Source organism: Malus sylvestris, chromosome 1, assembly GCF_916048215.2.
Source record: "Malus sylvestris chromosome 1, drMalSylv7.2, whole genome shotgun sequence".
Lineage (NCBI taxonomy): Eukaryota > Viridiplantae > Streptophyta > Magnoliopsida > Rosales > Rosaceae > Malus > Malus sylvestris.
The window spans coordinates 13052893-13179735 of NC_062260.1; the positions used below are offsets into that span (position 1 = coordinate 13052893).

Below are 126843 nucleotides of genomic sequence, written 5' to 3' on the forward strand. Positions count from 1 at the left end.
CAAAATGATCTCTGTGTTTTAGTCATTGGGTTAATAAAGTCCATGTGTTTTCAATTTGGCCAATTTGATCATTGTGTTTATCTCCGTTAGCCAATTAAGGACATTTTCATCTAATTTCTGTAAAAAAATTTATAAATGATATTAAACTTATTTGTTTGATTATTTAAAATATTTATAAATAAAATAAAATTAAAAATTAAAAGAAAAATTATTCCCCTCTCAACTCTCCAACTTTCTCCCTAACATTACCCCCTTTCTTTTATATGTCACAACCTTAATCATTTTTCAGATTGGAAGTTTTATCTCTTATATGCGTTATTTCTCATTGATTTTCATTTTTTTTTTGTAAAGAGAAAGGGTAATTATATCTTATATAATTTTTCTTACGACTTACAAGAGATTGAATGGAATGTTCTTAATTGGCTAACCTAGACAAACATGAGAACTAAATTAGCCAAATCGAAAATACGGGGACTAAATTGGCCATATGGCTATAACACATGGACCATTTTGACCTTTAAGCCTTTTCTAAATGAGTGTAAAGATAAATTTACATATTGAATGGAGTTTGTGAGGGTAGTTTAGGTAATAAATTTGAGTTTAAAGACATATTGATAGTTTAATTTAAAATAATATGATTTGGAGAGTAAGTTGTGTAGAAAGAAGTTATACGTATTCACATAAAATTTCCCTATAATATATTACTTGAATCATAGTGATGTATGCAATCATTACAATTTAGATTGATAAAATCTTAGATAGCTTATGTTTGGCACGCTCAAAGTGTGAATAATTAGAAAGCACCTGACATGCTTAAAGTGTGCGTGAAAGATGAAACCTCGATAGGTAAGAGTGTCGAGTATAATATGATTTTTCACTTCAATATTTGTATGTGGGCACTGGGCCGATCCACATACCCATGTATTCAAAACTAATATAGCAAGAGAATAATCAATCAAAATATATAATCTGGAAGCCACAGACTTACTACATAGAAATACACACACACACACACACACATACATGGGTTTGAGTAATGGTGAAGTGGGTGCTACTAGCCATGAGCTTCTTGGAGCTCAAGCTCAGATTTGGAACCACATGTTCCAGTTCATAAACTCCATGGCACTCAAATGTGCAGTTCAACTAGGCATCCCAGACGTGATTCACAACCACGGCCAACCCATCTCTCTTTCCGAGCTCATCGCTGCGCTCAATGTCCACCCTTCGAGAGCTCATTTCGTCTTACGCCTGATGCGCATCCTCGTCCACTCCGATTTCTTTGCACAACATCATCATGTTCATCGTGGTTGTGAGGATGTGGAGGAAGAAGAAGCTGTTGTATTGTATAGCCTAACACCAACTTCTAGGCTTCTTCTCAAAGACGGGCCATCAAACACCACACCACTTATACTCATGATACTCGATCCGGTAGTGTATATTGAATTTGATATATATTATTTATAGGAAAAATTAGTGGCTGGTCCTTATTTACGAATGTTCATTGACCGAAACCTTATTAGTTTTCAGATTTTGATTGAAGTCCCTAGCATTAATGAATTTAAATGTTAGTTACATAAATTTTAAAATAAAAATTAGTAGTTGATTAGGGTTTAATACTCACACCCTTATTACCTAATTAATTTTCAATTCAAACATTTCAAAAAAAAAAAACACAAAAATTAGAATAAGTTTATACCCATTAATTGTTTTTTTTATAAAAAGGATTTTTTTTTTTTCAAAATTAATCTTAAATGTACCCATTCATATAATTTTTGCAATTTTCTCTATTCTTAAATATACAATTTGCTATATGTAAAATGTACCATTTTCTAATATAAAATGTACCCTTTTTTATATATAAAATTTATTCATTTTTCTTTCTAATCTATTTTTAAACTTATATGGGTACATTCTATTTCATTGATTTGAAATAGCCTACATAGAACCACACCATTACATTAATGTCAGTAACTTTGATAAAAAAACTGAAAACCTACAAGGTTTCAGTCAAAGAACATTCATAGCTAGAGACCGAATCTTTATATATACATCATAAATCTTGGGATTTAATGACAATGAATATTAGGATTACTAGGAAAGCAAGAAAAACTAATTTACATTTAGTTACAATACTTGTGGAACAAGGAATCCTAACTAAGTTATACTCTATCAGGTACTGACAAACCCATTTCACTTGATGGGAGCTTGGTTGCAGATGAACGGTGGTGATGATGCAGCTACTATACGTACACCATTTGAAATGGAAAATGGAATGCCCTTTTGGGATTTGGCAGCTCAGGAACCAAGGTTCGGTAACTTGTTTGATGAAGCAATGGAGGCTGACTCCAAGCTTCTCGGAAGGGAGGTGGTGGAAGAGTGTGGAGGAGTTTTTGAGGGCTTGAAATCCCTGGTGGATGTTGGAGGAGGAACAGGAACCATGGCCAAGGCCATTGCCAATGCATTCCCCAGCATCAACTGCATTGTGTTTGACCAACCACATGTGGTGGCTAACTTGCTAGGAAGCACCCATAATTTGGGTTTTGTGGGGGGAGACATGTTTGTGGAAATACCCCCAGCAAATGCAATTTTGCTCAAGGTACGTAATATATAACACTCAATTATTTGTTGTTTCTTAGTTAATTTCGTAATTAATAACCTTTTTGTTAGTAAAAACATCTCCCACCTCTATTAAAGAAAGTATGAACAAGTGTATTTAAATAGGATTATTGATATGTAAAAGGTGCTGACAAGCAAGTATATACATTGTTGATGTAGTTGTGTGCACGTATCCTCATTTTATTTATACATTAATTGTGGAAATATTGTGACTAATTGGGTAATGAATGAAATTAATTAATAATATATATCTTAGTGGATTCTGCATGATTGGAGCGATGAAGAAAGCGTGAAGATTTTGAAGAAGTGTAGAGAAGCAATACTTCTGAGCAAAAATGATGAAGGGAAAAAGAAGATTATCATCATAGACATAGTTGTGGGACATGTCGATAACAAGGAGAAGATGGTGGATAAGAAATCAATTGAAACCCAACTGATGTTTGATATGCTGATGATGTCTACCGTCACTGGCAAAGAGCGTAGCGAATCAGAATGGAAAAAGATATTTTTGGCTGCTGGTTTCACTCACTATAACATCACTCATACGTTCGGTTTCAGGTCTCTTATTGAACTTTACCCTTGAAAGTAAATCGTCCTACTAGTATTGTATCAATAAAATTATGTGGACACACGCTCCAGCTAATATAGGTGGCCCTACTATTATATTCTATATGTACTAGAATAAAGAGCGTGCCAACGAGTGTCAGTTTTTGTGACAAATAAATAATAAGTGAAGTGTTTTTGTATCAATGCATTACTTGTGAATTCTCCATTTCCTTCTTCCTTATGCTCTCGGCTTCTCTCCCTCTCTGTATGTGCGTGTGTTGTGCAGGGAGGTTCTCCTTAATTGGTGCCGCATATCCTTTTTATATTTTATCTTCTTTTCTTCCTTTTGTCTCTTGCAACAAGGAGATAATTCCCAATCGTTGATGGAAACAAAAGAGCAGCACTGCTCCTAAAAATATGGGCCAACTAATCGACACCAATTAAACCAATTCGCACCACTTGACTGGGAATGCAGCAGCCCAATTAGATTAGGAAAACATCTATCAACTCAGGGCAACCTACAAAGCTTCGCATCTTTACCAAAAAAAGAGAAAGCTTCGCATCAAAATCATTACCCTTACCTCGTTGCAAGGTCAACAACCCTAACCCAACAGGGTAAATAAATAAAATCAACCACATTAGGAAATCCGAGTTGGGATAGCCGTGAAGCCAAACAGACATGCACTAAGCCGAATAATTCAAATTCTACACCGATCCGCACAATTCATACTGTCCAACTTGGATAACTCTTTGGGTTTCTCATATTTTCGCCGTAAAATTCATATTTTGTTCTCAAATTAATTAAAGTTCTACCAAAATTGCATAAAATACATTAAACCCAAATAAATTATGACTACAATTTAAGTAAAAGATATACAAAATATATGTAAAATATCAACCTAACAATATGCCAATTGGTTTTGTAATTAGGGTCGAAGAAGTTACTTGCTTTTTTCTTTTAATGGCTCTATAAATTGTCCAGCAAGGCACTATGTTTAATCATATATTATGATTATGAAGAACACAATTCATGAGTCCACTGATCATGATGCAACAAAATTCTGTTCCATTTTACTTTTGTGTTCCGCACGATTTATCAAGTTTCACTTGAATGTGTGGAGCTAAACATTTGGTCTTTTTGTTTTATGGTAGTTTGTACGACAACATCTTTTAAGCTTCCACATGAATTACATGTATATAAATAGTATTGTATATCATATATATTTAGAACTTTCTACATGTTTTATAATGTTTTAAACCTCGCATCATCACGCAGACGCCTTCGTTTGTAAAACATATATCAGAATGACAGATCATGATAAGTCACCACATTAAACTTTAATAATAAAGTAATAATCAATTTTAACATGTTTAGTGTTAAGTATGACCACTGTTTAGAGACTAATCGAACCAATATTGTATTCACATCAAAGATAAGTGTGTGGCATAAGTGTCCAATATTTTACATGTGGAAAAATTGCATGTTTTACAAGTAGCAAACCCATCCCTGATTTTTTTTTAAATTTATTATTGTTAAGGGGAGGGGGATAATTTTCTTGTTTGCATGTCCTACAAGTAGCAAACCCATTTAAGAGGAAGAGTTCGAATTGTCACATATGTGTAGAAATTCAACATCCTGCCCATATAGCCGTTTGCAACTGCATGTTTCTATTGCTTGCGTGGTCTGCTTTAGCTACAATTGGAAATCTTTAGGGGATATGATAACATCATTCAAATCTAACTTAGCCACTTTATTACAAAATAAAGATGGATGAAAGATTCATGTAACCCCATGCAATAATTGACATGTTTCCCCCGAGCCAAGCACTAGCTACGATTGGAAATCTTTAGGGGATATGATAACATTATTCAAATCTGACTTGGCCACTTTATTACCAAATAAAGATGGATGAAAGATTCATGTAACCCGTGCAATAATTGACATGTTTCCCCCGAGCCAATAGTTGATACGTTTGGTTAATTCTAAACCTAACCTATTCTTATCTTCAACTCACCTTCATCACTGGATTAACCCGAGTGGTTGGCACTACGTATATGTATTAATTTATAAAGAGGTATTTGCCGATTTCCTCCCAAACTTGTAAGGAATTGCTATTTTTTTCCATGAATTTTAATTTTAGCTGATTATCCCCTCAACTTTTTTTAATAGCCAATTTCCTCGAGTGTTAAATTTTGGAGTTTTCTATCCATTTTGGTCAAATGGTAGATCTTTGAGGGCAATAAAGTAGTTCTATCCCTATGTGGACAACAAACTGTTTTTTTTTTCTTTCTTCTTTCGCTAGTTGGCTCCGAGATAGTTTTATCTTTCGCTAGTTGGCTCCGACATTTTTTGTTTGAATTAGTCATGGGAGTCCAATGTAGCTACAAAGTATTGGCTAAGCGCCCTTTCTAAAACACAATTACCTTTTTTTACCTCATACAATTGCCATGTGTTGTTCGGTTGACCAAATTGGATGAAATTTTTTAAAATAACGCCAGAGGGAAAAATGGTAGCTCTATACAATGTTGAGGGGAGGAAATTGACAAATAGGTCATTTATAAAAAGGTTACGATATTCCTAGGTATAATATATTACTTGAAGAGATATACTTAGGAGACTTTCTTCCATTTCACAGTTTAACATTGATTTATGTACCAATATTATAAAATATTGTGTTGAAAATATGAGTAGCAGAGAGTCCACAAAGATTTCTACTTTTGAGAGTCTACTTAACATTTTTTATTACTTGAATCATAGTGATGCATGCAATCATTACTATAGATTGATAAAATCTTATTAGATGGAATAGCTTATGTTTGGCATGCTCAACGTGTGTACTGAAAAGTCTCTATCAAAATATTATTTTATACAAGATACTTAGCATAAATTGGTGATGCAAAATGTTAAAAAAATAAGAGCTACTTCATTGGAGTTCAAAAGAGTACTAAATTTAAAATATTTTTATAAAATTTAATTCATGAAAAGTTTAAAATTATTAAAAAAAGAGACATTGAATGCATGCGTTGATATTAAATAGAGTCTCGGGACTAAAATTAATTTGTAATCTTGTGTAAGACAAAACAAGATTAAAAATTAATTTTAGTTAAAGCTCACTCTCTCACTTCTAGTGTAAATACTATCGTTTATTAAAAAAAAAAAAAACTTATACAAAACATTTTTCTAAACTTCATCTTATTTAAGGATTAAAAATCTAGTTTTCTAACTATTTATCTTATCTTGTTAGTTAGTTTCCTAATCAATGACCTTTTTTTTAGTAAAAACATCTCACCCTTGTCTTTGCGAAGTTCTAGCTAGCATCTTTGTCCCACGTACATGGTAGGTCCACCTCTATTAAAGAAAATATGAGCGAGTGTGTTTAAATAGAATTATTGATATGTAAAAAGTGCCGACAAGCAAGTATATCATGTGCATACATACATTGTTAATGTAGTTGTGTGGACATATCCTCCTTCTATAAAAAGATTAATTGGGAAATGTTGTGACTAATTGTGTGATGTATGAAAATAATTAATGATCTATATCTCAATGAATTTTGCATGATTGGAGTGAAGAAGAAAACGTGATATTGAAGAAGTGTAGAGAAGTAATATTTTTAAGCAAAAACGAGGGAGGGAATAAGAAGATTATCATTATAGACGTAGTTGTGTTGTGGGGTATGTTGATAACAAGAAGAAGATGGTGGATGATAAATCAATTGACACCTAGCTCAGGTTCGATGTGTTGATGACGTCTACCATCATTGGCAAAGAGCGTAGCAAATCAGAATGGGAAAAGATTTTTTTGGCTGCTGGATTCACTCACTATATATAACATCACTCATACGCTCCCTAATCCTTATTGAAGTTTACCCTTGAAAATAAATCTTCCTACTATTATTGTATCAATAAAATTAGGGATACTTTGGATGCGGTCCCTAATCCTTAATATTCTTTGACTAAAACCTTAATGGTATTCAAAGTTTGATCAAAGTCCCTTGACTTTGTACACCTCATTATATTACAATTAATATTTATATTTTTATAGTTTTGACATTAATTGTTTGATATTTTATGAGATTTATAATCCTATAAATTTAAAATCCCTCATTATAATACTATTAGAAATGGTTACAATAAAAAATTCAAACATTTTAATTGAATAAATGGATAAAAAAAACTATGCAAAAAATAAGAAATAATAAATGGCAAAAGAATGTATCCATAGTGTTAAAAAAAATTGGTACATTTCACATAGAACAAAGTGGTACATTAATAAAGAAGAATGGGTACATTATAAATAAATTAGGGTACATATAAAAGATTAAAAAATTATGAGTACAAATAAATTTTTAAAAAATATAGGTGCTAAAAGAAATTAATACATGGGTACAAAATAAAACTAAAAAGAATATACTACAAATTTAAAAAAATGTTGCAAATTAAAAGTGGGTACAAACTAAAAATATAAATATATGATACAAAGTTTAGGCATAAAACATAAATATACCATATGTAATTTTTCTATCATTGATTACATATACAATGTTACATGACGGTATACATATGGGTACAAACACAAATAAAACTTTAAAAAATATGGGCAAAAAAAGAAACTAATATATGGGTACAAATTAAAAATGAAAAAAAAATTGGTACAAATTAAAAATAGGTACAAACTAAAAATAAAAATATATGATAAAAATTTAGCCATAAATATAAATATACTAATTGTAACATTTTTAACACTAAAGGAATCTATTTAAAAATAAAAATATTTTATTATTCAAATAATTAATGATGTCATTAATACCCAAGGACCTTGATAAAAAATTGAAAATGAATAGGATTTTAATCAATGGAGTAGAAAAAAGAAGGATGTGAACCTAATTTCTCCATAAAATTATGTAGACACATGCTCTAGCTAATATTGGTGGCCCTACTATTATATTCCATGTGTACTAATCGAGTGTCAGTTTTATGTGACAAATAAATAATAAGTGAAGTGTGTCACAGCCCATCCCGGGAGATAATTCTTGTTGACATGAATTGATGAAAATGCCCATGGACGTTAGATTGTGTGATGTGGTTTAAATGTTGTTTTTGGGTCACTATTCTTAAATCCTAATTGTTTGGAACCAATTAGGATTAAGTTATTGTGTATTTTGGTTGTTGACCAATCCTAGACCACACACACACCCACCTACCTTCTTTCTCTTCTTTCCCGTACTCTCTCATCTCTCTCGGACTCACACTCTCTCTCTTCTTCCTTGTACAGACCAAGCTCGAGGTGAGCTTCCCAGTCACAGATCGAAGAATCTAAAGGCGTCATTGCATTCCTCGTGCCATTTCGAGTTGGTTGGTACCCATTAGTTTGGATGAATTTTTCTCCGGTTTTTCTTTTTTTTTTGTTCGTAACTTTTTAATTTATGCTTGATACCACCTCTTATGAAATAGAAATTTTAAAATGGAGGGGTAAGATTTGAATATTATAAATTTGAAAAAGTACTGTTAAACCAAGAAATTATGTCCCAGATCATCACACATAACCACCATAGTTTGTGATATTATATGACGTACCTTGTGATCCAAACAGTCAGGAAAAGCCCTAGTGTCCGTTCGAGGTAAATTATTTGGACAATTTTTTTCAAAGGTTTTGATAGGATACTAAGATGGGCTATCCAAATTAAGAGATATGTGTATGTTCTGCTGGTTCATGGAACCCTTGTTAGTTGATTGACACTTGTCATTGGATTGGATGGTTAGTTAGTTGGGTGGTTATTGCGTAGAAACTTAGCTTGCAAGTCTGAGATAGATATATAGCAGACTATGTTGGATATAAGTCAACAATCTGTGATTTAAATATAGATATGCTAATAAACAATAAATGCAAATATGAAAATTAACAGAGTATCAAGAAACAAAAATATAAAACAAATAACTTGAAGATCGAGGCTTGCGTACCGCAATATCCTTGAAACAGAAATTTCGTCCCTACTCTGTGCTTGTAGTTCTACGGACGTCTGCTTCACCAGGATTCAACGATCAAGTTAAAATTCCAGCACCGGAAAATTTAACTTCTGGCGAATTTAGTGTGGTTCTCTCAGTAAGAAGGTTTAGGAATGTACAAGATGAAGTTGATTATTTTCTATCTTTTAAATGCCATGCAGATGGATGTATATATAGCAGATGGGTGCCTGTTTGCAACAGGTATGAGAATGGGGTGTGACTGTTGGGAGACTTCTCTTCAAGGGGTGCTTTGCTCTGTGTTCAGAAAGAACTCTCAGACTTCAAATTCGAATTTTAAAAAATAATTAATTAAATCCGAAAAATAATTAATTAAATAATATAATTATTAGAGCCCGAGCCCATCTTTTGATAATTAATTATATATTATTTATAATTAATTATATATTAATTACCAATTAATTAATGCACCCCAAAGCTCAACCCCAGGGGTGAGCCCAATTTTAGTCTCTAGGCCTATTACTCCAATCACTTTCTATAAAGGACAAAGCCTTATAAAGTGATAAAATCTTTTGGGAATGGCCAATGTGGGACAATGAAATGTCTACTCAAACTATTTAAATTTCCAACAGACTAATTGTGCAAAGGAGGATATGTTGAGAAAAGTATATTGTCGAGTAATAATACAAATAAAGTTTATGTGCCATGCGTTGAAGGTTATAACAAGGTTCTTATTATTGGTATCAGCCAATTGGATCCCACTTTTCCCTTTCGTATGCCGAGAGCAACCACTCATGCCACAAAGATGGATGCTTGCGTCATTGCCCTTGAAGCTTCGAACTCTAGAATCGAAGAATTGGTCCAAAATCTCGCAGCCCAAATGTCCAAATTCATGGCGTCAATGGATACCCGTCTTTCGTTGGTCAAATCTCGTTCTGCTACCATGGAAGAACAAGGCCGCGATTGTGTGGGTCTGTTGGAATTGGAGGGAAATCCAATTGATTCAGAAGAAACTTTCAGCGATCAAAATCTTGATCCAAATTTTCAATTCCAGCGTCAAGATCCTCGATTCCGCCATCAAGATCCTCAATTTCAGTTTCACCAACCACCGATCAAGCTTGAATTTCCAAGATTTGTCGACGGGGGCAATCCCTTAGCTTGGGTGTACAAGGCGGAACACTTTTTTGACTATTTCTCGGTCGCCAACGATTGCAAGGTTCAATTGGCGTCCTTTCATTTTGATCGTGAAGCCTTTCAATGGTTTTAGTGGCGGAATTGCCTCAAGAATTTTCCTCGTTGGCCTGATTTTGTTAAGATTTTTTGTCAAGCGTTTGGTCTGTCGATATTTGAGGATTTCTCAGAGGCCTTGGTTCAATTGAAGCAAACTGGGTTGGTGAGAGATTATATAACAGAGTTCCGACGTTTGGCTAATCGAACCCATGAGATTGCTCTAACGATGCTTAAAAGTTGCCAAGCTTGTTGATTCTAAGACCCGATATTTCTCAAAAGCCTCAAATTTTTCTTGGCATAATTCGGTTGGCAGTAAGGCTACACCAGCCTATATGGATCCTGTTGGAAATGTGCCATAAAACCAATCATATGATGATACTTTACGGACATTTCACATGTTAAACTAATCTAGTTTAATATCAAGGGCATAGATTATTGTTTTAAGCCGTCTCATATAAATGTTATATGCTTAAACGATAAGTCCAATGAATATGTGATTGGGAGAATACGATCTAAAGAAGTTAGATTCATGAGACCATTCTCTCGTAGACACATCCTAAACGTTCCTGATCATAGGATTGCCAATTGGGCATTGACAGTCCGTTAAGATCAGTACGTACTGTATCTTCTCTCAGGGAGAGTGACTAGTCTCGAGTCATTGGTGTGTGTGACATCAAGACAAGTACGTAGGTGCTCAATAGAGAATGAGTTCACTGAACACGATCAACGAAGAGTTCTCATATTCATGTCACATGAGAACTCATGGTTGGGATAATGCAAAGTAGTCCTTTGACCTGAGGCATCACAGCTGTCTTGTGGTTAAGTCCTTGATCTTTGATTATGTCAAAAGTCACTCCAAAAGGAGGGTGTCCACGACATCGTTGGGGTTAAGCCACTTAGTCATGGAGGCAAGTGAATGCGCAACAAGGGATCTCTAACCTTCAAACCGTTTGAGGGAGAATACTCTATGATATGATTAAGAATCTTTGGCCAAAGTATGAATGAGATTTAGGAAGGCGTTCCAAATCACATTCAAGGTAATCATATAAGCACACGAATCACATTGGATAGTAGACATGAATAAACTATCAAACCAAACAATGTGGTCAAGAATATTGTATTAGAGAAAGACCGTATTGCATTTGTAATCCTAAACTGAATAGGTTCTCCACCTCTTCTGATTAGCTTGGGTAACCATGATATGCTGCTAGGTGTCACTCATGGTTTGTGAAAGCCCTAAACGTGTGTAATCACTAAAGGGAGAATTGAAAGTAAGTTTCAATTCACAATCGATGTGAAATGGTTAATCGCCCACTGCCTCGCTATAAGGAACCTAATGGATCGTACACCGTGTAAGGTGAAGATTGAAGAAACAATGGAGATGAGTAAGAATAATTAAATGGTTTAATTATTTATGGCAAGGATTAATTAATATGTTAATTAATCAAACGAATAAGTTCGTTAAAGACCTCGGGATAGTTTTTGGACCTTAAGGCCCAATGGGCTTCGAACGTCAAGCCCATTGACTTAAGTTGTATGACAACTTAATGTCTAAATATTCACTAAGGCCCAAACAACCCAAATACACCCTAAGGCCGGCCATATTGTTAAGGGTGGTGAACTTGGACTTATTTACAAGTTTGCCACTCAAATGAATAAAGGTATAAATATGACTTTATAGCCAAAATTCATTTGGGGTTTGTTTTGGAGAAAATTGGAGAGAACATGTCTCTCCATTTCTCTCTAAAGAGGCCGGCCCCTTGGAGGGTGCATCTAGCAATCCCACTACTCCAAGGTCACTCATTTCTTCTCCAATCTAACCTTGGTGTGGAGACTTAGAGGTTCTCAATTTTGGGAACTTGGAGAAACCTTTTCATCCATCCAAATCCATAGATTTAAGATGCAAGGAATGAAGGCCCTCTCTTTGGGTGATTAGCCTTTGCTTATGCAAAGAGGAATCTACAAAGGTATAAATCTCAACTCACTTTGTTTTGAGTTGATTAATGGTTCACCAATCTACTAGGCTTTGAATTTCATGGGTAATGTTTTGTTTTTGAATGCATTCAAGCATGATTCCTCCTTTTAATTGTTAATTGCATGCTATAGATGTTATTCAAATGAACATGTTTTCACAAAATAATCCTTCAGATCCAAGTACTCCCAATTCTTTTGTTAATGTTCCTAAGCAGAGCAATGTGAAGAACATGACATTTGAGGAAATTAGGGAACGCCGGAAAAAAGGTCTTTGTGATTATTGTCCTGTGAAATGGTTTAAAGGACATGTTTGCCAAAATCAGCAACTTTTACTACTTGATTTACCTGATAAATCTAAAGAGGTTCTTGATGTTGATCTTGTGTTAGATGGTGATGATGAATTATCGAGTGCTCGTATTACTGCTTGTGCTATGTATGGTGTTTCTACCCCTAATAGTATTCCAACTATAAAGGTCTTGGGGTCTATTAAACATTGTCCTGCAGTGATTCTTTTTGACTCGGGTAGCTTTCACAATTTCATCAACTTTGCCTTTTTGATGTGAAGATTCCAAATGAAGGTACAATTTCAAGTATAGGGTGTTGTTCTCAGGTCAAAATTAATATTCAAGACTATGAATACATCTCAGATTTATATGTTTTGCAGTTGAGGGGTTGTGATGTTGTCTTGGGAGCTCAATGGCTAAGAACTTTGGGACCTATTCTCTGCGATTTTGAGAAGTTGAAGATGGAATTTGCTTTGGGTCAACAACACTATTGTTTGTATAGCTTTCCTTCTCCTGCACCAAGTTCCGTATCAGTGTGTCAAATGGAACGGTTGTTGAATCAAGGGTCTTTTGGGGTAGTTTTATTCCTTCTTGCCTCAAATATAGCAGTAGCAATGATTGGAGATCTCTCTGATAGTCAACAAGCGGAGTTACAGGAATTGTTATCTCAGTTTGAATCTATCTTCCAAACACCTACTACTTTACCTCCATCAAGATCCCATGACCATTAAATTCCATTTTTGAAGGGCAGTAAACCACTTCTTACAAGACCTTATTGTTCTAGCCCTATGAAATCTGAAATTGAGAAAGGTGTTCAGGGGCTATTGGACTCGGGGTTTATCTGTGCTAGTAATAGTCCATTTTCATCTCCTGTTTTGTTGGTTAGAAAAAAAGGACAACAATTCGAGGATGTGTATGGATTATCGGGCCTTGAATTTGTTGACAATCAAAGATAAGTATCTGATTCCTTTAATTGATGAATTGTTAGATGAACTCTTTGGGGCTCAGTTTTTTTCTAAGCTCGATTTAAGAGCCGGGTAACATCAAAGATAAGTATCTGATTCCTTTAATTGCCAAAATAGCTTTATGTACTCACAATGGCCATTATGAGTTCCTTGTAATGCCGTTTGGCCTCACCAACGCTCCAACAACCTTTCATAGCCTCATGAATGAGATTTTCAATCCCTTTTTGCGTCAGTTTGTTCTGGTATTCTTTGATGATATTTTAGTTTATAGTGCGACGTGGGAGGATCATCTGTCACATCTTACTTCGGTCTTCCAATTGCTACAACATCACAAGTTGTTTGTTAAGAAATCAAAGTGTGATTTCGGCAGGTCACATATTGAATACTTAGGACATGTGGTTTCACTACAAGAAGTGGCAGCTGACCCTTCAACAAGTTATTCAGAATTGGCCATTGCTTGTTTCGATTAAGCCTTTAAGAGGATTCTTAGGGTTGACTGGATATTACCAGAAATTTATCCCTGGTTATGGTCGAATTTGTGTTCCATTAACTTCCTTAACTAAAAAGGATGCTTTTCGCTAGAATTCAAAGGCCACAGCTACATTCCATAGTTTTAAGGAAGCGATGTTGTCTCCATTAGTTTTGGCCCTTCCTGATTTTTCGAAGACATTTGTTATTGAGATAGATGCATCTAACACGGGGATTGGTGTTATTCTACAACAAGAGAGCAGACCTATAGCCTTTACAAGTACAGCTCTTGGCCCTAGATCTCAAGCTATGTTGGCTTATGAAAGGGAAATGCTTGGAATCGTTCATGTGATTAAAAAGTGACCAACTTACCTTCAGGGCAACCATTTTGTTATATGAACAGACCATCATAGTCTGAAATATTTTTTTGCAAAATAGGGCCCATACTCTATTCCAACAGAAATGGATTTTGAAACTGTTGGGCTTCGATTACGAGATCCAATTTAAACTAGGCACTGAAAATCAAGTTGTTGATGCATTGTCTTGGCTGCATTCGGAGGCTCAATTATGTGCCATATCATATCCTTACATGGGTTGGTTAGATGACTTGCACAGACACTTGGAGCAAGAACCTTGGATTATTTCTAAGCTCAAAGAGTCCTCTGTTTCTACTGGTGCTGTCGGTACGTCTCTTTTTAAATACCATTATGATAATGGTTTTCTCAAGAATAAGGGAAGAATTGTGTTGAGTCCTACTACCACTTGGAGGGACAAGATATTTCATGAGTATCATAATACTTTAATGGCTGGACATTCTGGTTTTCTGAAGACATATAAACAAATTTCTCGCTCTTTTTATTGGCAAGGTATAAAGGCTGATATTAGAAGAATGGTTACTGAATGTCAGGTGTGTCAACAAAACAAATATGAAACATTGGCTTATCTAGGTATCTTGAGCCCACTGTCGATCCCTCAAACTGTTTGGACAGATATTTCCATGGATTTTATTGTCGGGTTGCCACCTTGCAAAGGGAAGACTATTATTTTTGTGGTTGTTGATCGGTTCTCTAAATATGCACATTTTGTGGCATTGTCACATCCATACACAGCCCATTCCGTTGGTCAGATTTTTGTGGACCACATATTCAAGCTCCACGGAATGTTTACTACAATTGTTAATGATCGAGACCCCGTGTTCCTTAGCTCATTCTGGAAGGAATTCTTTGCATTACAAGGGTCTAAACTATGTTTAAGCTCTGGGTACCATCCCCAATCTGATGGGTAAACTGAGGTCGTCAACCGTTGTCTGGAAACATACCTGCGCTGTCCTTGTAGGTTTCATTTAAAGAAGTGGCTCCAATGGTTATCATAGGCTGAATGGAGTTACAACACCTCTTATCACTCTTTTTCGAATCTCACACCATATGAAATTGTGTATGGCTAAGTTCCACATGCTGTTCCAACGCATGAATCTGGCACCACCAAACTAGATATGGTAGATAGATGTTTACAAACCCGATCACAGATTTTATCTCAACTCAAGTCTAATTTGGAAGTTGCTCAGGTACGAATGAAGCAACAAACAGATAAACATTGTACTGAACGTACTTTTGAAGTGGGTGACATGGTCTACCTCAGACTTGTTCCTTACCAACACTAGTCCTTGGCTAGTTATCCATTTCACAAGCTACAATCGAAGTTTTATGGGCCTTTTGAGGTGTTGGAGAAGATTGAGACAATAGCTTACAAAATCAAACTTCCAGTTCACTCCAAATTACACCCTATCTTCCATGTATCTTGTTTGAAGAAGCAGTTGGGTGTGGATGTGGCTCCTACTACTATGCTCCCGGATGTCACTGATGACGATCTGTTACAAGCAACCTCATTAGCCATTGTTTAGCATCGTGTGGTCACCAAGGCCAACTCTCAGGTCCCTGAAGTTCTTGTTCATTGGAAGAATCATTGCAAGGAGGATGCAACTTGGGAAGAGTATGAAGATTTCACGCGTCGATTTCCTTGTTTTCAACCTTGAGAACAAGGTTTGTTTTTATGAGGGGGTTAATGATAGGATACTAAGATGGGCTATCCAAGTTATGAGATATGTGTATGTTCTGTTGGTTCATTGAACCCTTGTTAGATGATTGACACTTGTCATTAGATTGGATGGTTAGTTAGTTGGGTGGTTATTGTGTAGAAACTTAGCTTGCAAGTCTGAGATAGATATATAGCAGACTAATTGTGCAAAGGAGGATATGTTGAGAAAAGTATATTGTCGAGTAATAATACAAACAGAGTTTATGTGCCATGCGTTGAACGTTAAAACAAAGTTCTTATTAGGTTTTGATTGCAAGACCCTTTGGTAAAGCTGTGGTATGAGAAACCTATGGTGTGAGAAAGTTAATTTAAAGCGAAACTAATCTTTTGTTTCAGATTTTGCGCAAACCAAATTGGCCTTGTTTGTTATTCCTTCTTCTTTAGAGCTGATTTGTTCTTTCTTCATCTCTCACCCACGTGAAAGGAGAAGAAAGACTTACTAAAGTTTCAAATAAATTGTAGACTGATTTAGTAAGCTGAAAATAGATCACATAAATTCAGAATATCTTTAAGCTGAGAACGAAGGTCTCCAATATATCGTGGCGCAATATCTTAAAGGTCATTCCGGCCATTGATTGAAAAAATTCGATGATGTACTCAGTTATCAAGCAAGTCCCTTGTCCCAAATTATACAATTGCTGATAAATTATTTTTGAGTGGTTAAGGTGGTACTGGAAAATTTGATCGCATGGGATTTTTCATTCTTTTTCCCAAGTTTTTTTTCTTTTCTCTTTCCCAGTAAAAAAAAGTATTCCACATCAAATTAGAACTAAAAAATGCACACTTCAGGGATATGACGTTTTCTCACCCTTGTGAATCATTCACAAATCCACATTTTCTACTTGCCCTGTACTAATCTGATTTACTCTACGTAATCCATTATTACAAATGATATTCTAGATTAATCTACACTAGGAGACATTGATGAACTCCAGATGTAGTGAGTCAAAGATAATGACTCTAACCCTTAGGTTTGTCCTTGATGCTATGAAGGGCATTGTTGATGGTAATATTCAAGGCTGTGCACAGCTTCGTCTTAGGTGGAGCTTGCCCATCATTGTGTCATCTCCTATCATTCCGATGAGGAGAGTAAGGCAGGGTGTCTCGGTCAGCTCTTCTTCAGTCATAATGATAGTAGGGTCGGGAGCTCTCCGTAGGGGAATCTTCACTCATATCTCTTCTTCTGGGTTTTACCATCCCAATAAGTGAGTGCATCAATGACATCCTAGATGGGAGAATTTATAATAATAAAGAGAGTTCTTTTAGGATATAGAATTCAAGAAGATATCTAGGAGTAGATATTGTCTTCTTAGGAGTGTGATTACTTGCAGTGTACGCCAATCCCTGATTATAGAAATCGGAATATATGAAACATATGTGCTTCCCGATCAGATCAAATTTCTGTATCTTCCAGAACAAGAATGGTTATTGTCTATGAAGTCAACGAACTTTGCCTACTGATTTGGAACACATGATGTGGTGGATTGTTGGTCCATTTGTATGACTTTACGATAGAAGTTGTTGAGTCTATGACCAGACATCTGAGGTGTCCGTATTCAAAATTTGTCTTACTCCGGCCCTGAAAAATCATGGCCCCACAAACCTTAACAATGTCGTGGACACCTTTAAAGACAAATATGAGGCCTCAGGTCAAAATACTACTTTACATTATCCGAATTAGTGAGTTCTCATGTGACATGAGTATGAGAACTCCTGGTTAATCGCGTTCAGTGTATTCACTCTCTATTGAGCACTTACATACTTGTCTGGTGTCTTTCACACTAATGACTCGAGACCAGTTATTCTTCAGAGAGAAAACATAGTATATACTGATTTATCAGGATTGTCAAATACTCAAGTGGCAATCCTATGATTAAGAACTTATAGGATAAAGAAAAAGATCTTATGAATCTAACTTCTTTATATTATATTATCTTAATTACACATTCCTTGGACTTAGTTTTAATGTGTATAACATTTAATTAGACGGCTTCAAACAACCATCTTTGCCCTTAGATTAAATTGAAATAATTTAATATGGGAAATGTTTGTAAAGTATTATCTCATGATTATATATATATATATATATATATATATATATATATATATATATACACATACATATATATTGTCATAGATTTGATTAGATTAGATGTTAGATTAGCTAAGAACATAATTAATTTGAACCCACGCCATTGGCTTAACACCTTTTCAATACTGTGGTAAATGGCCACTTGCATCTCATGATTATCTTTAGGCACATTTCAAACACCCACTTGGATAAAAAAAATCCAAGACATATAAACTATACAATCTTAACACCCTTCAAGTTTCCACTAGTAGGGATGTTGTATTTTATGAATCACAATTTCCCTTATCACCAGTTTCGCTGACCTCACCGTACGTAGCCAAGTTAATCCGTTCTAGCATTACCAGCGACTATTACTATCCGTCCTGTAGATTCATCTTCACCTACAATGTCTGATCATCCCAGGAATTTCCATAAAAGAACTTAAATCAAAATACTTAATAGCATGGTGATACAATTATACAAAACTTCTACCCTGCGCTACTTTAGAATTATCACACCAAATAACTCCTATCATCGAGACCATCCATCCACCTATGTTGCAGCCTCATTTGCGAAAGTCCACCCAAACAGAAACCAGCCCATCTCCAGGATTATGTTTGCAAGCCTGATGCGTAACCGCCTCCAAAAGCTTCAGCGTTGTCCTTTACAAGAACTCAGCACCCTTTATGTAACTATATTTCTTACACCATCTTTTTTCCTCTTATCACTCTTTTATTGCCAATATTACTCAATTTTATTAAACCTAACTCATATACAGAAGCTGTCAAAGACCCAAAATGGTAGAAAGCTATGACCTCAAAATTGCAGGCATTGAAAGCCAAGCACACTTAGACCCTCACTTCTCTGCCTTTCGGCAAAGAGCCCGTTGGTTGCAAGTGAGTTTACAAAATTAAGCACCATTCTGATGGCACCATCGAGCGTTACAAAGCTTGTTTTGTGGCCACAAGTTACACTAAGCTTGAAGAGATCGATTATCAGGATACTTTTTCTCGCACTGCAAAGTTGGTCACTTTTCGCTGCCTTTTAGACCTCACTGCCTCCAAGAATTGCTCTCTTCATCAATGGATGTTGATAATGCCTTTCTCCACGGGATCTCTGTTAGGAAATTTATATGGTGCCACCTCTTGGTCTCCAGCGATAGGGGTAACATAGGTGTGTTGCCTAAGCAAGTCTATATATGGCCTAAAGCAAGCATCTCGACAATGGTTCTTCAAGTTTTATGAGGCTATTCAAGTTGCTGGATACACTCAATCCAAATCTGATTACACTCTCTTCACAAAGAAAAGTGGTATTCTTATTTATGTCGTTGACATTTTGATTACTAGTAATGACCCCATTGATATAAACAAGCTTTTACTTCACAGTTTCGCATTAAAGATTAGGGTGATCAAAAATATTTCTTGGGAATAGAAATAGCCTATTTCAAAAGGGTATTCTTATTTCCTAACGAAAATATTTGTTGGACATTCTTAAGGATGTTGGTGTATTACGCGGGAGACTTGCCCGGGTTCCCAATGGAGCAAAATTTAATGGTATTGACCGATGAGGATGACTTGTTTCAAGATCCTTCGAAGTATCGAAGATTGGTAGGAATGTTAATTTATTTCACCATCACTAGGCCTGACATCACAGTTTATGTGCATACTTTGAGTCGATTCGTGCAACAACTACGCAAGCCTCATTATGATGCAACACTACGTGTATTCGGTATCTCAAGAATACTCTGAGCCAATGCATTATATTCTCTTTAAAAAAAATATTTGTAATTGAATGTTCATTGTGATACTAATTGGGCGTGATGCCCAATAACTCAAAGATCTACTACGGGTACCGTGTTTTTCTTGAAAATTCATTGATATCTTGGAGAGTAAAAAGTAAAAACTATTTCTTTGTCATCCGCAGAAGCGGATTCTCGTTCCATGTCAGCAACTTGATCTGAAATAGCTTGGTTGCAAAAACTTTTTCGAGATCTACATGTGGGTGAAATGGGTCCATCAGTGTTTTATTGTCATAATCAAGAAGCCCTACATACTGCAACGAGCCAAGGGTTCCATGAAATTAAGAACACGATATGTCGAAATAATCATTTTGTACACGATAAAAGTCAAGGAGGAGCAGTAATCACTTAATTTGTTTTCCATCATCAAAGCAGTTACCCGACATATTCACTAAGGCCTTAGGGGAAGAAAACTTTCGATCCTTATTAAGTAAGCAAGTTGGCGGTTCATGACATTTGCTCACCAACTTGAGAGGGAGTGTTACGATAGTCAATGATTTACTACCAAAGTGGGATTATTTGATATACAAGAATCAAGGAAGAAATTGACATACCTGTTGTATATTTGATTTGAATCTAGAATAGCTTAAATATAGGAGTTCTTTTTGCTCTTCGTTGTAAATATAATCCCTTGTACTATTCTCACATCAATATGCAGAGAAAAAAATTCCTCAATTTTTTTTTTTTAATCAGGATGTACTGTTGGAAAGGAATGACACAGGCTCTAGGTCCGGATGGAATGACACTGAGGTTCTACCAGAAACATTGGGGGATTGTTGGAAAGGATGTGTGCAATGGTGTCTGGTCTTTAATACAATTAGGATGCATGCTAAGAAAGGTTAACTACACACATGTGACATTAATTCCAAAAATCAAAGACCTAACGGAAATTTGCCATTTCCATCCTATTAGTTTATGTAATGTACTGTACAAGATTATGGCTAATTAAGGTACTCACCAATAGAGTGCGTTTGTTTCGGGGCATCTTATCTCCGACAATAGTTTGGTGGCAGCTGAGCTAACACATTACATGCATAAAAGAAAATTTGGGTGGAATGGTTTCATGGCTTTGAAGCTCGACATAAGTAAAGCGTATGATTGTCTTGAGTGGAATTTCTTGGAAGCAATGATGCGTAGTTTGGATTTTCTGAGGAATGGATTCGCTTGATTATGGTATGTATTTCTTCCGTTTCTTACTCCTTCAAGATTAATGAGGAATTGGTGGGATATGTACAGCCGCACCAAAGATTCGACAAGGTGATCCGTTATCTCCATTCCTATTTGTAATTTGTGCGGAAGGACTTTCGACGATGCTCACGAAAGAAGAGACTGATGGTCGGCTTAAGGGGATTCAATTGTGTCATGGAGCTCCGGCAATTCACGGTCAATAGTTTCTTATTTACCAATGGGACATTTGAAGATTGCAACAATATTAAAAGAGTTGCGAGCTGGCTTCAGGACAAGCTGTGAATCTTTATAAAAGTTGTGTATCTTTTAGTAAAAATCTTACGAAGGTTAACCAACAGTTGTTAGCTAATTATCTTAGGGTTCAAAGAGTGGCGTTTCACGATCGCTACTTAGGTTTGCTAGTATATCAGAAAATCGAAGAAAGAGACGTTTGCTTATGTAAAAGATCATTTGTGGAAGAAACTCAATGATTGCATGGGTGGATTGTTGAGTAGTGCTGGAAGAAAGATATTAATAAAGACAGTTGCTCAGGCATTACCATCATACACGATGCAATGCTTCTTACTTCCAAAAACCTTATGCGAGGAATTAAATATGATGATTGCAAAATTCTGGTGGAGTGGTGATCCCTGTAAAAAGAAATTACATTGGTTAAATTGGTGTATGTTATGCAAACCAAACAATGAAGGGGGCTTGGGTCTTCGGGACTTGCTTTCAATATTGGGTTGCTAGCTAAACAAGCTTGGAGATTTGTGTTAGTGTTTTATAAGGTTTATGTTTTGTATGATTGTTTTGAAAGGTTTGTGTTATGGAGAATGGTAATGTTCTTCACAGAAATATGGAAGGGGAATTTCGGCTATATGTAGTCTTACATTGCAACAACACATAACACTCATATATATATGGTGTCACTAGGGTTTTGGTGTGTACAGTCAGCCCTTATCTCCATTGGAGCTAGCTGACAAAAACCACAACAACCTGATAGTACAAAGCTAATCTAAGCCCTTCATTGGAGCTTTTAATCTAAGATTTACACTTGTCAAAAACTATCACTAAAAAACTAACTAGCCGTTACAAATTAAAAAACTAGCCGTTAGCTTCATTTGATGTTGCTGCTGCATCCTTTCTCGATCCACCTGGAAGTGTTTATCATCCAACACTCCCCTCTAAACTCTTCCTGGTGTTGACTCCAAGTGGGCTTCTGAGGTAATTGAACCTTTCTTTTGGTAGTGCTTTTGTAAAGATGTCTGCTACCTGATCTTCAGTTTTGCAGTACATTAGTTCAATGACATTCTCTTGTATTGCATCTCTGATAAAATGATACTTCCTTTTGATGTGTCGTGTTTTCTGATGAAATACTGGATTCCTTGTCATTGCTATTGCTGAGGTATTATCACACATTAGCTTAGTTGGTTCAACCTGCAGTTCCCCAAAATCTTTGAGAACAAATCCCAGCCAGATTGCTTGAGATGTTGTTTCTGCAGCACTCACATATTCAGCTTCGGCTGTTGATAGTGCAACACTTTGTTGCTTAACTGAGGCCCACGAGAATAAACCAGAGCCAAATGTAAATGCATACCCCGATGTGCTCCTCATGTCATCTTCACTGCCTCCCCAGTCACTATCACAGAAACCGACTAATATAGTTGTCTGTCCTTTCTTATACTTGATTCCAAAATCGATTGTCCCTTGCACATACCTGAGAACCCTTTTAGCAGTTCCCAAATGTGTTTTGGTAGGATTGTGCATGAATCTTGATAGTAGGCTTGCAGCTTACATGATGTCCGGTCTTGTTGCTGTGAGATATAACAGGCTGCCAACAATTTTTCTGTAGAGATTTGCATCTACTGGTTCACTTCCACCTTCACTTTTGAGTTTTTCATTTGCAATTAAGGGAGTGCTTACTGGTTTCATCCCTTAAGACCAAATCTATCTAGAAGTGTTTGTGCATATTTCATCTGATGAATGAAAATGCAATCCGACTTTTGAATCACCCCCATTCCAAGAAAGTGATGAAGTAGCCCCAAATCTGTCATCTCATATTTTCCCATCATTTCATTTCTGAATTCATCCATCGTTTTCTTACTGTTTCCAGTGAAGACCACATCATCCACATAGATAGATACTATGACAATTTCTGACTTGTTTTCAACCTTGATGTAAAGTGTTGCTTCACTGAGGCTTTTCTTGAACCCACACTTAGTGAAATGTGCATCAATCTCACTGTACCAGGTTCTTGGTGCCTGTTTCAGGCCATAGAGTGCCTTCTTTAGTCTATACACCTTGCTCTCGGACCCTTTGACTTCAAAACCTGGTGGCTGGTCCACATAGACCTCTTCCTCTAGCACACCATTTAGGAATGCAGACTTAACATCTAACTGATATAGCTACCAACCTTTCTGTGCAGCTAATGCAATTAGAGTTCTAATTGTATCTAGTCTAGCCACAGGTGCAAATGTCGCATTAAAATCAATTCCAGGCTTTTGGGAGTATCCTTTAGCCACCAATCTAGCCTTGTTCTTTTGCACAGATCCATCCAAGTTCAGCTTGGTTTTATAGACCCATCTCACACCAATCACAGGTTTATCACTTGGTCTATCAACTAGAGTCCAAGTTCCATTTTTCTCTGTCATTGAGATTTCATCTTCCATTGCTATCTGCCATGCCTTGTCACTTTTAGCTTCTTCAAAAGTTTTTGGTTCAGTAACACAAAAATTCCAAGCAGCATAGATTTCATCCAGGCTTCTCATCTTAATTGGTGTTGATCCCGAGCTAGAGCTTGAGCTTTGTTGCTCTTCCTGTTGAGACATTGAACTTGCACTTGAGTTCTGTGAACTTTGAGGAGTTTGATATGGTGAAATCTGAGAGCTTTGTATGCTTCCTTCTTCAGATTCATGAGTTGCACCACTTCCATTTTGTGCAGTTCTTTGTTCAGTAACACCAATTTGCAGTGATACTTTGTCTTCTTCCACTGCTTTTGTTTCCCAATTCCACAATGTTTCTTCATCAAAAATCACATCTCTTGAGAGATTGATTTTCTGAGTTTTCAAGTTGTACAATCTATAGCCTTTCTCATTTGTACCATATCCAACAAAGATGCACTTGTTGCTGGATTCTTGTAATTTATGTCTGAGTTGTGATGGTACAAGTGCATAACACACAGAGCCAAAAACTTTCAAATGCTTGACTCCAGGCTTTCTTCCACTGAACACTTGAAATGGTGTTCGTTTCTCCAAAGCCTTGGTGGGACATCTATTCAAGATATACACAGCAGTGTTCACAGCTTCTCCCCAAAATGAATAGGGCATTTTCTTTTCATGCAGCATGGACTTTGCCATCTCCACTATAGTTCTGTTCTTTCTCTCTGCAGTGCCATTTTGTTGAGGAGTGTATGCTACTGTGAGTTGCCTTTCTAGACCCAATTCCTCACAGAAAGCATTGAATTCCAGTGAGGTATACTCACCTCCCCTATCACTCCTTATCTTCTTGATTTGATACCCACTTTGCAACTCCACCATTGCTTTAAACTTCTTGAAAATATTAAAGACTTCTGATTTGAATCTCATAAAATATACCCAACACATTCTTGAGTAGTCATCTATGAAAGTAAAAAAATACTTGTTCCCACTGATGGATGCATTCTTCATTGGACCACACACATCAGTGTGAATTAGTTCTAGTGGTTTTGCAGCTCTCCAAGCCTTTCCAATTTCGAAATTGTCCCTATGTTGTTTTCCAAATGCACAGCCTTCACAAACTTCATTCATTTCATCCAGTTGGGGCAAACCTTGCACCATTTCATGTTTCTGCAGGTTTTTCAGACTCTGCACATTCAAATGTCCAAATCTTTTGTGCCATAATCTCTTTGAGTCAATTGTGCTTGCCTTTCTTGCCACTTCTTCCAAGCACTTTAGCAATAATGGGAAGCTTCCGTTTTTCATTTGAACTTTCATAACCAGATTCGACAGAGTTCTATCATCATATATTTCAACCATAGTATCTCCAAACAGCAAGAAAAAACCATGTTCCATCATCTGTTCAACACTTAAAAGGTTTTCCTCCAGACCAGGTACCAACATGACTTCCTTAATGTGTCTTCTTCCTCTTTTGGTTTCTATGATGAGAGTGCCCCTGCCAGTTGCTTCCACAATATTGCCATTTCCCATTTTTACTTTTCCAGTATATGTAGTGTCAGTGTCTGTCAATAGAGACTCGTGGGCAGTCATATGATTACTGCATCCACTGTCTATATACCAAACTTCACTATCTTTTACAACACTGGCATTAAAAGCACAAAAAACATTTGTTTCATCTTGTACTCGATTTGCAATGTTCACTTGCTGAGTAGTATTTGATCTGCAATCTTTCTGCAGGTGACCAAATCTATTGCATTTGTGACATTTTGGTTTTCCCTTGAACCAACATTCACCAAAGTGTGCTTTATCACAGTATTTGCACAATGGTTTAATTTTACCACCATTGTTGTTTCCACTGTTGTGTCTATTCTCCCCACTTGGTCTTCCTTCCCATTTCTTATTTTTTTTCCTTTCCAATCTTTCCTCGGTCTGTTTTGATGTTGATTAGAATGACTAGAAGCCCCTATGTTAAGTGACTGGAAAGCCTTCTCAGTTGTCCCATCAGCATGTCTTTCGAGCCTTTGGTCAAAAGCTCTCAAGGAAGCCATCACATCTTGCACACTGAGTGTAACAGTATCCTTAGTTTCTTCTATCACACTCACAATAGAGTCATAAGGCTTAGTCAAACTAATTAGAAGCTTTTGCACTATTCTTTCATTAGGCAGTTCTTCTCCATAAGTTTTCATTTGAGTCACAACATCAAACAGCCTAGAAAAATAGTCTTTAAGTGACTCATTTTCTCTCATGCGTGTATATTCAAAATCACGTCTAAGAGACTGGAGTTTTACTTTCCGTACCTTCACATCTCCTCTGTATTCTTGTTGCAGAGTATCCCAATCAACTTTAGCAGTTTCTGCATTTGCTATACTGGGAAATATGAAGTCTGAGACAGCCCCTTGAATGATTCCCAACGCTCTAGCGTCATTCATCCTATTCTTCAGTGTAGTTATCTGCTTCTCTGTAAGATCCTCTTCTAGAGCATCAATCTCCATTTCTGGTAGTTCATATCCATGTTGAACCATTTCCCAGAGATCATACGACTTGAAGATGGTTGTCATCTGGATCTTCCAATAGTCGTAGTTTTCTCCATCAAAGATTGGAGCTTTAAGATCACCATCCACAGATCCTTTCATCTTCGACTTGTATTGACACCTAGGGTTTCAGCCTCTACCTGAACAACCCCAAATACAAATTCCACAACGCCCAGATTTCTGAGATCAGGAACTAGGCTCTGAGGCCATGTTAGTGTTTTATAAGGTTTATGTTTTGTATGATTGTTTTGAAAGGTTTGTGTTATGGAGAATGGTAATGTTCTTCACATAAATATGGAAGGGGAATTTCGGCTATATGCAATCTTACATTGCAGCAGCACATAGCACTCATATATATATGGTGTCAGTAGGGTTTTGGTGTGTACAGTCAACCCTTATCTCCATTGGAGCTAGCTGACAAAAACTACAACAACCTGATAATATAAAGCTAATCTAAGCCCTTCATTGGAGCTTTTAATCTAAGCTTTACACTTGTCAAAAACTATCACTAAAAAACTAACTAGCCGTTACAAATTAAAAAACTAGCCGTTAGCTTCATTTGATGTTGCTGCTGCATCCCTTCTCGATCCACCTGGAAGTGTTTATCATCCAACAATTTGTTCAGGGTTCGGAGTCCTTAGCCTTTCGCCTTTTCAAGGCTAAACATTTTCCACAAACAGGTTTCTTGGACGCTCGTGTGAGAGCAAATGATTCATATTGCTGGAAGAGCATCATTGCTACATGGAGCGTGGCCCATAAAGGAACAAGGTGGCAGGCAAGCAATGGTTCGAATATCAGAGTCTGGAAGGACAACTGGGTTCCTTGTGAGGATTTTTTTTCAAAGTCATCAGTCAAATACCAGAGAATTGGGATGAGGAAACAACAGTGAGTCGATTAATTTTTTCATATATGAGATAATGGGATCGTATGTTGCTGGAACAAGTCTTCAACGCGGAAGAGGTGAAACTTGTTAACAAATCAATGAGATCTCAATCAGAACAAATCCCTAATTATTTGTTTACTTAGCTTTTTATGTATTTGCATAGTTAGGAAGTTAACTCCAATTTCTATGTAGTTGATTGTGCATATCAACTGTATATATTTCTTCTTCACATATCAATGAAATACACAATTATTCTATTCAAGCTTTATCTTCTTAGCACCAAAGCCTAGGTTTTCAGAAAAAACACCAAAAAAAAAAAAAAAAAACAAAAAGACGAGGCCGTGCTTTGTATGGAGAACCATAACTACCAATTGTGCAATCGCCATTCGACCAGCTAGCGATGCCGTCGTTGTTTATCCGAGTTCACCGAGTTGCTCCATGCATCCACCACCATGAATCAAGATTTAACCCCTACCTAAAATTTGTCCCAGATTATGACCTGCAAATCTGTTTTGTGTGCCCAGATAGACTCCGTGACCCCCTTGTTGTTGTTTGAAGAACAACAAAAAAAAACTTGCTATTGCAAAAAAGAAAAAGGCAAAAAGAGCTGTTGTGAAAAAAAAAGAAAAAAAAAGCTTGTTGTTTGAAGAAAAGAAAATGAGGAAGAAGGACGGGTGAAGAAGTAAAGAAAGAAGAAAAAAGACAAAAAAAAAAAAAAAAAAAAAAAAGAATAAGGGGAAGAAGGAAGAAAACAGAAAAAAGGAAATTTGTTGGCATTTTTGTCTCTGTTTGTTTTCTAAGACCTTTATTTGGAAGTTTCAACCTTATTACCCATACACATTGCACCAAATTCATCCAGAGCAATGGTAGTCCAGACTTGTGCATTGATTGCAAAAACTAAGGTAGCTTCTGAACATACATATAACGATGGTAAGGCTTTAAAGGTTTCTCCATCTATTACAAATAATATATGGATAATTGATTCTGGTGCTACTGAACATATGATTTGTGATTCTGGACAAGTACAAACCCTAAAACCATCCACCAAAATTGTCGTGAGTGTTGCCAATGGTAATGTTGTCCCCATTATTGGGGAAGGCATTGTCTTCCTTTCTGATACCCTTAATCTTGATTCCATACCTGTTGTTCATTTCCTTGACTATAATTGATTATTAGTTGCTCAAATCAGTTGCCTTACATTGCTTTGTGAATTTTTGGCCTTCTTTTTATGTTTTTAAGGATATTCGAACTCGCAAAACCATTGGTTATGGTATTAGAAAGGGCAAGCTGTACCACTTGGAGCTGACATCGAACATTACCGGAATGTTGACTCAAGCTCTTGTAGTGGAAGGATCTTAAGGGGAGAAGAATAAAGGTTCAAAGGTTTGGTTGTGGCATCGTCGACTTGGACATGCTTCTTTTGGTTATTTATGAAGGTTGTTTCCTAGCTTATTTGTCAAGCGTGATGTTTCTAGCTTTAAATGTGGTATTTGTGAACTGGCTAAAAGTCATCATACTTCATTTCCGCCCAATATGACTAAAAGTTTTGTTCATTTTATGATAATCCATTATGATGTTTGGGGAGGCTCATTGGTTCATTACTTTTATTGATGTTTGCACACGTATGATTTGGGGTTTGTTTGATGAAGTCCAAAACTGAAGTTACTTCTTTGTTTCAACGATTTTACAAAATGGTGCAAGTACAATATAAGTCACAAATACAGGTTCTCAAGTAATAATGGCGGCGAGTATGTGAACAATGAGCTTCGTGCCTTTCTTGATCATCATGGTATTGTTCATCAATCTACACGTTTAAACACTCCTTAACAAAATGGGCTTGCAGAACATAAGAACTGTCAGCTTTTGGAAGTTGTTTGTGCTTTCTTGCTTGAGGCTCGTCTTCCGCTATCTTATTGGGGATAAGCTTTCACTTCAACTGCATATCTCATTAATTGTGTTCCCTCTTGATTGGTTAATTTTTAGACACTGTTTTAGGCTCTTGCCTCCCATTTTGATGCTCTTGCAGTTCCCAATCTCCTACCTCACGTGTCTGGTTGTATGGCATTCTTTCATCTTCATAAGCAGCAGAGGAATAAGCTTGAACCTTGGGCCTTACGATGTGTGTTTGTGGGGTATGCCTCACATCAAAAGGGATACCAATGTTATCACCCTTCAATGAAAAAGTTGTTCATCATTATGGATGTTGCATTTCATGAGAATAATGTGTATCATGCCAATCTCAAGTTTTCACTTCAGGGGGAGAATCAGATAGAAGTTTAAACTTTTGATTATAGTATTCTAGATACAGTTATTGTGAATGATTTGGATTCAAGTGGTGATGTTTTGGAAACAAGTGGTGACCATTCACAAGAAATTAACGTTGTTAATGACTTGGAATTAAGTGGTAATGTCTTGGAGACAAATGGTGGTCATTCACATGAAAATAATGTGAATGACTTGGAATTAAGTGGTAATTCATTGGAGGCAAGTGGTGATCATTCAAATGAAAATAATGTTGAAAACCTTGAAAGAGACAAGCCTACGTTGCCGAACAGTAGTTGGCCTCACCATCTTTGAGCCCCAATAACCATAATCAATTGCATTCAATTTTGGAACCACCACCACCAAGTCGTCTCCCCAACCATGCCAACTGAGGTATTCCTAAACCCACTTACAAAGCTAATCCTAAGTGCAAAACTAGGTATTTGGTGAATAAGCCCAACCTTGAGTCTAATGTGTTGTACCCGTTAAATAATTATGTGTCTAACAGTCACCTATCAGACTCAAATAAGTCATTTGTGTATCAATTATCTACTGTATCTATTCCTAACAATGTGCATGAGGCTTTAGTTGATCCACATTGGCAAGCAACAATGAATGAAGAGTTGAAGTCTTTGAAGAATGCTACCTCGGAGATCACAGACTTGCCAATTGGTAAGAAACATGTGGGATGCAAATGGGTTTATACTATGAAGTACAAAGTTGATGGGACGGTAGGATCGCTTCAAGGTAAGACTAGTAGCTAAAGAGTAGAATAAAAAAAATATGGAATTGACTATACATATACATTTGCACATGTGGCCAAGATTAACACAGTTCGAATTTTGTTGTCCTTGGTTGCAAATCTCAATTGGCCCTTATAGAAGTTCGACGTGAAGAATGCTTTCTTGTATGGAGATTTGATAGAAAAGATTTATATGGATCTTCCATCAGGATGTAATACTCTAGATAAATACAAAAGAAAGGTATGTAGGTTGAAGAAATCCTTGTATGGTTTGAAGCAGTCCCCTCGAGCATGGTTTGGAAGATTCACAAAATCAATGAGAGCATTTGGTTACAAACAAAGTAACTCTGATCATACATTATTCTTGAAAAGACGAAATGGGAAGCTTATTGCACTTATTGTGTATGTAGATGATATGGTGGTAATAAGAAATGATCCGGAAGAACATTCGACCTTACAAAGATACTTGCCTACTGAAATTGAGATGAAAGACCTTGGATCATTGAAATATTTTTTTAGCGATTGAGGCATCGAGAAGTAATTTGGGAATTTTCTTGTTTCAGAGAAAGTACATTATTGATTTGTTACATGAAACCGGCATGTCATCTTGTCAACCAATATCTACACCATTAGAGGAAGGATTAAAGCTTTGTGTTGATCCAAATCAAGTACCAGTTGACAAAGGGAAATACCAGAGGTTAGGTGGCTGTTTAATGTACTTAGCACACACAAGATTGGACCTTGCTTATGCCTTGAGCGTAGTGAGTCAATATATGCATGATCCCGGAGAACAACATATAAATGCAGTGATGAGGATTTTCCAATATTTGAAGGAAGTCCAGGAAAAGGGATTTTGTTTAAAAGAAATAACCATCTTGGAGTTGAAGGTTATACTGATGCAGATTGAGCAATTTCAGTTGATGATAGGCACTCAACATCAGGTTACTTTACATTTGTTGGGGGTAACTTGGTTACATGGAGGAGTAAGAAGTAGAATGCGGTTGCCTATTCGAGTGCAGAAGCCAAATACAGAGGAATGGCCCTTGGAATTTGTGAATTTTATGGCTTAAACTTCTATTGTAGGATTTGGGGATTAAAATGATCAGCTTATGAAATTATTTGTGATAATAAAGCTGCCCGTAACATTGCACGTAATCCAGTACAACATGATAGAATGAAGCATGTTGAAGTTGATAGATTCTTTATCAAGGAAAAATTGGAAGGAAAAATAATTGAAGTACCATCAATTAGAAGAAAAGATCAGTTGGCAGATATTCTCACGAAAGCTATTTCAAGTCATAAGTTTTCATGTTTCTTAGACAAGTTGGGCATGAGTGACATATATGCACCAACTTAAAGGGGAGTGTTGACAAATCAATGAGATCTTAATTGGAACAAATCCCTAATTATTTGTAGGCTTTTTTTTATTAACAACCCATATAATGTTGAATACACTCCACATTAAAATTTAATATTAAATGATTTATATACTCTATTATGCAATGACAATTTCAACCTCAAATCACTTTTACATGTATATTGCAAGATTATTTATCTTCTTCAACTCTCTAAACCATTCTCACTCTCCATTGTAGAACTAAAGCCTATTCGATGAAACTACAAACATATTGACTGAGAAAAATTATTTTTGACGAACAGTACATGAAATTGATGTTTCGGAAGCTGCACCTTGTTCAAAATGTACTGTCACAGGTGGATGAAGGTTAAACTTCATTGGTATTAGATTACAGTCCTCCCCTTCTTTCGCAAAGAAGATAATGGTGATGCTGGTTCACAAAAGCCATGTTCTAAAAATAATCTAATGATCAGATAATACTAAATTGCATTTGTGCCTTCAAGAGACAATTTTTGCATTTACAGCATGGTGTTTGAGTATGATATGTGATGCATAAAATATCATTTAGTGTGCATCTCAGCCAAGGCCAATACTTTATACTGCCGAATTTAACTACCAAATGGACATAGAGAAACTAAGCTCCTCACATCATCACCTTATTTCCTAAATTATCATTTTTGAGATACACCCCCTCGCAGATCAATGTTGATCAGATGGAAAAAGGTTAAGGAAAAAAATTCAAACATATCGCTCTCACCATCTATGCTCTTAACCCTCTCTATTGTGTCAAAACTTCTGCCCTTTCACTTTTGTATGGTTCCCCAAGCAGCTTCTACTTTCCTTTATTTGAATCCTCAGTAGCAGTAAGAAAATACTTGTATGTATGACATGAATGATTTTGTATCAAAGGTACATGGCACAAAAAAAAAAAAAAAAAAAAGAACGAAATCATTGTGAAGAGTGTAAGGTTTATGTTGAAAGTGTGGAGTGTGAGGGTGTTTATAGAAAGGTATGTGGGGTGTATTAAAACAAATTTTAATTGAAAAAACAAATATGGAGTTTATTAAGAATGTGGGGTGTATTCAATAATGTGTGAGGTGTTAATATAAGAAGCCATATTTGTATACTTAGTTTTTTATGTATTTGCCTAGTTAGGAAGTTAATGCCAATTTCTATGGAGTTGATTGTGCATATCAACTGTATATATTTCTCCTTCACGTATCAATGAAATACACAATTATTCCATTCAAGCATTCTCTTCTATCCAAGGTATACCACTCAGTGTTCGCAATTTAAATGATAGATTAACTTGGCACCACGAACAGAACGGCCGGTTCTCGATACGCAGTGCATACCGGCACGGAATGATGCCATTAATGGGAGTGTTGGCTGATCGGTCTGGGGTAAATGGAAACGATGTGGTACTGTGGAGGAAAATCTGGGGTCCTCGTATACCAGGTAAGGTGAAGGTTTGTGCATGGAGGGGTTGTCATGATGCTTTACCTACGCGCACAAAGATAGCTCAACGGAAAGTTATACAGGGTTTGGAGAACTATTCGACTCTGGGTCCAGTAATCAATGATATCAGATGGTTATTACAAGGTTTGGAGAACATAACGATAAATTTCGTGCATAGGGAAGCAAATAATGTTGCCCAACGTTTGTCTCGCGTGGGACTGGGATGCTTGGTCGAGACCCGATGGAATGGAGACCCACCAGACTTAATTTGCGATGCTTTGTTAGAAAACAATCCTTTGTAATGTTTTCTTTTCGTTGTCATATTGAGGATAGTTAATTGTGCGAGATACTCTTTTTCCCTTCGATTGAGTTGAAATCCTGACAAGGTTTTTATCGAAACTCATATATGCATTATATCCTCATATGTACATATTCTACTGAATCCTTAATGAATATCGTATTTTTTCTCAAAAAAAAGTCATGACTTACTGTTCGCTCAGGTTTTTTGTTTTCTCCTTTCTTTTCTAATACAGTTAAGACGAAGGGCTAACGTATGAAAACATAAATTAATGTATAATAAAGTTAATATGAACTATACTTCTATCGCTAATGTATTATAATATTAATAATGTGGACAAATTCTAATCCCAATTTAGAATACTAACTTTGAATTTTGTATAATATGAATCTAGGTAACAAAGAGTGGGACGAAAATCTTGAACTTCCGTGATGGTGAGTTTTGCTGGTTCTAATTTAACAAAGCGAGGACTATAAGATATAGTTTCTCTACCATAGGGGAAATAACAAGTGAGTTTTCGTATGTGATATGGTAGCATGTATCACTTCAATATTTCGTGGAAATTAAAACAACAGATAGAGGTCAGTTCATGGGAGTTTTAAAGAAAACAGTATAATATGTCCATGAAAATTTTGAAGTTGCAGCATCTATTTGTCTTTTCTCCTGATTTCACTCAATCCAAAGTTCCAAACATAAATTTCACTGTGCTTTATGGTTCCTGGAATAATAGTGCTATCCGCACATGCAAATTTATTTCTTTCTTATAGTGCTATCTACGCATGCAAATTTATTTCTTTTCTATATTTCCAGCAATTATCTCTTAATTCGCTACTATTTCTTGTCAGAGTATACTAACAATGTTTCAAACTATCAAGCAATTCTATGTCTAGCAACAAATTTAGATAATCGAAACTCTTTACATTCAATGGATAATGATAAGAAAATGCACAAATCATAACAAGCATGTCTACTTGACAATGTAATTCATAGTCATTGTTATGAGAGCCTATTTACTAAACACAACTTGTCAGCTACAAGTTAGTTATTCACACAAATAAATGTTTAGTTATTTGATAACAATAAAACACAATAACAAATTATGAAAAATAACTTAGATTAATATGAAATAAGAGTATAGATGTTCATGATAAGAGTACACACTAGCCCTAACAAAAGGACTCAATTCATGATAAAATTAAAGTACACAAGCTGAAATTCTAAAACATAGAGAAAAGAACCGGAATTTCAATCTCCGCTCCACATCAAAGCTTGAATTGTCCAATTAATTCCTTCCTCATGCTCTCAGCTTCTCTCCCTCCCTGTTGCGCAGGGAGATTCTCTTCAATTTGTGTAGCATATCCCTTTTTATATTATCTTCTTCTCTTCCTTTTGTCTCACGCAACAAGGAGATTAAACCAATTAATCCACACCAATTAAACCAATTCGCACCACTTGACTGGGAACAGACTAGCCCAATTAGAGTAGGAAACATACAAGTTACAACCATAGTGTGTTGACATGCACTAAGTCGAATAATCCAATTTCTGCACCGATCGGCAAATCTCACACAGCCCAACCTTGATAACTCCTTGTGTTTTTCATATTTTCGCCGTAAAATACATGTTTTTCTCTTCAATTATAATTTCTACCAAAATCGCACAAAACGCATTAAACCTAACAAAATTATGACTAAAATTAGGTAAAAGAGATACAAAATATATGTAAATATCAACCTAACAATATGCCATTAGGTTTTGTAATTAGGATCGAAGTTAACTACTTTTTTTTCTTTTAATGGCTCTATTAAAGGTCTAGCAAGGCATTATGCTTAATCATTTCTAACTATGAAGAACTAAACTCATGAGCCCACTGATCGTGATCATGGTATAAAATATCGATGATATCGGAAATATCGGTAGTCCAAAAACATGAAAATGTCAATGGAAATATCAAGATATTATCGATATTGATAAAAATTGAATAAAAACCACGGAAATTGTAAGAAAAACTTGGAAATTTTTATTGAAACTTTGGAGAATGTTTATCTAGTCAATTATCTATTAGTTTATAAAAAAATATTAGAAGGAAATGCATTACATGATGGATTTAACTTATTTAAGTTGATTATACAGCGAGCTGGCAAACACTGTGAGTGTAAAAAATATGTAGTAATTAATGAAAAAAAGATTAAATGCACCATAATCATTTATATATAATGATTTACTACAATATTTTACACTTTATACATTGCATGGTAAGATACATGAGTGATTTAGTACCACATAAAGTTCCTATGAGGTTCAAAATTTTCACTATCTTCATCATCTTTATGTGTAGAGTAAGTTTATTGTGAAGAGTATTCATCAGATGATAAATCCCCAAAATAGTTTTGCATGTAATTGTTAACATGCGACTCATATAAATATAAATATTTTAGCATATTATCACTAAAACATAAGTGATATATCGTGGTTAAGGTGTTGTAGGAGTAAAATGGGAGGGGTTCAAATCCCCTTTGTGTTTTTTTTCCTCCCTTTTTTCCTTTTTTTTTTCTTCTTTTTCCTTTTTTTTTTGTAGGAGTAAAATGGGAGGGGTTCAAATCCCCTTTGTGTTTTTTTTCCTCCCTTTTTTCCTTTTTTTTTCTTCTTTTTCCTTTTTTTTTCCTTCCTTTACATCGATATTTTCGATATTTTAGTGATATTACACCTATATTGTGACAAAATATTGCTGAAGTGTGAGCAAAATTATCGACATCGATATTTTCCGATATTATCGTTGATATTGTCGATATTTGTACGATATGTACATAGATATGTTCCGAAATATCCGTGATTCGAAAAAACTGAAATATCCTCGATATTTCGTCGATATTATCGATATTTCAGACTATGATCGTGATGCAATAAAATTCAGTTCCATTTTACTTTTGTTGTTCCGCATGATTTATCAAATTTCACTTAAATGTGTGAAGTTAAATATTTGGTCTTGATATTTTATGGAAGTTTGTACAACAAAATTTTAAAGTTTGCACATGAGTCACATGTATCATGTATGTAAATACTGATGCTTACCATATGTGTGTGTGTATATATATTTATTTAGAATTTTGTACATGTTCTATATGGCTTTAAATTTTGCATCATCGCGCGGACACCCTCACTAGTAAAACATATGTCACAATGATAGATAATGTTAAGTCACCACATTAATATTTAATAATAAAGTAATAATCGATTTCAGCATGTTTAAATTTCTATAGTAATGTTATTTATACCATGTTTTTGTACCACATTTTCATACCACCTTAGGTGGCATTTCATGTAGACAGCCACATCATTTGAATTAATCAGATTTTTAAATTAATCAGATTTTTAAATTTAGTTCATTATTTAATAAACTAATAATTAAGAAAAACTAGTTAATTAAATGATGATTGTGGTATACGAGGAGTCTTTCTCCTTCCTCTCCTTGGGTTATGCAAATTTTTCAAATAATGTGGTTGTCTACATGCCACCTAAGGTGATATAGAAATGTGGTATAAAAACATGGTATGAGTAACATTACTCGACGTTCTTGTGCTAGGGCGAGTTCACGAGTCTTAGTAAGAATATGTAGTTTATTTTCAATTTACTTATGATATTATGCATGCATTCTTTGAATTATTAATCACTGTTTTAAACTCCCTAGAAAAATATGTAATTTATTTTCAATTTACTTATGATATTATGCATGCATTCTTTGAATTATTGATTACCGTTTTAAACTATCTAAGTGTCTTAGTGATTTGTGACCATTAAGATCTTTAGAAAAGTAATTTGATGCAATTTTGGTCGGAGGGTTCTTTGAAATTGATGCTGGCTTCTTGTGGTTAGTAATTGTAATTTCACTTAAGATGAACACACGTCTTAAGCATTGCATGGATTTTCCAAAGGGTTTTCATAAAGCACAATGAGTCTCTCATGTTCATATTTGATCCAAATATCCGGACGGGTTGCATGTTAGATATACGTTCTATGTTGGAGGTTCCAAGTAGAATGTATATTAGGAAAACCTAACCTTCAAAGTAGCATGTGTATATCTATTTAGACCCGATTTTACACTATTGGCCTGAGCAATCAAGGCCATAGAATGAGTAAAATTCTAAACCGTTGGATTGAAAATTATTTCTAAAAGTTCAGTTGTTTATGGGTCGGTTTTGTGCACGTGGCTTAATTGTCGTGTGGTAACAAAGTTTCAGCGTTGCTTTTCTTTGTAGAAAGCATGGGGTAATGCTAAAATAATGATGATGGAATTATGATGAGATAAGAAGCCTAGATAGGCTAGGCTTTTGGTCATGATGGGATAAGTCAGGATGGGCTTTTATCTTGTATGAAACGTCAGCCATTTGGATGATAGGCTTCAACCTATAGATGAAATAAGGAAATAGTGACGTGATGCTGCATGAGGTTACCATGCATGCATAGATAACGATTATGAAATGATGGTGGGACCGAATATCCTTGGCAGGATGCCAAGAGTTTTAATCAAATGGCATCACATGCAAGACTTGAAGATAAAGTGGCAGTACGTTAGGTTGCTACAAATGAACACGTGGGGTCCAATTTGCATGAGATGATTATTTGTGGTTGAGATTTGAGTTAATCAAATGTGTTAGAATGAGATAAAGATAAGTCTTGATGAGCATGGCATGGGTTCAAGTGTTTAAACTTTGGCGATGCATGCACTTGGACGCAAATATGGGCATTAATATTGCATGGTTCCTCAGGATGCTATAGAAAGAGTTTCATGTGCATCCAAATTGGTCTGATTCCATCAAATCCAACAACCAATGGCCAATAAGGATGGATCATTGTCAAGCGGTCAATTACCGAATCAGATGGCTATTAAAAATTTTATTTGTATCAATTGCTTATCTTCAGGAGTCAATTAACGAATGGGATGGCTTTCAAGAGTTTTATTTGTATCAACTGCTTATCTTTAGGAGGTTCAAGTTGTGGCCAACTACGGCTGTTCCGCGAGAAACACAAGCAAATAATGCTATAAATACATGAGGCTGTGCAACATTTAAGTCACCTCCAATTCAACACACAAACTGCCATGCGCAAACCCTCGCTCTACATGAAACCTCTCAACAACCTTGAGATTTTTATTTTCTTTTTCCGCCAACACATCTTCAGTTTGGATAAACAGCAATGTGAAGGCAATCGGAGACACCTTCAGTTTGGATAAACAACACTGTTGTTTTAGAATCAGCCGATCGCGGAGCACCTTCAATTTGGATAAACAACACTGCATCGAGGCAAACTGGTTACCTATGCAAGTCTCGGTCGAGAAGAATTTTTGAATCCTTATTGGCAGAGGTCATCTCATTAGCTTTCTTGGTGAAGTGAGGTGTTACAAATTACTAGGCTCGACACATTGAACGCCGAGTTGTTTATGATTGGTTATTCACAAGTAAGTTTTAGAGTTTGGCATTCTGACGGCTGAACCACATTCACAATCAAGACGTACATCTCTTTTGAGTACTTGTGTCCATATAGTTTGGTGCCAGTTCGGCGATCTTATACTCTTACGAATTTAATCACCGTGTCTGAACCTGGCGCCAACGATCCGTGAACTTCGTAGAACTAGCAGCCTTGTCTTCAGGCTCTAGAACTCGAAGGTCGAGACGTGTTCGTTCCTCGGCTGCAGTCGCAAGATCAAAAATTCAGCAGCCTGGAAATTCATATTTGTGCCAGTGACTTTGTAATAGATTCTAAAAATTAATGCCAAGGGTTGTGTTCCTTTAAGGACTTGATATCATGAAGTTTTAATGTTTAACGTGAGTGTTTTCAGCATGTGCAGATCTGAAAGACTTATGGTAAGGTCTGGAAAACAATCAAAATGGATAGGTCCATTATAAAGACTGGATTCAATCATTCCAAGTATGCTATCACTAAAATTAGTAAATCTAGCATCTCGGAGACATAACAAAATAGAGGTGTTAAGGCCTCTACGTGTTAATGGTTTTACAGCTATTTGAACTAAACCTATGTGGATATAGTTATGACCATCTTTCTTGTGTATTTTAATTTGTTCAGGGGAAAACAATTGACAAGTTTCATGTTCTTTACTAAGAGCATAAGCTTTTTCAACTATTTTAACATGATGTTCACTTCTAAATGAGGCTACTGACCATTTCTTTTTGTAAATATTTTTACTTGAAACCTTGGGGATATTCCAATCTCCAAAATCAACACTGTCATCAGTTTGAAAATCAAGTTTTTGTTCTTCATTAACAATATCTGGAAATGTGCCTAAACTAGATCTAGAGCTAGTGCTGGCCATTGAATTAGATCATAAGAACTGACTAATTCCGTTTGGTAATTGGGTTGTGGTTGATGATAATTTAGCCTAAGGTTACTTACTGTGGAACCTAAGGGAGTAAAACGGTTGGTAATGATTAGGGCCGATGAGGAATCGGGAATATATTCCTGTTTTATTGGTGGTGGAGGTAGAGTGGCTGAAAGCCTCATCTGGCTATTGCTATTGCTCTTGTTTGTCATTCTTCCGCTGCAAAAATTCTCTTGTTAGGAAATCGGGGATGCTGTTATGGCTGCCTTTAATGTACTCAATGTCAAAATCGAAAATGTTTAATATGGCCTGCCATGGTGCAAAAATTTGTTTTGATGTAATGTTTTGAACATCTTTTTGTAAAACATGTTTTGCAGATTTGCGATCGACTCGGACTAAATTTTTTTGATAATATATATATAATGTTAGCTTGATTCAGGTTGCCACTACCGAGAAGTGATTAAAACGTTCATGATTGGGGGCAGGCCGAGGTGCCAAGAATGGTTTTTCTCGGCCAAGGTGGCAGAACAGAGCCAGTTATCCACGTGATTGTAATGTGCTGAGCCGCCAAGAATGGTTTTTCTCGGCCCCATTTGGAATTCATTAGTCTATCGACCGTATATGTTGAATGGTCGAAGTGATTACGGGGTTTAGCTACCAACAGAAGTAGTTGGCTTCAGCTTATGGACATGTTATGGCATGAGGAATCGTGATCTGCTTCAAGGTACAAGGCTAATAAGGAATCATGATTTGCTTCCAAGCTGTCAGAATACCATTGGAAAGACAAGTGTTTTTTTTTAGGCTGAGCTTGGCCAACTCATCGAGGTATACTTTCCAAGTTATGTAACCAAATAACTTTTGAAGGCCAGGAAACTTGGCCCAAATTTAGAACAACATGCTACGGAGTGAATTTTTATTCGGCGGTGGATGCTCATTTCTCCTTGACCATATATTTCTAGGTGTCACTCAGAAGTGCTCAGTGGTCAGGGAATGTACGATTATTGGTTCTAGATTTTTTGAACTGACAGTCGTTGAGTGCACAAGAGAGTCCTCTGCTTTACCAAATCACTTCATTTTCGGTGATAGGGGGTTTTTTGACTGCGTTAATTTCCTTAACCATTCAGCTTACCAGCCGAAGCTCAAGTAAACTGGGAGGCAATGTTTAACACTATCGGTCTGAGCAATCAAGTCCATAGAATGAGTAAAATTTTGAGCCGTTGGATTGAAAATTATTTCTAAAAGTGTAGCTGTTTATGGGTCAGTTCTGTGCATGTGGCTTAAGTGCCGTGTGATAACAAAGTTTCAAAGTTGCTTTTCTTTGTAGAAAGCATAAGGTAACGCTACAATAATGATGAGGTAAGAAGCCTAGATAGGCTAGGCTTTTGGTCATGATAGGATAAGTCAGGATGGGCTTTTATCTTGTTTGAAAATTCAGCCATTTGGATGATAGGCTTCAACGTATAGATGAAATAAGGAAATAGTGACGTCATGCTGCAGGAGGTTACCATGCATGCATAGATAAAGATTATGAAATGATGGTAGGACTGAATATCCTTGTAGGATGCCAAGAGTTTTAGTCAAATGGCATCACATGCAAGACTTGAAGATAAAGTGGTAGTACGTCGGTTTCCTGCAAATGAACACGTGGGTCCAGTTTGCATGAGATGATTATTTGGGGTTGAGCTTTGAGTTAATCAAATGTGTCAAAATGAGATAAAGATAAGTCAAGATGAGTACGACATGGGCTAAAGTGTTTAAACTTTGGCGATGCATGCACTTGGACTCAAATATGGGCACTAACATTGCATGGTTCCTCAGGATGCTATAGAAAGAGTTTCATGTGCATCCAAATTGGTCTGATTATGTCAAATCCATCAACCAATGTCCAATAAGGATGGATCATTGTCAAGTGGTCAATTAACGAATGAGATGGCTATCAAGATTTTTGTTTGTATCAACTACTTATCTTCATGAGTCAATTAACGAATGGGATCGCTATCAAGGGTTTTATTTGTATCAACTGCTTATCTTCAGGAGGTTCAAATTGTGGCCAACTACGGATGTTCAGCGAGAAACATAAGAAAATAGTGCTATAAATACATAAGGTTGTGTAACATTTAAGTCATCTCCAATTCAACACACAAACTGCCCTGCACAAACCCACACTCTATGCAAAACCTCTCAACAACCTTGAGATTTTTATTTTCTTTTTCCACTAACACATCTTCAATTTGGATAAACAACACTGTTGTCGTGGAATTAGGCGATCGCGGAGCACCTTCAATTTGGATAAATAGCACTGCGTCGAGGCTGACTAGTTATCTATCCAAGTCTTGGTTGAGAAACATTTTCGAATCCTTATTGGCAGAGGTCATCTCATTAGCCTTCTCGGTGAAGTGAGGTGTTACAAATTATTGGGCTCGGCACATTAAATGTTGAATTGTTTATGATTGGTTATTCACAAGTAAGTTTTAGAGTACGGCATTCTGACGGCCGAACCACATTCATAATCAAGACGTACATCTCTTTTGAGTACTTGTGTCCGTATAGTTTGGTGGTTTGGCATGCTTATACTCTTTCGAATATAATCACCATGACCAAACCTAGCGCCAATGATCCATGAACTTCGCAGAACTAGCAGCCTTTTCTTTAGGCTCTAGAACCCGAAGGTCGAGACGTGTTCCTTCCTTGGTTGCAGTTGCAAGATCAAGAAGTTAGCAGCGCGCCCAACGTGACGTCAACACATTTTACTCCCTGGCCGAGCTCGGCCGACACGTTGGCACGCCCAACATACAACCGAAGGACGTAGTTAGCTTTTTAATTACTCGGCATGTGCGCCACGTAGGCTTGGTAGTTTTTAGGATCAACAATATCATAAGTAATTGGTAAGAATACATAATATTGCTAGGTAACAGTGGAACCCTAGTGCTTTTATAAATTGGTATTTAAACTCTTTTCTTTTATCATATTAGTTTTGGGCGAATTTGCTATTTGTATTTAATTAAAATTTGTTTTTAATATTACCCAAATTCAAAATCTCCTTTGTCAACTTTTAGTCTTAAGTAGTTTATTAGGAATTGTTTTTGCTTAAATTATTAAAATTGTTCTTGTGGGGAACGACGTTGCATGAGCATCTATACTACAACAACCTTGTACTCTTGCAAGTATTTTGTGTGATTTTAACCTTCTTTTTTTAGGTACTAAAAATCTTATCAATCACCTAGGAAGGAAAAACAATTTTTCACAAGTTTAGAGGCTGAGATCAAATTTCTTCTTATCTTTGGCACATAAAGCACTTATTCAATTGTAAAATGAAACCAGAATTCAGTTTTAACCTAATTGACCTAACAAATTTAACTGCAACTTTTGTCCCTTCCCCCCCAAAAACATTAAAACCATGCATTGAGTTAGTTATGTGAATTGTGCAGCCGGTATCAAACCACCATGAGTTAAATGGAACCTCAATTAAGTTTGACTCTACACATACATTAACTATTTTTTTTCCCATTAGCTTTTAGATAGTCCTTAAATAGTTCACAATCTTTTCTTAAATGACCTCGAGTTTTGCAGAAAAAACACTTAAGTTTAGCTATGTTTTTAACTTTAGGTTTAAGATTGTTAGACCCTTTGGAAGATTCAAATATTTTAGCAGAAATACCAGTCATATCAGAATTCCTAGAGTTCTTGAAGTTCTTACCTGAATTATTTCTAGTATTGTATGATTTCTTCCCTCTTCCTCCTTGCACAAAATTCGTAGTCTCAACATCTTTGCCTTTTTCTTGCCTTTGTCGAGTTTCTTTTTTAACACATTGTGCAATTAGTTCATCTACATCCCAACTCTTGTCCTGTGTATTATAAGACACCTTCAATTGAGAGTACTTCATTAGATGAGCTTGAAGAATCATGAAGACCAATTGTTTTTCACCAATATTGACATCCATTGAGTTCAATTTCTTTGCAGCATCAGTCATTTTCATAATGTGATCCTTGATTGAACCAACATTATCAATTTTTTAAGTTGTCAACATTCACATCTATTGGATGATCTCTACTTTCTGTGATTCTTTGAACTTCTTCTCAATTGTCACAGCCCGTCCCGGAATTATTAATTCCGAGGACGTGAGATGACCAATGTGACCTTAAACGGGATTAAGGTGTGTAAATGTATGACATTTGTTTTACTTTAAGATCCTAAACTAGGGTTAGATTTATATTTGTATGTGTTAATTTGTGCTTGGACTTAGGTAGGACCTCCTACCCTGAATTCCCTCCCTAAAACCCGTAACCTTTCTTCTCTCTTCTTCTTTCATTCCAGACTCTCTCTCTCTCTTATTCTTTTCTGAAAACTCTCTCATTCTCTCTCTTACTCTCGAACTCACGGCAACCACCAAGAACCACCACAATATTGTACCAACGTTCCATTTAAGACCACCATCGTGATCCTGGGGACTTCACGAGCACGGGGATACCAATTTCAGGTGAGTTTCACTTCGAAAACCCTAGTTCTAAAGTTGCCGTGAGATGACACTGTTCATGAGCTTTGAATTGGTTACGTTTTAGGCTAAAACAAGATCACAGCGAGTTTAGTAAGGTCCCAAGGAAGCTCGGAGTGCTTCGTTGGAAGTTTTTGGACGTAAGAACACGGAGATCGACAAGTTCAAAGTTTGGCCGGAGCTTTCGAGGCGTTTTCCGGCGAATCCCCGGCGAGTTAGGAGTCGAGGTAGGTATCAATCTCTTCGTCTCGTCAAGTAATACAACTTTCCTTTTTGTTTCACTCAATTTCGTTGAGTATTGAAGAAGTTATACTCATTTGAAAAATACCCAGTTTCCGGCGACCTCCGAGGCTTTCGAGGCAGTTTCCGGCCAAACCACGGCGAACTAGGTGTTGTGCAAGGTACCATTCTCTTTGTCTCTTCAAGGGCTACAACTTTCGTTTTTGAATCACTTGATTTCGTTGAGAAATGACAAAGTTATGGCAATTTGAAAAACTGCCCGGAAAACGGCCGCCGGAAAAACCAGTCCGGCGACCCAAGGAAGAAGAATGTGCTACAGTAAAAATAAAAAATAAAAATAAAATTATTTTAAAAATATGTCGACGTCCGTGACGTCGAGTAGATCACTGTGGTATATTCATATACCTAAATTGAACACCGTATGAGAAAGTTATTGAGGATTGTTGGTTAGGTGTTCAAATAACGTTTTATAGTTTTCACATTTAGGTGAAAATGTGAATTGATGATCCGACCGTTGGATCGTCACCAAAATTTGATACGTTGTAATACGTAATATTTGAGGATTATTGGAACTTACGGATTGGGAATCCGAGTTACGGATCTTCCGGAATTGGAATTGTAAGTCCATAATATAAAATGTTAACCGTCACTTAGTTTTGGAAATTGACGGAGATCCGACCGTTGGATGGTAATGAAATTTTAGGATGTTGTCCTAGAGGTATAATGTGGACCTCTGGAAGTTATGGATTTAAAATCTGAGTGGCAGATCTTCCGGATCGATCAACGTAGTGACGTATTTTATATAAGTTATGTATTCTATCGATATGAATTCTGAGCCTGGATTTGATTACTATTCTAGGCGGCGATCGTCATGACGCCTTGATGTGTGGTGCTAGGGAGTTGTTGGACGAACTCCAGGTGAGTGGGCAGTTTTGTTTTCCGTATATATATATACTTGACGTTTCCCAGAAATTGAATTGAAATGAAAATATGTTTAAAATGAAATGCATATGAGTTATGTGGAAAAACGGGAAGTGAAATACCATGCATAGAATTGATATGAAAAGTATATAGAAATGTGAGTTGAAATGCCATGCATGAATTAATATATGATGCATATGTATGAATTGGTGCGGTGGACGCACATGTAAGAATTGATTTATGATGCATATGTATGAATTGGTGCGGTGGACTCACAGGTAAGAATTGATTTATGATGCATATGTATGAATTGGTGCGGTGGACGCACATGTAAGAATTGATTTATGATGCATATGTATGAAATGGTGCGGTGGACGCACAGATGAGTATTTAATTACTGTTATGATGATGATGATATATATTGAGCTCAAATCCTGCACCATGGTTTAGTGCTTATAGTATTCACCGCATCGCACGCTCGCCTTGGATCCAAGTAGATGCTAGTCGTACAGTCCACGCGGAGTGGGTACGACAGACCAGTCGCGAGAGTGTTAGTGAGATTCCGACTGGTGGGTGACCTTAGATTATGTGCACAGATGATTTATGAGAAGCACTAGAGCGTAACTTGTGTGCAGAAGGCCGGACGGGTCACAGAGGTGACTCCGGTAGAGTGATAATGATAGATTTTGAGCTCTAGGTTCAACCGTATAGGGCTATTAGAGGGCCTACGGTTGATTACTTTCTTGCACCTGATATGATTATGTTGATGCATTCATACCTTATTACTGTTGAGATGATGTGGCATGGCATAATTAATATGAGAAATGTTGAGATGACATGGCATGGCATGATTGATAAAGAGATAATGTTGAGATAGTAAAAATGAAGTTTTGAGAATATATATGTATATTTATATTTTACATTTCTGGGAAAGTATACAGGTTTTACGGAGAGGGGTTACAACGTTTTGAGAAATGTTTGGATTTGGAAAAGAATTGTTTTACTGACCCACTCAATTTTGGTTTTGCGCCCCTCCAGGTTCAGGAATCACAAAGGTGTGGTGACTACGAGGAATACAGCGGGGTTCTGACAGATTGGACAAAATTAGGACTCACCTTCGGGTGTATCAACTTATAAATTGTATAATTAAAGCTTCCATACTGTGCAAATGGTTACGTCACTCTCACGTGACGCCCAGCATGCCCTCCTTCGGGACGGGGTGTGTCAGTTGGTATCAGAGCATGGTTGCAATCTTGGACATCTTGAGAAGTTTATAGTGAATTCTGTCAGAACTACACCGCCTCGTAGCAAACCACGTAGTTAGAGGAACTTAGTCTCCCCGATTTAGCGGGTTGGGGGAAACTATTATTATGGTGATTCGGTATATTATCAAAATGGACATTTTAAGACGGGTTATGAGTTGAATTTGAATCACTTTATGAAATGATGAACCTGAGGGAGCGAAGTAACGGTTTAACCATTTGGAAAAGATGTTTCAGATTATGCAAGTCAAAGGAAATTTCCTTCTGACAGGTGGGTCGAGACGACTACCTGGTTTTGGGTATGAATTTGCATCCTGGTGGAAACAGGAATGTTAATTGTTGTCACCAGAGGAATCAGCCGATTTAAAATTTTTTAAGGAAAAGTTTATCCCTCCGGCATTTATTGATGGTAGTAAACAAGAGTTTACAAATATGAGACAAGGAAGGTGATGATCGAGGGATATTGTAGAAAGTTTTCAGACTTGCCTCGTTCCATCCAGATATTGTTGTTAATTTGGTGGAGGTGTTATGTTGTTTTAAGCTGGGTGGCAAAAAGGGAAGTGGTATTTTGGGTGACCACTATCCATTGTAGTTCTTATCAGGAGTATGCTAGATGTTGTTGAGCCTTGAGGACTCTGAGAACATGAGCAACGAGAATAAAGAAGAATAAGAAAAGAATGGGAATTAAAAGAAGACAATAAAGTTAATGATTCGTCATATCAAGAATATCGAAGGATTCAGAGCTTCGAAAGAAGTGAAGCTAGAGTTAATTCTTCCAGCTGAGGTTTTAATGTCGCTGGTCAGAGTAAAAGTGATGGATATACTGGTAATCCCAGATATTTGAGACAAGGTGTCTCGAGTAAAGGAAATGTACTTTGTGCAGCAGGTACAAAATTAACACTTTGGGAAATGTGAAATTAATGAATGTGTTTATGTGAACAGAGGGGACACAGAATTGTGAATCGTCCCTAGAATCAGTTGTACTCAACAATTTTCCATGATATCATAGTGTCGATTCAGCAGAGTTATGGACTTAGTAGTTTGGTCGGATTGACCGTGAGTACAAAGAGATTTGATGAGTTATATGTTCAGCTGTACAGACCATGAGAAGTGGATTCGACTGACACATGAGAAATTGGTGAGTTATAGGCTCGGCCGTACCGACCACGCGGAGTGGATCCGGCCGACGTATTATTGAGATAAGAGTTGAATCAGTCGTATTGATCATTCTAGTTGACTTCGGCTGATATATTTCTTATTATGTATGTTATTACCTTGAGAGTAGTAAATAAATGTAGTTGAGATGAGTGTATGTATTTTGCATTGAGTGACAAAATAGTAATGTTATATCTTTGAGAGTGGTTGCCTACTTATCGAGACAACGATGATTTATCAGTATTGCGGGCTGCAGACCGTAATATTAATAACTCATTCGTGGATTCGTTAAGCAAGCAAACCGGTAGATTATTTTATGTTAGTATTGTACTTATTTGGAATGCTTAATAATAATAGAATATATATTGTATCACTTAATTCTGTTCCTTTAGATTGGTTGGTTATAATTGTGACAAGACGAAATGTTATGGGAAACCAGTACTTTCCATCGATCTGGATGAACAGAGATTACTTTTGTAAGTATGCAAAATGGATTGAGTCAGGCTGTTATTTATGCTGTGAGAGGAAAGAGATTGTTTTCGAAAGGCTGTCAAAAATACTTAGCTCATGTGGTGCTAAATGATGTTGTTTGGAGTAGTGTGAATAATGTCGAAAGAGTTAGACTTTTCTTGATGTCTTCTCTGAAAGTATACCTGGATTGTCTTCAGGCAGAGATATGAGGTTCATTATTGATTTGTTGCCAGGTATAAATTTATATTGGAGATTGGTTCAGGATGAGTTAAGGGAATTGGAAATTCAGTTGAGAGAATTGGTTGATAAAAGTTTTATTCAACCTAGTACAACACTGTTGAGGAGCACCAGTTTGTTGGTGAGAAAGAAAATGGACTTTAAAGACTATTCCTTGATTATAGATAATGGAGTCGGGTAACGATTGAGAACCGTTATCCATGGTGATGTACTGATGTTTATTTAATCAGCTCAAAAGTAATTGCGAAGATTCAAAGATTGAATTGAGATCTGGTTACTACCAATTGAATATTATAAGTGACGTTGATCATAAGATGGTTTTCTGGACTTGTTATAGTTTTTATGAAGTTTGGTGATGCTATATGGATACTCATGCTGTTTTATGAGTTATTGGATGAAGTATTCCAATAATGCCTTGATAAATTGATATCATTTCCATTGAAGATATTCTGGCATATTCTGAGCCAGAGCAGAGTATGTAAACGTATTAAGTCAATGAAGCAAAGATTGAGAGAACGTTAGTTGTATGCTAAGTTTAGCAAAAGCTAAAGTTAAATGGATCAAGTGGCATTCTAAAATTTGTTATGTCTGCTTAAGGTATTCAAGTGAATCCTTAAAGGATTGCAGGAATTGAGAAATTGGAACAACCACAAGCCATAATTGAGATTCGGAAATTCTTAACTTATCAGGCTATTTTGGATGGTTGTGAAAGAATTTTTAGTCATTGTTTTGTCATTGATGAGACTGTTGAGAAAGGAGGTTATGTATGAGTGGGAAGGAAATTGTGAGCAAAGGATTCAACAACTGAAGTATTTCCTCACTCATGCACGTATTTTAATATTCCCAGAAGATAGCGATAATTATCGGTATATGGTGATGTTACATTAAATGTTCTTGGATATGTACTAATGCAAATGTTAGGGTGATTGCATACGTTTCACGACAAATGGAATCTCATAAGATGAATTACCCTACGGGTGACTTGGAAGTCATGATTACCATTCTTGCTGTGAAGTTATGGAGACATTCTATGTTGATAAGAATGCAAGATTTTACAAATCAAAAGAGTCTCCAATATTTGTTTACTCGGAAGGATTTCAATATGAGGCAACAAAGGTGGATTGAATTGCTTAATGAACATGATTGTACGATCAGGGTGATCGTAAAGTTTGTTCTAGCTCAAGCACTTGGTGAGAAGACTACAGTAAGATTAATGTCTGGCACGTTTGCCAAGAGTATCATCTTGTGGATTGAAAACCAACGGAAGAAAAATTAAGAATGGAAGATCGAGAAGAAGTTATACTTGTTAAGTAACAAGTTAGTACATTTACTCCAGTGTTGAGTAACAACCTTTCCCAGACAGTGCAACATTACTTATTTGTTTTATGGAAAAGAGAATTGGTTTACGGAACTGCTGAGTTTCTTAAGTATGTTGGTTGTGCAGTTTCCGAAGTAACGCCATAAGGACCATGAAATGTGTCACGTGAGTCGGTTTTTGATGACTTGTGAATGGAATGTTTCTGGGTAGAGAAAGATTCGATCAAGAAAGAGTTTTAGTAGACCCTGAGACTATGGATGAGTCTCCTCAAAGTATTCAGGTGATTAAGTTAACCTGAAGTAGCCAGGAATGGCAAAAGAGATCAACAGATGGATATGCCACTAATCGAGTGTGTAAGGTAAATGGTTTGATATTTTTGGAAAATTCACCGCGAACAGAAATGACGAGAATTGGAAAAGAGACAAGATAAGATTTAGACACATCAGACCATTTTTTTTTTTTTCACTAAAGGAATCAATAAAGTTGCATACAAGTTTGTGATGCCTTCAGAATTGGCTAAGGCACATAATGTATTTTGTGTTCGATGCGTTGTCACTAAGTGGCAGAGTCGTTACATGGGACTTTGGTGCAACTATTGAGAATTAAGCCGGATCTGATTGGTGAGGAACTAATGTCGACTTTGGATTGGAAAAAGAAGGTCCTAAGAATTAAGACAGAGTAAGTAGTAAAAGCTTTGTGAAGGAAATCATTCAGTAGAAAATTACATGGGAGACAGAAGAACGGATGAGAGTTATGTATCCGAGACTATTTTATGAGTTTTGATGTTCTGGTTGGTGATTGGAATTTCGGGGACGAAATTCTATAAGGAGGGGAGATTGTCACAGCCCGTCCCGGAATTATTAATTCCGAGGACGTGAGATGACCAATGTGACCTTAAACGGGATTAAGGTGTGTAAATGTATGACATTTGTTTTACTTTAAGATCCTAAACTAGGGTTAGATTTATATTTGTATGTGTTAATTTGTGCTTGGACTTAGGTAGGACCTCCTACCCTGAATTCCCTCCCTAAAACCCGTAACCTTTCTTCTCTCTTCTTCTTTCATTCCAGACTTTCTCTCTCTCTTATTCTTTTCTGAAAACTCTCTCATTCTCTCTCTTACTCTCGAACTCACGGCAACCACCAAGAACCACCACAATATTGTACCAACGTTCCATTTAAGACCACCATCGTGATCCTGGGGACTTCACGAGCACGGGGATACCAATTTCAGGTGAGTTTCACTTCGAAAACCCTAGTTCTAAAGTTGCCGTGAGATGACACTGTTCATGAGCTTTGAATTGGTTACGTTTTAGGCTAAAACAAGATCACAGCGAGTTTAGTAAGGTCCCAAGGAAGCTCGGAGTGCTTCGTTGGAAGTTTTTGGACGTAAGAACACGGAGATCGACAAGTTCAAAGTTTGGCCGGAGCTTTCGAGGCGTTTTCCGGCGAATCCCCGGCGAGTTAGGAGTCGAGGTAGGTATCAATCTCTTCGTCTCGTCAAGTAATACAACTTTCCTTTTTGTTTCACTCAATTTCGTTGAGTATTGAAGAAGTTATACTCATTTGAAAAATACCCAGTTTCCGGCGACCTCCGAGGCTTTCGAGGCAGTTTCCGGCCAAACCACGGCGAACTAGGTGTTGTGCAAGGTACCATTCTCTTTGTCTCTTCAAGGGCTACAACTTTCGTTTTTGAATCACTTGATTTCGTTGAGAAATGACAAAGTTATGGCAATTTGAAAAACTGCCCGGAAAACGGCCGCCGGAAAAACCAGTCCGGCGACCCAAGGAAGAAGAATGTGCTACAGTAAAAATAAAAAATAAAAATAAAATTATTTTAAAAATATGTCGACGTCCGTGACGTCGAGTAGATCACTGTGGTATATTCATATACCTAAATTGAACACCGTATGAGAAAGTTATTGAGGATTGTTGGTTAGGTGTTCAAATAACGTTTTATAGTTTTCACATTTAGGTGAAAATGTGAATTGATGATCCGACCGTTGGATCGTCACCAAAATTTGATACGTTGTAATACGTAATATTTGAGGATTATTGGAACTTACGGATTGGGAATCCGAGTTACGGATCTTCCGGAATTGGAATTGTAAGTCCATAATATAAAATGTTAACCGTCACTTAGTTTTGGAAATTGACGGAGATCCGACCGTTGGATGGTAATGAAATTTTAGGATGTTGTCCTAGAGGTATAATGTGGACCTCTGGAAGTTATGGATTTAAAATCTGAGTGGCAGATCTTCCGGATCGATCAACGTAGTGACGTATTTTATATAAGTTATGTATTCTATCGATATGAATTCTGAGCCTGGATTTGATTACTATTCTAGGCGGCGATCGTCATGACGCCTTGATGTGTGGTGCTAGGGAGTTGTTGGACGAACTCCAGGTGAGTGGGCAGTTTTGTTTTCCGTATATATATATACTTGACGTTTCCCAGAAATTGAATTGAAATGAAAATATGTTTAAAATGAAATGCATATGAGTTATGTGGAAAAACGGGAAGTGAAATACCATGCATAGAATTGATATGAAAAGTATATAGAAATGTGAGTTGAAATGCCATGCATGAATTAATATATGATGCATATGTATGAATTGGTGCGGTGGACGCACATGTAAGAATTGATTTATGATGCATATGTATGAATTGGTGCGGTGGACTCACAGGTAAGAATTGATTTATGATGCATATGTATGAATTGGTGCGGTGGACGCACATGTAAGAATTGATTTATGATGCATATGTATGAAATGGTGCGGTGGACGCACAGATGAGTATTTAATTACTGTTATGATGATGATGATATATATTGAGCTCAAATCCTGCACCATGGTTTAGTGCTTATAGTATTCACCGCATCGCACGCTCGCCTTGGATCCAAGTAGATGCTAGTCGTACAGTCCACGCGGAGTGGGTACGACAGACCAGTCGCGAGAGTGTTAGTGAGATTCCGACTGGTGGGTGACCTTAGATTATGTGCACAGATGATTTATGAGAAGCACTAGAGCGTAACTTGTGTGCAGAAGGCCGGACGGGTCACAGAGGTGACTCCGGTAGAGTGATAATGATAGATTTTGAGCTCTAGGTTCAACCGTATAGGGCTATTAGAGGGCCTACGGTTGATTACTTTCTTGCACCTGATATGATTATGTTGATGCATTCATACCTTATTACTGTTGAGATGATGTGGCATGGCATAATTAATATGAGAAATGTTGAGATGACATGGCATGGCATGATTGATAAAGAGATAATGTTGAGATAGTAAAAATGAAGTTTTGAGAATATATATGTATATTTATATTTTACATTTCTGGGAAAGTATACAGGTTTTACGGAGAGGGGTTACAACGTTTTGAGAAATGTTTGGATTTGGAAAAGAATTGTTTTACTGACCCACTCAATTTTGGTTTTGCGCCCCTCCAGGTTCAGGAATCACAAAGGTGTGGTGACTACGAGGAATACAGCGGGGTTCTGACAGATTGGACAAAATTAGGACTCACCTTCGGGTGTATCAACTTATAAATTGTATAATTAAAGCTTCCATACTGTGCAAATGGTTACGTCACTCTCACGTGACGGCCAGCATGCCCTCCTTCGGGACGGGGTGTGTCATCAATGGCCTTTAAATAATAAGTTGCTAGTTCATGTTTCTTAATGCCTCCACGAAGTGTATCAGTCATGCCACTTTCCATGATTGAAAGTGCCACTTTATTGGCTCTTGTCTATCTTTCATGATCAGTCTTCTCAACTTTTGTACTTTGATCTAAAATCACTGGTCTTTGAGTATCAATGGCGATGTTATACTCATTTATTGTCAACAACAAGCCAATTTCTCTCCTCCATTTCTTGTAGTTACTCCCGCCAATAAGAATTGGGATATTTGCTAAATTCAAAGTCTTCAAGGATATTGTAGACACTGTAGATGAAATCACAAACATGAATCAATTATGTTCCTGATTTCTTTTGCAGTTTGCACATCATAACTTAAATTAATGATCCATACATATAGACTTATCAACCCATGGTTGATAAGCATACATAGAATGACTGACTCATCAAGAACTTAGTAAATCACAATCAGATATGCAATAATAGACAGTTCTCATGCATGTTGCAGATGATTTATTTTATTTTATTTTTTATTTTTTTTATTTTTTGCAAGATATCGAAATAATTGCATTCTTCATCAGAATAGTTAGTCTTTTATATAAAGGCTTCATCATTAATATCACAGAATGTTAAATTTCCTTGAACTAATTTTGATCATCCTGTCTTCTACATCAGAATTTTGATAAAACTCAAAAGAAAACCTAAATTCAATTTATGCATCAGAATAAACTTGGATGCATGACTTCTACAAGGCAGTATGTAAAACAAGACATACCTTCGGTAGATGATTTCAATTTGGAACAGCGCAGCGGAATCAGTCATCCAATTGAACGAAGTTTATTTTTAATTCACAAGGGAAAACCCAAACAAGATTTCATATGAAGAAGTTTTAATGGAAACCTAATCAGAAAGCCCCCATCCAATAGAATTATAGGAAATCTAACGGTAACATTTTTCAGAAATCCAACGGTAAATTTTCAAAGCTGTTTTGTTGTTAACTGTTTATTTGCAACCTGGAACCCGTGTTCGATTCCTCATGTTTGCAGTTTTTTTATTTATTTACAAACCATTCGATTTTAAGGCTGAATCCATAAACATGTAATTCAGGCTCAAATACCACATGTTAACATAAACATATCACCAGAAACATGCAATATGAACCACAGTACTTCAAATACAAACCCATGTCCATAAACCCTTCAACACATAAGGAAAAACTTACCTGTAGATGAATTCAAGGAAGCAGCAATGCTCAATTTCTGCAGCAAAGTAGCAGTGCACCTTCTCCTCTCTTCAGTAATCAAATTGCTCTTAACTAATAATAGATCTTAGTCCAAGTCAAGCAACTCTATGTCTAGCAATAGATTTAGATAATCGAAACTCTTTACGCTCAATGGATAATTATACGAAAATGCACAAATTATAACCACCATGTCTACTCAATGAAGTAATTCATAGTGATTGTTATGGGAGCCAATTTACTAAACACAACCTATCAGTCACAATTTAGTTATTCACACAAATAAATGTCCAATTATTTGATAACAATAAAGCACAATAACAATTACTCAACATGAAAAATAACTTAGATTAATATAAAATAAGAGTATTAGATGTTCATGATAAGAGTACACACTAGCGCTAACAAAAGGACTCAATTCATGATAAAATTAAGGGAACTTTAACGAAAAGTTTCCGGTACTATTCACTTTAACAAAAAATCATATTTTTACACTAAAAAGTCAATCCTAGTACTATTTACTTTACCCTTTATTTTATCCTTAGTGTTAAAACTCAAAGTTTTCAAGCCTTTTTCATTAGTTTTCCTTAAAATTAAAGTACACAAGGCTGAAATTCGAAAACATAGAGAAAAACAACCGGAATTTCAATCTCTGCTCCACAGCAAAGCTTGAATTGTCCAATTAATTCCTTCCTCATGCTCTCAGCTTCTCTCCCTCCCTGTATGTGTGTTGCGCAGGGAGATTCTCCGCAATTTGTGCCGCATATCCCTTTTTATATTATCTTCTTCTCTTCCTTTTGTCTCACGCAACAAGGAGATTAAACCAATTAATCCACACCAATTAAACCAATTCGCACCGCTTGACTGGGAACGGACCAGCCCAATTAGAGTAGGAAACATACAACCGTAGTGTGTTTTTCATATTTTCCAGTAAAATACATGTTTTTTCTCTCAAATTATAATTTCTACCAAAATCGCACAAAACGCATTAAACCTAACAAAATTATGACTAAAATTAGGTAAAAGAGATACAACAAATATGTAAATATCAACCTAACAATATGCCATTAGGTTTTGTAATTAGGATCGAAGAAGTTAACTACTTTTTTTCTTTTAACGGCTCTATTAAAGGTCTAGCAAGGCATTATGTTTAATCATTTCTAACTATGAAGAACTAAATTCATGAGCCCACTGATCGTGATGCAATAAAATTCAGTTCCATTTTACTTTTATTGTTCCGCATGATTAATCAAATTTCACATAAATGTGTGGAGTTAAATATTTGGTCTTTATGTTTTATGGAAGTTTGTACAACAAAATTTTTAAGATTGCACATGAGTTACGTGTATGTAAATAGTATTGCTTACCGTATGTGTGTGTGTATTTATTTAGAATTTTCTACATGTTTCATACGGCTTTAAACTTCGCATCATCACATGGACACCTTCGCTAGTAAAACATATGTCACAATGACAGATTATGTTAAGTCACCACATTAATATTTAATAATAAAGTAATAATCAATTTCAATATATCACAGCCCGTCCCGAAATAATTAGTTTCGACAGTGTGAAATGACGACTTTACCCTTAGACGTTGAGATTGTGATGTGTGTGTGGCATACTTTTGGGACATAGACTATTATGTTGAGTTCCTAAGTTTTGGACTCAATTAAAAGTTAAACTTTTGTTTGTTTTGGTTGGTGACCAAGTGAGGACACACACACACACACAAAAGCACCCCGTGCACTCTCTCTCTCTCCTTCTCTCGACCTTCCTACCATTTCGGTACAAAACGTATGGACGAACACCAAACTCACATTTCACGCACGGATCAACGTCAAGAAGGTAAGATTCGAACTCCTTGCAAGTCTCTAAGTTCATATATGCCATTTTTAGATCGTGAAACCCTCAAAACCTTGAGAAACCATCACCCCCGAGTTGAGTAATGTTCATGTGGTCATAATTATGGATGTTTTAGGGGATTTTAAGCTAGTAGGAAGCTTTAGGACGTTCTTACGAAGCTTGGAGAAGAAAAACCAAGCAAATTGGACGTCGGGAAGTCGAGTTCAGAGAGTTTGAAATTTGGCCGGAATTATCGTGCCATCTCCAGCGAGATCCCATGATTTTTGGAGCTTGAAATTGGTAAGAATATGTTCTACTCGTTGTAAGCTTCAATTTGATTTAAGTTTCATGAATTTTGGTGCAAAAATGAAGAAGTTATAAGGATTTTTAGGTTTTCCATTTTCCGGGCAACGGTCGCCGGAGTTCGAAGGTAGGAGATGACGGAATATTCGGTCAATAACGGTGTTAGTTAATTTTAACGGAATATTCCTAACGGCCGTTAGGCCTCAGTTAAGGTTTGGCCGCGCGTGGGGGCACGTAAGACCGTGTCCTTGCAGGCGCGTGATGGCGTGTGAGGGTTCCAAAAATTATTTTAAAATTTTGGGCGTGTTCGTGGAGTTGTGTAGGTCACGATAGTATATTTATATACCTCATTTGAGCAATGTATGAGAAGTTATTAGCTAGTATTGGTTATGTGCTTTAAATTAACGTTTTTATAGTTGTTTCGCATATAGGGGAGACTATCCTGAGGACGAGCGCAGTCAAGGACGACTCGGGGGCTACGACCCTTCGACCTACCAGTGAGTGGGCTTTTGGTTTTCAGTATATAATTATATACTTGATATTTTTCCCATAAAATGTGTTTAAATGAAAGTATGCTTTGAAATGTCATGCTAAATTTATATTCAGCATATGAATTAGTATATGATGCATAATATGAATTGGTGTTGTGGACGCTCAGGTAAGTTATGTTTGTTATATGAGATATTGATAATGTGATACATGATTGAGAGCTCATAAACTTGCAACCCGGGTGATTGTGATTTAGCCAGAGATATAGTACAAGCATATTTATAATGTCACCTCCCGCACCATATGCTCACATTGGATCCAATTTAGGTGCACAGTCTTGTCGTACAGACTATTATAGGTGGTTCCGACTTGTAGGTGACTAGCGATTTATTGCACAGCTATCATGAGAACATAGCATTGAGCATAACTATATTACACACAGTCTTGTCATTCAGACCTTTGCAGTGGTTCCGACTCATGTGCAGTGTAGTGCCGTTTAGGTCACTTACAGTGACTCCGGTTAGATTGACTAATGAGCTATGAATTCAGCCGTACAGACTTCTGCAGGGGTTCCAACTAATATGTTATTTATCCATGAATTTATTTTCACCTGAGTTAATTATTATGTGTTATGTTTTGGCATGGCATACTTATGAATATGGATATGTGAAGCATGATTTGAATATATATATATATATATATATATATATATATATATATATGTTTATATTCCATTTCTGGGAAAGTTATACATGTTTTACGGCGAGGGGTTAGAGCTTTTGATAAATGAAATGGTTTTGAAAAGCTTTATTTTTGCCCACTCACACTTTCTGTTTTGCGCCCCTCCAGGTTTTAGATAAGTTTGTTCGTTGGTGGCTCACGAGGATTAGTGGAGGTTCTGACAGACTATCACAATTGTAGGGCATCTTTGGGTGTCGTTTAATTAGTACTTATTTTTTGGATTGAACTTAGGCTACTTACGCTCTGATTGTGTATTCACACATATTCTAGCACTTGTCTTAACTAGTACTCTTATGGATTTGACTTTTATTTATTCGTATTCTCTATTATCATTATTGCTTCCACACTGTGCACATGGCTACGTCACTCTCACATGACTGTCGGCATGCCACGATTTCAGTCGGGGTGTGTCACAACATGTTTAAAGTATGATCATTGTTGCATGTGGAAAAATTCACAAGTAGTAAATCCACCACCGGTTCGCTTTATTTTGAATTTATTATTATCAAAGGAAGGCGGATACTTTTCTTGTTTGCATATGGTGCAATATTATGCTGAATAGGGTGTTGGATTTCTACCCATGCGTCTCAGATTTGACCCCTCCCCTAAAATATTATAGTAGTCTTGAACTCTCTCCACATCCTAAAAAAGAAGAGGAAGAGGGTTTGACACTCTTACAATAATTTAGAAGATAAAGAAATTCTAAACCTAAAACACATGATGAGAACATTCTATCCATATAGTGAATTGCAACTGCATGTTTCTTTTGCTTGCGTGGTGTGCACTAGCTCCAATAGCAAATGCTTAGAGAATATGATAACATTATTTAAATTTGAATGTATTTACTTAACCACTTTATTACCAAGTAAATATGGATGACTTAATTCTACAAGTTTCATGTAACCCCTGCAATGCTTGACATGCTTCCCGTGAAATTCTACAAGTTTTATGTAACCCCTGCAATAATTGAATTGTTCCCCGAGCCAATAATTGATACGTTTGGTTAATCTAGAGTCTAAAGGTTTCAAATTCTGGAATAATTGACATGTTCACGATCTGCAATAATTGACATGTTTTTCTCGAGCCAATAATTGATAAACTTGGCCACTCTATAGGTTTCAAATTCTAGACCCTAACTTGCCACTTAGTCCTACGGTCTAATAGTATTCATCTTTATTTGTACGTAAGAGGTCTTAGGTTTGATTCTATTCAAAGACGAATTTGAACCAATTTATGGCTAGCCAATTGTGAGGCTAAGATGTTCAATTCTAGTCAAAGACGAATTTGAACTATTTTGTTGCTAGTCAATTATGAGGCTAAACTCACTTCCTCCCCTTTAATGTAAAAAAATATCATCTTATATATATATTCTAAACCCAACTTATTTTTATCCGTCATCCAACTCACTTTCACCACCTGCAATTATTGACATGTTTTCCCCGAGCCAATAATTGATAAGTTGGTTGCTCTAGAGGTTTTTCCAACTAATTTTTTCCATCGTCCAACTCACTTTCACCATTAGATTAACCAGAGTGGTTTGCACTGTGTACATGTATTAATTTATAAAGAGATATTTGTCGATTTCCTCCCAAACTTGTAAAGAGTTGCTAATTTTCTTTATGAATTTAATTTTAGCATATTACTCTCTCAACTTTTATAATTAGCTAATTTATTTTGGAATTTTCTATTCAATTTTCTATCTGTTTTGGTCATATGGCAAACGTTTGAGGGCAATAAAGTAACTTTATTCCTAACAGCATATTGCTTTTTTTATTCTTATTCTTAGTCAATTTTAGCCAATTACTCTCTCAACTTTTATAATTAGCTAATTTCCCCTAACAGATTTTGGAATTTTCTACCGATTTGGTCATATGACAAATGTTTGAGGGCAATAAACTAACTATATATGTTGATGCACAAAATCAACAAGGACCTTGGTACAATAGAAAGTGTTAAGTTTATGACCTTCGCTAGATTGCTCCGGTCACTAGTTTGGATAAGTATGTAACTGGATAGGGATAGGGAAGCAAACACAAGATGTACGTGGTTCACCCAAATTGGCTACGTCCACGGATTAGAGGAGTTCTCATTAATTATGAAGGGTTTACACAAGTACATAGGTTCAAGCTCTCCTTTAGTGAGTACTAGTGAATGATTTAGTACAAATGACATTAGGAAATATTGTGGGAGAATGATATCCTTGTATAGAAGAGTTTCTAGCTTTGTTCTGACATTGACACGTGTCGTGTTGTGATTGGCTTCTGATGTTGACACGCGTCGCACTGAGATTGGCTTCTGATGTCGACACATGTCGCATTGTGATTGGCCTCCTAGTTAGAGGGAAACTCTTCTGGGTCCTTGACGGTATAACATTGACCGGTGCTCAGTAGTTTCGGGATTGGTCAAGTATGGTACAAACAGTGCTCCCCTAAGTTCCCGAGTGAGGGAAGCTCCTCGGTTGGGGACTTGCAAGATCCAAGCCGCTAAGTAATCACGAAACTTCTAAGTACCGAAATGTGGTATCGTCTTCACTTGCCTTATCTGTCTCATAGGTAGATGTGGCATCTTCTCTAGAATTACTCTTTCTCCATCCAGGGGTGGTATCTTTAACCGGTGGAGATGCACAAGGTAATGTATCAATTTCACTTGAATCTTACTTGTAGTTTCAAGCTTGGTCAAGCGCGATACAAACCATGTAGTAGGAGCCCCCCAAGTTGCCGAGCTAAGAGCTCTGCCGAAAAAGGTGATAGATAAGGTAAGCAATCAGAACTCTAAGCAATCAGTCCCAGATCAAAAGTTTGATTTCGAGTTCCGGCTGATTATTCTCATTCTCCCTATCTTGCAGGCAGCATGAATGATAAAGAGAAGAAAAAGGAGAATAGATGATATGAGGTATTTTTGCTTTTGAAAAAGTAACTTTCCACAGGCTTATTCTTGAACTGGGTTGGAGGGTTTTCTGGTTTCCTCCAGAGTATATGGCCGACTCAAGAATTTGAAGATCAAAATAAGTCCATCAAATCTAAAGTACGTTCGACCCTGATGATATGGGATACGTTTGATGTTGACAAAGTAGTGGATGTATCGGCACGTGTTCTGTTACGCTTGTCTCCACATGTTTCCATGTATCATTCTCACTTGCCCTATCTGTTCCTCAGGCAAATGTGGTATCTTATCTGGAAGCATAAGATGTTGAAGATAAGTACTCGAGAGCAATGCCAAGTAAGTAATCAGGCAAGGGGTTCCAGGCAGTCAGTTCCTTACTAGAAGCTTGATTCCAAATGCTGACTGATTGCTCTCTTTCTCATTGTCATGCAGGTAAGAACAAGGGCAAAGGAAAAGACAGGGAAAAAGCATGATATGGGATACTCTTGCTTTTAACCCTAATGATATGAGATACTCTTGCTTTGGTGTGGCTAGTTTGCATATGTATTATTGGGGGGGGGAAGAAAGTTGAGTATTTCGAGAGGTTTCGTTGGGAGTGCCCTCTCAGATATGAGGAAGGGTTGAGCATTTTTACAGGTCTGCCTGTCCGTGGAGGATGGAGGTCGATATATATAGGAGTCTCCCTAACAACAAGTAGTAATGATATTCCTTTACCCTTCTTGGTCATAGCAATGTAGTGGGAGCTGCAAGCTTCACGTGTTTTAACTTTGTCAGAGCACTTTGAAAAAGTAGTATGTGGTATCTGGAAATCTGATGTTGCGCGTGAAGATTGCAGACAAGCTTTATCCAAGGAAATCTGGCTCTCGAAGTTCGGAGAGCGGTGCTTCTTCGGTTTTCAAACAAGCAATCCTGTCGGGGATCTGGCTTTCGAGATTCGGAGAACGGTGCCTCTTTGAGTTTTGAGAAAGCAATCCTGTTGGAAGTCTGGCTCTTGATATTCGGAAAGCGGTGTCTCTTCGATTTTTGAGAAAGTAATCCTGTTGGGAGTCTGGCTCTTGAGATCCGGAGGGTGGTGCCTCTTCGATTTTTGAGCAAGTAATCTTGTTGGGAGTCTAGCTTTCGAGATTCGGAGAGCGGTGTCTCTTCGATTTTTGAGAAAGTAATCCTGTTGGGAGTCTGGCTCTTGAGATTCGAAGAGCGGTGTCTCTTCGATTTTTGAGTTGTTGGGAGTCTGGCTCTTGAGATTCGTAGGGCGGTGCCTCTTCGATTTTTGAGCAAGTAATCTTGCTGGGAGTCTGGCTCTCGAGATTCGAAGAGCGGTACCTCTTCGATTTTTGAGCAAGCAATCTTGTTGGGAGTGTTTTCTCGAATGTGAGTAAAGGTTGGGCATTTTTTCCAATCTGCCTTGCCACGGAGCACAGAGGTTAACACACATAAGGACTTTCTAGTTATCAAGCAGTGGTGTTGTTCCTTTACCCTTGTGGGTAATAGTAGGGTAGTTGGACCTTTAAAATTTACATGTCTAAACTTTGTCAGAGATCTTTGGCAAAGTTATTTGTGGTACCCGAGGAGCTGATGTTGCATGTGGAAAGTGGTGCCTCCTCGAAATCCGGAGAGTGGTGCCTCTTCGATTTTTGAACCAACGGCCATGTTGCCTTTTCTTTTATAAGGGCACTAATTGTGTGCAAGAAGTACATTCAGAGAGTTATTGCTTGTAGGAATTTTTCCCTTATTTTTGTAATTCAGAGATTTATTAGACCTCATTTCTCCTTCATCATTTCTGAAAATGTCTGGCCCATCCGACCGTCGTTTTGACTTGAACTTTGGTGAAGAGGCAACTATGTCTCCTCAAGACAACATATGGCGCCCATCCTTCTTATCCCTTGCTGGTCCTATTACCGTTGGAGACTCTGTGATGAAGAATGATATGACCGCTACGGTGGTGACCAGGAACCTTCTCACTTCTAAAGATAACAGACTACTTTTCAAACGGTCTGATGAGTTGGCTATTAAAGATTCCCTGGCTTTCAGTGTTCAGTGTGCAGGTTCTATGTCTAATATGGCCCAACGCTTATTTGCTCGAACCTGCCAAGTTGAATCATTGGCGGCTGAAGTGATAAGTCTCAAATAGGAGATAAGAGGGCTCAAGCATGAGAATGAACAGTTGCACAGGCTTGCACATGACTATACTACAAACATGAAGAGGAAGCTTGACCAGATGCAGGAATCTGATGGTCAGATTTTACTTGATCATCAGAGGTTTGTGGGTTTGTTCCAAAGGCATTTATTGCCTTCGTCTTCTGGGGCTGTACCGCGTAATGAAGCTCCAAATGATCAACCTCCGATGCCTCCTCTTTCTGGGGTTCTGTCCAGTATTAAGGCTCCGAATGATCACCTTTCGGTGCCTTCTCTTTCTAGGACTCTGTCGATTGCTGAGATTTCTTCTAAGCAACCTTTGTGAAGGCTCTCTCTTGTTTGTTTATTTTGACTCATGTATATGTACATATTTGTAACTTATCGGAGATATCAATAAATAATTTTTGCTTCATTTCAACGTATTGTGTTAAATGCACCAAAGTTTTCTTCACTAAGTTCTTTGAATTTTTTTCTTTTGTTGAAGCATGTATGTTAAGCTTTGTGAGTGAAGCATGTAGGTTGAGGTAGTGTTCCCTTAATTTCCCGAGTGAGGAAAATTTCTCGGTTGGAGACTTGAAAAATCCAAGTCACTGAGTGGTCGTGAGACTTCCAAGTATCAAGATGCAGTAGCATATGGTAAGAGTCCCCCAAGTCTCCGGTCGAGGGAGTTGACAAAAGAGGTGTCTTGCTAGTAGCCAAGCTTCTAAAGTAACAAAACTTCACCATTTTCCTTTCTAAGTGGTAGCCCAAAACTCCTCCTTCATATATATTTGTTATGAAAGTTGTTAGGCCCAAAGAAAATGAGGCCTAGGCAAATTTTTTTTTTTTTCGATTTTTCAAATTTTTGAATTTCCGAATTTTTGAATTTTTGAATTTTCGAATTTCCGAAAAAAAAAAAAAATATATATATATATTAAGCTTTGTAAGTGAAGCTTTGGTATTGAAGCTTTGTTGGGTACCATGAATTGATTTTGCTTCACATTATCTTGATCAAGAGTGTGTGAAGCTTTTGTGGGTGATGCTTTTGTGGGTGAAGCTTTTGTGAGTGAAGCTTTTGTAGGTGAAGCTTTTGTGGGTTAAACTTTTGTGGGTTTTGTGGGTGAAGCTTTTGTGGGTTAAGCTTTGGAGTTGAAACTTTTGTTGGGTACCATGAATTGATTTTGCTTCACACTATCTTGATCAAGATAGTGTGAAGCTTTTGAGAATTTTTAGTTGTCCACCATTGATGAAGCTTTTGTGTTGAAGCTTTGTAGGGTACCATGAATTGATTTTGTTTCACACTATCTTGATCAAGATAGTGTGAAGCTTTTGAGAATTTGTAGTTGTCCTCCATTGATGAAGCTTTGTTGAATTTCCTTTTTTTTTGTTTTTTTATTGGGAAAATTAGAAATTTGAAAATGTGAGGGAGACAACATATACAAATTTTGCTTCCACATTGTTGAGTAAGAGATTGTAATGCAAGCCACAGTAGTCGAAGGTTTGGATGAACCATATAAATTGAATTTGCTTCGAACATTCATAATCAAGAGTGTGTGAAGCTTTCTACGAGTTGTAGTTGCCATCTATTGATGAAGCTTTTGTTGGTGAAGCTTTTGTGTTGAAGCTTTGTAGGGTACCATGAATTGATTTTGCTTCACACTATCTTGATCAAGATAGTGTGAAGCTTTTGTGTTGAAGCTTTGTAGGGTACCGTGAATTGATTTTGCTTCACACTATCTTGATCAAGATAATGTGAAGCCTTTGAGAATTTGTAGTTGTCCTCCATTGATGAAGCTTTGTTGAATTTCCCAATTTCCTTTTTTTTTTTTTTTTTGGGAAAATTAGAAATTTGAAAATGTGGGAGAGACAACATATACAAATTTTGTTTCCACATTATTGAGCAAGAGATTATGATGCAAGCCACACCTTATAGTAGTCGAAGGTTTGGATGAACTATATAAATTAAATTTTCTTCGAACAGTCTTGATCAAGAGTGTGTGAAGCTTTCTACGAGTTGTAGTTGTCCTCTATTGATGAAGCTTTTGTTGGCACCATAAATTGGTTTTGCTTCACACTGTCTTGATCAAGAGTGTGTGAAGCTTTTGAGAATTATGGTTGAACTCCATTAATGAAGCTCTTGTTGACACCATAAATTGGTTTTGCTTCACACTGTCTTGATCAAGAATGTATGAAGCTTTCTACGAGTTGTAGTGTTTGCATTGTTACAGATGAGAAATGTCTGAAGCAGATGCAAGAGGGCTGAATAGCTTGATCTTCGTATGCCATGCACTGAAGTTGTTGTTGGCTTACAATAAGACTTTGTTGGTGACTATAACTCTTGTTGGGCATAAGTGCTCCCCTAGTTGAGTTGTCAAGCTTGAAGGTTTTTGATTATTTGTGAATGCTAGGAGTTCACATGTACAAGTTGTACCATTCATCTTTTGGTAGGTGGAATGAATGGTGAGTTACTTTCATCACTTGGTTGGTGGTACGAATGTGAGTTCCTTCATCACCTTTCATCACATTTCATCAATTGGTTGGTGGCACAAAAATGAGTTCCTTCTTCACTTAGTTGGTGGCATGAGTGGCAAGTTGCCAAATAATATTAGAGTACGGGTTGTATATTTCATCACCTGGTTGGTGGCATAAAGGAGAGTACGGGTTGTACATTTCATTACCTGGTTGGTGGCATGAAAATAAGTTCCTTCTTCACCTGGTTGGTGGCATGAGTGGCAAGTTACCAAATAATATTAGAGTACGGGTTGTACATTTCATCACCTTGTTGGTGCTATGAAGAAGAGTACGGGTTATACATTTCATCACCTGGTTTGTGGCATGAAGATGAGTTTCTTCTTCACATTTCATCATCTGGTTGGTGAGAATAAGGGCAAGGTGTCGAGGCACATTGTAGCAAGTGTCGAATGACACAAAGTATGTTGAACCCTTTCGAAGCACAGTTGGCTTATGTATGGATGTGTTTGAATGTATGATGTTTATGTATGAATGTGTTTAAATGTATGATGTTTATGTTGATTGATATGAGTAATGCTTATGAATGTTTTGCTATGCATGAAGGGATCCATGCTTTTGATATGTGAACCATGTTGGTTATAACACTTAGTATCACATAATTTGTGTCAAAGTACGCATGTTGAATCTCTGAGTTGGAGTATAAGGGTAGGTTAGCGTAGACCAAGTGTTCCAGTGCTAGGAACGCAAAAGACTCAAAAGAAGTTGTCTGAATTCCCTTTTCTTTAAATATTTTCCGAATGGCTTGTGTGACAAAAGATCTCAAACGGTTGAGAGTCAAAACATTTGTAATGTGTATGCCTTCTTATAATAGCGTTTCCTTCAGTACCTAGTCCTCTACTTTGAAAGAGTGAGGCTTGGCCCCATAGTCATAATAGTAGACGGTACGTTCACCCCTGGTTGTCTCGATACGAACTTTTATCCCTATTATTGTAATGGGTTTACTGAGAGTAAAAATCCTTCCTCTTACCAAGAGACAAATACGTTTGGTGACTTAGCGAGTAGCTAAATGAGGCAGGAGATGATGCAATGGGTGTCTGAATGGCCAAGATCTCCTCACTTGGTAAAACTTGACTTCCACTTCCCACTTGTTGATAGGGGTTAACCATATGGGGGTTCCCTTCGTATGTCCTTGCTTCGGCGGAGGTGTGGTTGTAAGCATGTGCCATCACCTCAGAGTAAGTCTTCCAACTGTTGGCATTGATCATGTACTTGAAGAAACAATCATGTACGCCTGCCATGAAGGCCTTGAGGGCGGTCTTGTCATCTACCTCAGCGCAACGAGAATACTCATGGCTAAAGCGACCGGCATACTCTCATAGTGACTCGTCCGGCTTCTGCCGAATAGTGTACAAGTCATCTACAGAATGCAAGTGATCAGTCTGAAAGATGTGTTGAGAGACAAACAGTTTCCTCAGTTCCTCAAATGAGTCTACTATCTCGCGTGTTTGAGTATGCCTAGTTTCGTGGAGCTTCTCAAAGAGCTTCGCACACTGCTCCTGGAGGACCTCATTCTTCATTGCTATCTTGTTGTTCTGAGCTTCTGGCTCATCAACTTTAGCTTGAAGAGCAACCCTCTTTCCTTCCTTCTTTCATTGCTTCGTACTAGGTGCAAAAGGGGTGTCATTTTGTGTGTTATGGCTTCCTTCGCTCCCCATGTTGGAGAGGGATGCATGGTCAAAAGAGAGTGTACGAATGGTGGAAACCAGCTTGGCAAAGCTGAAGATAGTGGGAATAAGTGTTGTTCCCACAGACGGCGTCAAATGTTGATGCATAAAATCAGTGAGGACTTTGGTACAACAGAAAGTGTTAAGCTTGTGACCTTCGCTAGATTGCTCCAGTTACTAGTGTGGATAAGTATGTAAATGGATAGGGACAGGGAAGCAAACACAAGATGTATGTGGTTCACCCAGATTGGCTACGTCCACGGAATAGAGAAGTTCTCATTAATTATGAAGGGTTTACACAAGTACATAGGTTCAAGCTCTCCTTTAGTGAGTACTAGTGAATGATTTAGTACAAATGACATTAGGAAATATTGTGGGAGAATGATCTCCTTTTATAGAAAAGTTTCTAGCTTTGTTCTGACATTGACACGTGTCGTGTTGTGATTGGCTTCTGATGTTGACACGTGTCGCGCTGTGATTGGCTTCTGATGTCGACACGTGTCGCATTGTGATTGGCCTCCTGGTTGGAGGGAAACTCTTCTGGGTCTTGACGGCATAACGTTGACCGATGTTCAGTAGTTTCAGGATTGGTCAAGTATGGTACAAACAATATATATACCCATGTTAACTTGGAATGAACCTATATCAATTTAAAACGTACCAACAGTAACTTGAAATGTACAATTTTATCCATTTCAACTTAAAACGTATAAATATATCGGCTTAAAACGTACCAAATACAAACTATCATTTAAAAGGAAATGTACCACTAAATTCTATTTTCCAAAGGTACCATGGTATGTGAAAAAAATGGAAAGGTGGGTAAAATATGTGCAAAAACAAAAAGCTCACCCTTAATTTGGTATCGATATTGATCAAAAGGTGTGTATAAAATAATGGGTAAACTGCTATTTGACCCCTTGAACTATTATCCCAGTTAGAATTGTCTCCTGAACCATTTTTTTTGGTAAATTAACCCCCTAAACTATTTGAAATTGGCCAATTACCCCCATGTCGGTAGATTCCATCAATTATTTCGTCAAATTCAAGGGCAACTTAGTCTTTCCATCAGCAATTCTTACTTATCAACCATAACCACCAATAAAATTATGACATATGGACACAAAATAATGTGTAATGACAATGTGATGTAAACATTTAGTTTTTTTTTTTTTTTTTATGTTTTACACATTATTTTGTGTCTATTTGTCATAATTTTATTAGTGGTTATCAATAACAAGAATTGATGATGAAATGACTAATTTGCCCTTGAATTTGACGGAATGGTGGACAAAATTTAACGACAAGAGGTTAATTGACTGATTTTAAGTAGTTCAGAAGGTTAATTTACCAAAAAAAATATATAGTTCAAAGGATCAGATTTAACTAAGGTAATAGTTTAGAGGTCAAACTGCATTTTATCTTAAAATAAAATATGAAAGAAATGAATACGACCAATAAGGGAGGATGGAAGAGGGTCAACTGACCGATTAATTGCGGAAAGCAATAGGGGCATTATAAAATTGCTAATGGTTGCAAAAGAAGATAGCAGAAACATATATCACGTTGGTTTGTAGGGCCCGACAATTAAAAAAAAAAGTCGACCAGACCAATTAAACGGCATGGACGGTTTGGTTTAGTTGGTTTTTTATTTTTCGGTGAGTAAACTGAACTGCACCGACTAAAGTCAGTTTGACGAGCGGTTCCTATAATTCTTGAACATTAGTTAACCAAACCGACCTGTGGTACAGTCATAACGTGTGGTACAGTGATTCATAATTAAAAATAATAATAAAGAAGGCGGGACACCAAATTTTACAAAATTTTAAACATCTTTGAAATTTGACAAATCCACTTTGCGCGCTTTCTACCTTCTCCATGCCCTCATCTCTTCCACTTTATCTTCCTTTCCCCTTTTTCAGTTCCTCAATTTTTGTCCTCTATTTTTCTCTCTCACGGTGACTTCCATATCTACTCTAATCCTATGTCCTCACAAGCACCCCTGTTTATACTTCCTCTCAAACCTTCTTCACGTTTCCCCATTCGTCCCTCTACTTATGCCAGAAGAACCCTTCTTCCTCCTCTAAGCCAACTTAGTGGAGATGGGACTCTATGCACCAGAATCTCTTCAAACCTGCCATCTAAAGCTTTGTTTTTGTAGCAATTTACCCCAATTTCGTTAAAAAGCCTTATAAATTCGGCCTTGGTTTCGCCCTCTTTCTCACCTCCGCCGCTCACTCCATTGATCTGTCTGTCCATTGCTCCGCTGTCACTCCATTGATCTGTCCGTCACTCTGTCGAATCTTATCGCTTCGCCAACCAATAGGAAGAGTTTACATTTGGATGAATATTCCTTTTTTTTTTTGTTGGGTAAGTTTGATTTTCATTTGTATCATTTTTTTTTTTTGGATATTCCTTTATTAACGAACCTTTGATAATAACTTGTCACAGTAATGTTTTTCTTGTTCAAAAACTACCCCTATGCTTATTCTCTCTTATGAATGATGGTGGATGACGATTGGGTTGCAGGGCAGTTTGCATTTGCTAGCCCTTCTCACTTTATGGCTTAGAAATTCGTATGCAAATTTTTGGACGGATTTTTAGGTTAGAGTTTTGAATTTGATTCTCTATATTCTCACTCAAATTTTGGAACTTTTCTCTTGTATTTTAATTTTGTATTATATTTGTTCTAATACTGTTGTAGTTGTTTTGTTGGTTTGATTGCGGCTTCCATTTTCTCCACTTAACTAGTTCAGGGGCCATCATATGGTTAGTAAATTGAAGATGTTTCCCTCAATTTCATTAAATAACTTAAGCTTGAATAAATCTTGGTAACCAATATATTTGAAATATGTCCATTGTGATAAAAAATCAGTGGGATGATCCACTTTGTTTCTTAGGTATGTGCATGAGTATGTCTTGTTTTGATTGAGATGTTAAGGGAAAAGCTCCAGTGTAATAAAGAATAGTTTGTACAAAGGTCTCTCTGTCTCTTGCCCGCTCTATCTATAATTGCATCAAATTACTTTGATATAAAATAAATGGCACTCCTAATTTCAAGTTGTTTTCTTATATGTTTTGGTTGTGGGTGTTTAATGAATGGAGACACAAATGGTGGCTATAAATGGTGCGACTCATGTTCATGGCTTCTCAGAAAATGTATTTGCCTTATCCATGTTCTTTGCCTATTCATTATATATTTTTTTGTTTTCTTCCTTTATGTGTATTTTGATGTGCACTCGAGTCTTTTCTCACACTATATTTTATTGCTTTATTTCAATCTTTTCTGCAGTAATGTCAGATTCCCTTGTTCAAGAAACTTGGTTGAAATGGTAATTCCCAACTTCAAGTAATTGTTTATTTAGTACAATGATTGCACATATATTGACCGATAGGAGAATTCAGGTAATGCTTTTTCGTTAGTTTTGAGTATGTTTGTTGTTGTCGGTGCTTATTGATTTTCAATACTACTGAATGTTTGTGATTTACGTTGTTTATAATTTCAATTGTTCATAGGTTAACAACATGTTCATAGTATTAACTTTCAAAGACATTTGAAGGTGTTCAAGGAAAAGTGAAGCCTTTCAACCGACTTTCCTTGTTATTTGAGGCCTAGTTAATGATTCATGTGTAATTTGACATTTCATAGTATAAAATTAAATCAATGGTAGTGTTGTTAGCTTTGTACAATTTGTAATTCCTTATTAATATGTGATTATTTAGAAAAAAATTGTATATATAGTAAATTTCCAATTTTGTGGGTTTATATATATATATATATATTTTTAGATTTTTTTTTAATAACGGGCATTACTTGTGGTAAATTAATAATCCACAACAACCATAGTACCCGTGGTGTTAAATTCCAATCTACAACGGGCACTGTCGGTGGTTACATTATATTTGACAACGGGCATAGCCCGTGGTAGAAACTGAGACTTTTTATCACATCCAGATTACTAACGGATACGATGTCCGTGATGGATTGCAATCTATCATGAACATTCACCGTGGTAGATGAGCATTTTTCTTCTAGTGATCGTGAATCTCTCCAAGTGACAACTCTCTCTCCCACTCCGACGTCATCCACAAACCAAAAATTGATCCAAACCAACCCGCCATTATTGGTTAACCGACATGATTAGTTTTAGACCCAACTTGATCAGTTTTGGTTTGGAATTTTAGCTCCACTGACTAGGTCGGTTTGCTTTTGATTTTAGCCCAAAGCTGACCCAACCCAACCCAACCCGCACCCACCCCAAGTTAATTGTATGGTGTGGAGTTAGGAAGAAAATGTATGTTACAAGAGTAACTATATCAGGTTTGATGTGGTTTAAGATATTTAAAACTTTATTATATTTTAGGAGATTTAGGATATTAATATGTAGTTATTAATTAAGGGAATTGTTATTAGCACTTTAAATTTTTCATTCTACACTTGTTGACTCTAGAAACTACCAAGCCTACGTGGTGCGCAGGCCGAGTAATTAATAAGCTAACTACGTCCTTCGGTTGTGTGCGGGGCGTGCCAACTCGTCGGCCAGGGAGTAAAATGTGTTGACATAGCATTGGGCGCGTTGCTGACTTCTTGATCTTGCGACTGCGGCCCAGGAAGGAACACGTCTCGGCCTTCGGGTTCTAGAACCTGAAGACAAGGTTGCTAGTTCTACGAAGTTCAATATCAAATTCAGCTTCCAATGTGCCAAATATAGTAACATATAACACCTCACTTCGTCGAGAAGGCTAATGAGATGACCTTTGCCAATAAAGATTCGAAAATCCTTCTCGACCGAGACTTGGATAGATAACCAGTCAACCTCGATGCAATGCTGTTTATCCAAACTGAAGGTGCTCCGCGGTTGGCTGATTCTACGGCAACAGTGTTGTTTATCCAAACTGAAGATGTCACCGGTTGCCTTCACAGTGCTGTTTATCCAAACTGAAGATGTGTTGGCGGAAAAAGACAATAAAAATCTCAAGGTTGTTGAGAGGTTTCGTGTAGAGCGAGGATTTGCGTAGGGCAATTTGTGTGTTGAATAGGAGGGGGCCTGAAATGTTGCACGGTGTCCTGTATTTATAGGGATGAGTATGCAGTTGATAATTTTGTGGACTCCAATTGCAACTCTACCACCTCCTCCCCGTGCTAATACGCAATATCACCGCCACATTTTAACTCTTGATAAGCCAATCCCTTTGCTAATAATTATCACAACCTAAATCGGTGCTAGCCGGGCTCAAAATTTCAAATACTTGACCACGTGCATGCATGATAATGACTCTGGGAAACAATTCCAATAATTCATTGTATGCCATCCTTATCTCCTACTCATCCCATGCATGATATAACTCACGTGGCATACCCCCATTTGACCGGCCAAGTGAAAATATTACAGACACCTCCTCAAGTTGAACCCCATCGAGTCTATCATTAGTGAAATTAGACTTCTAACTGCAGTAGACCACATGATAAAATATAACTATAATCGTGTTGAAGAAAGAGTCTGTTTGTTGATGTAAAAATATTTTAACATAAACTCCAAGATAATCACTCTGATGTATAACATCTTGATATCAGAATAATTATCGTGAATTTTTTTTAAAATATCTGTAATTCACTTTTCATTTGACGGTTGGGAGATATGTCCACCTAAAGGCCTTGATTGCACGGGCCGATGATGTAATTTTGGGTCCAAACAACACTATTCACAAGTTTATTTTTCTTTCTAGTTATAGAGTTTAAAGTGCAAAATATAATTTTTGGAGTGCCAATAACAATTTCCTTAATTAATTGGTAATCTTGGATATAATAGCTTATGTTTGGCACGCTCAAAGTGTGTGAGAATAATTAGAAAGCAAATGACAGGCTTAAAGTGTGCGAGAAAGTATATAAACCGATCCACATGCCCCATGTATTCAAAATTAGTATAGCAAGAGAAGAATCAATTAAAACAAATCACGAAACAGCATACTTACAGATACATATGAGTTTGAGTAATGAAGTGGGTGCTACTAGCCATGAGCTTCTCGGAGCTCAAGCTCAGCTTTGGAACCACATATTCCAGTTCATAAACTCCATGTCACTCAAATGTGCAGTTCAACTAGGCATCGCAGACGTGATTCACAACCACGGCCAACCCATCTCTCTTTCCGAGCTCATGGCCGGGCTCAAGGTCCACCCTTCTAAAGCTCATTTTGTCTCACGCCTCATGCGCATCCTCGTTCACTCTAATTTCTTTGCACAACATCATCATGTTCATCAGGATCGTGCCGATGTGGAGGAAGAAGAAACAGTTGTATTGTATAGCCTAACACCAGCTTCCAGGCTTCTTCTCAAAGACGGGTCATTAAACACCACACCATTTTTACTCATGATACTCGATCCGGTATGTAGTGTATATTCAATTTGGTAGATAACATTTATAGGGTAAATATTCTTTATGTATACATCACAAGTCCTGGGATTCAATGACAATGAATATAGAATTTCTAGGAAAGTATGAAAAACTAATTCACAATTAATTACAACAATGATCCTAACTAGGCTTTTATTCTATCAGGTAGTGACAACCCCATTTCACTTGATGGGAGCTTGGTTGAAGATAAACGGTGGTGATGATCCAGCTGCTACATGTACACCATTTGAAATGGAAAATGGAATGCCCTTTTGGGAATTGGGAGCTAGGGAACCAAGGCTCGGTAACTTGTTTAATGAAGCAATGGAGGCTGACTCCAAGCTTATCGGAAGGGTTGTGGTGGAAGAGTGTGGAGGAGTTTTTGAGGGTTTGAAGTCCCTAATGGATGTTGGAGGGGGATCAGGAACAATGGCCAAGGCCATTGCCAATGCATTCCCCAACATCAACTGCACTGTGTTTGACCAGCCACATGTGGTGGCTGGCTTGCAGGGGACGACCCACAATTTGGGTTTTATGGGAGGAGACATGTTTGAGGAAATACCTCCAGCCAATGCAATTTTGCTTAAGGTACGTAATATATATCACTCAATTGTTTATCTTATCTTGTTTTTGGTTCAATTTCCTAACTAATACCCTTTTGTTAGTAAAAACATCTCATCCATGTCTTTGCAAGTTCCAGCGAGCATAGTTTGTCCCATGTACATGGTAGGGTCCACCTCTATTAAAGAAAATAAAGTGAGTGTGTTTAAATAGAATATTGAATGTAAAAGGCTAAGTGCATTTAAAGTAAATTGTAGCAATGGTTACTCAACTTTAATTAAATTTGAGTAATGGTTCATCAACTAAAAATCTATTACCATTGGTCCCTCAACTTATCAAAATGTGTAACTATGGTCATTTTCATCAATTTCGTTAGAATTTTGTCTAAATAAGTTATGTTTGAATGACCATTGCTACAATTGGGGTCCCTCAACTCATTAAAACATGTAGCTATGGTCTTTTTCGTCAACTTCGTCAGAATTTTGTCAAAATGAGTTATGTTGGAAGGATCATTGCTACAATTGGGTTAAAGTTGAGAAACCATTACTCTAATTAGGTTAAAGTTGATGGACTATTTCTCCAGTTGGATTAAAGTTGAGGGACCAATGGTAATGAATTTTTAGTGAGGGATCATAGCTGCACGTTTTGATGAGTTGAGGGACCAATAGTAATGGATTTTTAGTTCAAGAATTATTGCTCTAATTGAGTTAAAATTAAGGGACCATTGCTACAATTTACTCATGCATTTATATGCGTACATACATTGTTCATGTAGTTGTGTGTACCTCTCCTCCTTATATATATAGATTAAAGACTCATTTGGAAGTGTTTTTAAAATGATGAAAAACGTTTTTGTTGAGAGTGCTTTTGAAACCAATCATCATTATAAAAAAAATGCAATTGTATCATGGAAAAGCACTGTTAAAAAAAAACACATAACTAGTATTTCTTGTAGGAAGCACTTCAAGTATTTTTGGGAATCCAAAATTACTTTCATCACCAGCACTTTCAATCATTTAAAAAACACTTTCAAACGAGCCCTAATTATAGAAATATTGTGACAAATTGAGTAACGTATGAAATCAATTAATGATCTGTATCTCAGTGGATTATGCATGATTGGAACGATGCAGAAAGCGTGACAATATTGAAGAAGTGTAGGGAAGCAATATCTCTTAGCAAAAACGAGGGTGGGAATAAGAAGATTATCATCATAGACATAGTTGTGGGATATGTGGATAACAAGAAGAAGATGATGGATAAGAAATCAATTGAAACTCAGCTCATGTTCGATATGTTGATGATGTCCATCATCCCTGGCAAAGAGCGTAGCAAATCAGAATGGGAGAAGATCTTTTTCGCTGCTGGATTCACTCACTATAACATCACTCATACACTCGGTTTTAGGTCTCTTATTGAAGTTTACCCTTGAACATAAACCTTCCTACTAGTAGTGTATCAATAAAATTATGTGGATACACGCTCTAGCTAATATAGGTGGCTGCACTATTATATTCCATATATCTAAAATAAAGACTGTCATCAAGCGTCAATTTTATGTGACAAATAAATAACAAGTTAAGTGTGTTGGTATAAATGTTTTTATATTGTGTCTTCAAATAATATCACTTAATTATGCGCCATATGCATCTAATTTACAATATATACAATCAACTAGATGAATTGTTTTTTTTATCTGTTTCTTTGGGTGTGTGTGTGTGTGTGTGTTATTTTGGATGGATTTTTCTCTGGTTTTTTTTTTTTTTTCTTTTGTTTGTTCGTAACTTTTTAATTCATGTTTGATCCACCTCTTATGAAATGGTAAATTTAAACTGGAGGGGTGAGATTTGAATATTATAAATTTGTAAAACTAGTACCGTTAAACCGAGAAAATTTGTCCCAATTCGTCACACTTAACCACTGATCATATATGACACACCTTGTGATCCAAACATTAAAAAAATAAAAATAAAAATAAAAAAGCCTCAATGTCCTTTAATTATTTGGACAACTTCTGATTTTTTTTTCAAAAAGGTTTTGATTGCTAGACTTTTTGGTCAAGTTGAGGTGTGGGAAAGCAGTAGTGTGAGAACGTTAATTTAAAACTAAACTTCGAACGTAGCTTTGATTTCATATTCTGCGCAAACAAAATTGGAAAGAGGCGGAGGGGTTCATGAATTTTTTTGATATAAAGACCTGATGATTCTCGAAATTACAAAGCCTTTGTGGGACCATGATTTTCTAGGGTCGGTGTAAGGCTGATCCGAATACTGTTATTTCAAAAGTCAAGTCATGGACTCACCAGCTTCGGGTAGAGTTGTATCATACAGAGCAAGGTGCCATCATCACTCTACTCTGGGGCACTAGGCGGAGTCCTAGCGACTCTGCTTGATGACCATACTTGTTCTGCAAGACAATCTGATCCGGATATGGACACAATCAAATCGTAGAAGTCTTGGAGTCCCTACAATCAAGAGAGAGGCGTGTGCCGCAAGTAATCACAATTCTAAGAGGATGAAATATCTACTTATTAGATATCCTCTAGGACTCTCCCAGCTTAGAACGAGGATTATATTCTAAAAAAGTCTCTCTCCCATCTAATATTCATCTACGGTAACACAATCTATAAAATTGATTTCTCTTGCCCACTGCTTAAGTCTCAAATCGTTCAATAACTTGACCATTGAAGAGCTTTTGGCCTGCACACCCACCCATCCCCCCCCTCCCCCCCCCCCCCCCCCCACACACACAACACCCCAACCTAAGGTTTGCTTATAGTTGTTTGACTGTTTTGCAAGTTGCTCATGATTACACAAATTTGTGCTCAACTACCTCTCGTGGAGGTGCCTAAATTTGGTTCCAAGAATTGGTTCTTTCATTGGAAGAGAACCCATATTCTTTCCGACCAAACCACTCGATCAACAAACATGTGAGCTGAAGAAAGCTTGGTTAACGTCAACGTTAACCCATCTAACGAGGGGGCTTACCCTCTGATGCATCAAATTCACTTCCGTTTTTCTTTTGTTATTCCACATGATTTATTAAATTTCTCTTAAATGTGTGGAATTAAATATTTGCTCTTTATTTTTTATGGAAGTTTGTACGATTGACAACATCTTTTAAGCTTCCACATGAATTACATGTATGTATATAGTATTGTTTTGTCATTATCTGTTTATTTGCAACCTAGAACTCGTGTTCGATTCCTCATATTTGCAAATATTTTTTATTTATTTTTTATTTACGAACCATTTGATTTTAAGGCTAAATCCATAAACTTGTAATTCAGGCTCTGATACCACTAGTTAACATAAACATATCACCAGAAACATGAAATATGAACCACAATACTTCAAATACAAACTCATGTTCATAAACCCTTAAGCACATAAGGAAAAACTTAGCTGCAGATGAATTCAAGGAAGCAGTCATGTTCAATTTCTACAGCAAAGTAGCAATGCACTTTCTCCTCTCTTTAGTAATCAGATTGCTCTTAACTAATAATAGGTCTTAGTCCAAAAGAATAGGGCAAAGTAACTGTGAGAGCAAAGGCCACTTTATATAAATCATAATCCTAGCCAAGTCTTACAAGGATTCCCTTATTAGAATCCATACAGACAACCAATTCATTATACATAGTGTTTTAGCATAACATGGATTACAAATCCATTCCCAATAAGACTTCCTATCCAATCTTGAATCAAATAACTTAATCCACAGATTCATACTCATGCTCATATTCTAACATTCTCCCACTTGAGCAAGTATGAAAAATGTAAATCAGTTCTATCAAGTTTACAACAGGGTGATCACTAAGTCTTTTGAGTTTCATCATAAACAATCTACCCGTGCATTTCAAAACATAGGACCAAAAGCTATCAATTACAACCATTATGTAAATGCTAACTTCATATCACATATGTTCAATTTGCACTTTATAACATTAGGATTGAACTGACATGAGCGGACCTTAAGATGTCCACTCCCACTATTAACCAAACTTAATTTAAACCAATTAAGCTCAACACTGATAGAAAAACTATCAACTGTGAAATTAATTCCAATATAATGAATATCATAACGTAAATTCAAAACAATTGCTCGAGTTCAATCACAAAGATTCTCAAAGCATCAAACTGAATCAAATCCTACCCATCAGATCAATTAACCACTAAATTAATACTCTGAAGATAATAAACTAGCTAACAATTATACTAGCTAAAACTTCAAATAAAACATAACTTAGACAAAGATCACTCCTGCACCAGTTTTTCAGCCTTGACAGCAGCAGCAATTCACTCAACAATGAAGTCTCACCTTTGTTCCAGTCTTTAAAACTGCATTGTGACCAACTTTTTCCACCAACATATTACTCCCATTGATCAAAAGATTCAAGCACACCCATTCGAGAGATCTGTATCCTGAATATACCAACTGGCAATGCTTTAGTCAAAGGACATGTCGTACATCAATGGTTCCTTGCTTGACATTTTCTCTTACTTTCAGAAATTTAATATCCATTAGCCTTAATGGAAAAGTTCTCTTGTTGTTCTTTGCAAAGAAAACCGCAGAATTATTGTCACAATACATCTTCAAAGGTTTATGTATTGATCTCACAATCTTTAATTCTGCCACAAAATTCTTTAGCCAAATTGCCTGCTTCATTCCTTCAAAACTTGCCACGAATTCTACCTCCATAGTAGAAGTTGCAATGATAGTTTGCTTGGCACTCTTCCAAGATACTGCACCTCCACCAAACAAAAAAAATTTAGCCATCAGTTGATTTTTTGTCATCTTCACCTGCTAAATTAGAATCAGTGTACCCTTTCATTTAAGTTCTTCTTCTCTGCCATACACAAGCTTATGGCCTTTAGTTTGTTGCAGACACCTTAGAACTTTCTTGGCAGCACTCCAGTGATCTTCCCCTGGATTAGATTGAAATCTGCCTAAAATCCCTACTATGTATGCAATGTCAGTCCTTGTACAAAAACTTGCATACATTTAGCTTCCAACTAGTGATGCATATGACTTTTCAGACATCTTCTTGACTTCAAAATCAGTTCTAGGACATTGTTCTTTTGATAAACGATCCCCTTTGTTCACTGGTACATGACAACCATTACAGTTTTTCATGTTGAACCTGGTCAGAATCCTCTCAATGTAACCTCTCTGTGACAGTCCCATCAGTTTTCTATTTCTGTCTCTAAGAATCTTAATTCCCAAGACAAAATGTGCTCCACCAAGGTCCTTCATTTCGAAATTTGCACTAACCAATGTCTTTGTCTGTTTTAACAACTGAATGCAGGAACAAGCAAGTAGTATATCATCAACATATAGGATTAGTATGATAAACTTTGTCCCATTGAACTTGAGGTAAATGAAAGCATCGTGTTTGTTCTCAACAAAACCATTAGATGTATCCACTTGGTCAAACTTTACGTACCATTGTCTGGAAGCTTGCTTGAGACCATAGATTGACTTCTTTAATTTACAGCCCATATTCTCCTTCCCCCTTTCAATAAATCCAGGAGGTTGTACCATGTAAATTTGCTCAGTAACTTGTTGAGCATATTTGAACATTGTCAATTTGCTCAGTAACTTGTTGAGCATTGTCAATTTGCTCAGTAACTTGTTCTTGTGGATCTTCTGATTTCAGGTTGAATTTGAACATTGTCAATTTGCTCAGTAACTTGTTGAGCATTATCAACATGTACAGTAATTTGTTGACTCGGTTCATGCCTTATTTCAGTTACTTCTGGTTGCTCCATCACTTGATTAGTTTCTTCATTGTGATCAGTCTCAATGTTGGGTTGAGAGTACACCAAAATTAGTTAGTGTTCACTTGAAAATGCTCCAATTGATGGTTGTTCAAGTTCCTCAAATATAAAGTTCTCAATGGTAAAGTTCGAGACATCTTAATCTTACAAAAAACTTGCATTGTGGGTTTCCTTGATTCTGGTGTGAGCCTGCGCACAATAAAACTAAACCCCCTTTGATTTTTCTAAGTAACCTATGAAATGACAAGACTTAGTACTAGGATCCAATTTCCTTTATTTTGGATTATAGAACCTAGCCTCTGCCTTGCATTTCCAAATGTGAAGGTGATCAAAACTTGGAATTCTACCATACCAGACTTCAAAAGGAGTAGTTGACATTGATTTACTAGGAACTCAGTTTAGTATGTAGTTAGCAATCTTTAGAGCCTCACATAAGAAACTTCGCAACTTAGACCTTGACAAATCATGATTCTCACCATGCCAATCAATGTCCTGTTTCTTCTTTCTGATACTTTATTTTGTTGTGGTGTACCAGAAGTTATGTATTGACCCATAATTCCTTGTTCTTCAAGGTAGAGAGCAAAATGACCCTAATTGACACATCCTGACCCGGAATATCCACCTGGACACCCGAATGGCGATGTGCTGGTTGATACTTGGAAGGTGACAAAGTCATAAAGTGTAGTGATGTGGAAAATGTGAATAAATTAAAACCTAAAAGTGACTAATTTAGAGTGCGCATATGAGTGAGATTGAACCCATATCACACAAGTGATGTCAGAGCATAGATAAATTGCAGTAAAAGAAGAGTAAAGACATTTATACCGAAATGAGAAATATCCTACGTAACAGCTTTTACCATCAATCCTCATCGTCATGACACCTCTGCCACTAAAATCCTAGAAGGGCAAAAAACAAGGGTGAGAGGGCCTGAAAATAAAGTTTTGTAAAACCTTTTCGAAAAGTGTAACCCCTCACTGTAAAACAAATATATGGTTTCCCAAGAATATTATAATACTAGTATGTAATACGGTACTCTGCAACAAAAGTGAGTCGAAAGATGTAGGGTACAACAAGTCTCCACAACATTAATTCTCAAATCAATATCATAAGAAATCAATGCTCATTAATTTATGTAGGCACACAAGTCCATTGCAGAGATGTTCAGACAATAGAACAAGTTGGGTGTAGTTTTTACATTTTAGTACTACATCACGTGAGCTGCGCTAGTCACATCATATACGAGTCTAACACATCAACGCAAATGGACAGGCTGGCACCTAACTCTGGATCCAAAACGAATGCAAACGGTGCATGTGAATTACACGTGAAGCTATCCCTTGGCCCATGACAGTACAAATAACTAAAAGATACCATGCAAACACATAATAATGAACAGATAAAATGCAAGGATGTCATGCCACAAGTTTATGATCACAAATAATATTAAAAACATAAAGTATATAAAAAGTCTATTTGTGAAGCTAAACATGGCATATCACATCATAATATATTAAAGTAGTTGTTGGAAAAATCACATATACATATATATACGTAAAAACAAAAAGACCCGCTCATGTAACCATAACGTGCTCGCCCTCAATGAGCCTTGTCATTTGTGGATCCAAATAAGCTTGTACCCATACTAAGTCACATTGACTTTAGCAAGGTACTTAAACATAAATCATACATAAGATGGAAAGATTAACTATAATCTATCTAAATTTCACATTTTACAATATTGCCGCTAAAACTAGAGGTAATTTCAAAACTGCCCTCAACTTCTTAGAATTACCATACAGCACTAAAGCTTTAACAATTTTTTGCAGTTTGGTCCTTGTTGTAATCACAGTACGGCGACATCATTATTTTCTAAAATTTCCCACCAAACAAGCATGTACTATATGCATTAGAAGTTGGGACAAGAGAAACATAAGTATACCAGAGGGTCTCAACGTGGCTAGCGAAATCGAATTTGGCCGGAATCTCACGGACCTAAGAGGGCATTTTGTGGGACTTTGGTTAAATCGAGAACAATTTGAGCATGCAAGCTCAAATTCTGCTCCTTGTGACGATGGAAGTTAGAAACCAGAGCCTAGCTTCGCATGAAATGGCGAGGTTTCGCATAATAAATCGCCAAGAACCCTACAACAGTCGGAGAAGAAGTGGCAGATTAAGCCTCTGCATATGAGCTCATGGATGTGGGTTCTAGATTCACATGCAAGCTTGAATTCGAGCACCAAACTGAAAACAGAAACGAGAAGGAGTGTGAGAGTGGCTTACCAAGGTCGGGAGCGGTGTCTCGTCGGAAAAATCATCGGAGAAAACAACGAAAAAGTGGGAGTAGCCACTGCACAGTGACAGGTTTTGGGCCTTGGTGTCCTGAGCAGATGAAGTAATGGTGTGGTGGTTCCAGATTCAACGAGGTTGACGGCTCCACCATGTCCTGAGTTTGCAAAGACGAGAGGGACAAGAGAGATTGGAAGAGTTCGGATTTTGTTTTTCTCATTTTTTTTTTTTTTTGCTCTTTTTTTTTTTTTTTGCCATTGTTTCCTGGGTTTGATGGATGGTTGCTTTTGTGGTTTTTGGCCATGAAAAATGGCGATGGTGGTGATGTTTCCTAGGCCTTCTTTCCGTGCAGTGAGAGAGAGGGAGACAGAAATGAGATAGAGAGAAAGGAAGAGAGTGAGGGAGATACAGTGCATGGGAAAAGTGGGGTGTGTGTGTCAAAGGTAGCGAGCGCGCTACGGTATGAGAGAGTTTGAGAGGTGACGGAGATGAGTGAAATGAAAGTGGAAATTAATTGTTGAGTGAGTGGGCAGAGAGAGACAATGTTGTGAGTGAGTGAATGAAGTGAAAAGGGCGAAAGTGAGAGATGTGACGTGAGAGAGGGGAGAGAGAGCTAGAGAGATGAAGAACCGGGTAAAACAAAAAAAAAAAAGTGGGAGGGAAATGAGGCATGTGTATCAGAGAGAGAGTGAGAGAGCCATGTGAGAAAGAGAAACTGGCCAAAACAATAGAAGAAAATTATGTGTGTGTGTGTGTGTTTTTGGGTCAAGCCCAAACAATAACTAATTAGGCACGAGGCCTAATTAATAAAACACTATCAGAGATGGGCCTACTTGCCCACTTGCTTAACGAACCCAATGAATAGGTTATAGATATTACAGTCTGCAACCTGCAATACCAACAATCAATTATTGTCTTGATAAACAAGTAATGGGATCCTGATGGTGCAAAATTATTATTTTGCCCTTCAATGGGAAAAGTGCATAAATCATCCGATTTACACATCATTCGCACTCACATGTTTGTAAGAACATGTAATACCTAGAAAGACGTGAAAATGAACAAAGAGTAATAAGGACTTAGATGTCTACTTATGAAATCCATATAGGATTTCCATTTAGCCGACCATGGGTGTTTCGTAAATTCCCAACGTTAAGGAATAAAATAAGAATAAATGTGGGATAGGATTCTATCAAGTGGTCTAGAGGGTGTCCTCGTGGACTAATAGAACATGGGCACGTTAGTAAGTCGATCGACAATCACCAAAACATCATCATAGTCTCCATGTGTATGAGGTGACCCATACAGGAAGTCCATGGTGATATTCTTTCATATCCATCTGGATATAAGGAGTGACTGTAACAACTCGAATAATTCATTCTTCTTACTTGACTATCTAACCAGTCAAGTTCTTGCTTAATGCTTAAGCAATCTCCTTTTTCATCCCAAGTCAAAAGTGGAAGGGTCGGATTGGAAATTAGTTAACAAGGTTTCCTGATGATCTGAAAGTAACGTCACATCAATACTCATAAGTTGTAACTAAAATACGATATTATGGCTAAGTCATCTATGTGCTTTTCTGCTGAGGTCGCCAATAACGACGTTTACACAACCACGGTAGTACACAATGGACCAATCGTAGCATTGATGAATTTCTTCCATCGTCGCCGTTTACAATCAAGCTTCTTCCAAATGAAGATGTATTTCAGGAGTTTAAGGGAATCGATGAAAATATTGGCATGTTTCTCCATAGAGAAACGCCCATCAAGTTTTTAGTGTACATGTGGCAATTATCAACTCGAAATCGTAGGTAAGGAAGTACACTTCATGTGGCCCTAGCTGTCGGAAGGCATAAGTGGTTACCCTACAATGTTGCATCAGCACACAGCTTGATCATTCAATGAAGTATCACTGCAAATTTCGAAATTATTGGCACCCTCGAAAAGTGTAAAAACCAAAGTCGGAAAGAGACAACACCTCAATTGTTAGAAACTTAATCACATTCACCTCTCAAATGAAACTAACTTCTTTCCTAGTCAACTTGTAAGGAAAAAGGCTAAGGTGGAGAAAGTTAGTCCATAACGTCAATGGTAATTGACAAGACCAAAGATACCTAGTATTTCACAAAACCTTGTAGGGGTCCCAATTTTTCTACAACTACAACATTTTTGGGGATTGACAAGAATGTCATCGTTTGACTTCATTACTGAAGTAAACAAGGAAGTTCTCGATATGGTTATCACGAATTTCACGGGACATGGGCAAAATGTACGGTATGTCAGGTTCATGAACAATATTGGAGCATTCGTCAACCCATATGACATCACAAGGAACTCATAATGAACATGTCGAGTCCTGAATGTAGTCTTAGGAACATCATCATTTTAGATCTTCAGCTGGTCACAACCAAACTTCAAATCAATCTCGAAGAAAGCTCGAGTTCAATAGAGTTGGTTGAAAAAATCTTCAATTCAAGACATGGATTAACGGTTTTTAATCATCACCCAAATAAATTGCCAATAAACAATGTACAATTTTAAGGTTCGGTCTTTGCTCTTCATGAATGGAAGCAGAGGTTTCTACGATGAAGATTCAAGGAAAATAGGTGTTATACGTGGACGTAGATCAATGGTGCCTCACACATCTCAATCAAGTGGTATCATAGGTAGATATTCAGGAATGTCATCAAGAATTTAGTTTGATCAGTTCAAAATTTCCAGTTGTACTGAATTGTTGTCTTCCTCAACAACACGTGTTAAAAAGCCTTCACAACTTTTCTCAATGAATGTTTTGCCTTTACGGTGGGGATTTTGTACTTGACACACCCAGGCCCGGAATGTCCACTAGGACTCCAAATCGAGTTGTCCTGGGCGACACCTGGAAGGTGACAAAGCCATAAAGTGTAGTGATGTGGAAAATGTGTATAAACTTAAACCTAAAAGTGCCTAAATATAAGAATGCGTTGTGAGCGGGAATGAACCCATTTCCCACATGATGTCAGAGCATAAGTACAATACAATAAGATAGGGTGAGAATTATATCATCAGGGGTAATTGTCTACACCAAGATTTGCCAAGAATCATCGTCGATACGAAAGTTGAGCTGCTAAAACCTAGAGGGGCGCATAACAAAGGTGAGTGGGCCTAAAAATAAAGTTTTAATAAAAACCTTTTGAAAACGTTATAACCTCTCGCCATAAAACAAGTATAGTTTCCAAAATATGCATACTACGTATAGTATAAAAATGCTTACCATAACCAACAGTATTTCAATGATGCCATACGTCACAACTTTCGTAAATAAGTACATTACGTTCGTAATCACATATTTTTGCCTACATAAATGTGTCACATCAAATGCTCATCAACAGATGCTGATATACGAGTTCACGCCGAGGTATTCTGACATGAACAGGACTAGGTGTAATAATGATATACGCTCTAGTACTAAAATCACGTGAAGACTGACGCTATGCGTAGCATATACGAGTCCTAATTGCCTATAGCAATCTAATACAGGACTAGCACCTACAATGGATCCAAAGTGAGCATATGGTGCAATGTGCATATACACGTGAAAGACTGGCCCTGGCTTAGGCGAGTACTAACACCGGTGCAACAATGATGAGCAAATAGTTTACATATAATCATGCCATAGCAATTCAACAATTCTAGTCATTATAATACTATTCATGACCATAAATATAATTAAGGCATCCCCTTAATAATAAGCTTACATGTGCTTCCCGTAGGATTATTTCATCATTTCCCAACAATAAGGCATTTCTTATAAACATTAATTTAATCATGGCAATCACGTAGAGAATTTATTAATAATTGTATATATGGAAACTAACCAATATATATATATATATAAAGAACAGACCCATTCACAAATCATGTCGTCGAGTCGAACCTACCTCATCGGCATCAAGATCCTTGAGATGTGTTTCACCTAGAAATGAAACCATTTATGTAAATACATAATGTACTAACGTATAAATGCATTTTAGTACAAAGGACGGCTAACAAAGTACATCTAACAAAGTATGTCGAGAAACCTAAGGAGGGACCTCAGGTTCCTCCACGCACCTCCGTATGCGCCACCCGCAGTGCCTCCCCATGCCATCCCACACACCTGCGAGTATGGCGATACTCGCCTTCCTCGCGAGTTTCTGCAATTTTGCAAGTTACAGAGCCATATTTTCGTGCTCTATCCGAACTTATTTCTCAATCATTTTTCAGAGTTCTATATATGGATTTGAAGCTAGGAATGAGGGGGGGAAAGAAATGTACCAGTTTGAGGTCCAAATGAGGCCTGAGGCGGTTGGAAAAATGGCCTGAAAGTGGCCTGATGGCCACGGTTCGATTTTCAGAAATCTGGGGAAAAACTCCCCCAAGGTATTTATGCATCAATTTTTCTCCAAATCAATTACAAGACTGTAAAAGACATCAGATCATGATTAAAAGGAGAACCTAAGGAATCCTAAGGTTTACCTTGGTCGAAATCTTGAAAAATCTTACCGAAGTTGGCCTAGTTAGGTGACTATGCACTGTTGCTTTATCATACTAGTGGAGGTAGAAGGGACGAGAAAGAGACTGAGAGTTTCAAGAAAGGTTTAAGAGGAACAAGGATGTGGTGGTGGTCGAGTGAAACATCATCATCAGGGTTTGGTTTTTGGGCAGGCCTTTTGGACCTCTCTGCGTGTGCAGAGAAAGAGAGAGTCTGAGAGGGATGAAGATGAGAGTTGAGAGGGTTAGAGGGAAAGGATGAGCTGGCAGCCAATGAGTGATGGAAGTGAGGTGAAGGAATATTTTAAAAAATAAAGTGAGATTGTCCCAAGAGATAAGGGACACGAGAGAGACGAGGAGGAATGGGGTGTTGGCCCCACGTGATACACAGCCCAAGGCCAAAAGACAAAATCAAATTATTTCCCTAAACATGAAATTACCAAAACGCCTTTTACAACCGTAGTTTCCTAAAATTTTAACCGTAGCTACAAATTCAATTCCACTTGCACCCACGCATTTGTAGTGATGAGCACTTGGAGGATACGCTAAAGGAATGTTTCATACGTCTCACAATACGTTGGTCAATGAAAGTCAACGTCCTTGCCTCTAGGGCATTTTTGTCAATTCCCTCATTTAAAATTAATATAATTGTCAAATTAGGGACGAGTTGTCACAATCTACCCACCTTAAAAAAAAAATTCGTCCTCGAAATTTGAAATATTTTGTTATGCAAAAAATAGTGAAAAGACGGCATAAATATAAATATGTAAAGTAGATATCGAGTTAGAGAGGTTGCATGAAAGAGAATGCCATTACGTTGCGATCGAAGTGCAATGATTCCTCTTTCATGCCTCCAGACTTATACTTTCCTTCTCCATCAATACAATACTATAAATAATACTTTTTATAAAAACATAAGGTCAAAAATAGATATATAAAAACATAACGTAAAAATACGTATATACAATAATGTAGAATTAAAATAGTTGTATTGAAATCAAAACTGAACATAGAAAATTTTCACCTACGCAATTGTAGCGTCACGTACTCTGAAAATAAGTGTAGTATCTTAGTTCAAGCCCAAACAATTAATAGATAAATAAATAACTAAAATACTAACGTAGACGGGCCTACCTATCCACTTGCTTAACGACCCCAATGAACAAGTTATCAATATTATGGTCTGCAGCTTGCAATACCGAGAACTCACTGTTGTCACGATATGCAAGCAATTAATTCCCAAGGGTGCAATATTACCATCATGCCCCTCATTGGGAAATACACATACAATGTCTGATCAAAGCCTTGATTGTACTCATGCACTTCCCTTTCGGGCAACATCGTCAATATCATAAAATTTTCCATATCGTAATCTCGATCATTCAAATACCTGTTCGCAATACTCTTTTGTCAAACATGTATTGTGCGTAAAATCTTTATACAACATCCCAAATGGTGCCAAACCAAGAATTGAAATAATACTTGCAGTTACATGCAACACTAATGGAGATAAGTGTTTATTACCATCATGCTAAAATTATAGAACGAATAAACACCACATGTCCACGAAAGTTTGGATATTTCGTTTCGATTGGCTGTTAGTCTGAAGATGAAGTGTGGTATTGGACAACAACTTAGTACTCATAGCCTTCAAAAAGACTTCCCAAAACTTGGAAGTGAAATGCGCATCACAATAAAACACGGTAGTGACATGCACACCATGTAGTTGAATAATGTATCTCATAAATACCTTGGCGAGCAGATTCATTGTGAAATTCCCTTGGATTTAGCGAAAACTATGTCGAGAAGACTACCAGAACAATTAAGAATTTGAGGGTCAAAACATGTCCATCGAATCTAGGATACAAGGTAACTGGAATGAATGCATGATATCTCGTTACAACGGTAGCTTCTGAAATATTTAATCACCAATGATAACAATTCTTTTAGAAAAGTATTTGTTGGGAGATTGAGGAATTAATGTTCACAATTAAAATTTCAATATTCTAGTGATACTCCTAAACGGTTTGCCTACTTCAAAATTAATACAAAGTGCAGTAGGGTAGACATGTACTCAAGGTTCATTGGAATGCCTTCCAGCACAAGAAGTGAGTATGGGATCGCAATCAAAGTAGATGTTGATCGACACGTCAAAAAATTAGATAATTTCAAGAATGAGGAATTTTTACCAAATGGTCCAAAACGTAGTTCTTCTGGACCGACGAAAGGTGAGATAAAGTTGATCAGTAATCATCAAAACATCATCATAATATCCACATGTATAAGATATCTCGTATCGGGAGTTTACGGTGATATTTCCCCATCTCTATTTGGATACAAGAAGTGACTATAACCACTCAAACGATTTCTTGATAATTCAAAAATAACGTCAAATCGATGCATGTGAAGTCGGGCTAGAATGGGATAGGAAAGGCTGGAAATGTTCAAAGGTAGTTATATTTTTTGTAGTGGTAAACAATAACTATGTTTGCACAACTAGGATGATACACGATAGTGCAATCGTAGGCATTGATTTGGTTCTTCCATGATCGTTGTCAAAAATTTAGTTCCCTTCAAATGAAGATGTATTTGAGAGGTCTAAGGTTGGTAAAGATTTTGAACACACTTCTCCACAGAGAAGTGTCACCCGGTTTCCAAATGAAGGTGACAACTATTAACTCTAGGTCATGAATAAGACGGTTCATTTCCAACGATTCTAACTGTTGGAAAATATAAGCGATTCTTCGTCATGCTGCCTCAGCACAGTTGAAACATCCAAAGAACACACCATCATGGATTTCCAAAATGATCAATGTCATCGAAAGGTGTAAAACAAAGGTAAGGTAAGACAACAGTCCAGTTGTCAGAAACTTTACTCATACTCAACATCGCAGCTAAACTAACTTTCCTCGGTCGTAAGTGAGGAAGGACACTATAGCTGAAAAATCACTAACAAAGTGTCGATAAATCGACAAGATCAAAGACATCTCGAATTTCACAACACCTTGTGAGAATTTCAACCTTCTTCCACTAAACCCTTTATTTGTATTTTTTTTGTTTTTTTTTTTTTTTGTTTTTTTTGGAAAAAGAAAATAATATCGTTTACTGAGATCACGTCTCCCAAGAAGAGTACTTATTTAAAGAAAACTAATGTTTGAGAAATTTGGTATAAAGCTGATTGTTGGGGTTTAAAGAATCTGGTCTTATTACCAAAGTGGATGAGAAAGTCAATGATAAGACTACTATGAATTCAATAGGCTACGAAAGAAAACTCAGGCTCAAGAAGTTGGTCGGAGAGACCATCAATTCAAAATAGGGGCTAACGATTTTTCGTCGTCACCTGATTGAGTCGCTAAAATCTAGATACGATCCCAAGGTTCAGCCTTTCGTCTTCACAGATAGGTCTGAGGTTCCCTAGATAAGGTGTTTGGTTGGATAAATTCCTAATCCGTAAACTTTTGTAACTAAGTTCTCTCATTGATGTAGAAGTTGTTTGAAAAGATGCAAGGAAAGTTGGTGTGGTACGAGAAAGTGGATCGATGGTGTAACCAACTTCCCGCTTCAGTGGTACCTCAAGTAAAATTCTAAGAAATGACACCAGAGATATGCATCCTCAAAACATACGATACTATTTCCTTCTCTACGACACGTGCTAATAGGTCTTCACAGCTTTCTCAATTTTCAATTCACTATAACAGTGAGAAACTAACCCGTACTTCGATTCTACTGTCTACCTGCGGAAGTGATCGAAGAGGTGGCTAGTCGGAAAGGTTCTGTTTATCTAGATAGGTGATAAGGTAAAAACAACTGTGAGTTTATCATCCTAATACAAAACATGTTCCTAAGTTTCCACGATTTAGTTTCTTCTGCTCAAGTAGTCACTGTTAATAAATCTATTAGTCATGTCGCTAATTAATGCATATATGATACTTTTGATATTTTTGATATTGTTCTTTACCTTCAAACTATGAACTGGTGTTCTGGCATAAGGGTATCACTCCCAGATACTAGTACATGTGCCCGGTATCAGAAATCATAACGCCTGAATACTAGTTGATAGTTTATGGATATCAAACAGTATCGTCAATTAGTAATGCCACCATAGGTTGATTACAGATTAGAGCCCACTCGGGGTAGGTGGTTTCAGATGATTGGTAAGTAACGGGTCATGTGAGGTGGTTTCCTTGATTCTAGGGGAATTTGATGACTGCTTTTAGGATTTCTGCTACCCGAAAGTATAACAACTCAAACACATGTGCCTATGCTCGTCAAAAATTATGAGTACATCACCAAAAGAAATTATGAAAACTAGTATTGGTTGGAACGTTCTAAAGCCGAAAAAATGAAGTTGCTATTAATCTACTTCAAAACAAACTTTAAACGAAAATCGATCTTTCTCCAGAAGATCTGAAATGATCACCAATGTGATTGAAAAGATTAGTGCTATTGGGGACCAAAAGTGGCTGTCCCCCAGATGTTCTCCTATCAAGTGCTACCACTTTAGCACCAGTTTGTCGCTCAAGACAATTCTGGAATCTTGACGAAGTAAACTTCATAGGAATTCTAATAGATGGTATACTAACAGGTACTACCAAGGAAGCAAAACCATTTCTGGTTTCCTAACTCGAAAGGGTTGGAAGAAATCATTAAATGGTAGTGGGATTGATCAGTAGATCTTTAGTGGCACACAATTATTGATACATTAGCCCTGTTTTAAGGTCATCAACTTCTCTTTGTTCGAGATATTTTTTTCCTCGGTAGGGAGGTTCTTCATTTAAATCTAGAGGCGTCCACCAAAATGATGTTCTAAAATGTCGATAAGTCGTCTAAGTCACTCAAAACTTAGAAAAAGTTAACACATTTTCATATTCAACAAGGTGGTAAGATTCGATACTTAGGTTCAAGAACCAAGAATGCTTGCATCACGCGTGTGATGAATGCAATACTACTCAAACTTATCCTCTGATACCAAACTAACACACGCCAATGCAAAATGTCCATTACGACTCCAAATCGAGTTGTGTTGGTCAACACTTGGAAGATGACGAAGCCATAAAATGTAGCGATGTGGAAAATGTGTATAAACTTAAACCTAAAAGTGCCTAGATGCATTGTGAGAGGGAACACGTGATGTCAGAGCATAAGTACAGTACAATAAGATAGGGTGAGAATTACACCATCAGGGGTAATCGTCTACACCAAGATTTGCCAAGAATCTTTGTTGACACAAAAGCTGAGATACTAAAACCTGGAGGGGCACAAAACAAAGGTGAGTGGGCCTGAAAATAAAGTTTTAATAAAAACCTTTTGAAAACGTTATAACCTCTTGCCGTAAAACAAGTATAGTTTCCAAAATATACATACTATGTATAGTATAAAAATGCTTACCATAACCAGCAATATTTCAAGGATGCCATACGTCACATTTTTTTGCCTAAATAAAAATATCACATCGAATGCTCATTGCTAAGTCATTTTCAGAGTTCTATATATGGATTTGAAGCTAGGAATGAGAAGGAATGAAATGTACCAATTTGAGGTCTAAATGAGGCCTAAAGCAACCGGAAAAATGGCCTGATGGCCAAGGTTCGATTTATATTTCTGCATCAATCTTTCTCCAAATCAATTACAAGGCTATAAAAGACATCAGATCATGATTAAAAAGAGAACATGAGGAATCCTAAGGTTTACCTTGGTCGAAATCTTGAAAAATCTCGCCGGAGTTGGCCTAGTTAGGTGACTATGCACTGTTGCTTTCTCCATACCAGTGGAGGTAGAAAGGATGAGAAAGAGACTGAGAGTTTGGAGAAAGGCTTAAGAGGAACAAGGATGTGGTGGTGGTCGAGTGAAACATCATCATTAGGGTTTGGTTTTTGGGCAAACCTTCTAGACCTCTCTGCGTGTGCAAAGGAAGAGAGAGTTTGAGAGGGATAAAGATGAGAGCTGAGAGGGTTAGAGGGAAAGGATGAGGTGGCAGCTAATGAGTGGTGGAAGTGAGGTGAGGGAATATTTAAAATAAAAATAAAGTGAGATTGTCCAGAAAGATAGGGGACACGGGTAAGAGGTAGAGGAATGAAGTGTGGGCCTCACGTATTACACAGCCCAAGGTCAAAAGATAAAATTAAATTATCTCCCGTAAACCTGAAATTACTAAAACGCCTTTTAGGACCGTAGTTCAATAAAATTTTAACCGTAGCTCCAAATTCGATTTCGTTTGTGCCCACCCGTTCATAGTGACGAGCACTATGAGGATACGCTAAAGGAATGTTTCATATGTCTTACTATACGCTGGTCAACGAAAGTCAACGTCCTTACCTCTAGGCATTTTTGTCAATTCCCTCCTTTGAAATTGATAAAATTGTCAAATTAGGGACGGGTTGTCACATACTTCAATTTCTGATGTTTGCCAGTGGAGTGGAGCTGAGCAAAGGAATAACAAGTCGTCGAAAAAAAATGACTACTTTCGATTGATGCTCTACCAAAGGAATAATAATAATGTAGTTAATCAATCTCTTGGATTACGTGGAATTTCACGATATCCAACAAGATAAGGTTAACTAGCAATATTTGATTGGTAATGATAATAGTGCAATCACTGCACTCACGCAGGACATAACAGACTTGTCTTGTGGCACTGGAATTGTCGAGATGTTCCCGACTAAGGTACCATGTGATTGAAGTATTTGAACAAACAAAGATAATATGACTAACTGGTGGTTAATGTCGTTGTCCTAACTACAGGTTTGCTATTCTCTTACATGGCTTGCTCCTAAGTTTCTATGATTGTGGTTCTGTTGGCTCTAATTGTCTTGATAAGTGTGTATGTCAGTGGTGCCACTACCTAATGTTTTTATGGTATTCTAGTAATGTCTATCTCCAGGGAACAATGAACCAGTGTCCTGGCAATGGTATGATATCCATATACCACATTATATTTTCAATATAGAGAAATCATACTGCCTGAATACTGGATGATAGCTCCCAAATACAAGACAATCTCGTTCTGGTGACAATTACGTCACCTAGGTTGGCTACTACCTAGGGCACAGTCAGAAGAATAAGTAAGATTTTCTAGGAAGGCTGCTCCTATGAGGTGAAACTAGCCTAAGCTTGAGAATGGGAAATGTGGTTAACTTTATCTTAGAATGAGATTTATCGAAATTGGATCTTCCTCCAAAAGACTCGAAATCATAACTGCTATGTTTGAAAGATTGATGTTGTCGGGGACCAAATGTAACTATCCCCCAGATGTTCTCCCGTTAATTGCAACCAATTCTGCACTAAGATTGTCACTCAAGACATTTTCGGAAACATCAAGGTGAAGCAAAATCTCAAGGAAATTTTGGGAGGTGGCACAAAAATAAAAATTGCTAAGGATGAAAGAATTTGCAGTTTCCTAAAAAGAAGGGTTGGTAACGATGGTTAGGTTGTAGTTGGGATTGGTCAGTAAAATCTTCGGTGGTACACAATTATCAATATGGCTACCCTACTTCAGGGTCAACAAAACATCTCCATTTCAGGTCTTTCTTAGGCAAAGAGGTTCTTCACATAAAGTCTAGTCGTGGTCGCCCAAGTGTTCTTCTAAAAGGTCGATAAGTCGTTAGAAAAATGTCAACAATAGTCGTTCCAAGTTGCCTAAAATTCGTGAAAAGCTGGCATATTTCGTGCCTGACGAGGTAGCATAATTATGACGTTAGAATTCAAGAACCAAGAATGCTTACATCACGTGTGTGATGATAGCGATACTACCTAACCTATGCTCTGATATCAAACTGACACACCTCAACCCGGAATGTCCACCTGGACACCCAAATTGCAATGTGTTAACCGACACCTGGAAGGTAACGAAGCCATAAAGTGTAGTGATGTGGAAATTTTGAATAAATTAAAACCTAAAAGTGACTAATTTAGAGTGCGCATGTGAACGGGATTGAACCCATATCACACAAGTGATGTCAGAGCATAGATAAATTGCAATAAAAGGAGAGTAAAGACATTTATACAGAAAGGAGAAGTCTCCTACATAACAGCTTTTACCATCAATATTCTTCACCATGAAACCTCTGCCACTAAAATCCTAGAAGAGCAAAAAATAAAGGTGAGTGGGCTTGAAAACAAAGTTTTGTAAAACCTTTTCGAAAAGTGTAACCCACTGTAAAACAAGTATATGGTTTCCCAAGAATATTATAATACTAGTATGTAATACGGTACCCTGCAACAAAAGTGAGTTGAAAGATGTAGGGTATAACGACAGGTCTCCTTAACATTAAATCTCAAATCAATATCATAAGAAATCAAAGCTCATTAATTTATGTAGGCACACAAGTCCATTGCATAGATATTCAGACAATGGAACATGCTGGGTGTAGGTTTTACACTCTAGTATTACATCATGTGAGCTACGCTAGTTACATCACATACGAGTCCAACACATCAATGCAAATGGGCAGGCTGGCAACTAACTCTGGATCCAAAGCGAATGTAAACAGTGCATGCGAAGCTAGTGCTTGGCCCAAGATAGTACAAATAACTAAAAGACACCATGCAAACATGTAATAATGAGCTAATAAAATGCAAGGATGTCATGCCAAAAGTTTATGCTCACAAATAATATTAAAAACATATAGTGTACGAAACGTCTATTTGTAAAGCTAAACATGGCATGTCACATCACAATATATAAAAGCAGTTGTTGGAAAAAAAATCACATATACATATATATCCGTAAAAACAAAAAGACTCACTCATGTAACCGTAGCGCACTCGCCGTCAATGAGCCTTGTCATTTGTCGAATAAGCTTGTACCCATATCCAGTCACATTGACTTTAGCAAGGTACTTAAACATAAATCATACAAAAGATGGACAGATTAACTATAATCTGTCCAAATTTTGCATTTTACAAAATTACCCCTAAAACTAAAGGTAATTGCAAAAATGCCCCCAACTTCTTAGAATTACCATACAACACTAAAGCTTTAACAAGTTTTTGCAGTTTGGTCCTTGTTGCAAAAAGAGTACAGCGACATCAATCTTTTCTAAAATTTCCTACCAAACAAGCATGTACTATATGAATTAGAAGTTGGGACAAGAGAAACATAAGTATACCAGAGGGTCTCAAGGTGGCCGGCGAAATCGAATTTGGCCAGAATCTCACGGACCTAAGAGGGTATTTCGTCGGACTTCGGTTAAATCGAGAACGATTTCAGCATGCAAGCTCGAATTCTGCTCCTTGTGATGATGGAGGTTAGAAACCAGAGCCTAGCTTCGCCTGAAATGGAGTATAATATGATTTTTCATTTATGTATGTAGGCAGTGCTATATACATCGATCCGCATACCCATGCATTCAAAATTAAAATAGCAAGAGAAGAATCAATCCAAATATTCTCGGAGCCACATACTTACATACACATATATACACACACATGGGTTTGAGTACTGGTGAAGTACGGGCTACTGGCCATGAGCTTCTCGAAGCTCAAGCTCAGATTTGGAACCACATATTCCAGTTCATAAACTCCATGTCACTCACATGTGCAGTTCAACTGGGCATCCCAAACATGATTCACAGCCACGGCCAACCCATCTCTCTTTCCGAGCTCATGGCGGGGCTCAATGCCCCCCTTCAAAAGCCCATTTCGTCGCACGCCTCATGCGCATACTTGTTCACTCCAATTTCTTTGCACAACATCATCATGTTCATCGTACGACCAGAAATCATTTCAAAATTTTGAAAATTAAAATTAAATATAAATTGTACCTAACAATTTCTGACCAAACGATGTACGATGAACGGTCACGATCACGGGATCCCTATGATTGCCAAAAAAAAGGATTTGACAATGATCATTTTCCAATTATTTGTACAATTTTTCAAAAAGGTTTCTATTGTAAGACTCTTTGGTAAGGACAAGGATTGTCTGCCCTCCCTTTTTCCATGTCCTTCCATGCCCTCTTGTTTTGTGTGGTCACAGTTAAGCCACGTTAACATTTTATATTATTTTTTTATAAAGATAATAAGACAAAAATGAATAGTAATATAAAATGTTAACGTGGCTTAACCATGATCACACAAACAGGAGGGCATGGAAGGGCATGGAAAAATGGAGGGCAGACAATCCTTGTCCCATTGGAATAGTGGTGGTGTAAGAAAGATATGGTGCGATTGAATTGGCGCCCACCCCTAGGCATTCAAAAACAATGGAGGTGGGATTAATCACCAGCCCATCCTTATTCAGACTTGCGAAGGGGGAGGGGGAGGGGGAGGGGGAGGGGGAGGGTGGATGGGGATTACAGCCCATCCCTTGATCAATATTATTAGGTAGAACATTACATGTGATGTGCTACAGCGACCATGCAATGCATTAAAAGTAGATTGATATAAGGGAACTTTAACAAAAAGTCCTGGTATTATTCACTTTAATGAAAATCATATTTTTACATTAAAAAGTCAATCATGGTACTATTCACTTTATCCTTTATTTTGTCATTTTCGTTAAAATTCAAAATTTTCAAATTATTTTCATTAGTTTTCCTTTGATAAAATATAGATACAATGATAGTAGCCATTTGTTGTTGGCACGACCTGAATCCACAAAACCTTCATATGTAATCTTTCCATAACAATATAAATACAATGAAATAGCAAAATTCATTGTGCATCTGGATATTGTGTGTGTGTGTGACTAGCGCTCGGTGGATAACGATGCAATGCATTAAAAGTAGATTGATAAAATATAATTTAACACCACAAAATTCGTTCTGTATAGGGATATTGTGTGTGATTAGCACTCGGTGGATAACGATTTGGAAGGTATTTTCTTCGTTTTATTTTTAAAAAATATATATTAGTTAAATTATATTGAAATTATGTTGTTATATTTATATTAAGTTGTTAAATTATATTTATTACAAAAAAATTATGTTATAATTAAGTATAATGTTGAATTGTATATGAACAAATTTTTATGTGTGTACAAATGTGTTGTGATGTAAGGAGTTAATTGTAATTAACTTCGTACTTGTTTTTTTAGTAAACTTAGTTTAGTTTGAGGAATAGTTGGATGTCGCGTATGGTTGTGAAAGTATGATTGTGGTCCAATTGATTTTTGAATTGTCCCATTATTTGGACAGTTTGGGAATGAAAAGTTATGCCGCGTAGTTTACGGTTAAAGTATTAGGTTTCGGTCGTGGGGATTTTGATGTCATCTCTGTATGTTCTTCGAGTGGCACATAGGTATTTCATATCTATGTCGTGCACTTGAAGAACTGTACAAAGATGCTGCCGAAATTTATCCACGTCAAAATCTAATCTGAAGTAGGCATAAATTACGTGACATGATTTGCATTCCCGAATGGGATATGGCCATTACCAGACGCATAAGGTGGCAAGATCATGTAAAAATTATTGTGATTGTTGTACTGTTATTGTGGTTGTAGGAATGATGGACAGAATGTGGATGCATAACCCAAATAGATGCCACCAACAAATCCGGCTTGTCGAAACACGTGCAACCCAGGTGCAACTAGAATCCAGTGTCCATGTAAAAGGTGTAACAACATGTTAAGGGAAACTATTGAAAATGTTCGATTGCATTTAGTAAGGAATGGAATGGTAGAGACCTATAATATTTGGAACCATTACGAGGAACAATTAGACAATGCATCATCTTCAAACGTGACAAGTGGGCAATGTTGAATATAATATGGATCCTAATGAACAAGTCATGGAAATCTTAAATGATGTTTTTCCATTTGCGTTGACAAATACCAATTAGGAAATGGAAGATGACGTGCCTACACTAATGGATAGTGGAGAATTCGAACAATATGAACAACCAAGACTTATACCCGGGCTATGAGGGATTTTCCATTCTCAGAGCTATTGTGCAACTAATGCACGGGAAAATAAAGTATCGTATATCGAACTAGTGTTTTGATTATTTTTTGGGGGTTTTCAAGAAAATGCTACCAAAGGACAATTATATGTCGAAAGACCATAGAAACACTCAAAAGGTGTTGAATGGTCTCGGATTGAGTTACAAAACAATTCATGCTTGCAAAAACAATTGTGTATTGTTTTGTAAGGAGAATGAAGTATTGGATAAATGCCCTGTATGCAATGAGTCAAGGTTCAAAATGACATCTCAGAATAGATCGATGAAGATCCCACAAAAAGTCATGCTTTATTTGCCTTTGAAGTCGTTGCCACCGACATGAAAAGTAGGTAGATGACATTGTCCTAAGAGCAACTCCACCGTTGCTAAGGACCCTTAGGGCTATTCACTATTTAATCCACTCAGTGAACAGTAACTATGCTTAATGAATAGTAACTGCCTTTTGCATCTCCACCCCTACACTTAATAGCCCTGGCAATAGGCAATAAATTATTAGTAGTTTTTTTTATTTATAAAATAATACAAAACAATTTTATTTGTAATTTCGGGTAAGATTTTTAATTGTTCTCGTTGCGCCACATGTCAATATCCGAAAAGACAATTATTGGTGATAGATTTTGATAATTTTCTTTGTAATTTCGGATAAGATTTTCTTGTTGAAGTTGTTTACTAAGATTGTCTGGAATCGGAGTAGGAATGACATTAATCTATATAAATTGTTTACTAATTCACATGAATCGGAATGAAAAATAATGTAATTACTAAAGTACCCCTATTTTAACTAATTATGTTAATTAGTTTAAGAAATTTTAGTCTTGAATTTTTTTTTTTTTTACTAAAGAGAATTTTTTTTTTTTTTTTATAAAAAATTTATTCTTGATGTTGGAGAAGACTCTAGACGCATGTAGAAGACTCCTAATCACATGAATTAGTTCAAATTTGATATAAAAAAAATTATTTATTATTTGCTTCTAACTTTTTAATCACCCTAAACCAAGTGAAACTAATGAAACATTTTACATCCTTTTCTCTCTCCTTCCCTCTCTTCTGCATCTTTCTCTACAGCCGCTTAACCAAAATGCTCAACAAATTTCAACATCAAACTCTCGTCTACTCGAGGTTGCCCTAGCACATGTATCCACATCCAACCATCCAATGAGGCCACAACCTACCCCATCAACGAAAAAGTCCAATTTCACAGAGTGAAAGTGATAAGAAGTTCTTTCCTTCTATCCTGTTTAGGTCAAATCACAATGTCCTTCTTAATTGAATTTGTGAAATGACAATTTTGGCGTTCGTTGTTTCAGATAACGTTCGTCGTTGTGGCATCGTTCCTGATCTCGGGCAATCGTTGTTCCAGACTGTAGGCGTTCTTTGTTCCAGTCGTCGATTGGTAAACATGTTATTAATGGTTAAATTTTGTTCTTTTCGATGTGCATGCTTTCTGTTTTGTTTTTCCAGAATCCGAGGAAAAAATTCAGCGAGCTCCGTGACCAAACCCGACCAATCCGAGGAAAAAATTCAGCTCAACCGCAACAGCAGCAGCTGGTGGTGCAAAACTCTGCCGGAAGCCTCAGCTTCAATAGCAACATGTCGAATGATGACGATGAGATGTCAAGGTCGGCGCATGCACTGATGCAGCACATCAATCGCACGTCACACAACCCTCAAGCTCTCTGGCTGTCGATTCCCGCCTGGTCTCTCGCTCAGGCCTCCTTCAAGCCCCATCACCCGTATGGGCTGGAACTGCTAGCTGGGGCAATTGGGTTGGAGTAACAGCCGGTCTACCAGGCTATTGAATACGATGAAGCTGCTATAAGGCATCATACAGATAGAGAGGCGTGGAAAGAGTTTGAACGAACGTTCCCTGATTTTGCTACTGATCCTCGGAACATTAGATTGGGACTTGCCACTGACAGATTAAATTCGTTCGAGGTTCTAAACCAACATCATAATATTTGGCCGATTTTCATATTTCCATATAATTTTCCGCCATGGAAATGTATGAAAAAAGAATACATGACGATGACTCTATTGATAATTGAGGATCCTGGTTGGTCAATCGATGTATACATATTACCGTTAGTGAATGAGCTAAAAGATTTCTGGACACACAGTGTGCACACATACAATAAGTGTACAGGCAAGATGTTTACTTTGCGGGCAACAGTAATGAGGACTGTGAACGATTTCCCCGCATATGCAATGGTTTCTGAGTAAAGCACTAGGGGTTATATAGCTTGCCTTGTATGCAAGAAAGGCGTAACATCTAGTTGGCATGTCGGAAAAGTTTGTTACCTTAGTCATTGGAAATGGTTGCCATAGGACCACGAGTAGTGAGAGAATGATAAAGAGTTCGACGGGAAAAAAAAGCATCACCTCAGACCCAGGGAATGGTCCACTGATCAGATTTTGGAACAGCTTAACCGTTTGGATTTTGCTTTGTTCGGGACAAACGTCAGTAGGACCAAACCTTCTACACATATGAATTGGACGCACAAGTTTGTGTTTTTTGAGCTCCCGTATTGGTCGAAACTAAAATTGAGGCACAACCTCAATGTTATGCATGTTGAGAAAAATGTATCTGACACATTGGTCGACACAATTCTAGATATCGAAGGCAAGACAAAGGACAAGATCAAAGCTCGTCTTGATTTGGAACGAATGGGAATACAACGGGGTTTATAGATGAATAGGGACAATGATAAAGTTATAAGGGATCTTACGTTCTTTTCCATGAAACCGAATGACAAAAAAGAATTTTTAAAGTTTTTATCGTCTGTAAAGTTTCTTGATGGATATGCTTCAAATATCGCACGTTGCATGAATGTTGACAGGTAAATTAGCTAGACTAAAGAGTCATGACTGCTATGTGGTTCTGCAATGCCTACTTCATGTTGGTATTCAACATCTCTTGCCAAATTACGTAGCGAAACCAATCATGTTGTTGTCCAGTTTTTTTTCGCAATTGACATTAAGATCGTTGCGAAAGACGGACGTTAATCAGTTGCGCCATGACATAGTGCAAGTTCTGTGCAAGTTGTGTGCAAGTTCTATGCAAATTTGAGATGATATTTCCTCCAGCTTTCTTCACAAGTATGATCCACATGATTGTTCACTTACCAAATGAGGCATTGCTTGCTGGACCAGTCAACTTTCGATGGATGTATCCAATAGAAAGGTCCAATAGAAAGGTATATATTCCTCATCATTTTTATTAATCAATATCTTACGATTAGTAAAATTTGTATCGTATCATTTTATTTTGGCAGGCTTTTTGAAGACTTGAAGAAAAGTGTATGAAACAAAGCGAAGCCCGAATGATCAATTATACAAGCTTGGGTGGCATATGAGACGCTTACATTTTGTGGAATGTATTTAAAAGATGTGGAGACAACTTTCAATCGTCCTCCTCCCAATAATGACGGGGGTGTGAGAAAGAAGAAACTTTTAGTTTTTGCAAATCGCTCGACCCTTCAAAGATTAGATACAAGGTGAGTCATTCCAAAAAGGACATGGAGGTAGCACATTGGTTCGTACTCAACAATTGTGATGAGACATTGTCATACCTAGACGAGCATAAAGATATGATAAAGCAGGCACATCCTTCACATTTGTATGCCAAGAAACACTGTGAATTATTCTTGCAATGGTTTCTTGAATATGTAAGTTTGAAGTGTTTTGTATTGGACATATATATTATACCAAATATTTTGCTCAAACTAACAAATTTAAGTGTTTGTGTAATATTAGGTGAATCGATTGAAAGCATTGAATTCCCTTGCGTACAGTGAAGAGTTATATAACTTGGCTTTCAAACTGATTCAAGTTGAATTGTTCTCAGGTTGCCATGTCAACAGCGTCAAGTTCTTAGGGGCTGCACGAGATGACAAGTTGTGTACGCAACACATCGATGTTCATGTCACGGGTGGAGGCAAAAGTACAAACATTGATTTCTATGGCAACCTAACAAGTGTCATGGAATTGCTTTACAAAAACTGATGCCAAGTGATCCTATTTAAGTGTCGATGGTTTGATACAAACCCAAATAGGTAGGGAAGTGTTAAAAGAGATCATGGATTACTATCAGTGAACACTACCGAAACTTGGTACGATGATGACCGTTACATTTTAGCAAACATGGAAAAACAAATTATGTATTTAGATGACCCTAAAGCCGGGAGGGGTTGGAAAATTGTTCAGAAGATGGATCATATGAATGTGTATACTATACCAGAACAAGACCCTACTGCCGATGACATCGACAATGCTGCTGACCAACGTCTAAAATCTTTTATGAAAATTGGTGCGGAAACACTCTGAGATACTAATCTTATCCAAGAACCATTTCAGATAGAAGGAGTATCTTCATTCGAAATACCGATTCAATCAATCACAATTGACCTTGGTAATCTTCCACAATACAATGGTCCAATGCACACAAAAGACGACGGTGGCATACCTATCGATAATGAAGAATGGGACACCGAAAATGATGATAGCGAAGAAAGTGAAAGTTATTATAGTTCGGATGAAGATTAATGCAATTTATTTGTAATTTTTGTTGTAAAACACATTAAATGGTTAATACATTTTATTTGGGATCCCATTTTATATGTGAATCACTTTGTAAATAAAAAAAAAATTATTAATATTTTATAATAAATTTTAATCAAAATTCTAAAATAAAAAAAAATAAAAAACCATTTTTAAACATAATTGCGCGAAACATAACACTTTTTGGTCACACAAACATTTTAAATTTATGCGGGTAGATTGAATTTTTAGACACTTCCACGCAAAGGATATTTGCGCAATGAAATCTAGGTCTTCGTCGCACAAGTGCCTGAAAATTAAGGCGCTTTTTTTTTCGCAAAAATTTTAAAAAACATTGTGACGAAGTTTTTAACCTTGCACGACAAAGTCTCTGTCGCACAAGCTTCTATGTTTTTATTCCTGTGTATCATCTTCCTGCCATCACTTCTCTCTTCTTCCTTTTTCTTTCTCGATACCCTCTCTCTCCTTCATCGTTCTCTCCCGACACTCACCCTTAGTTTTTCTTCCCCGACAGACGTGAATATCCTCATACCCTCTCACTACCACTCTCTGTCGCTCACCTCATCTCTCCGTCCCTCTCTCCATCGCTCACCTCATCTCTCTGTCCCTCTCTCTGGCCGTCGCGTCTTCATCTCCAAGAGGTAATTTCCTCTTCTTCTTTTTTTTCAATTTTCTTTATTTACCATGTTAATTAGGGTTTATAGATGAAGGGTTCTTTTTTTCAAATTGGGGGTTAGAATTAGGGCAGTGGGGTTAGATTTAGGGTTCGTAAATTGGGGGGTTACATTTAGGTTCTTAAATTAGAATTTTTAGGGTTCTTAATTGGGGTTTGATTTAGGTCTTAAATTAGGAAAACGATTTTGGGCAGTGAGGTTAGATTAGCTTTTCTTAAATTTGGGGTCAGATTTAGGGTGCTTCATTGGGGTTAGATTAGGGTTCTTACATTAGGGGTTTTTTAATTTCAAGTAAAGGGTTAGAATTAGCTAGGCCAATAGGTTAGATTAGCTTTTCTTAAATTGGGGGTTAGATTTAGAGTGCTTCATTGGGGTTAGATTAGGGTTCTTAAATTAGGGGTTTTTTTAATTTCAAGTAAAGGGTTAGAATTAGCTAGGCCAATTACAACATGGTAATCGATGCAATTTACTCCGCTCCTAGCTAGCCTCTTATTGTTCATCTTCATCTGTGCCAATCAAATCTGATTCTTGGCAGAATATATATATATATATATATATATATATATATATATGTGTGTGTGTGTGTGTGTGTGTGTGTGTGTGTGTGTGAGATATGCGTTTTTGAAGTATATAGCTATTCCCATTTGGTTACCCTGATTTCATAGTGTCCATTATTGTTAAGACTTGAAGCCCACTTCCTATAACCAATTTCAAAACATGCATATAAATTTAGCATGTTTGATTTCTGCAAAAAAAAATTGTAACTAAATTTAGCATGTTTGATTTCTGCAAAAAAAAATTGTAACTAAGCTAGTAGAACTTTGGAAATTTATCTTGCAACCTAATCTATTGTCCTAACAACCATAATGCAGAGAAATTTGTGGTGACTTGTAACAAATTAAGTAGTGGAATAATAATCATGTACATTATTTTTTTCAATTCATGCTTCAGTACAGTTGCCTCTGTATGCATGGGTTTCTGTTTGTCTGGTGCTTCACCAAATTTGGTTGATCAAATTAAGGTGCCACTATTATTAATAGGAGAAGATACCCAGAGCATCAAGCTAGGAACATGATATGACAAGTCCTAGAATTATCGATATAATACACATACAGATAACCCTGCAGGCGAACATGGTTTTTAGTTGTTTCTGTTGCAAAACTTATTAATCTATAGCTTAATTAGCATGGAAGCGATAGAGTCGAAGACAAAATACCTAAATTTAAAAGCCATTTTTGAAGTTAAAGTTGAAATAAAAGAAACCAATTTGCCATTGAATATGAAAACATGTAAATAAGAAATTGAAAACAAAACTGAATTGGTTTTAGAATTAGGGTTTTTAAATTAGGGTTTTTAAATTTCGTTTAAATTTAAGTAGAATTTATTATGCATGTGTACGATAATTTTTATCTTTGTAATCTAACAAATTTATTTTCAATTTTGTAGATGTCACAGCTCATTAGAACCCGGAAGGCGATGATGACTACACCTCGTCCGACGACTAGACCTACTACTACCACCACTGCTCCGGCAGAGATTGACCATAGGCCGGTGAATCCGGTTGACCCGGTTGGTCCTCCAGTCCCACATGCACCAACATCTTCGACTTCTTCGGTGGCGCTACCTGTTAGCGCTCGACGTGCTCATTAACGCCCCTGCACTTTGGAGCAGATGTCGCCATCGGGATCCACAACCGATGCCTCGAGTCCACAGCCAAGTATACTATCCTAATTTACTCCCTCATTCCCATGTTAACTTAGTTTTGTTATTTTAGGTTCAGTTTGTTAAGTTATGTCATTTAAGGATTAAAAGTTATTATATATATATATATATTGTTGTCATCATACCAAACCCATTATTAAACAGTTGTGATCATTGTGTTGGATACATATTCAAGGTTTTGGAAAATGGTTTCATTATAGGGAGGTTCTGCCGAAATTTTGGTAGGATTTGTTATTGGTTTTAGGTTAACATTAATTTTTCATTTCTTTGCACACAAGAAAAAAACCCGAGGACCTTGTCGACAATTGAAGACGGCGAAAATCACCCAGGTCACCTATGGTCATATCACAGTTGGATACGGTGGGCGACATCGAGCAACACCAACGGTGGAGCAGCATAGTGCATTGGTCCACGACATTGGGCACGTCGTGTTGAGCTATTGCCCTATGCACTGGAAGTCTTGGAAGGCAATGCCGGAGGAGGTGAAAAACACGGTGCACAATCATTTGTCGGTAAGTATCATCGTCCTGTTAATGCTTTTCATGTAAAATTTATATATTTATATTTATTAATGTCTTTTATTACTAATACTTTCGTAATATTTGTTACATTGTAGACAAACTACCATTTCGAGGACATCAACAAGGACATGTTGGTGTACCTCAATTGACTCTTCTCTAAATGCTACAAGCAGTGGAAGAGTGACCTGCGCCAGTATTTCAAGATGTTTGATGATCCACAGGTCGCTCTGGAGGAGGGTTGCCCGAATTAGTTCGAGGACCGACAAGATAGTTAGGTTTGGCTCTGCAATCATTTTCAGGAGCTGGGCTATGTGGTGAGTTTTTAATTAGAACTTCTTTCATTTTACTTTTTTTTATTTTTACTAATGTTTATTATGAATTTTTTTATTTTCTTTAAATATTACAACTAATACGTTTATTTTGTGCATAACAGAAGAAGGCGAACACAAACAAGATCAATCAGGAGAAGAAGACTCTTCTCCACCATTCGGGTTCGACTCATTTCTCATATAGGATGGAGGCATGACGGAAGGTATATATTAAAGCTTTCATTTCCAATTTTAAAATGTCGCTAATAATTTTTATTTTCTTTTTTGTTTCCATATTAACATTTTCTTTATCTTTTTCTATTTCATAAGGGTTCAAAATTCTCGAAGATCGACGTCTTTGCTGACGTTTATGTTCGGCATGGGGATAAGTTGGCCAAGTCCTTTCATGTAATTAATTTCTTATGCATTAAAGATTTATACTAATTATTTCAAATTGTTTGCTATTAATATTCCATGTTTTATTTCACAGGCGACTATGTTAGAGAAAGGTCAGTTGGTCCTTCTGGAGTTCGCCTTCTAGCTTCCCCCAGACATGCCGAACGAGTCTGTGGATCCCCTTGAGGATGCGAGGTTTCACATCCTTACAGAGACATTCGACCAAACTTTTGGTCGGAGGCCAAGGACATATTGTCGAGGGATAAGAAATGCCAGACAACGGGAAAGTGGAGCCTCTTCATTCTCTTAGTCGAAGGGCGAGGTTACGGCTTTAACGCAGGAAGTCGCTGGCCTAAGGAGTGAGCTCGCATCGTACAAGACTCAAATGTCATTGATTGTACAAGCCCTCAGTTCCTCCAAGATTCGTCCCCTAGATTTTCCTGCATCACCGCCGTCAGAGACCCTTCACACAGAGCATACACAGCAATCAGACCCGTTGACCTCCGACCCCGTTCCCAACCCCACCCCCTTCTAGCAGCAAGATTACCAAGCACTTCCAAACGACTTGCCCATAGATTATGCCTCATTTTTTTTGTTTTTTTTCCCGCTTTCTTTTTTAAACTTTGTATTTGTACGTACATGTTTATTTATATTATAAATAAATTGGTTTTCTATTTATTAATTTGTTTTTTTTTTCTTGTCAATTGTATGAAATATATTTTTTTTTAATTAAAAATTACACTTGCGCAACGAAGATATGTAGTCGTGCAAAACCACGTGCATCTTACATGCTTCGTCGTGCAAACATTTTCAAGGCGAATTATAGACATCCCTAGAAATTTCTCATCACAAAGCAAACTTGTACCCTTTTATATCGTGTGACAAAAACCTTTGTCTGTATACCTTTCTTGCAACGAGAAGTAAAGCATCGCGCAATCTTTTAGTTGCGTGACGAATGTGCACTCTTCGTCGCGCAAGGTCTTTCTTCACGACCTTTGAGCGACAAATTCTACACTACAATTTTTGCATCGCCATAGGTTTTGTGCGACCTGGAAATGCTTTGCGTGACAAATACTCCCTCGTCGCGCAAAATGTTTAACGTAATAGTGAATGAATATTATAATTTCTAGGAAAGTAAGAAAAACATTTACATTTAATTACCATACTTGTGGAAACAAGGAATCCTAACTAGGGTTTTATTCTATCAGGTAGTGACGACCCCATTTCACTTGATGGTAGCTTGGTTGCAGATGAACGGTGGGGATGATCCAGCTGCTGCATGTACACCATTGAAATGCAACACAGAATGCACTTTTGGAATTTGGGAGCTCAGGAACCAAGGTTCGGTAACTTGTTTAATGAAGCAATGGAGGCTGACTCCAAGCTTATCGAAAGGGCGGTAGTGGAAGAGTGTGGAGGAGTTTTTGAGGGTTTGAAATCCCTGGTGGATGTTGGAGGGGGAACAGGAGCCATGGCCAAGGCTTGCCAATGCATTCCCCAACATCAACTGCATTGTGTTTGATCAACCAGATGTGGTGGCTGAATTGCAAGGAACCACCCATAATTTGGGTTTTGTGGGAGGAGACATATTTGTGGAAATACAACCTGCAATTTTAGGGGTGGGTTCGGTTTAATTCGGTTCGGTTTTTTGCCAAAACCGAAACCAAACCGAATTTTCGGTTCGGTTCGGTTCGGTTCATTTTTTTTCGGTTTTTTTCGGTTCGGTTTTTTTTCGGTTCGGTTTCGGTTCGGTTTCGGTTTTTTGTTTTTTTTTTCTTTCAAAAAATGAAAAACATTGAAATTTTAAATTTTAACGTATCCAACACAATCATAACACAAGCATTCTAACTATAATCAAAGACAATGAAAATAAACATTTAAAGTTGAACTAAAATCATCAATCAAGTCTTCCAAAGTCCAAACTAACAACATCACAACACAAAAATCGTACAAATGACTTAGAAAAGTTAAATTGTATGATGTTGTTCAAAGATCAGGGTTGTTTGCTTGTAACTGCATGTTGACAACTTGATTAGTAAAAGAAATGCGTGGGTGGATTTATTTAGTGTGTGTTGGATTCTTTTCCATCACAAATTCCCTAAGTAATCTACCCGAAATAAATGTTTATAGATTCTGTTACATGTTATATGAGAGTAGATTTGGAAAAGAAAGCTGAGACAAAAGTAGACAGTGCTATGGAGATGGATGTAGGTACTTCAGGATGAGGTTTGGCTCCGGAACCTTATATGGGGGATAAATAATAGGTTAGGGTTTAAAGTTTTTATATGACTTTTTTTTAATATTTTGAGCTTAAAGTTTGGCAACACATTGGGTTTAGCATATTTTAACTTACAAATTGGGTTTAGAAAATAATATCCAAAACAAATAATTAAATAAAAAAATCAATTTAATTAATTCGGTTCGGTTCGGTTTGGTTCGGTTTCTAGATCACTAAAACCGAACCGAACCAAAAGAATTCGGTTCGGTTCGGTTTTTTCAATTCGGTTCGGTTTTTTTGTTCGGTTCGGTTTTTTCGGTTTCGGTTCGGTTTGGTTTTCGGTTTTTTTCGGTTTTCGGTTTTTTGAACCCACCCCTATGCAATTTTGCTCAAGGTACGTAATTTATAACGCTCATTTATTTCCTAACTAACACCTTTTTGTTAGTAAAAACATTTCATCCTTGTCTTGTATAGTTCTAGTAGCAACTTAATTTCCTAACTAATACCTTTTTGTTAGTAAAAACATTTCATCCTTGTCTTGTATAGTTCTAGTAGCATCGTTTGTCCCACATACTTAGTAAGGCCGACCTCTACTAAAAAAATGGTAAATTTCAGCTTACTACCCTCAAGTTTCGTGGTTTTCAACATTTGTTACATGAAGTTTTTTCATCCCAGAATCATATTATGAAACAATCTCGAACATCCGTTAGTATAGTTGTGACATCCATGTGGATAATGACTGAACGTCACGGATCATTAAGGGATCAACCTAGAAATTCAAATAAAAAAAAAAAACTCACTCGTCTTCTATCTCCCCCAACCCCCTCCCTCCCTTCTCCAACCCGTACCCTCCCTTTTCTCCGCTCCGAGGTCCTCACCCGCCACTCCGACCTCCTCACCCAGCTCTCTTCCCTCCACCATGCCCAGCTCTCTGCCCTCTCCACCGTCCGATCCTCTGTTGCCGCCCTCCAGTCATCCCTTCGCCACACCCGATCCGAGCTCTTCGACCCCCTTTCCTTACTATCTAGCTCCAAAATCTCCATGCCTCCTCCGATCTTCTCCACCACTCCAACAGAGCCCTCCGCCTCTCCAGTAAGCTCTGATCCCTCGCCTCCGACGACCCCGAGCGCATCGACCGCACCAAGGCCGCTCAGCTCCATTGCGAGATCTTAGCTCTCTATAATGAATACGACCTCGCTGGCATTGATGTGGTCGATTCCGAACTCGAGTGGGTCAAAGATACCGGAGACAAGTTGCGTACGGATGAGAGAAGGATGGAGGGTTTGAACCAGGCCGAGGTGGGGACTGGGCTGCAGGTGTTTTACAATTTGCGAAATGCATCGTCAACATTCAGTTCACCATAAAATTGGCTACCCTCTTGATAGTAACCCTTCCTGCAAGATTTATAAACATTTTAACTTCACTGCCTAGTGACTACTTTCCAAAACATCCATGACATTAAGTGAATTGGAGCAGGAGAATTACCCGCTGGAAGTTTTCTCATGAGTCCACCAGTGACCTGTGTTGAAGATGAGAACATCTGCATTTTTGTAGTTGTCAGAGGAGAGAGAGGATGGAGGATGGGTGGGGGTTGCAGAGGAGAGGAGGGAGGGTACGGGTTGCAGAGGAAAGAAGGGAGGGAGGGGGTTGTTGGTGGAGGTAGAAGACTGGTGTTTTTTTTTTTAAATAAAGGTTAAAAGACTTGTTCAATATTTAAATGAACACACATTATATGTTTGTATTCTATGTTTTCATTATATTCTAATACTTCATTATATATATATATATATATATATATATATATATATATATATATATATGTGATTCTATTTTGTGTTTTAGTACGAAATTATATATTTTTTAAATATAAATAGACATTTAATTATACAAAATATAATAGAATTATTTAAATTCGATTAGTCCATCTAAGCGCTTGGTCCCAACTTGCAACCCGACTAGCACCTTTTGTCTTTTAAAACTTTTAAATAGAATTATTGATATTTAAAAGGTGCCAACAAGCAAGTATATTTGTATGCATACGCATTGTTGATATAGTTGTGTGTGCATATCCTCGTTTTACATATAGATTAATTTTGGAAATGTAGTTGTTTGTTCGAAACTCTTTGACTCATGCTTGATGTCACCTCTTATGAAATTAGTAAGTTTAAACTGGAGGGGTGAGAATTGAATATTATAAATTTGAACCGTTAAACCGAGAAAATTTGTTCCAATTCTGTAAATTAAAAGTTCGGTAAAGTTATAAGACCCAATTCATGAGCCAAGATCTTGAAAAACATGATTTTCACAACCAATTAATGCGGAATACTTAAATTACATACCTCAATAATTGACCGTCAAAGCCTTCATCAGTGTACACATTAATGGGTATGTACACTCTCAATGGTGAAGCTAGGAACTGTCAAGGGGATGGGCAAAATTTAAAGGGAATTTTCATGAAAATGGCTTGAGCTAAGTTTATTTTAATAATAAAAAAACATGCTATAACTTTATTTAATGAAAAAGAATTAAATTTTAATGAAAAACCCTTAAATTTTAATAAAAATGATAGAAATACTTAATTTTTAATGAAAATGACGCAATTAAAAAAATAACCTAACGCGCGTAGGGACCTGAATACTGTTTATGAAACTGAACACTATTTATAAAAGCGAACACTATTTAAGAAACTGAACAGTACTATACTATTTATTGGTCCAATTTCATAAATAGTGCCTAGTTTTTTGTTCACTTTCATAAATAGTGTCTAGTTCTTGATCATGTTTTATAAATAATGCCTAGTTATTAGGTCCAGTTTCATAAATAATGTATAGTAATTGGTACAGTTTCATTAATAGTGTCTCTTTCTTGGTCTGATTTCATAAATAGTGTCCACTTAATAGTCCACTTTCATAAATAGTGTGTAGTTCTTGGTCATATTTCATAAATATTGTCTAGTTCTTACTCTAGTTTCATAAATAGTTTCCACCTATTGGTTTAATTTTGGAAATAATGCCTAATTCTTATTTTCTTCCATAAATAATGTCTACTTATTGATCCAGTTTCATAAATAATGTCTACTTATTGGTCTAGTTTCATGAATAGTCTCTACTTATTGGATCAGTTTCAATTCTTGGATCAGTTTCATAAGGTTTGAAACTTAGACCCTTTTGGTCTTGTAAAAGCACCCATTGCGTCAAAAACGATGAACCCAAAAGTGACTCTTTAGATCAAAACCTTGAGAATATTATATTCTTAGTAATTATATTTAAAAAGCTATTTTCAATTACCAAATTAAAATTTCCTCACTTTTTTCATATACCTACAATAATAAATGTAGCTCTCCATCCAATTTATTAAGCTTAGGTGTCATTTGGGATAAATTTTTCCTTGTGCCCATAACATAAATGGTATATCACGTGTTATTATATAAGTGGTGGAAAATTTTATTTTTTATGTTATTAATTTTTTAACACAAGAATCTCACAACTTGTATAAAATGTATCACCCTGTGTTCTGGGCACATTGAAAGGTTTCTCGTCATTATGACTACTATTGGAAAACAACACCACAAAAATAAAATAGGAGAATGTAATTCAATTCGAAGTATTTTTCTTATTCTAAGAAAGAAAAAATAACTATTAATGTAGCTGACGATAAGACAAAAAGGTGGGAGAAAAAAGTAGAGTGTTTGAAGTGTTTTTTTTGGGGGGGGGTACGCGCAAGTTGGGTTTGTTAGGGGTTTTTTTTTTATTTAATTTAATTTAATTATTAGTCTTTTGTCTTTATTATTAAATAAAGTTAGTGAGTGGTTTTTTATTAAAATGTAAAGATTTGAAGCCATTTTCATTAGTTTTCCTAAATTTAAAAGGATAAAATGTTCCAATAAAATGCGGACACCCATTTGAGGTCTAAGTCCAAGGTTGGCAAAAAGACTATGTGGACTACCTAGAATATTCGACGAATGATTTGGACTAACCGAAATATTCAAAAGAGGACTTGGGCTGCCTGAAAAATTCGAAGGAGGATTTAAACTAACATTATTATTTGAAAGAGGATTTAAGCATTGTTTCTTGTTGTAAAATTTCATTACATAACTATATAATGAACAAAGTTCTAAAGGACACTAAGAGCTAGTTGGGCAGCGAACATGTTCTAATGCTTAGGCATGGATTTTGGCGGCTAGATGTTTAAATAAATTTATTATAATATTTTTTGAATAAGTGTCTATTTATTACATAGTATATAGCATCTAAAAATATTGATTATAGAACATAATGTATAAAAATATTTGATATATGTTATTTATTACTTTATTGAATTTGATGGTAAGAAATAAAAATTGAAATGATTATGAGTTCGTAGTATTTTAAAAAATATTTTGAAAAGAAAAAAAATAGCATGTGCGCAGCCTGCGCTGCACAACAGTATGGAGTCCTCACAAAATTACAGGTTTTCCGACCGACCAGAGGGGTGGCAACACATCAAATCAATACTTCTGGCCTTGTTTTTTTGGTGAGAGGAGGGGCCGCAACCCCTCTCTGCCCCTTAGTAGCTTCGCCACTATGCACTCTTATAGGCAAAGAAGGGATCATTTCCTAATTAAGCTTATTATCAATTACCACCCATCACGATAATAAAAAAGAAACCAATTCTCATAAGTTGATCAATCGGATGCTTCCAAAACAATATTCATTAAAGCGAATTTATCACACATGGACCATGTCATGTGGGCCATACTAGAATATTGAAATATCCTTACATTCTCCAACTTGGCCCATATGATACATATGCTTACATGCAAGTCATTACATTTTCAAATCTATATGCGACTTAATTCCTTCTATTAACTCACCAATTATATGTAATCACGTACAAATTACAACAAAACACAAAGAAGCAAGCATAGTTTAAGGATCAACAAGCTTATCAAGGCGATGATCAATATATGGGTTCACGTCCAAGAGTATTTATAATAATATTAACTATATTTTTGTTATTACTAGCAAACGATCAAAATGTTAATTTGACTAGCTATCACTTCAGCAATACAAGCTATCTTAAATTAAGTAATATATTTTAATATTATTTTTTTCTAAACTTAATAATCCAAACTCCTTTTTCTTCTCTTCAATCCACAACAATGCAATTTTATAGTTTTTAGGGTTTTGCAAAATTAACTTTTTCTCTCCACACTATATGTAGCTTTTTTTTTTTTTTTTTGAATGGAGAGACGATAATCATTAAAACAAAACAGAACAAACAAAGTTCGAACAGACTGAGGATAGTGTGCAAAGTGGGCCTCGATAAAAACCTTGCCGGGCAAACAACCCGATCGAAGGAAAAGAGTGTCCCGCACACCGAAAGAACTATCCTCAAATGAACAATAGCAAACAAATTACATTCCGTCCTCAAGTAAAAGATCTTGAATCAAATCCGGGGACTCCTCAAACCACTAAATGTAGCTAATTAGTATTCACGAAATTAAGATAACTAGTCAATGACCTAGCTTATTAGAAACTCGGTTTTCTGCCTTAACTTATCAAAGCAAAGATCATTAGCTGGTGTGAGAGGGCTATCAGCTACACTTGGAGGAGTTCAGATCTACTATTCTCAAACTCCCACTGCCTGCTTTGTGCTATTGACTAGTGTCATATTACTTTACACCAAATTATGAACGTTAACATCTTAAAAGAAAATTGTTATTAGCATTCGAAATTTTTTTTCTTACACTTCTCACAAATGTATTTTTTTTTTCCAATTATAAAAAATAAATAACGCAAAATGAAATGTTTGGAAATGCTAATAATAATTTTCTCTTAAAATATGGAAAATAAAAATATTACTTCAAAACAACCCCATCTCACCAGACAAAGCTCCCCCATCGATATTCTGTCGGCCAACCGATCTGCACCTCACTGCTGGCCAGTGACCACCAACTTCTCCCGTCGCTCCCCACCCAATTGCACTTCACCCAGCCACCCACCTCGAGTTCATACAAAAGTCAAATGGTTCTCACTTCCTCACCGAATCCGGAACCCATTTATTAATTTCACTTCGATTCGATCTCTCCGCTTCCGCTTCGTTGTGGGTATATCGGTATTTCTCTCGAAACCCCGCAGAAGAAGCAGCCGCCGCCACCACCATTGGGATTAGAAGAAGATCAAGCCCAAGGGGATACTTGAAGTCAAACATTGGGTTTGTCTGCAAATAAAATCCATTGCTGCTAAATCATAGGAGTCGGAAGGAGAGGGAGAAGATGAAGCGTGGATTTTACATAAATAGAAGACCTGTTAACTCAGAAGACAGACGTCACAAGAAGAATGCAGGCAGAGATGGTGATTAGTTTTCGATGTCATTTACTAATGATTAATTATTTTCCATTGATTGAAGCATACAAGGATGACTGAAAGTACATATATACTGCATACACATTACAAACATATCTATTGCTCGCTCTAGCCTCGAAGGAGTCAATTAAAAGTCTCTTGGTCTCTCTCTTCACAACTCGGTTTGGGGCTACTATTCCCATCATTTTCAGGAGTGCAGCTCCCACTGCTGCTGCCATCAATTGTTTTTCGTCCTTCATCACACTCATTATTGCTCATACTACTACTTACTCCACCAGTACTAGTACCACCTTCTTTGCTACCGCCTTCCTCGAGAAGACGATCGCCTCTCTCAACCAAGACAAGAGCTAAGTGAAGCTGATCATCGTTGCAAGTCAAGTGATCGTGATCACCATGATCACCATCCTTAATTTTGTACTTAGGATTTGTAGCCCGAAATGACCAAACTTGGACCACATCACCTACACCTAGACTCTATGTCTTTCAACAATGCCAAACCATGTAGATTTCAGCACATAGGTTTTTTGAGATTTGCTTGACATTGTCCACAATCCTAGGGATACCTTGTCAGGTTCAAGCTTTGGGCCAATCAAAGGAACCATCAGGAGGCTAGTTTTATCTAGTTCCTCCTTTTCGTTGGGTTTGAGAAAATTCTTGGATTCGGTTTGCATTCGAGGCAGTGACAACCTGCCTTGGTCTTTGTTTATGTCAGTGTTGTACAAACTCTTTTGTGCCAACATTTGCAGCTTTGTCCCATTCATTTCTCCTAAGATCAAGCTCTTGAATTCTTCAGGCAAGTCAGGGGCTGGCATACCACTAGCAAATTTTACCTTATTTTTACCCTTCTTCACCACCTTATTTGTTGCGTTCAAGTTGTTGTTGAAGACAAACTTGACCTTCTTCTTCTTCTCATTCAGATGTGCAGGCCCCTCATGATCTTCACCATCATCAACGTCGATGTATTTTCTTTTCAAATTATCCTTATCACCAATCATTGTTTGTGCTTCATGAACATAATCAAGTTCAGTACCACTAGCTCTAGTACTGACAGGGATGTCGGTTGCTATAGTTAACTCTTTTCCGAACAAGATAATACTTTTAGCTTTAGTGGGCGACCTTGGTTTCTTAGGATGTGGACAACATTCTTCAAGTAAACTGTGACACAAAATTAAACACGTAATTAATTAGTACGCGGTGATAAACAAGGTTATATATGTGACAAATTAGTTAATCAATTTGGTGGCAGTAATTGTTAATACTTTAGAAAACTGATTTCCCATACCCTTTTATCCTTTTGTCCATTTATCCTCTTTTGATATTAACATGAGTTTACAAAGAGAGAAAAGCAGTGTGTAATAATCTCTTCCCTAATATACTTACTGATAACATAATTGAATTAGCTAGCTACGGTTTGAGACAGAGAGAGAGAAAACATACTCTGGGATTTCTTGGATGTTCGAATGGGAGCATTTCTTATTGGGAAGTAGAGGTTGATGTTCTTCTTCTTGTTGGTTCCCTGACTTTTCTTCTTCCTCATGACTTCCAGACCCAACCTGACCACTAGAACTCTCCAATATATGGCCTTTTTCTCTCACGATCACTAATCCGTTTCCTTCTTTCTGCAACGTATTAGTTACTTAAGTAACATTATTAACGTAAAAGAATAATAAACAAATAACTAAGCACACTAGAAAGATTAAAGAAGATATGAAAGCTTTTACTTACAGGAGAATTAGGGTTTGTGTTGGTATTGCTAGCGGTAGGGCTAGGGCTAGGCATAATATTTAAGAAATCAAAGTAGCTTCGTCTCTTCTTCAAAGGCAAGTCCGAATTCTCTTGTGTCTCTTGCAGCAGCTTGATTTTTCTGGAAGCGATGGTGCAAATCGCCTTCGCCAACATATCGAAAGGGGACAAGCCATCATCGTCGTCCAAATCTTCCGTACGCCGCAAACTCCGCGAACTCATCAACATTATCTTCTTGTTCTTCTGTTTCTCCTTTTTCTCCAAGTGCTTTTTCAGTGAATAAAGCGAAAGAACAAACACAGAAGTGCGTTAATGTTCTTATATAGATAGTCTCTTATGGGGTAGAAATCCTTAATCTGACCGGACATAGAAAAGTTTGGGCTTCAAGTAAATAATAATCCCTAGCTAATTGGCTAGCCTAAGTTTTAATTTCAATCCAACGGTCAGGACCAAAGTCAACAAAATATGACTGTATCCAAGGAGGAATCGGATGCGCAGAAGATTTAGGAAAGTATATACGAGTAGGTAGTATTTGTCAGGGAGAAGGGGAACTTTAATAGGTCTCTAATGAATCTTTCCTCAATCAAAATTGATGCCCCAAGTCCCAAAGATTTTGGGTTTTCTATTTAAAAAATTGTATTTTCAGTTGCCCCATTTTGGAAGATTTTGTTATTGGCATGGTTTGATTCCAATTTCCCGTGGGTTTTAATATATCTTTAATTTGGTGTGATCAATTGTAAGATAGTTTTTTTTTTCCTTTTAATTTTTATCAATAACCAATTAATTGATACACAAATACAAAAATGTGACCCGAACCTTCTATTTTTGGGTGCCCTCGTTGAATCTTGTATACAAAGTATTAGAGCTAGTCATTTATTGCCTCGAGCATCTAAGCGATTTCAACATTTGAATTTAATAAAAAAGAAAGAAATTGCATAAATCCAAAACGCCGTTGTTTTGGACATGATTTTTATCAAATTCATGCTAATTTTATGTTTCTAACTTAATTTCTATTAGTTTATTATGACTTTATCACGTGAGTTAGAAAAATAGTAATAATAGTCCAGTATTTGATTGCTTAACATGCTTACTTGATTGTTTAAAATACCATGTTATGTATTTAAATATTAAAAATTTTAGTTTAGGCTATCGCCTCGTGCCTCGAGGCTAACACCCAAACGAGCTTGTTATATAAAACGCTTTGGCTCATTTCTCCCTTTTAAAACATTGGTCTTGAATTCGAATTGCTAGTTCGATACTCTTCAACTTCATTTTATTTGGCCTTGAAAAAATCAGGGAAAATAAACCGTACAAATACTACCTACCTTCCAACTGCCAAGAACACCCACCCGCCACCACCCCTACAAAACCCAAATCGCCACCATTTCCAATTTCCACATCAAGAGAGAATCTGTGATTTCATGACGAGTAAGAAGAGAGTGCTGGTAGTTGGAGGCACAGGTTACTTAGGCCAGCATGTACTGCAACGGTTCTCAGAGATTGAAGGGATCACGGCAACCACCCCCTTCGGTCTGGCGTTTACCCACCACTCCAGTCCTCCTCCCCAAGCATTGCTCGACGCATTTCCCCAGTTGCTGCATTTCCATATCGATTTGAAGACCGGCCATGGATTTCAAGCCATTTCTCAGACGTTTGCCGGGTCAGGTCCCATCCCAATACTCCACTTCTGTAAAATACTAAATATTTTCTTTTTTCATTGATTTAATTATACTGATTTTGATTGGTGGTGTTCAAGTTATAATCTGTGGAATCTTTAATTTGGAGTAGTGGGTTTTCTGGAACATGCATTCTGAATTATTTTTATTAAAAATTTTAACGAAAAGCTTTCATATTGTTGATTTTAACGAAAAATCATATTTTAACGCTAAAAAGTCAATTCTGATACTATTCACTTTACCTTTTATTTTATCCTTATTGTTAAAACTCAAAGTTTTCGGGCTTTTTTCATTAGATTTCCTATTTATTTTTGTTTTTTTCAAGCTGAAAGGCAATGTGGTTTACTTAATGGGTTTTTCCTGTTTTACGTTTTTTCATTTTTTTTGTTATGGGGTCTTTGGTTTTTTGAGATAATTGCTTAGGACTCTTGTTTAGCCATGTGCAAGCAATTAGTTCTTTAGGGGAACTTACATTGTGTAAAAGCTCGAACAGTTGTCTTTGCGTATACACTTTTATATAGTTGTTGAATGAATTTGGGGGGGTGGGGGTTAGGATTTCAAGTACTTAACTTAAATAGTGAAGAACCTTTATGTGCTGAGAAGTGTATTGGTTGAATTTGCAGCCTGATGTGGTTGTAAACTGAGCTGCACTGCACTCTCCGTTCCTCGTGCCTGTGAAATGGATCCTGCTGCTGCTATGTCTGTGAATGTTCCATCTTCTCTTGTGAATTGGTTATCAAGCTTTGAAGAGAGTAGTTCTCTTCTGATACATTTTTCAACTGATCAAGGTTAAGTCTCTCTTAGCCATTACAGTGGTAGATTTTTTATCCATTTACATATCTATTTGAGTACAAATGGCTCAACAAAACTAGAGAAGAGAAAAATAAGAAAAGAAAATGGCAATGGACGAACAATAATAGAAGATACTACCAACGTAACAACTTAAAAGCATTCTTAAAAATCTAGATGACACTTTGATTGTCCCCAGTCGTGAAAATGTTGTATTCTGAGACTGTTGTGGTTTGTCGGTTGAGGCAGACAATGTCTAGAAAATTAGGATAGATGTTGTTGGCTTAAAGCATAGAGTATTATGTAATCTTAGGACTTCTATCAAGTATGAACTTCTTCCTGTACTAGATGGAGAATAGGAAAGGGGAGGGGTTACTTTCGATGAATTTGATAAAATTTTATAAAAGCTTCATTGTTTAAAATCAATGCTCAAATGTCCTCAAGTAAGGAAATGGATCCTGCATATTGAACATCATAAATATCCGTGTCTGATGAGTATGACTTTCCAATGATTGACTTTCCCAGCCTCCGTAAGCATGACAAAAGGACTCTTTGGTACCTGAAATTGTTCATTTCGTGAATTAATCAATTATTGGAATGGAAGAACCTTTTAATTATGGAAGATTTCATCCACTTTCTATTCTATTGGTTAGGTTTGATGACCTCGGCGGCTTATTTCAGTACGAGAACATTTAAAATGCAGGAGCTTTTCAAGCATTCTACTCACGGTCTGGTATTTCTGGTATTTCTCTTTGTTATTTCAGCATGAATGCATCCATATTTAAGATATCAGTTTTTCTATTTGAACCACTTATCTTTGTATTATACCTTTATGCTCATGGGAGTCATATCTATTCCTAGTTCGTGATTCATGACTGATGTAATTTTCCATCAGTTTATGAAGGGGTGAAGTCCTTTTACGAGGAAGATGATGAAACCGCCCATGTAAATGTATATGGGAAATCGAAAGTGGCAGCAGAGCAGTTCATAACTGAAAAATGCTCCAACCTTGCAATTTTGAGAAGCAGTATCATCTTTGGGCCACAGACAATCTCACCGGTTCCAAAATCTCTTCCAATCCAGGTATACAGAAGACAGTCCTTCGGTTGAATTTTTGCTAATTTGTTGGTGAAGTTTACGAGCCCACCTAATAAATTCCAATCAGAGAATCAAATTAATATAAAGATGATAAAGACAACTTAATAAGTATATCATAGGTTATGTTTGAGTCTAATCAATGATTTTCATGTGAATGTAGTGGATAGATGGTGTCCTCCCCAAAGGAAATACAAGCGAGTTTTTTCATGACGAGTTCTGGTGTCCTGAATATGTAAAAGACGTTGTAGCTGTCATATTAGCTCTGTCCAAGAGATGAATATCTGGTATGAAGTTCCCAACTCTCTTGCTTTTGTACTTGTTGAATCACCAAAAGTTGTGGACCTATAAAATGTTTCTCTTGTGTTTTTACTTTCTATTATCTCGGGAGCTTTTACTTTTGTCTTCATGGTTGTGGTATTTGTAGTAAATCTGCAGATGGTAAGCAAACAAAGGTTCTACTAAATGTCGGTGGACCAGATTGGGTATCCCGCCTTCAAATGGCTGAGACTGTTGCCGATGTTAGAAGATACAGCCCCTCATTAATCAAATCAGTGTCTGCATCATCAGTAGGTAGACCTTATACCATTTGTTTTTGCTATGTGTGAGTTACGTAGTCATCAGCACGTTCATTAGATCACTTTCTGAATAACAAATATATGGCCAATCAGTTTCAAGTTGCATTCTGATGACGAGATTTCCACATTGCCTTGTGTTGACAACTCCGATAACATTAAAACACACATTTATACTGTCCAGCCATTTGCTTTCTCCTCTTTCTGCAAATTTACAGGATAGCCGTATATTGCATTTGTAATTTCAGGTCGATCGTGGAGTAATGTCCCCTGCCTGACATATCCATGGATATCACCAAGTTGGTTCGGACACTTGGTATTGCTCCAACTTCATTTAGAGACGGTGTCAGATTGATGCTTGAAACTGAGGCAAAGCCGTCCCAACGGCCTGAAGATAATGTAAATTGCTTACTACTTGTAACACTAAGGAATAATCGTCCCTTTCTGTCATACATGATTGGAAAAGAAATGTTGTTTAAATTGTTCAAAGAGCAACCACTATTGAACCCAATAAGCTTCAAATGTCCTACTACCAATTTATTAGTACTGAAATTTCTACTTCACAAGATACACGGATCGATCAAACAACAAAACATAACGAAGTTGAGTTGTTATCAAGTTATTTGACACATTAATCGAATATATTAAGTTAGAAGTGATTAGTTTTAATCTAATGTTACTTTTCTTCCCAATACAAGTCGCTTCGATTTAATACATGTTTAGGTCTGTCACAATTTTTTTGGGTCACTAAAGACAACATATGCTTAGTTGAAGAGGTCTCAAGTTCGAAAACCTCCACCTTCATTGACAAAGAAAAAAACAGTCAGAGGTTAATAGTTGGGGAAATAATTTCTACACACTAATCTTCATTCACATCCTGTTTATTTTTGAGCTTTGGATCAAATAAAGCAAATGTGAATCAAGGTACAATTTTAGGGATCGTTTGGAAGGACTTTTAAAATAACTGTAAGTGTTTTTGATGAAATTGATTTTGAGTTCTAAAAATACTTTAAAAGCATTTTCAATTATTTTAAAAGTACTTACAAACGAGCTTTTAAACAGGGGTTTGCACAAAGAGAAAAAGATTGTTACGAAATCATTTTCGTATTAGTTCTGAACGAGAATAAACACGACATGACACAACTCGATTGCAACCCTAACCCATTTGGGCCTGAAAGAACCAAACATGTGGGCCTTGAAAGCCTCAAAGAAATGTGGGCCTTAAAAGCCTTAAAGACATTTGGGCCATAAAAAGCCCTTAACGCTGAGACTGAACAGCCAAACGCAGCTCTTTGTCATCTTCTTCTTCTTCACCTGAATCGAACTCCACAACCCTTTCACTCAGGTTCGTTTACTTTCAACCAAAACCCTCAATCCTTCAATTCGCACACACAATCTATACATACATTTATATATATATATATATATTAGCTGATTAGAGTTTCAATTGTGTGCTGCTATTTGATTTTTCTGATCCATTTTCCTGCAATTGCGCAACAGAGAAAGAGAGAGAGAGGAGAGTATCTGTGATCGAGCATGGGAGGAGGTGAGCACGCACACGGAGATGGAGCCCACGGCGGCGATTTCAGGGCTAAGGTGTGGAGTATGAGTGGTGGGCCGTACTGTAGGCCCAAGCACTGGAAGCGCAACACCGCCATCGCCATGGCCGGCATCTTCCTTGTCTGTATTCCTATCGCCATGAAATCTGCCGAGCTCGAGGTCTTTCTCAATCACCTCAACTCATCGCAATCTGTTTCTGTTTTTCTATTTTATCCGTCAAAATTTTAGATTTCTGTTTGGTTCCTGAGAAAATGTAGGAAACCTAAGGAAGGTGAAGTTTTGGATCTTGGATTGTCAAATTGTTGGGACCCGAATGCACTCTTGACTGAACTGAGGCTCTCATGAATTGTTTAGATTTAGTAGAGGTTTAGATTTTCACTTTGTGAAATTAAGCACACCTTTCCGGTAGATTTTGAGAAATTGTCAGCTGATTTTGTTTCCCATGGTTATAGTGGATTGTGTACGACATGTATCGGATTGTGAGCATTACTAATTCGAATGAGGGTCGAAGATCGCCATTGTGATTTAGGATTGTAGGTTTGTCAATTTGTAGCTGGGAGGCTCTTGGTTTAAAATGTTGAGTGGTTGACTTGACTTGGGAACATTGAGAAAACAGTAAACTTAGGTTAATGTAAGGGAGTTTAGTAGATACAGATTGTTACGAGAAAAGAGTTTTGAATGATTTAGAAGATGCTGGCACAGGTTGTGATGAAGGATTCAGAAATTGACGATGCTCAAACATGAAGGAAAACCCATGAAACCCAGGGTTTAATATAATTTAGAGAATTCGATTACGATCTGCTTGATAGGATTACCTAGTTTTGTCTTGACTTTCATTGATGCTTGGTTAAAGTTTTTGGCTATTAAATGCCTTTCATTGATGCACTGGTGTAGTTTCGCTATCCTCTTTTCATTTTTGTTTCTGAAAAAAAAATCTGAGCAGGGTTGGAAGTTTAAATGTGACAAATTTGGGGTCTTTAAGCTTTGGTTAGTACGCTAAACTTTTGAAAACTCAAATACAAAACCTTGCTAATACTAATTACGAGGCTTGTTTTATACCCTCAGTTATTGAAAATTAGGGCTAAAGTGCACGTTTCATTGTAATGGGAGTAAAGCTTAGGTGGTGCTCTAGAGTGCCAGTCAATAATAAATAGGGCATTCAAGCTGAAGCCCGTAAGCTAAGGATGCAAACTGATACATGGCCTTTTTGAAGTGTGACAAGATGTATCCATGTTTGCATTCAGATTTTTAGTGCCTCAGATATAGCAGGATGGAAGGAATTGTTACTTACTTAGTTAGCTATGTCATACTTTTTATATGTCATGAAACTTTATGCAACTAACGGAGATCACGTGTTTTCATTTTGACATTTTATTTCCTCGAGATATTGATAAAAGGATATGTTATTTACTTGCCTGTTAGCTTTTTTAAGTTCCTTTGTATCATGAAAAATTTGTCTTTGTTTTATAATTTCTTTCGGATGCTTCTTATTCTAAATTAATATTCATTAATATTGCTACTATTCTAAAAGATATTCCTTGACAGTGCATGAATGTGGGCTGAAATTTTTTAATTACTTGTTCAAAAAGGCAAAGCGTTCTGGTGGGGATTAGATGCTGTTCTTCTTGAATTGATTTGTGCCACTCCCTTTGTATGGCTGATGACTAAAATTTGCATAAACTGGTCATGATTAGTTCTAAGAGGACTTATATTTTAATTGCAGCAACGGCCACATAATCCTGTTCGCCCGATTCCTTCACAACTCTGGTGCAAGAACTTTGGAAAGAAAGACTACTGAGTTTATTTAGGACCATCCGGTGAAAGAAGTACCTGTGGAGGTTAGGAATGCGAATTATTCCTTGTAGATGTTTGTGGAGAATAGGAGCTGCCTTTTAAGACATTTGTGCTCGTGTTTCCATAGTATTGAGTCCATGACTCATTGTTTGCGAGGTATTTGCTTGCTAAACTATCAATCACCATAATAAATTGTCAGACTCCTTTTGTAGCGATTCATTGAATATTTGATTTCGGTCATGCTTGTTTTGCTGATGTTGTTCCATCCTTGTGTCCCTCTGATGTATGGCTTAGCATTATCATTACATTATATAATTGAAGAATTTTATGATGTGCCTCTGTCGGCCTCCTACATGCCAATCCAACGGCGCAAAATAATTCAAAAAAGGAGAAGATTACACAATTTCTGGTTGCCACAGCGGTCGAAATATGCTGAAAGATTTTTTTCCAGGCAAAGAGAGAAGAAGTCCTTTCTTCTGCTTGAAGCAGACAAATGGAATCAGATTCCAATTTTCTTGACTCTGTTCATTGGAATTGCTCATACAACTGTGCTTTCTAGAAAAGTATTTGTAAGGTACTTCCACTAAACGCTTTTATGAACCAGAAAAACTTCTACAGAATAACACTTCCATAAGCAAGTGGAAACATGTATTCTAATTCTATTGACTCGTGACTTACGAAGATAGCAAGAAAGTTTGATTTGACATTTCTCCCTTCCTTCCTCGTCATCATTCAACTCTTGTAAATTGTATTTGCCGACACAAACATGCGTTCCAACTTACTTCTAGTAATTTTACAAAGAACAACATTGGCATTTTTATACATTTTGACTAGGCCTGGCAAACGGGTCGTGTCAGTCATGTTCGTGTTGTTTTGTGTAACACCTGTTATCTTAACGGGTCGTGTCGTGTCACACCTGTTATCTTAACGGGTCCTTAACAGGTCGGGTCACTTAGGTAAAGTGACCCGACCCGTTATGACCCGTTAAGAAAAAAAAAAAATTTCTTAAATTTGCACATACCACACATTGTCACATAAATATTACTTCAAAACATTAAAACACATTTGTCGCTTAAGTACTACATCTACACTCGAAAATAAGAGTCTCATAAAAATACAGTACTAATCTATTACAAATATTAAATGTGCAAGGATATGCAAAACAAAAGCGTTTTTGTTTGCAAGGTTGTGAAGTCTTTCTCAAAAGTTTAAACCTTGCCAATGGAACTCAAAGCTTAATGAAAGTGACTCACTAGTGTGTTTATTCGTACTTTCATTAAGTATAACATAAGATTTTGTGGTATCCACTAGTGTAAATATTTTAAATTGAAGATCAAATTCAATCATTGTATTCATATAGGGTCAAGGAGTGTAGTTGTAAAAAATCATCAAAATCGGAGTTAAAATAACTGTTAAATTGTGATTTTTCGTTTATAACCGTCGAAAAGTTTTGTCTCGTTACTTAATCTTTAAATGTTTGTTTTTTTCAATTTCTGGCGTATGCGATCTTGAAGCATATACAAACAAGTATAACGCTTAGATCGTTGAAACTAGTTTCGTAGAATGTGTATCCCATCAAAACAATAGATTCACTAACACTTAAAAGTTTATTCTTACTTTCATTAAGTATAACATAAGATTTTGTGGTATCCACTAGTGTAAATATTTTAAATTCAAGATCGAATTCATTCATTGTATTCATATAGGGTCATGGAGTGTAACTGTAAAAAATCATCAAAATCGGAGTTAAAATAACCGTTAAATCATGATTTTTCGTTTATAACCGTCGAAAAGTTTTGTCTTGTTACTTGATCTCTGAATGTTTGTTTTTTTGCAATTTTTGGCATATGCAATCTCGAAGTATATACAAACATGTATGACGGTTGGATCGTTGAAACTAGTTTCGTAGAATACGTATCCCATCAAAACAATAGATTCACTAACACTTAAGAGTTTATTCATACTTTCATCAAGTATAACATAAGATTTTGTGGTATCCACTAGTGTAAATATTTTAAATTGAAGATCAAATTCATTCATTGTATTCATATAGGGTCAAGGAGTGTAGATGTAAAAAATCATCAAAATCGGACTTAAAATAACCGTTAAATCGTGATTTTTCGTTTATAACCGTCGAAAAGTTTTGTCCCGTTACTTGATCTCTGAATGTTTCTTTTTTATAATTTTTGGCGTATGCGATC

At 36.9% G+C, this 126843-nt stretch overlaps 2 protein-coding genes, 7 long non-coding RNA genes and 2 pseudogenes across 18 annotated transcripts; 8 read left to right on the plus strand and 3 right to left on the minus strand.

Moving 5' to 3' along the window:
• The first annotated feature begins 833 nt into the window (after positions 1 to 833).
• LOC126629252 (trans-resveratrol di-O-methyltransferase-like) lies at positions 834 to 75835 on the plus strand. Of its 4 annotated transcripts, none has more exons than XM_050299467.1 (3): positions 834 to 1428; positions 2216 to 2596; positions 2873 to 3366. In XM_050299467.1, the coding sequence occupies exons 1-3, from the start codon at positions 1024 to 1026 to the stop codon at positions 3197 to 3199; spliced, it is 1113 nt and encodes a 370-aa protein (XP_050155424.1). In that variant the 5' UTR covers positions 834 to 1023; the 3' UTR covers positions 3200 to 3366. The 4 variants fall into 4 exon arrangements, with proteins under 4 accessions (XP_050155424.1, XP_050155352.1, XP_050155292.1 ...); XM_050299395.1 differs by having other exon boundaries at positions 836 to 1428; positions 2174 to 2596; XM_050299335.1 differs by lacking the exons at positions 2216 to 2596; positions 2873 to 3366 and adding exons at positions 73797 to 74219; positions 75298 to 75835 and having other exon boundaries at positions 912 to 1428.
• Positions 34463 to 43499, minus strand: LOC126630187 (uncharacterized). 2 transcript variants are annotated; one of them, XR_007625941.1, is made up of 2 exons: positions 43396 to 43499; positions 34463 to 35010 (listed from the first exon to the last, which is right to left on the minus strand). It is a non-coding gene; the product is annotated as an uncharacterized LOC126630187 (long non-coding RNA). The 2 variants fall into 2 exon arrangements; XR_007625938.1 differs by having other exon boundaries at positions 34463 to 35039.
• LOC126629920 (uncharacterized) lies at positions 43813 to 52130 on the plus strand. 5 transcript variants are annotated; one of them, XR_007625932.1, is made up of 4 exons: positions 43838 to 43852; positions 44014 to 44176; positions 44259 to 44418; positions 44524 to 45280. It is a non-coding gene; the product is annotated as an uncharacterized LOC126629920 (long non-coding RNA). The 5 variants fall into 5 exon arrangements; XR_007625929.1 differs by having other exon boundaries at positions 43813 to 44176; positions 44524 to 45279; XR_007625924.1 differs by lacking the exons at positions 44259 to 44418; positions 44524 to 45280 and adding exons at positions 51111 to 51270; positions 51376 to 52130 and having other exon boundaries at positions 43816 to 44176.
• Positions 45361 to 47638, plus strand: LOC126630086 (uncharacterized). Its single transcript, XR_007625935.1, has 2 exons — positions 45361 to 45578; positions 45631 to 47638. It is a non-coding gene; the product is annotated as an uncharacterized LOC126630086 (long non-coding RNA).
• Positions 52213 to 53308, plus strand: LOC126630138 (uncharacterized). The gene is made up of 2 exons (XR_007625936.1): positions 52213 to 52430; positions 52483 to 53308. It is a non-coding gene; the product is annotated as an uncharacterized LOC126630138 (long non-coding RNA).
• A 10044-nt stretch (positions 75836 to 85879) lies between the features above and the next one.
• Positions 85880 to 87077, minus strand: LOC126631019 (uncharacterized). Its single transcript, XR_007626209.1, has 4 exons — positions 86782 to 87077; positions 86554 to 86697; positions 86350 to 86432; positions 85880 to 86212 (listed from the first exon to the last, which is right to left on the minus strand). It is a non-coding gene; the product is annotated as an uncharacterized LOC126631019 (long non-coding RNA).
• Positions 87078 to 97079: 10002 nt separating this feature from the next.
• On the plus strand, positions 97080 to 98410 carry LOC126588035 (uncharacterized). Its single transcript, XR_007611306.1, has 2 exons — positions 97080 to 97583; positions 98210 to 98410. It is a non-coding gene; the product is annotated as an uncharacterized LOC126588035 (long non-coding RNA).
• A 5284-nt stretch (positions 98411 to 103694) lies between these two features.
• Positions 103695 to 107473, plus strand: LOC126587956 (uncharacterized). 2 transcript variants are annotated; one of them, XR_007611299.1, is made up of 7 exons: positions 103695 to 103865; positions 105345 to 105615; positions 105899 to 106132; positions 106237 to 106455; positions 106575 to 106673; positions 106780 to 106857; positions 106940 to 107473. It is a non-coding gene; the product is annotated as an uncharacterized LOC126587956 (long non-coding RNA). The 2 variants fall into 2 exon arrangements; XR_007611290.1 differs by having other exon boundaries at positions 105345 to 106132.
• A 7950-nt stretch (positions 107474 to 115423) lies between these two features.
• LOC126627245 (uncharacterized) lies at positions 115424 to 117438 on the minus strand (annotated as a pseudogene).
• An 848-nt stretch (positions 117439 to 118286) lies between these two features.
• On the plus strand, positions 118287 to 121915 carry LOC126627877 (uncharacterized; annotated as a pseudogene).
• A 629-nt stretch (positions 121916 to 122544) lies between these two features.
• Positions 122545 to 124907, plus strand: LOC126632200 (uncharacterized). Its single transcript, XM_050302494.1, has 3 exons — positions 122545 to 122633; positions 122789 to 123007; positions 124572 to 124907. Exons 2-3 carry the CDS (start codon positions 122825 to 122827, stop codon positions 124644 to 124646), a joined length of 258 nt encoding a protein of 85 aa, XP_050158451.1. The 5' UTR covers positions 122545 to 122633; positions 122789 to 122824; the 3' UTR covers positions 124647 to 124907.
• Positions 124908 to 126843: the final 1936 nt, after the last annotated feature.

Coding starts and splice junctions, on each gene's coding strand:
- LOC126632200 (XM_050302494.1), top strand. CDS start 122,825: ATGGGAGGAGGTGAGCACGCACACGGAGATGGAGCCCACGGCGGCGAT. Junction 123,008..124,571: donor TGAAATCTGCCGAGCTCGAG/GTCTTTCTCAAT, acceptor TTTTAATTGCAG/CAACGGCCACATAATCCTGT.
- LOC126629252 (XM_050299255.1), top strand. CDS start 73,140: ATGCCCCATGTATTCAAAATTAGTATAGCAAGAGAAGAATCAATTAAA. Junction 73,623..73,796: donor TACTCATGATACTCGATCCG/GTATGTAGTGTA, acceptor TTATTCTATCAG/GTAGTGACAACCCCATTTCA. Junction 74,220..75,297: donor CCAATGCAATTTTGCTTAAG/GTACGTAATATA, acceptor TCTGTATCTCAG/TGGATTATGCATGATTGGAA.